The 140,139-nt window shown below is 36.8% G+C and overlaps 1 protein-coding gene and 1 long non-coding RNA gene across 8 annotated transcripts; one reads left to right on the forward strand and one right to left on the reverse strand.

The window, feature by feature from the left end:
• Positions 1-40,356: 40,356 nt before the first annotated feature.
• Positions 40,357-76,739, forward strand: LOC141561688 (ceramide synthase 4-like). Of its 5 annotated transcripts, none has more exons than XM_074301623.1 (12): positions 40,357-40,549; positions 41,705-41,869; positions 53,494-53,667; positions 57,076-57,193; positions 58,607-58,725; positions 58,916-58,973; positions 60,984-61,034; positions 65,072-65,164; positions 65,707-65,835; positions 71,597-71,703; positions 72,014-72,170; positions 74,831-76,739. In XM_074301623.1, the coding sequence occupies exons 3-12, from the start codon at positions 53,495-53,497 to the stop codon at positions 74,999-75,001; spliced, it is 1,176 nt and encodes a 391-aa protein (XP_074157724.1). In that variant the 5' UTR covers positions 40,357-40,549; positions 41,705-41,869; position 53,494; the 3' UTR covers positions 75,002-76,739. The 5 variants fall into 5 exon arrangements, with proteins under 5 accessions (XP_074157724.1, XP_074157705.1, XP_074157732.1 ...); XM_074301604.1 differs by having other exon boundaries at positions 40,418-40,611; XM_074301631.1 differs by lacking the exon at positions 40,357-40,549 and adding an exon at positions 40,813-40,982.
• Positions 70,319-89,190, reverse strand: LOC141561707 (uncharacterized). Of its 3 annotated transcripts, XR_012488130.1 has the most exons (4): positions 89,001-89,190; positions 88,268-88,343; positions 80,808-80,910; positions 71,646-71,730 (listed from the first exon to the last, which is right to left on the reverse strand). It is a non-coding gene; the product is annotated as an uncharacterized LOC141561707 (long non-coding RNA). The 3 variants fall into 3 exon arrangements; XR_012488126.1 differs by lacking the exon at positions 80,808-80,910 and having other exon boundaries at positions 70,319-71,730; positions 88,984-89,190; XR_012488127.1 differs by lacking the exon at positions 80,808-80,910 and having other exon boundaries at positions 71,597-71,730.
• Between the last annotated feature and the right edge of the window lie 50,949 nt (positions 89,191-140,139).

The raw sequence follows: 140,139 nt of genomic DNA on the forward strand, positions 1-140,139 counted from the left end.
TTATTTTCCAATTACTTTTTGGTCTATTTTCCCCTGGCTTTTTATTGAATGTAGTTTTTATTGCATCATGATTTGAAAAGAATGCATTTACTATTTCTGTCTTTCTTCAATTGATTTTGAGGTCTTTATGTCCTAATATATGATCAATTTTTGAATATATGTTTCCTTGAACTGGCGAGAAGAAAGTGTACTCCTTTCTGTCTCCATTTAGTTTTATCCAAAGATTTGTCATACCTAACTTTTCTAGTATTCTAGTTACCTTTTTTGTAAAGGTCTGAAACTATGAAAAAGGTGTACTTGAATCAGACAACCAATAGCTTAAGACTAATTACCTATTTGATAAGAGACAATGATTATTAGCATTTGTTTGGAAAAATGGCTCTTCTCACTGTTTGGTGCTTACTCAATGTTTGGTCTTAAGATAATTGTAGGCAAGGATTAGAGGGTGGGGTGAGATAAGCCAGAGTAGCAGGACAAGGAGGAGAAAGGTGGACAATCTGGACTCTAAAATCTAGAAGAGATCTTTGGCTAAACTCCTGGCAGTTTGCCTGCTTCTCCCCCTTAAGACCAAGGACTTTTACTTCTCCTGACTCTGGCTGATCCTGAGGCCTCCAGAAAGCTAGCTCAAACTTAATACTTTTTAACTTTTTATTTATTTTGTGGTTTGATTTTTCTAGTTCTGAGAATGCAAGGTTAAGATCTCCCACTATTATAGTTTTGCTGTCTATTTCTTCTTGCAGCTCACATAACTTCTCCTTTAGGAAGTTAGATGCTATACCACTTGGTGCATATATATTTAGTATTGAATTGCTTTATTATCTATGGTACCATTTAGCAAGATATAATTTCCTTCCTTATCTCTTTTAATTAGATTAATTTTTGCTTTTGCTTAATCTGAAATCAGGATGGGTATCTCTGTTGTTTTTTTTTTTTTTGTTGTTGTTGTTGTTGTTTGTTTGTTTGTTTGTTTTTACTTCACCTGAGGCATAATAGATTCTGTTCCAGTCTTTTACCTTTATTCTGCATGTATCACCCTGCTTTAAATGTGTTTCCTGTAAACAACATATTATAAGATTCTGGCTTTTAATCCATTCTGCTATCTACCTCCACTTTATGGGAGAGTTCACCCCATTCACATTTATGATTAAAAACTACTAATTCTGTATGTCCTGCCATCTTATTATCCCCAGATTATACTTTTCTCTTTCCTTTCCCCCATGCAGCATCCCCAGTGTTTAACTTGTGGGCATCATTTGCCTCAAGCAGCCCTCCCCTTTTAGAATCCTTCCTCCTCAGAGTCCCTCCCCTTTTCTTATCCTTTTCCCTACTATTTCTGTATTACCTTTTATTTAGCCTACTTCCTTTCCCTTTTCACTTTTCCCCTCCCACTTTTCAATAAGATGAGAGAAATTTCTCTGTAAACTAAATATGTCTAATATTTTCTCTTTGAGCCAAATCTGATGAGAGTAAGATCCACACAATGTTCAATCCCCTCTCTTCTTTCCTTCAGATACACTAGGTTTCTGTTAGGTTCTTACTAAGTGCTAATGAAATAATGAGATATTAGGTTTTTACTAAGTGCTAAGTCGGTACTTAACAATTTTCTAGTTCCGGCCTTTCCTGGGAGTTTGACTTGTGAATTCCTGGAGAAGAGCTTGCATGCTTAGGAGGAGCAAGTTCATTGGTTGAAGTACTTCTTCCCAGAAGCCCTTGCATTATCCCACGCCCATTCTCTTGGAGGATAAAGAGGGCAGCTCTGGAGGAAAAAGTCAGTCTCTGCTCTAGACCAGACTTGAGGCAGCTCTCTGCAGGAAGGGAAATCACTTCTCTGGACGAGAGTTAATGGCAACTGTCTGGAGACAAAAGTTCTCTACAGGAAGAAGAATCTGTCCGAGAGATTTGAGTTGACACAGCAGATCTCCTCCCAGAAAGTGATCAGCAGCTTCTAGAAACAACAGCACGTTACAGGTTTCCTTTGCCTCTTTGTGAGATGTGATTTCCTTCTTTTTACCTCCAGTTATCCCTTTTTCTGGTACAATTCCCTTTCCACCTCTAGTTTCTTTTTTCTATTATAACAATAAAATCAAATTATACATGCTCTCTATGTATACACATAACAGAAATACAGTTCTCAAGATTTCTTTTTACCTTTTTATGCTTCTCTTGAGTCCTATATTTGGAGGTCAATTTTTTTTTTTTGTTTGTTTAGTTTTGTTTTTTTCATCAGAAATAAATGGAATTCACCTGTTTCATTGAATGCCTATCTTCTTCCCTGAAAGAAAATGCTCAGTTTAGTGGGTAGTTTATTATTGACTGCATTTGCCTTCCTGGCCCTTTGATCATTTAATGTGGAAGCTGCTAGATCCTGAGTAAAACTTATTGTGGTTCCTCAGTATTTGAATTGTTTTTTTTTTTTTTTCTGGCTGCTTGTAATATTTTTTCCTTAGTCAACTAGTTCTGAAATTTAGCCACAATATTCCTTGGAGTTTTAATTTGGGGGTCTCTTTTAGGAGGTGTTTGATGAATTTTTTCTGTGGCTATTTTATCTTATGATTCTATGACATCTGGGCAGTTCTCTTTGATGATTTCCTGAAAAAATAGTGTCTAGACTCTTTTTTTCACCATGATTTTCAGAGAGTCCAATAATCCTTAGATTATCTCTCCTAGATTTGTTTTCCAGATCTGTTGTTTTCCCAAGTAGGTATTTAACATTTTTTCCTATGTTTTCATTTTATTTTGGTTTTGCTTGACTGATTCTTAATGTCTCATCAAGTCATTCATTTCCATTTCTTCAGTCATGATTTTTAAATAATTATTTTCTTCATTTACTTTTTTTTTTTTAAACTTCTTTTTGTATTTGTCCAATCGAGTTTTTAAATGAATTGTTTTGTTCTATGGAGTTTTTTCTATTTCACAAATTTTTTTAAGTAGTTATTTTATTTTTTCAATTCATAAATTCTGTTTTCCTGGGATTTCTTTACCTTTTCCAGTTCACAAATTCTATTTTTCAGGGAGTTGTTTTCTTTTTCCATTCTCTCTTTTAATGAATTATATGCCTTCTCCAAACCTTCTTTCAAAGTTTTTCTTTCCTTTCCCCATTCTTCTTCTAGCTCCCTAGATCCTTTTTGACCAGGATATATCACACTTTGGGGCTTTATCTGGAGACAATCTGCTTTTAGTCTCTTCAGGGTTTGAAATCTGCTCTTCTCTTTCACTATAGAAGCTGTCTATGTGATAAACACTTAACAAGTGTTTCTTTCCTTCTCCTCTATATGAGAAAAAAATGACATCTGAAAGAATAATGCAAGCTAGATTCAAGTCAAAGAGAAGACTTCACCATGGGAGGTTCCCTTCCTTTTCAGGAGAGTTGTGATATCCAGATGTTAGGGACTGAACTTGTCCCAGAGATAATAAAGCTGTGGCAATTTCCAGAAGGGAAGAAAAACATACTACCATGTTTTGTTTTTGTTTTTGTTTTTTTATGATAAGCCTGAAACTTGAACAGCCTCATGTTATCTTTACAATACTTGCAATATTGCTTAAGAAACAATTTGGCATTTTAGAGAACCTGTAACAGGAGTCTTGGACTAATTATACAGTACATTCCAGCTTCATTGTCTCAAGCCTTAAGCTTGCTCCATCTCCCACTCAATGTAATCATTATTAGGCAGCCAAGTGGATAGATCCATCAGGAAGCCTTGACAATAGTCAATATGTGAAGTGACAAGGGGTGGTGATAGGGTCAGAGCAGAGAAGGAAACATGGATAGATAAATGAATGAATGAAGAATAAAAGGGATGTTAGGAGAGGAAGAAGGATAGGTGGAATGATGAGTGAAGTTTTAAATGTTTGAACTTGCTGGACATCCATTTTGCATTATTTCAAAGGTAATCAGAGATGTAAGACTGGAGATCAATAAAGAGGGTAAGGCAAAATAGATTTGAGAATCAACAATGATCTTGGGAGCTGAGGAGATTACCAAGGAAAGTAGGCAGAGGGAGAAGTGAAGAGGGCCCAGGACACAGCCATGTGGGATAGTGATGGTTAAAGAGGATGATCTAAATGAGGATCCAGTGAAGAAGACTAAGAAGGAGCAGTCAAATGGGTAGGATGAGAATTAAGAGAGAGTGGTATCCCAAAATCCTAGAGAGAAGAGCGTATTGAGTAGAAAAGAGCGATCAACAAAGTCCTAGGCTGAAGAAAGATCAGGAAGAAAAAGAATTGAGAAAAAGTAATTGGATTTTGCCAAGTAGAAGGTTACTGATAACTTTGGAATGGGAAGTTTCTGTTTAATGATGAGATGGGAAGCTAGTTTGAAGGATTGTTAAAAAAAAAACATGAGAGGAGAAGATATAGTGGTATCTATTGAAATTAACTTTCTCAAAGAGTTTAGCCACAAATGGCAGGACAGATATGGATGATAGTTATTGGAGATAGAAGGATCAAGTGAGGACATTTTTGGAGGGGGAGACATGAGTATGTGTAAAGACAGTAGAGAAGGAACCAATAGACAAGAATAAATTGAAGATATATGAAAATGTAAGGATGATAGAGGGATATCTGCTTGAGATAACAAGATAGAATGGGCTTGCTTTTTGCAAGGTACTTTATAGTTAAAACAACTGACCTAAATATAAGTCTGTAAGGTGAAAGTTTTTAAAATTTAAAATTTTATTTTAAAATTAAAAAGTTTAAACATTAAAATAATTTGGGAAATTGGTAAAATTAGAAAAACTAAATCCATGGCCAAAAGTATGAACTTAAGTTTCATATTTCAGGATATCTTTTAAAATTATTATTATAGCTTTTTATTTACAAGATATATGCATGGGCAATTTTCCAGCATTGACCCTTGCAAAACCTTTTGGTCCAATTTTTCCCCTCCTTCTCCTCCCCTCCCCCCTAGATGGCAGATAGCTCAATACATGTTAAATATGTTGTTAAAGTATATGTGAAATACAATATATGTATACATATCCATAGTTATTTTGCTGCACAAAAATATTTCAGGGTATCTTAAAGGAAAATGACTTTGATTTCTTAGATCAGAAGGCAGAGGAAGTAAACATTGAAATAATTCTGCCCTTATTCCTGGAAAAAAAAGAAGAAAACCACCAAGAGTATTATAGGGAAAATTTAGAGCTTCTAGATCAATTAAAAGATACTTCAAACTTTCAGAAAGAAAGAATTTGAGTACCAAAGAGGAATAACCAGGCTCAGACATGATTTAGCAGCTACTACTATTCAGGAGCAGAGAGCTTGGACGAAGATATTAGAAAAAGCAAAAGACACAAACTTACAGCCAAGAATAACTTATCCAAAGAAGTAAATAATCATATAGCAGAAAGTGGACTTTAATTGAAATAGAAGCTGTCCAATTATTCCTGATGAAAAGACCAGAACTGCATATAAACTTTCAACTATAAATATGAATTAAGAGAAACATAAAAAGGTAAACACATATGAAAAATGACAAATAATTAAACAAGGACAAACTGCATACATTCTAATTTGATTGGCTGGTACATGTGTTCTCTATAAATCTTATCATGATCATCATGAAGGATCATAGACCATACTTGGACAGAAGATCTGAGAGCAGTTTTGTCATGTTTTAAAGATATTAAAAGGAGAGTGGAAAGGGAAGGGAAGACTTCAGTAGAAAGAGAAAAAAAGAAAGGCAATCTAGAGAAAACTATTTGACAAAAGTCTGTTTAAAGAAGGGGAAAGGTTTGGGGATACTAGGTGACACTTGATTCTTAATTTCACTTGAAATTATCAGAGGAAGGGAGAAAGGATATGCACACATAGAGTTGTGTATAAACATATATTTCACTTAACAGGGAAATAGGAAGAAAGGGAAGAAACATGAGGGAGAAAGTTAGAGTATACATTAATGGAAGAATCAATTCTAAGTGAAACAAACTCTAGCTAAGGATGGACAAAAAGATCTTTTTGAGGTGACAAAGAATTTGAATATGAGAAGGTGCACATCAATTTGGGAATGGCTAAATCAACTGAGTTTGTGCTATTGATATGTACTGTAGTGTTGTGTTGTAAGAAACTATGGAGGAGTTGGTTTTAGAAAATCCAGAGAAGAATTATATGAAGTGATGCAGAGCGAAATGAATAGAACCAGGACAACAATTTGTATAATGACAATAGCATTGTAGAAACAAACAACTTACAAAGACTTAAGAACCCAAATGGTTAGTAATGACAATCCAATGACAAATGATGAAATATGCTATCTACCTCTTGATAGAGAGGTGAGAGAATACAAATGAAACATACACATATGTATGTATTTTTATTTTAAATATAGTGTTTTGACTACACATTTGTAAGAAATTTTGTTTTTCTTTCATTTTCAATGTTGGGGGTAATGTAGATGAAAGGAAGACAAGGTGGAATAATTATAAAAACCTGTGAAGGGTGATTAAAATAAAATGTTAGAAATGGAAGGGTCCTTAGAAGTTGCACTCATGCTTGGGGTGGAGGGAAGAGGCATTTATCTCAGATAATGTAAATCAGGGTATCTCTTTGAAAGTTAAATGACCTAGCCCCCAGGGAAAGATCCAAATGGATCTCTTTCCTGTCTGCATCACTCCCTTCTATTTGGCAAAAGTTGTCATTCAGGAGAAGAAGGCATCTATTGGACACTGTGGTCCCAAGAAGATGATGACACAAAGCCCATCTCCCAGCCATTCTTTAGGAGTAGGTTCTTAGAAGAATAAAGAGGGATCACCGGGCAAATATTGGGAGATATTGTGAATTCCCTAAGAGGAAGCCTAGAGGGACAAAGCTGAAAGGGCTTTCAGTGTCTGGTCCAACCCTCATATAAAGCAAGAAATTCCTTCTACATCATCATGAAGTGGTTCATGCCTCAGTCTAGACACTTTATGGATGGGAATTTCATATCTATTGGAGATATTTGATTCTTCTGATTAATTGGCATTTTAATTAGAATGCAGTATCAGCCTGAGAAAAGGGATTGAAGACACAGTTCAAGTGCAAAACCCAGAAGCATTTATTGGATGGTTCTTCTTGGCCTCCTCAGATCACTCTTTCTCCAATCCAACACCATCCTTCCCAATACCATCCTTCCCCCATTAAGTTATTCCTTGTTAACCAGAGGGTAAGTTCTAATTGTACTTCCACTCCTTCTTTCTTAGTTGATATCCCATCTAAAATGAATCTGTCCTCAAGGTTAGTCAATGATGTATGTCAGCTTCTCTACTTTGAGGAGAAAGATAGTCCCTATAGATTATCAGTGAAGTAATCTCAGTGAGGAAGGCATCTTCCAGATATATTAATTGGTACAATATAAGTTGTTTGGGGCTTGGACAAAAGGCAGAAGAGATGCCCAAAAAAGATCTTCCTTTCCCTTAGTGTAGCCAGTGAGAAACTAAAGAGGGAAGAGGCTAGCATTGATGGGGTGAATAGGCGCCAACGAAATATTATGTTCCTAGTAGCAACCCAGTCTCTGAGTGGATCCCACTGAATACCTAGCTGACCCTGCGAAGCTATCTTGTACAGACAGAGCTATCCTATACTGATGCCCACTGTTATCTTATACAGTCTTGAAATTAAGCTGTAGGTATCAAAACCTGAGATAATTTGAATAAATAAGATGACTCAAAAACCAGTTGATTTACTGGTACACACAATTAGCAAAGTTAGCACACTTTACTCTGGATCCTTTCCCATAAAAGATGCCACTTTTCCCCTTGTTAATTGCACATTCATTAAGAACTTTGTCTATTTGCTTAGTGTCACAATAAAGCTTTGCCCCTTAACCTGGAGACCTGAACCTATGAATTCCAGTTGACTCCCTACCTCCACTTCTTGTAGAACTTCATCAGCATAACAATGGAAACTTAGAACACATTAGTCATTCTAGAGAGTCCCATATCCCACTCCAGAGAGTCATCCTGCCTCTAATAATTCTATGACTTGAGGGTTTCCTGCCTTTCCAGGTTGCCCCACCAAGCTCCTCTTCCCCATCTGGAAAATTGTTTTCTGGTCTCCTTTCTTCTCAGTAAGGGGAAGAAGAGAGGGAGAGAGACAAGAGATTTGAAGAGACTTGTCCCTCCTGGACTCCTATCCAAAATTAGCCACTGCTTACACTTTTATTAGCTTAAAATTTCAATACTAATTCAATTATTTGATTTAAAAAAGTTAAATGATAGCTTCACAACTGACTGGTATAGTTTAATGATCATGGACTTGGGTGAATGGGTGGAATTTGGCAGGAGGTTTATTCTTATAATGACAAGGGACATTCTTACACTCAGAGTGGGGATGAGGAGAAGAGAGATTTCACCCATCCTTTTTCAAAAGAAAGTATATAAAATTATGCCTTAAACTACTGAGAGGGACCAATGAGACCATATTCCACAAATCCTCCCTTATGGACTCTCATAATTATGAAATGATATAGATAAGCCTCAGAAAAAGGATGTGACTTCCCTGACATCACTTAGCTGGGGAATTCTCTGTCAATAATTAGTCCCAGGCCTTCAGGTTCCAAATAGAGACTCCTTCCTACCACTCTAATTCTGCTTCTCATGCTCATTGGAAGACCACCCTCTCCCTACCCTTAAGAATGCCCCAGTGGCTCCAATCCAAACTTTCCTGGCATAAAAAAAAAAAAAACCCAGTCCTACACCCCCCACGCCTCCCTATAGTCATTCTTGCCAGAGTAGAAAGAAAACCTAATTTGAAGCAAGGGAGCTGGGTTTAATACCAGGCTGTGCTAATTTTTAGCTTAGGAAAAGTCATTGAATTTCAGTTTCCTCCTTTGTAAAAGAAAAACATTGAATATATCCTATGACATGCTATCTTCCACCCTTCTTCCATGCAATCTACCTTCCTTTCTTTCCACCAATCTACATCCCTTCCTCTCTACCAAGAAATCCTCCATGATTATCAGTACCCTGTTTGTCTCTTTTGAGGCAGCCTAGCATAGTAGACAAAGTGCTGAGCTTGGAATCAAGAAGATCTGGATTCAGATTCTACCCAAGATACATTCTCACTGTGCCACCCTGGATGTTTCATTAGCTGTAAAACAGTGAATAATAACTGTGACCCTTACTGCCTAGGGTAGATAGTTGTGACTTAAGGACTTTGCACACCTTAAAAAAGCCAGATAATAATTCCTGTTATCTATAACATCAGTTTATAGAAGGCTGCTTTATGGTGGTTCTTAAGACATTTTCTATCTGGACAGCCTGGGGGCACAAATGCTACCCAGGAAGGGTAGGGCTCATAGATAGGCAAATTCCTTTGATATTGAGCCCCAACAGCTTAACTAGGACCATGATATTAGCAATATTTCACAATCATCATCACAATCAACATTTACTAAGGTCCTATCATAAGAAATTTCTTCTGGATACTTTCCAGAAAACTTGATAATTCTCTCGGTCTCTCTGCCTCTGCCTCTGTCTCTGTCTGTCTCTGTCTCCCCTTCCCCTCCAACCCTCTCCTCTTTCCCCCTTCTCTTCTCCGCCCCCCCCACCCCCCGCACCAGCCGCTGTCTCTGTCTTGTCTCTGTGTTTCTGTCTCTGTGTCTTTTTCTCTTTCTGTTTCTCTCTTCTCTGTTTCTGTTTTTCTCTTTGTTTCTTTTTTTTGTCTCTCTCTATCACTCTGTCTCTGTTTTTTCTTTGTCTCTCATATACACACATTCTTTCTAGCATTAACTGTAGGAATTGGGGAATAGGAAAAAGGAAGAGGAGAATGGAGAGATACATGCACATACTTTCCTCAGCTGCAGAGGTAGAAAAGGGGAAGGTAAGAGGGACATAATTGTTATCTGGGGGGATGGGGCTAGAAACGTCTATTTGCACCTAACAATGGGAAATCTCACCAGCTTAGAAAGTACTACTTCTCCAAGAGGGCAGTTGATGTTCAAACCCTGTTTCTTGACTTGCTACCTAACTAATCATGAACAAGTCACTTCCTTCTCGGGATGTCACACAACAGTGACAAAGTATATTTGTGATATTGGAGATGTGACACTCATTTTGTACTGTTGTATTATGTGGGTATTTATGTGTGATTTAGAAATTTAAGAATAAGACAGAGGAAGAATAAATAACTTGGGAGGTTAGTGAGAGGGGCAGTGTGTGTGTATATTATGTGGTTGGGAGAACCACAGACTTTTACCCCCAACATAAACAGAATATGACCAAGCTAAATACCCTTGTAGTATCAGAACAGAATATGACCAAGCTAAATACCCTTGTAGTATCAGAACTGGCTTGCTTTGGGGCAGCCTCGTAAGGAGAGATCTTGGAGTAATAAAACCAGAGGGCCAGATATGGGGGTGAAGCTCAGACCTTTCCTGTGGTCACCCTGTTCACGTTGGGTAAATTTGGTACCCTTTGCAGACTAGGCAGAAAGATGCTTCCTCCTAAAAAAAAATGTAGGCTAGATTATATGAAACCTTCCTTTCTTTCTCACTCAGGAGCAGTGCCTAGTCAGGAAGGGAGGAGACAAATAGGCTCTAGCAGAGAGTCAGTGTCTAGGGTAGCAGAGTGTAAAGGGTCAGAGAGAAGAGGAAAGAAGACTTTAGATGAGATTCTGGAAGGGGTGAGAGGAAGAAGTTGGGCTAGTGAAAGGAATACAAAAGAAAGATTGTTAGGACCCTGGTCAGAGGACAGTCAGCAATGTTAGAGAGGGAGACCACTTAGACAAGTGAGATACTCTAAAAAGGGGGTGGAGTTGATAGGTAGAGGCAAGGGAACAATCTAGGTAGGATTCTAAGTCAGAATCTAGAATTGAAGGGGTTAGAGTGAACCCTTAGAGGGAGGACCCAGGGTAAGTTACAAGGGGCCAAGATTGGAGAAGGGAGGTGAAAGATAGGACTTAGGGGTTGTTTTTAGCTCAAGGTCTATTCCTTCTATCTTTTCCTCTTTCTCTTTTCATTTTTGATCAAATGATGAAGTGTCTGAAGTACTACCTGCCTTTTTGGTGACAGATCAAGAACAGAAAGAATACCTCTACCTTTCTAATCATCTCTTTTATTTTATTCATGGGGGCCCCTTTTCTTCCCTCTTTCAATCTCCCGAATTTCTGCAGAATTCAATTTTCCCACCTTCTCCTCAACTTCCCTCTTTTTCACCTCTTGTATACAATCAACTGCCAAATAACAGTTTTTATCTTTTTACCTCTTCTGTTTAGTCCTTCTGTCCACTCATAGGTACCCAATCTAGTTGAGGTCCTCATTACCTTTTACCTGCCTCAAGTCTTTCCTCATTCAAACCATCCTACACATTATTGCCTACAAAATTTTCTATAAACATACATTTGATCATGTAAATCTATCACTTAGTCATTGTTGTCATTCAGTGTTTTACATCATGTCCAACACTTTGTGACCTCATTTGAAATTTTCTTGGCAAAGATACTGGACTAATTTTCTATCCTTCTTCAGTTTATTTCTTCAGTTTATTTTATAGTTGAGGAAATAAACAAGGTTAAATGACAGGGACACAAAGTTGATAAGTGCCTGAGACCAGATTTGAACTCGGGAAGATAAGTATTCCAGATTCTAGGCCTAGTACACTCCATCCATTGTGTCACCTAGCTTCCCTACCTAATCAATCTAGTGTTTGGCTATTGTCTCCAGTATAAAACTGAAATTACTCTATTTAGCATTTAAAGTTCCACCCAACCAAGCCCTAGCCAACATTTGAAGAGAACTGGATATTGCCCTAGATGGGCCATCAGTAGCCAACACTTATGGAATCCTCCTATGTGTTACATTGTCGTTGGTGGTTGAAAGGTTAAGGGAGAGAGGAAGATGACTTCTTCCTGTCTGCTATGAGCCAGCCCTCCAATGAGGCAGGAGGAGAGCAAGCAGGTGGAGATAAAAGTATCTCTGTAAGATTCATTTCTTCCTTACTATAATGAGGGCTTGGACTCTGAGCTCTTTTTTCTTGGGCCATCAGATTGAGTGAGTCTAAGTTTGTCAGGGTCCAAAGGCATGTGCTTACAGACTGCCTCATAAGGAATCTTGAAGAAGACAATTATAGAAAAGCATCAGATGGCCAATAGAAACTGATACAGTATGAAGTGAACAACAACAGGAAAATAATATATAGCATGACCACAACAATGGAAATGGAAAGAACAGAAACTAAATTGATGACTTTGTGATTAATGATCAAGCCAGGTCACAGAAAAGAGGGAGTACTTTTCTCCTTTCTTTGCAGTGAGATAGGGATCTACAGTTGTGGAATGCTGCACGCACTGTGGAAACTGTGGCTATGCTGATTAATTTTGCTGAACTACCTTTCCCTTTTTCACTTTCTTTTGATTGTTAAAAGGATTAATTCTCTGGACCACATTATAATGGATAGGATGGAAGAAAGGAAAGAGCAAGTATTTTTAAACACCTAGGAAGTGCCAGGCATTTACAAATATTATCTGCTTTGATGATGGAGGAAGACAGCTACTGGAAAGGGGCTGAAAATAGAGGTGGAGTGGAAAAATCTCAGTTTCAAGGAGAAAGGAATAAATGTTGAAACAGGTGTAAAAATTAAATGTGTGATTACATTTTTGTTTTAAAAATTCTAAAGATCTTGTGTTGAAAGAAGAACAATGACTAAGAATCAATGATAGGAAAAGGCCTGTATGGGGATTTTTTTTCTTTTTTTTATGGTTGGCAGAAATAGTTCTTTCTCTACCTTTTCAACCTCTGTCCCCTCTTTTCTTTGATGCCTCCCTGATAGTCCCATGTAGACACTGGGTGTTGGCAAGGCAGAGATAACAGTATCTGACACTTTAGACTGGCTCTCTGTGTATGAAGGTCAGAGATTAGAGTTCTGTTGTGACTAAAGTAGTTCAAAGATCCAGAACCAAGAGGAACGTGAGAGACAGATCATTTATTCCAGTCTTCCTCCTTTTACAATTGTGCAAATCAAAACTAATCAGTTTGCTGAAGGTCACACAGATTGTGTCAGAGGTTGTATTTGAACTCCTCTGACTAGCAAATCGGGATTCTTTGTACTGTATCAAGTTGTGGGATCCTCATACACCAAAGAAAACACTCACTGACTTTTTCTGTTCCTGACCTGAAAGATTTTTTTTTTTTTAGATTTTTTAAAAAAACCCAATTTAGCAAAGCTACTGGCTTGCCTTAAAGTGGAATAGTCCCTAAGCCAAAAATCAGGAGGGTCTAACCTGGAACCATGAGGCTAGTTTGTGACCTGAAGCTTTTTCTTCTCCTTTCTCAGAGGTTCAGTTCCCCTGTATGACTGGCAAAGGGTAGAAGAAATAAATCTGTACAGGATATTAGCGAAAGGGAGAAGAGGAAAGGAAGTAAGCATTTATTAAGCATCCACTATATACCAGGCATTGTGGTAAACATTTTTTTTTAATAGTTTTTATTTACCAGTTATATGCATGGGTAATTTTACAACATTGACGATTGCCAAACCTTTTGTTCTAATTTTTTCCCTCCTTCCCCCACCTCTCCCCAAGATGGCAGGTTGACCAATACATGTTCAATATGTTAAATTATAAATTAAGTACAATATATGTATACATGACCAAACAGTTGTTTTGCTGTTGTGGTAAACATTTAACAAATATTACCTCACTTTATCTTCACAATTGTAGGAGGTATTATGGTTCCTATTTTATTGTTGAGGAAACAATGTTGAATGATTTGCCCAAAGTACACAACTAGTAAGCATCTGAGGTTGGATTTGAAGTCATTTCTTCCTAACTCTGGGCCCAGACCTCTATCAACTCTGCCACATTGATCGACTGTATTGATACATTCAAATGGCATTTGTAGTACAAGCTCTTGACATATCAAATCCAAAAAGGACTATAGCAACTAGAATGTCATAACTAGAAAGGACTTTTGAGATCATGAGGTGATAGATTTAAAAGCAGAAGAAACCACCGAAATCATCTAGTCCAACTCTGATCACTTCACAGTTGAGGAAATTGAGGCAAAAAGTTGTTAAGTGTCATAACATCATGCAGATTATAAATAATAGAGATGAAATTTGAATGCAAGCCCTTTGACTCTAATTCAGTCATCTTTCTTTCTTTCTTTTTTTTTTTTTTTTTTTTTTTGAGGTTGGGGTTAAGTGACTTGCCCAGGGTCACAGAGCTAGGAGAAGTTAAGTGTCTGAGACCAGATTTGAACTCCAGTCCTCCTGAATTCAAGGCTGGTGCTCTATACAATGGGCCACCTAGCTGCCCCCAGTCATCTTTCTAATGAGCCAAATGATCATGTATGTACTCAATACTGCCCTAGGTATTAAAGGAGAATTGATAATATTATCTCACCATTCATTTACTTAATAAAGAAGGAGACTAACTTCCAAGGAACAAAAGGGAATTGCCTCAAGTCAAATGTCAGGTGAATGGTTATTTGAACCCAGGGCTCCTAACTTCTGGCCGAGAGTCTTTTCTTTAGCATTGTTCTTAAGAAATGATATTTTAGGGTTTTTTTTTTGTTTGTTTGTTTTGTTTTGTTTTTTCTGGTTTCCAAGGCTAATGCTGTTTTTGGTGATTGATTTAAAGGAATGAACAAAGAAATTTTTTAAAAGAAAGTGCATTGAAAGTGTTTTCTTTCCTTAGATTTCCTAGAGCACTTTGGCTAACCTATCTCCATCATTTTCTTTTTTTAATTATAGGTAGTCATGGTGTGTGGCTCAGAATGGTAAAGGATCACCATTTAATAAAAAGCTAGAGAGATCTCTAGGAGCAAAGCAAACGTTTATTGTACTTTCTCTGGAGAATCAGAGTCCCCTGTGCAGAGCAAGCAATTAAAGGGAGGAGGCATCTTTTGGGACAGGTTTGACACTTTAAATAGTCCCTAATGCAACCACCCCTCCCACCACTGACCCTCATCCTCGTTGGCTGAGGGTCTTACATTCTAAACTGGGGAACTACCCAAGAAATTGAACTTGGCCAATTAGCACATAGTTGCCCATATTTGATTGAAGTAGAGAAAAAATGATGTCATGGAATGACAGCAGGAAGGGGACTTAGGTATGCCCTTGAGTCAATGCTCAAAGACCTTCAGGCCTACTCCAACTCTGAAGTAGATCAAGCCTTACATGATTTTCACAACTGTCTTGAGAGATCTCATCTCGTTCAATGGACATCTTACATCTCTTACCCTATAGAATGGAAGCTTCTCGAGGGCAGATATCCCATTTTTATGTTGTGTATCAGTTCTCTATGAGATGTTGTTGGGTTTTTGGAAGTTCATTGCTATCTCAGGTTTCTTGGAGAATAGCCCGTCTGTACTTAACACTATGATTCATGACTCCCTATGGTATTTGGTTTATTAAACCTCAGACAATAGATACAATTAACTTAGTAAAACAACATTTCTCATCATAAACTGAGACACTTCTCTGTCTCAGTTACAGATAACATTCATGAGAAAGCGAGCACAAAATTACAATATGATAGAAATTAAGTGAATACATGTGGCTAATGCAATTCATAATTCTTTTTGTAGAGCCCTCAATCTAGGGATAGTGCTGCTTTTGAGAAAAGAACTGGAGCTATAGCTGTAAATATCATCCCTAGCAAAGTTAAACATAATTCTGACCAAAAAAAATATGGATATTCAATGAATTGCTAGACTTTCAGGCTTTTGTTGCAAAAAGACCTGAATTTAATAGAAATTTGATATATGGGATACAAAATAAATATAAGTAAACACCAAAGACTAATTACAAGGGATTCAATCAGCTAAACTGCTTACTTTTTATACATGGAAATAAAAACAGTATGTATAAGATTGTCAGTAGTAATTGAGTAGTTTGAAAGAAAGAATGGGGTAGAACTGAATGTGATGTAATTCCAAAAGAGTAAAACTGTGTAGGAAACATAAAAAGAACAATTATCTTATACAAATGAGGTGCAAGAGAAAGAACTGACACAGAAGGGGAGAAAGGCTAATAGTTCTGGATTCTTACTCACATGTATAGACCTAGTAATAATATTTCTGGGTCAAAAGATATGAAATTTTTCAGATAGTTTTTTCATGGGTTCTTTAGTATTCTCTATTGCTATTAGTATGCTATTGTATCATCTACAAAATATCATAATTTTATTTGCTCATTGTTAATTCTAATTCCTTCAATTTATTTTTTTCTTTTATTACTATAACTGGAATATCTAATATAATATTGAATTAATAGTAGTGATAATAGGCCTCTTTGCTTCTCCCCTTATCTTATTGGGAAAGTTTCTAGATTATCTTCATTAGAAATCATGTTTGCTAATGAGTTTAGATAGATACTAGTTGTCATTTTAAGGAAAGGTCCATTATGCTTTCTAGTGATTTAAAAATAGAAATGAGAAATAGGAATGAATATTATATTTTGGCAAAATACTTTTCTGCATCTATTGAGAAAATCACAATTTTTATTAATTTGTTATTGATATGATCAAATATACTGAGTTTTGCTAAAACCAAACCAAGCTTTCATTCCTGATATAAATCCCACCTGGTCATAGTGAATGATATTTGTGATATATTTGTGTAATCTCACTGACAATATTTTTTTTCAAACTTTTGCATCAATATTCAATAAGGAAATTGGTCTATAATTTTCTTTCTCTGTTTTGGTTCTGCTTGGTTTAGGTATTAGCACCATATTTGTGTTGTAAAAAGAATTTGTTAAGACTTCTTTGTTTATTTTTCCAAATAGTTTATATAGTATTGGAATTAATAGTTCTTTAAATGTTTTATAGAATTTATTCATAGATCCACCTGGTGGATTTTTTTCTTAGAGAATTGTTGGTGAACTTTTCAATTTCTTTTTTTCTTTTCTTTCTTTTTATGTGAGGTAATTGGGGTTAAGTGACTTGCCCAGGGTTACATACCTAGGAAGAGTTAAATATCTGAGATTACTTTTGAATTTAGGTCTTTTTGTCTTCAGGGCCAGTACTGAATCTGCTGCTCCATCTAGCTGCCCCCAATCTATTTTTTGAGAATAGTTATTTACATACTCATCTTCTATTAATCTGGGCAATTTATATATTTGTAAATATTCATTCATTTCATTTAGATTGTTAGAATTATTTGGCATATGATTAAGCAAATTTACTCCTAATAATTGATTTAATATCCTCTTTTTTGGTGGTGAATTGATCCTTTTCATTTTTGATACTAATAATTTGGTTTTCTTCTTTTAAAAAATCATATAGACCAATGCTTTTCCTCTTACTCCAATTCTCTTAATCTCTCCTTTGAGTTTCAGGATTTTCAATTTGATATTTAAGTGAGGATTTTAAATTTATTATTTTCCTAGTTTTTTTTTAGTTGCATGCTCATTTCATTGATCTTCATTTCCTCTATTTTATTAATGTAAATGTTTAGAAATAATATAAAATTTCCCCTAAATACTGCCTTGCTTTTATCCAATAAATTTTGATATATTGTCTTATTGTAGTCATTGTCTTCAATGAAATTTTTATTATTTCTATGATTTATTCTTTTACCTTTTAATTCTTTAGGATTAGATTATTCAGTTTCCAATTAATTTTTATCATCCCACAGTCCTTTATTACATATAATTTTTATTGCAGTATGATCTGAAAAGGGTGCATTTACCATTTCTGCTTTTTTCTATATTGTTGTAAAAGTTGTATGCCCTAATAAATGGTCAGTTTTTGTGTGAATGCCATGTACCACTGAGAAAAATATATATTTCTTTCTATTATCTTTCATTTTTCCAGAGGTCTATTATATCTAACTTTTCTAAAATTCTATAATTTTTCCATACTTTCTTTCTTGTTTTTTGTTGTTGTTAGATTTATCTATTATTGAAATGGGAAAGTTGAAATTCCCATCAAGTATATTTTTACGTCTATTTCCTCCTGCAACTTATTTAACTATTCCTTTAAGAATTTGGAGGCTACAATGTTTAGTATTGATATTACTTCATTGTCTATTGTTATTGTTGTCATTTTAAAGTTTTCTCTCTCTCATTTTGGCATTTTCTTGCCAGAGATAATAAAGCAGTTTGCCATTTTGTTGATTCTGATATCCCAAAATTCATTTTGAGGTATTATTTTAAAATTGTTTCATTGTCAGAGGGGAATTTGGGAGAGCTCAGGCAAGTGTTTGTCTTTAGTTCATCTTGGCCCCACCTTCTTACAAAATTATAAAAAGAAAATTAATAGCTTTGTAAAAGAGGCACAAAAAAGCACTGAAGAAAAGAACTTAGAAAGCAGAATTGGATACATGGAAAGATACAAAAGTTCACTGAAGAAAATAATTATTCAAAAAATTAGAACTGAGCAAGTGGAAGCAATGATTCCACTAGACACCAAGCAACAATCAACCAAAGTCAAAGAATTTTTTAAAAATAGCAGAAAATGAGAATTATTTCATTAGAAAACAATAGATCTGAAAACTAGAATTTTTACATTAATTTTACATTAAAACTTTGAGTTACAAATTATGTCCTTCCTCCCTTTCCAAATCTCTCTCCTCCACTGAAAAATCAAGAAATTTTATATAGGTTATATGTGTAATTATGCAAAACATTTCTAGAATAGTCATGTTGTTAAAGAAAACAGACAAAAACAACTCAAGAAAAATAAAGTTTAAAAGGTATGCTTTGATTTCTATTCAGATACATTCGATTCTTTCTCTAGTGAAGAATAGAATTTTTCATCATAAATTCTTCACAGTGGAGTTGGATCAATGTATTGCTGAGAATAGCTAAGTAATTCATGTTGAAATTCTTAAAATATTGTTGCTTATTTTGTACATGGTTAATTTCACTTTGCATCAGCTCATGTAAATCTTTCCTGGTTTTTCTGAGGTCATCCTGCTCATTATTTTCCTGGCACAATAGTATTCCATCATAGTGACATACTACAATTATTCAGCCATTATCCAATTGATGGCTCTCCCCTCAATTTCTAATTTTTTACCCTGAGAAAAGAGCTACTATAAATATTTTTGTATATATAGATTCTTTTAATTTTTGTTTTTTCTCTCTTTTGGGATGCAGACTTAGTATTTATATTGCTATGTCAAAAGGTATACATGGTTTTATGGTCTTTAAACATAGTTCAAAACTGCTGTACAGAAGTGTTGAATCAGTCTACAACTCTACAAACAATGTATTGATTTCTTATTTCCCCTACATCCTCTCCAACATTCGTCATTTTCCTTTTCAGTTCTATTAGCCAATCTAATAGGTATGAGGTAGTATAATAAAACTGTCTTAATTTGGATTTCCTCAATCATTATTAACTTAGAGCATTTTTTCTTCTGGCTTTGCTTAGTAGATTTTCTTAACTCCATATGAAACCTGTTCATATCTTTTAATAATTTATCAATTGGGGAATACCTCTTATTTTTATAAATTTAACCGTTATCTTTTTGAGAGTCTTTATTAGAAAGACTTGCTTCAAATTTTTTTCAGACTTATTATTGCAAAGTGTAGTTCCCTCCATTCCTTCCCTTGAATAATTCTAATCTCTCTCCTTTCATGCCACACTTCCTCAAAAGTTTTTTCTCTGTGACTACCCCATTCCCCAATCTGTCCTCTATCACACCACCTTCTATTATCCCCTTTCTCTGTTACTTTTCTGAAAGGTAAGACAGATTTCTATACCCAAGTGAATGTGTGTTAGTTCCTCTTTGAACCAATTGAACCTCACTGTCCATCTCTTTTTCTTGCCACTCATCTTTTTATTATGAGTGTTTGAAAATCCTCTATTTCATTGAATGTTCATTTCCCCCTGAAGGATTATATTTGGTTTTACTGGTTAGGTAATTCTTTGTTGTAATCCTAGCTCCTTTGGAGAGAGCTCAGGTGAGTTTTTACTTTGCCATTTTAGTTCTCTTCTCTTTCCTCTCAACAACCCCCCTCCCATGGACAGTATTATTTCAAAAAATTATAAATGAAAATTGTTCTAATTTCTTAGATCAAGAGAGTAAAGTGGAAATTGAAAGAATCCACCAATCACCTCCTAAAAGAGATTCCAAAATGAAAACTCCTAGGAATGTTATATCCAAATTCCAGAGCTCCCAGGTGAAGGACAAAATGTTGAAAGTAGCCAAAAAGAAACAATTCAAATATTATAAAGTCAGGATAATACAAAATTTAGCAGCTTCCACATCAAAGAAATAAGGACTTGGAATATATTCCAGAAGAAAAGAGTCAGAAATACAACCAAAAATGAACTATCCAGTAAAATTGAGTATGAGTTGAATAAAAAATTTGATATTTGACCACAAGATTCAAAAGAAGCATGGAAACATAAACATGAAAAAGTAACCATAAGGAATTCAATAGAATTTAAATGTCTACATTACCATATGGGAAGCTGATATATGCAACTTAAAATTTTAAAAGGTAAAAGGAGTTTGTGAGTCAATTATGTTGGAATTATTTCCCAAAAAATTAAGGTGAAGAAAAAAAAAAGATTCATTGGGAGAAATAGGAAGAGTAAGGTAGAATGGGGAAAATTATGTGTGCAAGGAAGAGCTTTTACAGTGGAAGGAAAAATGGGGGTGGGATGGGAAACGTTTGAATCTTATCTTCATTGTAATTGGTTCAAATAAGGGAGAAAACATACACACATATATGATTGTTTATAGAAATCTACCTTGCCTAATAAGAAAATAGAAGGGGAAGGGGATAAGAAAGTGAAAATGACAAAAAGGATAGATTGAGGGAGACAGTATTTAAAAGTAAAATAGAGTTTTTAGGAGGGATAGTATTAAAAAAAAAAGAAAGAAAAGAAGAAACAGAAAAAATTGGGATGGAGGGAGATACACAGTTCTCATAGCAGTCAATGTGAATAGAATTAGATCACTCATAAAATGAAGTAGATAGCAGACTGGATTAGAAATAAGAATCCAATAATATATTGCTTACAAGAGATGCTTGAAGAAGAAAAACAGAAAGTAAAGGGCTTTAGGAAAACTTAATAGGCTTCAGCTGAATTTAAAAAGGCATGGTTAACAATCATGATCTCAGAAAAATATTTTAAAAATAGATTGATTTAAAAAGAAATAATCAGGGAATGTCCATTTTGCTAAAGGGTACCATAGACAATGAATAGCAAAAAAAAAAAAAAAAAAAAAAAAAAAAAAAAAAAAAAAATAGAACAAGACTGATAAAAGTCTCATTTCTCACATATATAGAGAACTGAAATTATTGATTGTCTCTATAGTTTATTCTATAAGCCACTTATTGTAGGCAAGGATTGGAGGATGGAGGAAGAGAAGTGAGAGGCACTTGGTGGCAGGATGAGGAGGAGAGAGACTGGAACTCCGGACTCCAAAATCCAGGATACATCTTTGACAAGACGCATGACAGCTTGCCTGCCTCCTTCACTTTTCCCCCTAAACACCAAGGACTTTGATTTATCTTGACTCCAGCTGACCCTGAGACCCTCCAGAGAACTAGCCCATACTCTACAGTAATCAAGTCAAAATAGTTGATCTTATTCTTTGAGTAAACTTTCCAGATGAGCTCTTTCCCTCCAGAGATGACTGAATGGGAAGCTGCAGAATTTCCTCAGGGGACAAATAATATCCAGAAAATTGTCCCAAGAAGATTAAGCCTAAGAAAGGGAGACATAAGGATGCAGGCTTAGAAATAGAGGATGTAATGTCAGTTTATTGACTACATATAATCCTATATTCTTATTAAAGGCTGCGGAACATGATTCATTCTAATAGAAAGTGAACTGGATACTGGTTCAGAGGATCTATGCTCAATTAATCCACTGCTACCATTGCTACAATCTTATGCAAGTCACTTTTCACTGGTGTTGTCTCAAGTTTTTCATTTATAGGATGAAAGGATTAGATAAAATGATCTATAAATTCCTTCTAGTTCTTATGTTGGGTCTGAGATTTTTTTTAAAAGGAGTGCTATCTCTGTCCTTGAGGAGTGGATGAAGTTGGAATGAATACACCAAGAAGTATTGAAATAGGAGGGAGACTGTTCCCTTTACTCAAGCTGTGTTCCCTTTAAGATTCCCTTTTCTTATCTCAGAGATCAGGAATCTCCCAGGCTCCAAGGAGTCTAGAGACAGGGCCCATCCTCCCCAGATGAGAGGAACAATACTATTGAAGGGCAAATCAACTCCCATAGAAATTCTAAATTCTCATTCAATTGAGAAATCCTGGTCTGATCAGCTCAGGCTGTCCCAGACCCCCACCAAGATGCTCATATAACAGTGTCCTTCAGCTAAGCTTCTTCATAGATGGCCTAAGCAATTTGCTAGGAACTTGTCTGCTGAGCATTCTCAGTGCCAAGTTCCATTTCCCAATAGGGCTCTGCCACTATAGAAGTCAGTCTCTTAGCAAACTGATTTCTATCCAACAATAAACTTTCATTTCATTTTGATGAGAGTTATGGAAGGGGAATCCCCTTTTGGGTCAGTGCAAAGATGTCACTTGACGGTGCAGAGTCCCCTGTAAAAGGAATTTACAGGCCCGAAAACCTAGATTGATAAAAAGGGTTTATTGTAGGGATTTGGAAGTAAGGTTTAGTTAGTAAAGTTGAGGGTACAGATAAAAGGGCACCAGATTAGGTCCAGTGAGCAGAAACCCTTGGCATGACCGACGTAAGGATGCCATGCTTAGGACTTCTGCAAATGTGGACTCCAAAGTAGCCCCTTTTATAATGATCTTGAAGGTGGGTAGAGCCTCAGGCCCCTGTCGGGCTTTCAGCCAGGGTCAGCATTGAATAGAATTCAATGGGTTTAAACTATGGGGGTTGGGAAAACCCAAGTTAGCTCAGATCCTGTGGGGGTTGGGGGACCAGGATTTGTAAATCAAAGGTCAGCCATGGGGGGGTTCTTAAAGAGACCTCAACCCCCATCAATTTCATTTCATAATATTCACTCATTCGGAAATAAGTGAATTCTTTCACTTTTAAACCTGCCGTGATTAAAGGGGATTTTAACAACTCTCTTATTGCCACTAACCTCATCACTACCAGGAATTGAGGGGATTCAAATTGAAGGAATTTCATCAGTATAACACAAGGTAAAGTATGATGGATGTTCTTATGGTCTGGCCTGACTTGATTAATACCCTATTAGTTTAGGTTTCATGTTGCAATGAAATGAGGCACTAATAGGCCTTTCTACAATTAACTAAGGGAAGTTCACTTAGACATATCATATAAAAGATATTTACTAATCACCCTCCAGCAACTGTCTTGGGAGAACATGGCATGCCCTTACTTCTATATGGAAATGGAAATACTTAGCAGAGCAAGTTTTGATGACTGGCACAGCCTTGAGATATTTCCACTTGGATGGGTCTTTTTATGGTTTTGTATTGTTATGCCACAGTTCTCTTTTATTGTTCTGTGTTAGGATTACTAAGTGAGAACTGAGGTTTTCTGGACAATTACAAGGTGAGAACTCAGGTTGACTTGATAGAGGGGGCAAGCTCATTGGCTGGGGTGGTTCTTCCCAGAAGCCCTTGCATTATCCCACGCCCATTCTCTGGGAGAATAAAAGAGAGGACTCCCAGAGACAAGAAGAAGACTCTGAATTGCATCAGGCTTGACGGGGCTCTCTGCAGGAAGGGAAGTCACTTCTTTGGACAAGAGTTAACAGCAACTGCCTGGAGACAACGGTTCGTTACAGGAAGAAGAATCTGTCTGAGAGATTTGAGTAGACACAGCAGATCTCTTCCCAGAGAGCGATCCAGCAGCTTCTGGAGACGACAGCGTGCTATAATTGGCGCCCAACGTGAGGCAAGGACTTTTGCTTATCCTGACAAGAGGAGCTAGACCAGACCTTCGCAATTTGGCGCCCGAACAGGGACAGACACGGTCCTGATTCCAGTGGAAAAGCTTCCGATCTAGATCTCAGTCTCTCTGACCCAGAACCGTGAGTAACGAGGAAACTTTGTTAAAGATTAAGTGAGCATGCTAATAGATAAATAAGGAACTTAACTTGTTAAGGGCTAAACCAGGAATCTCTTATAGCTGAAATGGGGCAGATGTTAGCTATATTCAATCCCTGGACCTCAGCCGACTCAACTCCAGCCCCAGAAGCAACCTCAGCTCCACCCCCATTCAGGAGTGGTACTATAGAGAGTATAATCAAGATAATTGAGGAGCAGAGTTTACTTGTAACCTGGGTACAGATTGCTAAACTCTTGGCTGCATTAAGATGCACATCCCCTTGGTTCTTAGAGGAAGAAAAGATAGATGTAGATAAATGGAACCTAGTGGGATATGAAATGAAAGAATTTCAAGCAAAAAATGGGCCTCGTTCAATTTCTGCAGAAGTATTTTATATCTACAACATAGTTCAATTAGCCTTAAACTATCAAGCAAGTTGTAGGAGAAGGAAAAGTTCTAAAAATGAACAGAGGAGGAAGTGTGAGGAAAAAAGGAAAGATCAAGATCTTTCCCTAGAGCAAGAGGATTTAAATGAGGAATTATGGTATGATTCTCTTGAAGAAACTTCAACCCTGCCTAGAGAACAGATTATTGACAGGCCCACATCAACCCCACCTTCAGAGATGGAGGAAGAAAGAGGGGAAGAGGCAGAAACACAAACAGAATTGCCTGTGAAGAAGCCTAAGCCTATGACAAGATTAGAAAAAGCATTGGTTAAAGCTAAGAGAGAAGGACAGGATATAAGTGATTTTATACATGCATATCCTGTGATTGAAGAGATTGATTCTGTAGGTAAAAAAAGGAGAAGATATGCACCTTTAGATTTGAATAAAATTAAGGATTTGAAAAAAGGTTGTACCCTTTATGGGGCTACATCAGCTTATGTCAAAATGTTACTAGATGGTTTGTCTTATGAAGTCCTAACCCCAAATGATTGGAAATCCATAGCAAGGACATGTCTGGAACCTGGAGAAAATTTATTATGGCTTGCGGAATTTCATGAATTATGTAAAATTCAAGTCAGATGCAATTTGGAAATAGGAGTTAACACACAATTCACTTTTGAGCACTTAGCTGGTGAAGGTCAGTATGGAGAGAATTCGGAACAGATTAATTATACCATGACAATATATGAGCAAATTGCTAAGGCTGCAATAAAAGCTTGGGGTGTCCTTCCTGGACAGAAAGATCGTGGAGAGGCTTTCACTAAAATACAGCAAGGTCCCAATGAACCTTTTGCAGATTTTGTGGGACGTTTGCAAACTGCTGTCAAAAGAACTATTGGAGAAAATGCAGCTACAGAAATAATGACCAGACATCTGGCTAAGGAAAATGCCAATGAGATTTGCAAAATAATTATATGGGGATTAGACAAAGATGCTCCTTTAGAGGAGATCATAAGACGCTGTGCTACAGTGGAAACAAATGCTTTTAACACCCGGACAATGATGAATGTGGAAAGGCAGGGTCCCTCCTGGCAAGGGACTTCTAGAGAAACTCGGCGATGTTTTCAATGTGGAAAAATTGGGCATCTAAGAGCTCAGTGTAGATATGGAGATACAGTGAGAAGACAGGGTGAGAGAAGACCTAAAACCCCATGTCCAAAATGCAACAGAGGACTCCATTGGGCATCAGAGTGTAGAATAATTCAGGGAAATGGGATGAGGAGCCCAGGTCCAGGGCCCCAGGCAAAAAAGACTTGGGGCATGATGGCAGCTGATGTTACACTCAAAGAGCCTTTAGAAGGTCAGGACTCTGATTTGATCAACCAGCAGAAAAGCAATCACATGGCAGAAAGGGATTACCTAATAAGTGAGCCAAAAGGCAATCAGATTGCAAAAATGGATTACACTTGGGGAGAATACAGGCCTTTTAAACCAACAGGGCTGTGTCCAGTGCAAACAATTCCAATGTAATTGCCAGATGATGAGAAGAGATTTAGAAAGTGGTAAATAGAAGGTAATTAGATAGGTTAACTGCCTGGGAGAGAGGGTTTGCTTGTATTTCTTCAGCAGGAGAAGGAATCAGATGGGTGCCAACAAGTCATATTCGCCTTGTCCATCAGAGAAAGACAGAAAAAGAGAAAGGCCTCAAAATAAAGGAGAAGATCTAAGAAACATCTGACACTGAAAGAGCATGGATAATAAGAAGACTGTTAAAGAACTTTAAAAACCAGCAGGAATCATTGGACTTCCTCACACAAGATGAGACTAATGGACAATGGACTTATGGACATTTATAAATTTTCAATTTATGATTATGTTATATACTTCTAGCATGTGTTACGTTACTATGTTACTATGTGCTTATGTAATTTATGTAATTATCTGTAATACTTCCCATATTGATGGATTTATGTTTCAAGGTCATTTATGTAATTATCTGTAATACTTCCCATATTGATGGATTTATGTTTCAAGGTCATGACTGTCCTATGTTCTAAATCAAAAGAAAGGGGGAGATGTTAGGATTACTAAGTGAGAACTGAGGTTTTCTGGACAATTACAAGGTGAGAACTTGATAGAGGGGGCAAGCTCATTGGCTGGGGTGGTTCTTCCCAGAAGCCCTTGCATTATCCCACGCCCATTCTCTGGGAGAATAAAAGAGAGGACTCCCAGAGACAAGAAGAAGACTCTGAATTGCATCAGGCTTGACGGGGCTCTCTGCAGGAAGGGAAGTCACTTCTTTGGACAAGAGTTAACAGCAACTGCCTGGAGACAACGGTTCGTTACAGGAAGAAGAATCTGTCTGAGAGATTTGAGTAGACACAGCAGATCTCTTCCCAGAGAGCGATCCAGCAGCTTCTGGAGACGACAGCTCGCTACAGTTCTGACTCAGTTTCCCTAACTATCCTGATCCAGTCCGGCCTTGGTTTCCCTGCTTTTCAGTTCTGCAAATTCTCCCTTCCCTCTTTATCAGAATACTTGATAGAACATCAGAAAGCCTCTCCCCATCCCAAGCTATTAGATTATCAGATATTATCTTATCAAGATGCCTCTCTCTATGTCCGTGGTGCCTCCTCCTGATTATGTCATCCCCTTTCCAGAGCCTCACACCACTTAGTCAGAGTCCCTCAGTACCCTGACTCCACCCCTGCCTCAGTTTATCCTCTGCCTCTGAACCACATCTATATATGTCATTGAGAACTCTGATTGTTTGCTGGATTCTTGGAGAGGATAGTCTCATTCAGCCCTGGGACCAAACCATGGATCCAATTTGATCCCAGTATGTCTCTCTATTTAATAAATTATTAAATACTTTCTAATTTCTATCTTGCTTAGTTTCTCCAGCATTACAGTATGATGAAGCTGTATAAGTAGGGCCAAGAGGCAAGGAAGTTATATTAATTGAGGGACAACTTGATCCTTTTCTCTGTGGGTCAATCAAGTCCCATGGACAGCCTTACAACTTCTCAGGAAAAAAAGTAGCCTAACTTTCATGGGGATGGGGAAGAGTTAGAATGTTACTTTCATCAAAGGGACAAAGGGAAAAAATCTATCAACATTTGTTAAGCTTCTACTATCAAGGACTGTGGCTGGTTTTGGGGAAAAGTGATACAGCCTGTTAGGGTTTTATTTTACTCTCCCTAACTAATGCTAATCTGTCCTTATTCCTAGGCCTATCAGAGAAAATCTGGTAAATATAATATCATCAATCTCACCTCTATTTTGAGGTCTTCAGAATCCTCTGGCTACTATCTCATAGAAAGTAGTTGAAGCATAACAGAGCACCCGAGAGCAGCAATCTTTTTTTTTTTTTTTTTTCCCTCTGAGGCTTGGGTTAAGTGACTTGCCCAGGGTCACACAGATAGGAAGTGTTAAGTGTCTGAGACCAAATTTGAACTCGGGTCCTCCTGAATTCAGGGCTGGTGCTCTATCCACTGTGCCACCTAGCTGCCCCATGAGCAGCAATCTTAAACTTTATTCCCGTAAATCACATCTACCCTATGACCCCCTGCACATACTTTAGTATCGACCTCCCAGTCCAGGCTCCAGGTGGTGGTAAGAGGGAAAAGGGAGAGGAAAAAAGGGAAAGAGAGAAAGAAGGGAAAGAGGAAGGAAAAAAGGGAAGGATGCTTCTTGTCTAAAGCTTATATAGGGTCAATGAGGTCATAGACACAAGCCAATCAATGATGAAGTCTACATCCAGAACTTGACTGAGACTTCAGAGCGAGATCTAGGTTCCCGCCATGGTGGAGGTCCCACCCATGAAGGAAGTCCCTAAGTACTCAACTCTTAAGTACATCTGGGGATAAAGAACATTGGTCCACTTACATCTCAATTGAGCTTGCCTGATCTTTCTTTGGACCCTTACAACTGTCCTAGTCCCCAAGGGTCTTACGTTCTATCAGGTGTAGAAAGTATACAACTTATTCATTAATAGATAGGGAGAATGGAAACTTGGTGGGAGTGGGGAGTGAAAAGGACTCCAGGGAAATATGAGGAGGGAGTATTCAAAGTATTCTTACTTTGTGTAAATTAAATGGCAACTTCTTTACCGAATTATATGTTATTTTAAAATCTCACACCCAACTATTAACCTGTCAAATCAGAGAGGAAACTTATGCATTGTTTTTCTATTTCTTTTTTAATTATAGCTTTTCATTTACAAGATATATGCATGAGTATTTTTTCAGCACTGACAATTGCAAAACCTTTTATTCCAATTTTTCTCCTCCTTCCCCCCACCCTTCCCCCAGATGGCAGGTAGACCAATACGTTAAATATGTTAAAGTATATGTTAAATACAATATATGTATACATATTAACATACAGTTACTTTGCTGTTATGCACTGTTTTTCAATGTATCATCACTGAGAAGAGCCATGGGATAGAAGTTTAAAAAAATGTGTTGGGAAGAAGATTCTGGGAAGATAGAAGAGTAGATTAGAAAACTTTTGGCTCTCCAAATTTCCTCCAGAAAAAGACAGAACATTGCCTCAAAAGAAATGTAGAGTAGTAGAAATACAGAAAAATCAGAATAAAGCAATTGTTCAGACAACCTAAGAAGAGCCCAGAAAAGACCTGACCTCCTAGGACAAAGGTTAGGCCAGAGTATAGTGCAAATACCTTCAGGGCAACTCTTTAGCATCAACAAAAAACAAGACCTAGGGGCAGTTGGGATGGGGAGGTAGCCTCAGTCTGGGAAACTTATCTCAAGGATAATGTAGGCTTCTGGAGCCTCTTGATGTCTCTGTTTCTCCTTTCTACTATTGCCTATCCTTGAGGATTAAAAGGTATGCCAGTGGTATGTAGAATCTGATACTGTGCACAAAAGTGTGCAAAATGTTTGGAAGTATTTGCAAGTCCATTATCTGCTTTTATTGCTTTTGGCACACCCATAATTGCAAAAGTTTGTATAATAAATTCAGTGACTACTCTGGCTGTCTCTTTTGCTGCTGGTATTGCAAAAGTAAATCCTGAAAAGGCATCTACTACAACATGGATAAAAGACAGATGACCAAAAGATTTATAATAGGTCACTTCCATTTGCCAAATTTCATTGGGGCTCAAACCACAAGGGTTTTACCCTGACGGGACCATAGGAGTGTGGAAAGGAAGACAAGCTATACAGGCTTTTACTATGCTCCTAGCTTCCTCTTTTTTATCCCAAATTGCAAATGTAAAGCTTGAGCAGCTTGATGATATTTAGAATGAGATTCTTGTGCTTTCTGAAATAAAGGAGTACTGGCTAACATAGTTAAAAGGCTATCTGCTTTTGAATTTCCATCAAAAATAGGACCTGGAAGTCCACTATGTGAGTGGACATGCAAGATATAAATCTTGCCTGGATGCTTTCTCACTTGCTCTTGAAGTTCCTTAAAGAGCTGATAAATATTAGAGGCTGCAAATTTTATTTGGGCTGTGGCAATTCTTTGTACTACACCTACTGAATAGGCTGAATCAGTAATTATATTTACGTCTCTTGGGTAATAAGTAAGAGCTAATATGATAGCAAATAATTCATTCTGCTGAGGGGACTGAAAAGGAGTCCTGACTACTCTCTTTATGGTTAAATCATGAGAGTATACAGCACAAATATTTTCTTTGGAGGCATCTGTAATGATTGTTGGTCCTTTAAGAGGAACCTTAGAAACCTTTTCTTTAAAAATCCATTGCCAATTATGTAGTAGCTGGGTTATCTTTAATGGAGACCCATGTGCGAAATTTGGAGCTATGGCCAATAAAATTTGCCATTCTGGGATGGTCTCACAGCATACATTAATTTGTGTGTTAATATAGAATGTGTATATTTTTTCAGGACTTATCCCAGATAATTGTACTTCTCTCTTAATGGCCTTTAATAAAATTCTACCCACAAGCACTGGGTAAGGAGTAAGGCTTTGTTCTGGTTGTGCTAGGAGGTTCACCCATTCAATCACACTGTCTCCTTGATGAAGGACTGCTGTGGGTGCCTCTTTTGTAGCAAAAACTGATATTTCCAAGAGTTTTTGAGTGACTCTTTCAACCACATTGGATAAAGCCAGTTCAACTTCTCTCAAAGCCTCTTGTGCTTCTTTTGTAAGATGGAATGGTGAATTTAAAGCACTGTCTCTCCTTAAAATGCCATATAGAAGTTGCAGTTGATTTGTGGTTAAGCCTAACACTAGAAGCAGCCATTGGATATCTCCTATTAATTTTTGGAAATCATTTAAGGTGTCCAACTTCTCTGTTCTTAAAGAAAGCTTTTGTACTGTAAGTGTCTTAGGATATGCTTCATATCCTAAATATTGAAAAGGAGCATGCCTTTGAATTTTTTCTGTAGCTATATGCAGTTTGTAGTATTTTAGTGTCTACTTTTATAGACATGCTTCTAACATTTGTTCCTCAGGTGCACATCCCAAAATATTATCCATATAATGTAACAATATTATTTTTGGAAATGCTTTTCTTACTGGAACAAGAGCAGCAACAACATACATTTGGCACATAGTAGGGCTGTTTTTCATTCCCTGTGGCAAAACTGTCCATTCATATCTTTTATAAGGCTCAGCCAAATTAACACTAGGCACTGAAAAAGCAAATCTTTTCATATCCTCCTTATCTAGAGGGATAGAATAGAAACAATCCTTAATGTCTATAACCCAAAGAGGCCATTCTCTTGGCAGCTAAGTAGGAGATGGAAGTCCAGGCTGAAGAGTTCCCATAGTTTCCATCTGTTCATTTACTCTTCTTAGATCAGTTAACATCCTCCATTTTCCAGATTTCTTTTTCACCACAAATACTGAGGAATTCCAAGGACTCAGAGAAGGCCACAAGTGTCCTTGGTCAAGTTCTTGTACTATGTCTAATAAGGCCTGAATTTTATCACTTCTTAAGGGCCACTGTTCTACCCCTGGTGAATCAGTCTTCCACTGAATAGGAACTGGTGAAAGTGCAGGTAGACCTTCAACAGCAGCCCTGCCTAAAAAGCTGAAGTGCTTATTTGTAATCCTATCTGCTGTAAAATGTCTCTGCCCCACAGATTGATGGGGATTTTTTTCAACCACAAAAGGAGTAAAAACTCCTGTTTCACCTTCAAATATCCTTCTTAAAGGGGTAGCACTAACTTCAGCTGCTATAGATCCTCCTACCCCAGACATGTAGGTGTCTGCCTTAATCTTTGGCCAGTGACTGGGCCAATTGGCACCTCTAATAATGGTATGGTCTGCACCCATTTCTACCAATTTTCTAATGGTATTACATTTATATAAATAGTAAGCATAGGTCAGTCAGCTGTCACAGCTGCTGTCCAATATATTCCTGGCTTTTGTTCATTGGAGTCAGAATCTGGGTGACAATCACCAGGTTGCTTATTAGGGGTATGTAACAATAAGCCTGATACTACTACTTCTCCTGGTTGATAAATCACACGTTGTCTACCTGTGTTAGTGACTAGGATATTAGCTATACGTTCTCCAGTTTCCCACATCAGTGTATAGATGAACACTATTTTATAAGCACTCTCAGAAGGTGAAATGGTCAAGCCTACTGTGCCTGGAGGCAAAGGATCCATAGGCTGAACAGGAATAGATTTCTCTTCTCCAGGGAATATCTCAGTAGTCTCTACTGCATAAAACTCTATTTTTCCTAATTTCAATCCCTTTCTTCCATCTGATTGCCTTTTGGCTGATTGATCATGTCTTAAATTTCTCTGGATGTAATCTCAGATGCCATCATGCCCCACTTGGGGGGCTGAAGCTGGGCCCCGCCTCTCGTTTCCTTGGGTCAATCTACATTCGGAGGCCCAGTGGAGACCCTTGTGGCATTTTGGACATTTTATGTCTTCTCTCATCCTGTCTTCTCACTCTATCTCCATATCTACACTGAACTCTTAGATGTCCAATTTTTCCACATTGCTCTTGTACTACATTTAATAAGGTCTGAATTTTTTCACTTCATAAAGACCACTGTTTTACTCACAATGGTGTATCAGTTTTCCATTGAATGGAAACAGGTGAGAGTGCAGGCAGGCCTTCAACAGCAGCCCTGCCTAAAAAGCTGAAGTACTTATTTGCAGTCCTAACTGTTGTAAGATGTCTCTTCCCCATAGATTGATGGGGATTTTTCAACTACAAAAGGAGTAAAAAGTTTTGTTTCACCTTCAAATATCCATCTCAAAGAGGTTGTACTAATTTCATGTGCCATTAATCCTCCTATGACAGACATAGAGGTGTCTGCCTTAATCTTTGGCCAGTGACTGGGCCAGCTGGCATTTCTAATGACTGTACAATCTGCACCTATGTCTACCAGCCCTTCTAATGGTATGCCTTTTATATAGTTACCGAGCATAAGTTGGTTAGCAGTAACAGCTACAGTCCAGAATATTCCTAGATTCTGTTGTTGGGAGTCAAAATCTGAGCAAATATCACCATATTGCCTATTAGGAGTCTGTATCAGTAAACTTGCTGCTATTACTTCTCCTGGGTGATAAGTCACACATTGTCTACATGTATTAGTGACTGGGATATTAGCTATATATTCCCCAGTTTTCCAAGTCAGTATATGGATAAACACTGTTTTGTAAGCATTCTCAGGAGGAGAAATGGTCAAGCCTACTATGCCTGGAGGCAAAGGATTCATAGGCTGGATAAGGACAGATTTCACCTTTCCAAGGGATATTTCAGTAATCCCAGCTGCATACAACTCTATTCTCTTCAATTGTAATCCCTTTCTCCCATCTGGTTGCTTCTTGACTGATTGCTCATATTGGAATACTGAACTTCTAAAGACTCTCTGAGTAACATTGGCTGCCATCATGCCCCAAGTGTTTTTTGCCTGGGGCCCTGAAGCTGGGCTCTCTTCCCATCATTCAACATTCTGATGCCTAATGGAAGCTTCTGTTGCATTTTGGACATGAGGTTTTGGGTCTTGTTCTTTCACTCTGTCTTCTCTGCCAACATTGAGCTTTCAGATGCCCTACTTTACCACATTGAAAGCATTGATGAGTCTTTCCGGAAGTCCCTTTCCATGAGAGACCCTGTCTTCCCATGTTCAGATCTTGAGAAGTCTGCATCATAGCCTGGATATAAAAGGTATTTGTGCCCACTGTGGCATAGGATGTTATGGTCTTCTCTAAAGAGCATACTTGTGCAGCCCTAGTATAATTCTTCTATTAGGATTCTTACAAGGTGCTAAGCCAGTTATCTAATTTAGCATGGTACTTAACAGTTCTCTAGTTCACTAATGTACTTAGTACTTATTAGAGTTCCACAAGATTCACACCTTTAAGAGAGCATATATAAGCTAGGAGCCTCAACCAGGATACACTTCAGGAGATTCACAAGCCAGGATTCAGTTGAAGAGATTCACAAGCCAGAGAATGCAGTCGGGCAGAGCTGAGGAAGACAGAGAAGTGATGGCAGGCTGTCCTGGGGAGAACATTGAAAGCAAGATCCAGAAGGCCTTCAGAAAAGCTAGCTGAGCCCCAAGTGAAGGAAAGAGATTTCATTTCATTTTTTTTTTTTTTTTTTTTTTTGTTCCAATAAGAGAGCTACTGTATTTTTGGACATGTAGATTCTTTTCCTTTTTAAAAAATCTCTGTTGGGATTCATGCCTAGTATTGTTAGGTCAAAGTTTAAGCATGAATTTAAAGCCCTTATATGTAAAAAATATTATCAGTTCTTTCATGGCTATCATTTTTTCTGGGTAGTTTAAAATAAAAACTTGGGATGAAATGAATATGAGAGGGTTTATTCTAAAAAAATAAAATTTTGTAGGGTAACATCTCATCAATCTAAACTTTTAGCACTTGATCCATGAGATGACAGAGTGTTATGCCCAAGGAGGTACAAAGCAGCAGATCAGTAAACAGAAGTATGACAATGAGAACTAGGCTCAACAGTGGCCCAAGTGTTCAACCCATTCATTAAAGTCATACTCAAGGAGATAATAAGCCAAAGAGTTTGGATGCCAATGAGGTAGGATGTCAACACTGAGGTGGGAAGTCAACAAGGTAAAACATCACGATTCTAGTTAACAATTAAATATCAGTGAGGTAGGTTGTCATGATTCGAGTTACATTTATCACAATTCTAGAGCAATTCTAGTTTCTCACAATTCTCTATTGCACTTTTCACAATCCTAGAGCAATTATAGCTTATCACAATTCTCTATTGCACTTTTCACAATCCTAGAGCAATTCTAGTTTCACAGGTACACATAAGCAAAGTCATGTCCAGTAACATTGTCTCAATAACAATGGCAGGTGGGTGTGTTGGTTTTTCACCCACTAATTTAAAAGCATAGTCCTTCAATAGAAAGCATAGGGCAAAGCCTCTCCCCAGGCCACCATATGGCAAGTAGCCATGGGAGGATCAAGCAGGCCCACTGTCCATTTACAGTCTTTATATTGCATATCACCCAAAACAGTCCATTTCAGCTTCAACACTGGAATGTCACAGTCAGGAGGGACATTGCTGCCATCAGCGTCTGGAGGGCTGCTGACATCTGGCTGGTTCCTCTGGGCTGTTGTCTGGTCCTTCTCTTGGATCTCTAGGTCACAAATGTCTCTAGTGGGCATGAACTCTGCTGCTGGATCTGCACCTAGGAAAGAATGTGCCCGGGGCCCAGCTTGGGCCTTTCCAAATGCCATCTAGGCCTTTCCACATCACAGTGGAAACAAAGTTGTTGTCAAAAAGATTAACAAAAGTCAGACAAAAGTTAGTCAGTCTGTCACTTAGCTGAACTTTCTGTGTATGCCCGAAGTGCATTGCTAAGGTAAAATGCAAAATAATTTAAAAGTGTAAAACTGAAATAGATTAAAAATGTAAAACCAAAATAATTTAAAAATATAAAATCAAAATAGTAATGTAAAATAAAAATACTTTAAAGATGTAAAATCAAAATAACTTAAAAATGCAAATCAAAAGAATTTAAAAATGTAAAATCAAAATTTAAAAATTGCAAGTAATCACATATATGTATTGCCACATCTTGTGCATATCCCAAAATTCCCTTCTCTTGTTTAGAAGAGAAGATCTTGGGGATATAGTCTGTTCAGTAATGACTTTACTAGTAGGATTATAAGAAATGCCAATGGAATGGGCAAAGTCAAATTCAATGCAAAAACACCTAAAGGCAAAATATTTGTAAGCCAATCCATAAACTGTCTTAAATGCATGTGAAATTTCTACAATGGAAAAATGGTTGATCACATGTCTAGCTGCTTCTCCAGATTGGAATGAAGCCATAATGTCCATTGGTCTTAAAACATTAAATTTCAAACCATAAGGGTTTTGTCCTATAGGGAGCATAGGAGAGTAAAAAGAAAGATAAGCTAAGCTATGTAGCTTTTTGCCATGCTCCTAGCTTCTTTAGTTATCACAATTTGCAAATATAAGATTCTAGCAGCCTGATTATAAAAGATATGATTTGAAGGTCCACTCTGAAAATGGACATGTAGGGTATATTTATCTGAGCGCTTTCTCACTCGCTCTCAAAGTTCTTAAAAGAGCTGACACCTTTTCAGTGGCCTGCCACTCATACAGTTAATGAAAAAAGAACACTTGGCTATATCCCTGAATTCTTTTGCCTAAAAATCAAAGTTTGAGTTTCTGATACCGAATTGTACTTCAGGAGTGTGAATCAATAAATCTGATATTACTTTTCCTCCTGAGTCAAAGATCACACACTGTCTACTTATTCTAGTGATTAAAACAGCAATTTTCCAAACATAAACACTGTTTTATAAGTACTTGTAGGGGGTTGGGAAAACAAGCCCACCTGTGGAAGTAGAAAATCCACGAGGTAAGAAAAGAGGAGTTTCAACTCTCCAAAGACAATCCTAGCAGTTTTACAAGTATAAAACTCCACTCTCTCTAACTGCAAGATCTTATGCTTGTAAAGTTTCTTAGAAATTAACTGAACTGTATTTTTAAAAATTTTTCTGAATATTATAGTCAATACCCCACAATTCCTTTTTGCCTTGGGCCATAAAGCCTACTCCTGTCTTTTGAAATGAAGACATAGGAGTTTTGAATGGATTAATGGGCAGTGCTGATGATATTATAGCCCTTCCTTTTCCTCCTCCTCCTTCTCCCTTGGCCCACTAAAGTGGGGCTGAGGGAAGAGGGTCAGGAATTGGAAAATTCCCCAAAGGCTGATTTAGAATCCAACCCCAGCTTTGCACATAAGAACTAAAGAGTAATCAATAAATTCCTTAAAACAATAATGCACGAGGTAAACCAACAAAATGCTAAGAAAGATTTCTCCAACTGAAGTCCATGTGGTTCGTTTATTTCCCTCCTTAGCTTCAGCCACTGGATTGAACTTTTCCTGTTTTAACTGTAGTAACCTAGCCTTTTCTTCCTTCTCTATCTCAATCTGTAGTTTAACCTGCAATTCTAGCAACTCTTTTTTAATTGTTTGTCATTCTATTTTCAACTCAACTTCAAGCTGTCGCATTTTATACTCTATACTGTCATACAAACACTTTAGCTCTAGGTTGCTCCCTCTCCGAGCTATAATTAATGGGTGTGGGGATAGCTTTCTTGGAGCTTGATTATAAGCTTCCTGCTGTTTTTCAGTGGTGATCTTTGTTAAAAGATCTTCTGGCTCTTTAACCTATTTATATAAGCATTATATTCAGTTGTATCCTTGAGCCTGATCCCAGAGTTACCTGGGTCCATATTGCCTGCCTTCCCTCCTAAGTGGTGTTTCTTTCAGAATCTTAATTCTGAATATTAAATATTTTCAAAACCTGATAATTCCTGATGCCCCACGTTCAGGCGCCATTTGTAACGCTCAAGAACAGCCACATGTAATCTTAAAAGCCTTTATTATACATACTCACATAATGCCCTGACTTGTCAGCTCCCTAGGGAACACCTGGTCTGAAGACCTATGTGTTCTCTACCAAATTCCTTACCTCTCTGCTATACATCAGCTTGGCTTGGCTACCCCAGGTTAGGGAGCCAGGTTAAAGAGAGTGACTGCTGTCTACAGTGGGCTTGTAAAGGGCCTGTGAGGTCACACACACAGCCAACACCGTCACCCATTACGAAGCTATCTCAATATGGCCAAGATCCCACCCACAGGGCAGTCCTATATCCACAGAAATTGCTTCTGGGCCACTCAAATCTCCTGTTGCACTGTGCCCACCCATTTAAAGGGCCCTTACATCATACAAATGAGGTAAAAAAGGAAAAAATCGATAAAAAGGAATCTAATGTAACTGAAACTGTATTCTCATTAGGAATTGGTTAGAGGGAATAACATGTACATATACATACATATATATGTTTTCATATATATATATTTTTTTCATATATATATATATATATATAAATGTCTAGAAGTCTTCTAAATTCAAAAAAAATAAGAGTGCAAGGGAAATAGTAGGAAGTTAGCTGACAAAGAAAGGTAAAGCAGAGGAGTGAAGAGGAACGGGAATAAAATGAGAAGGATAGTGAGGAAAATAGGAAGAAGTTAAATAAATAAGTTATTATAAGTTAGAATGTGAATTGGATGGATTTACCCACAAAGTGGAAACAGATAATAGATTTAAAATTTGAACTAAAAATATGTTGCTTTTAGAAAATGTTATAAAAATGAGATATATACTACAAATATCAGGAATAGAATTTATATATGTTTAAAAAAAACAGGGGCAGTGATCATGATCTCAAAGTTAAAGCTAAAATAGATTTAATCAAAAGAGAAAAATAGCCAAATTATGCTTTATGTCAGCCATATTAATCAATATTGTTTTAGACTTTTTAAAATAGCCAACAGTATAAGGTTGGATTATTGCTATGGCATAGGAAATGGCCTAGTCACAGTGGTCCTCAAACTTTTTAAATAGGGGCCAGTTCACTGTCCCTCAGACTGTGGGAGGGCCAGACTATAGTAAAAACAAAAGCTCACACTCTGTCTCCGCCCCTCAGCCCATTTGTCATAACCCAGCGGGCTGCATAAACGTCTCAGTGGACCACATTTGGCCCGAGGGCCATAATTTGAGAACCCCTATGTTTAGAAAAATATGGAAAGATTTGGACATATGAAGGAAGATGATATCTACCTTCAGAGAAACAGAAGGCAAATGGAAATAAGAACAATACATGTTTGCACATGAATAAATGTGCATGATTATATATATCTATGTATGTATATGTGTATACGTGTGTGTGTGTGTATGGAGTTGTTTGTATCTCTCTCCCTGTATATATATGTATGTAAATGTATATACCCAAACTTAATTTCAGCTTTCTAGGGAGTGGGGTGGAAGAAGGGGGAAATAAATTTTTAAAAATACCCAGCAGTGAACAAAAGAAGATCTATAAGGAAGCAAAGATGGACAGTTCTGTATACAAAGTGTAGTATTTATAATATAGACTTATGTTCTGAATATTTTGACTCTTATGTTCTCCTGTGTACATGATGATTTTTCCCCCTTTCTTACTTTGTATTTAAGTTTAAAAAAATTAAGTGCCTGATGTGCAGGAATTTGTTGTGTGACCTTGAGGTTAGGTTCTATCCTTCCCAGGAACTTGATTTTCTTCTCTGTTGTATATGAAATAGCATGGGATAGATGAGATCAAGTGCATTCTTAGTAACTATGGTGTCTCTGCCTTGGCATTGTGTCCTAAGGCTTTTCCCAGCTCTGACATTCTGTATCTTCAGGATGTTCCATGTTCTAATTTTCTGTGTTCTAAGAGCTACCCCAGCTCTCACAATATATGTCCTAAAGGCTCCTTTGGCTCTGACATTTGTGTTCTAATTCCTTTCTTAGTTCTAACTTTCTGTCTTCTAAGAAGCCTCCTAGCTGTGAATTTCTGTGTTCTTAGAGTACTTTCAGCTCTAACATCCCCAACTCCACAAAGATGATTTTATATGTGTAACAGAGACTACCTGGCCCCTACCATTTGAAAGCTAGGTAAGTTAATTTTTTTCACTCCTCCCCCAGTATCCTTAAAGGATACTTAAAGGATCCTTGCAGGGTGTCTAGGCTTTCTGCAAACACTTCCAGCTCTTATCAATGATGGTTTTCCCCCACAATTATAGTGATCCTAAGTTCCATTAACTACTGATGGTCAGGTTAACTTTTTTTTTTTTTTTTTTTTTTTTTTTTTTGAGGCTGGGGTTAAGTGACTTGCCCAGGGTCATACAGCTGGGAAGTGTTAAGTGTCTGAGATCACATTTGAACTCAGGTCCTCCTGAATTCAAGGCTGGTGCTCTATCACTGCGCCACCTAGCTGCCCGAAGGTTAACTTTTATACAGAAATATTCCTTCAAGATATAAACCCAAATATACAAATTATTGAGAAGCATAATCCTTTTCTCTTCCCCACCTCCTGAGCCACATCGTCTCTGGTAGGAAGCAGGGATCAGACTCACAGATTGGCTCAGTTCCCATAGGGCAGAGTCTTAGTTCCAAGTCCAACCTCACCCCTTCTGGGGCTTGAGCTGGTTTCACAGAGCCTCCATTCCATGTTGGTTTGATTTACCACCCTGACTCCAATCCTGGAGGTAATAGTTTGATATCCTTGCCCCATGAGGATCACCTCCTGTACCTAAAACTGAAGACAAACAAGATAAAACAGAACCAAATACCCCCACTAGGCCTAAGTCTGAGGTAAAAGAAAGAGAGAAAGGGAAGGAAAATCTTTCTCCTCTCATGAGTTGAGTTCATGGAGTCCACACTGGATAGAGCTGATAAGTTACCAGATACATTACAGGTGAACAACTGATCATTCTTACAGAAAGGAAAAGCTAAGAGAGACTGAGTTGGAGCCAGGAAAGCTCTTGTCCCAAACTTTGTGCCTGAGAATGACCTGTGTACACACTCACTCAATCCTCCTGCTTTGGAAAACAGGGGAAACTCAGTCAACACACCTTTATTAAGTACACTACTACATGCCAGGCACTGTGCTAATCACTGGGGATAACAATGAAAGAAAAAAAAGTTATTTTTCTAAGGAGCTCACAATTTCATAGGGACAAATGCAAACAATTATGTTCAAATAAGTTATATATGGGATATATTGGAGGAACAGACAACAGAGGAAAGACAGCATTAGGGGGAGTGGAAAAACCTCAGAGAAGATGGGATTTTATCTAGGACTTGAAGGGGAGAAAATTGAGGAAGGGAACCTGTGTTTGAACACTGTAAGGATGACTCTTGGTGCTGGGCAGCTGAGTCTGAGAGGACACGCTAAATCTGTAGGAAGCTATTAGTAAGTGGGAGTGTTCACTGCAAGCTATGAACCTGTCTGTGCCATTAGGAAACTATGGACCAGTGAGTGTGATTCAACATTTATTAAGTACTTACTAATATACCAGACCAGAGTTCTAAGTTTAGGGTATATAAAGATTAAAAAAAAAAAAAAAAAAAAAACCAGGAGCTTTGAGCTCAAGGAACTCCCATTATAAGAATAGATAAACAAAATAGTATGGGAGGTAACTCAGAGGGAAGGGGTGGAGGTAAGGAGGAAGAGAAAAAGAGGGAGGATAGGGAAAGGCCTCCTGCAGGTGGGAAATTTGAGCTGAGTTTTGAAGGAAGTTAAGACGTGGAAGTAAGAGACGAAAAGTACTCCGGCGATAATAGAGAGCAGCCGAAAAGGCATGGAGTCGAAAGAGGGAATGCCTTGCGCTGAGAGCAATAAGGAGGCCAGTATATCTGGATCGCTGAGAATAGGGGGAGGGAAAGTGTCCCGGGTGTATGAAGTGTAAAGTGCTCGATTACTGGCAAGGTAGGAAGAGGCCGTATGTCCTTGTGTTCATTGTGGGAAGGGGGTGGGTGCCATGAGCCTGGGAGCACCAGAGGTGTCTGAAGGGAGAAGGTACCCCTATTTTGGGGGTGGGGCTGAGTGTGGGGCAGAACGGTGGTTCTTTGTGGGGGGGGGTGAATGAAGCTGAGTTTGGAGGGTACGGACCTGAAGGGTAGCTGAGTTCTGGAAGCCCAAAGGAGGTGGTCGAAAAGGTCACTCACCTTTCCAGTATTGGGTTGGGGGAGTGCCGTGACTTAGGCTGGAAAGGGAGAAGGTTCCGGAATTTGGGGTGCCTCTTTGAAACTCGCCGGGGACCACTAATTCCTTTTCCCGCAACTTTCACCCTTCTCCCTACTTTCCTTCTTCCGCTACCCCCACTTTGCCTCCCCACCCGGATATAACCCTGCTTACACCTCTTTCTTTCCCAAGCCCTGGCTTCTGGCCAGAGAGCCAGCCGCCTCCCTCCAACCGCCCTGCTTTTTCCCTCCCCCCCACCCCAACCCGAGCCCGCCCCCCGTCTTTCTGTGTTTTCATCAGCAAGCTCCCTTTGTCCCGCCCGCTCCGCTCCCTAGGCTTGGGCTCCACCTTACTCAGAGCCCTTTTTTACCTTCCACCCTGCAGGGCCCCTGCAGTTCCCAAGAGACCCTTCTCTAAGGGTACCCTCTCACCCCCTTGCCTTCTACCTGAGAGGGAGCACAGAACCAAAGAACCACTTGAGCCAAGACTGCTCCAAAGGAGGGAGAGTGGATCCCACCTGCTTTCCATCTTTCTGCCCTGCAGCAGCAGGTAAGCCCTTTCTTTCCATCCTTTTATCTGCTATTCTTCCAGATAACCGGTCCCTATCCTTAAGGGTTGGACCAACTCACATCCATACAGCTGGTGCCCAAGTCTGGACCACCAACCAGGGGCCTCTGGGCCTCCTCCAGATCTGTCCTGGTGGTGGCACTCATGGGTGGTTTCCCATGCCTGAAGCACAGCTCCTCCTCAGTTGCTCTTCAATAAGCATATAGCTTTGGTTTCTTTAAGGATCTTGTCAAATAGCAATTCTTGCCTGAGAGAATTTCCCCTTCTCTGGCATCCCCCACAATGCCACAGCTTCTACTTTCCCCATTACCTTGTATCTTTCAGGTATATGGTATGTATATGTCTCCATTAGTACATTGAAAACTCTAGGGGGCAGGGAGTGTTTCACTTTTGCCTTTGCATCCTGAGTACTTTGCACAGTGACTGACACGTAGTTGAGCTTTAAAAAAAAAATGCTTGCTGATTAATTTATATACCACATGTTTCTTTCAAACCTCAAGGAAGCTTTCCTCATTCTCTGTCTCTGTCTCTCTCTGTCTCTGTCTCTCTGTCTCTCTGTCTCTCTCTCTCTGTCTCTGTCTCTGTCTCTGTCTCTCTCTCTGTCCCTCTGTCTCTGTCTCTCTCTCTGTCTCTCTCTCTCTCTCTGTCTCTCTGTCTCTGTCTCTCTCTGTCTCTCTGTCTCTGTCTCTCTCTCTTTTTCTGTCTATGTCTATCTCTTTTTCTGTCTATGTCTATCTCTGTCTCTGTCTCTCTCTCTCTCTCTGTCCTTCTCCCCCCCCTTTTTTTTCCTCCTCTTGTAGTTCCTAAAAGATCTCACCTCCCCATGATAAGGCATCCCCTTCTGTATCACTCACAGTCCTATGATACCCCCATTTTACACATACACACACATATCCCAAATGCTATGCACCCATATCACCAATACATACTATGTCAAACATACACATGTACAGGAAAGCATCTCTGTCTGTCTTGAGTCATACCTCAGTTCCTCAGAAATTCTGTTACACTCAGGTTACATATGTCATTCTTGTTTCATTCCCTTTTCTGTGTCTTTCATAATCTGCTTCTAGGAACAGTAGCTGGATCAGGTTTGCTTCCAGGTAAATAGTCTTAAACCCAGAAGAAATCTGGTCATAGTCTCCAGAGCATTTTCTAGTTCTTGAGGGTAGAGGGTTTAGGAGCAAGGTGGGCCCCAGCCTGGATTCAACTTCACATCTTGCTTGGCTGAGAGGCAGGAGAATGTCCTATTGGTAGAGAAATTGGACAGACTGGTACTCATTGATGGGTACCACTCAGGGCCTGAAAATCTGGTGGATTGGACCTTTTTAGTTCTGCAATGAAGGTGCCTCAATCTGTACTTCTGAGTTTCAATGGATAGACTGGAAGCAAAAAGAATGCTAGTGAAACCAAATTCCAACAATATGTTGTTTATAAGAAAGAGACACCCACAGAATAAAAAGAAGGGACTGGAGCATGATTTATAAAGCATCAGCTGAGATAAAAAAGTCTAGGGTGGCAATCATGACCTCAAAGAAAGCAAAACCAAAAACAGACCTAATTAAAAGAGATAAAGCAGGGAAACTACATTTTTCTAAATAAAGTATTATGACAGATAATGAAGTTATATCAATACTAGACACATGCACACTAAATAACAGAATAAAGATTCTTAAAATAAATGTTAAATGAGTAACAGGAGGGAAATAGACAATAAAACTATACTAGTGGATACCTCAACATTCTTCTCTCAGAAATAGATAAATCTAACTATGAATTAAATAAAGAGAAGGTAAGGAGATGAATTGAATTGTAGAAAAATTAAATATGATACTCCTCTAAAGAAAATTAAATGAAACTAGAAAGTGACACAATTTTTTATTGGTATCTATATATGGTATCTTCAGAAAAATTAACCAAGTTTTAGGGTCTAAAAGCTCCACAACCAAATACAGAAAAGCCGAAATATCAAATGCATCCTTTTAATAACATAATACAATAAAACTACATTCAATAAAGGATAATGGAAAGATAGATTAAAATTAATTTGAAGCTAAGTAACCTAATCTTAAAGAATGAAAAGGTCAAAGAAGAAATTATAGAAATAATAATTTCCTTAAAGTTGTGGAATACAGCCAAAACAATACTCAAAAGTAGATTTTATATCTAAATACTTCAGTATTATAAAAAAGGAGCAGATCAATGTATTGAGCATGCAATTTAAAAGAACCAGAAAAAGAACAAATGAAAAAAAAAAAAACACCCTCCAATTAAACACCAAATTGAAAATCCTGAAAATTGGAGAGATTAATAAAATTGAAAATAAGAAAACCAATGAATTAATAAATACTGGATGAATATCTGAAAGCATAAATAAAATTGATAAACCATTGGTTAATTTGATTTAAAAAGAAAGAAGAAAACAAAATTACAAGTATCAAAAAATGAAAAAAGTAAATTTATCACCAAAGAAGATGAAATTAAAGCAACATTAAGATTTATTTTGCCCACATATACATTGATAAGTCTGACAATCTAAGTGAAATAGATTAACAGAAAATGTAATAGGATAATTATAATTTAGGAAATCCCTAATCCCTATCCTAGAAAAGAAAATTGAACCAGTCATCAGTGAGCTCCCTAAGAAAAAATCTCCCAGACTAAATGGATTCACAAGTGAATCCTGCCAAACTTAAAAAACAATTCTAGTACTATATAAATTGTTTGGGGAAATAGGCAAAGAAGTTCTACCAATTACTTTTATGATACAAATATTGTAGTGATACCTAAACCAGGAAGAGCAAAGAACAGAGGAAAAAAAAAACTGTAAACCAATTTCCCTAACGAATATTGATGCAAAAATGTTAAATAAAATATTAGCAAGGAGATTACAGCAATATGTCATAGAGATCATACATTATTAACAGGTAGGATTTATGCCAGGAATGCAAAATAGGTTCAATATTCGGAAAACTGTAGCATAATTGACCATATTGATATTAAAATCAACAAAAATCATGTAATCATTTCAATAGATGTGGAAAAAACTTTTGAAAAAATACAACACTCATTTCTAAAAAAAAAACACTGGGAAGCAGAGCTTCTCTTAAAATTCTAAGTAATAATTTCTCAAAATTCCTAGTGACTAGAGAAATTCACATTAAATTAACTTTGAGCTATCACCTCATATCTCTCAGATGAGCTAATAAGACAGAAAAGGAAAATGATATATGTTGGAGGGGATATGGAAAAATTGGGATACCAATGCATTATTGGTGGAGTTGTAAACTGCCCCAACCATTCTGGAGAACTATTTAAAAATTATGCCCAAAGGACTTTAAAACTGCATATGCTTTTTTGATTCAACAACACCTCATACTATATCTGTATTTCAAAGAGAAAAGAAAAAGAAAAAGAAAAGAACCTACAGGTACAAAATATTTCCAGCAGTTTTTTTTTGTTTTTTTGTTGGCAGTTTTTTTAATTGGCAAAGAATTGGAGATTGAGGGGATATCCATCAATTGGGGAATGCCTGAAAGAACCGTGTTAATGATTGTGATGGAATACTATTGTGCTATAATAAATTATGTGCTATAATAAATAAAATATAACAAATAGAAAAACCTGTGAAAACATATAAACTCATAGAAAGTGAAGTGAGAACCAGGAGTGCATTGTACATGGTAACAATCATATCATATGATGATCAATTGTGAATGACCTAGCTATTCTGATTAATACAGTGATCAAGACAATTCTGAAGGATGATAAAAAATTCTATTCACTTCTCGAGAAAGAACTGAAAAAATCTGAATGAAAATTTTTGGTGTTTTTTTTTAAACATGACTAACATGGCAAATATTTTGCAAGATTTCATATGTATAAGTGATACCATATTTTTTCCCTTCAGAATGAATGGGGGAAGGGTAGGATGGAGAGAGTTCAAAACTCATTCTTTAAAATAAATGTTTAAAAAGATAATAGATTTTTAAAAAAAGATATATGAATTCTATTTAATAAATTTGCAAGATCTAAAGGGAAAATCCCAGAATTTCACAGTTGGGATCCTTTATTTTCTCACATGAATTTTCTTTTTTATTGGACTAACTAATGCCAATAAGTCAATATAAATCACAGACATTTTATTGCAATTTGTTCAATTTCTTTACTGCACCAGCTGTTGATGAAAATGTGTTTCATTCACAGTTTGGCTAATTTATATCACATAAATATTTATATATTTATTTATATATTTCATGAAATAAAGAAAAAATTGGGTTCTCATAGTGCAGCTATGTATTTGTATGTATGCAGAAAATGTATTTGTTAAGAAGAATGTCTATCATCAGCTACAAGAGATTGAGAATTGATGTGTGCTTGTTAGAATGGCAAATGGCACTTAAAAAAACTATTCTTCAGGTTAGATAATGATGGAGAATATTTCTTATACTGTTGAAGTTCTTTTTAATAGCTATTAAATCTTTTTGTATCAATTGAGGGAACAAAGAGGACAATGAAATGAACCAACTGTGGCAGCTGTCCCCACACCTGCAGGAATCATACACCATAAAATGAGTATTATAAAAGTAAATCGAATTAGTCACACTCTTCCAAAAATTCACTTTCAAGAGGTTCTAGCTGGTCTCTGCACAAAAGTCCTTTTTACAATAACTAACATCTGACAAGAGGTATCATCCACTGTTGGCTCAAAGATCCCAGGGAAAGAACCCACTATCTATTGAGGCAGCTCATTCTATTTTGGCTTACCTCTAATTTTACAAAGGTGTGCTTGATAATTATGCCCAAGTTTGCTTGTAACTTCTACTACCGGGACTGAGCAGAACAAGACTAATCTTTTCCCACATGATAGCCTTTTAAATACTTTCCCAAATTAAATATCCCTGGTTCTTTTAAACAGTCTACATTTGATGTGAACTCATGGCTTTGAGTATTCTAATGGATATACTTTAGCACCTTTTTAGTTTCTCAGTGCCCAACTAGAAATGGAATGCTTAGAAGTTAACCCTGTCTAGATCTGACTAGGTTAGTCTAGAGATCATCCTAGTTCAAAGACAATGGGATTATTTTCTCCTGAATCCTTGAATAAAATCAAGGAATTGAGAATCAGAAAGTTTGAAAGCTTTGTCCAAGATCACACAGTTGGTATGTGACCAAGTCAGAATTTTTGAACTATATAGCTGCTAGAGTAACTATGTCATCTCCCCTTTTATAGTTCAGTGACTATATTACCTCTAAAATCAAATACAAAGGTCTCTGTTTTTTAGAATTCTTCTCACTCTGTCCATTTTCCTGAGAGGTGCTAGTAAATATTTAACAACAACCTCCCCAGAAAAAAAGTTCCCCCAACACACTCTAAATTTTAATCTGCTTCATTAATGTTACTTTCTTAAGCCCAGAAATCAATAAAACAATAAATCAAATCCATATTTGTAGCATTGAGAATTTTCAAGGTATTAATAATGTATTCTGTAATTGCTTTCTTTTTCAGTACTTCCATGTACTCACTAATTTACCTATTTGCTGTACTTCACACACAGGACATTCCTCATTTCTGTGTCTTTGGAGTAGCTATTTCCTATGTCTGGAATGCTCTTCCTCATCACTTTTGCCACTTAAAATTCTGGTTTTCCTCCAAAACAGCTCAGCTCTGACTGCTGTAAGAAGCCTTTCCTCGTTTCTTTCCCTTCCTGTCTTTAGGACTATCTTCTTTTTTACTGTACATGTGTCCTTATTTATATGTTGTCTTCTCTAGTAAAATGTAAGCTCTTGAAGGCAGTGTTCATCTTTTTTTAAATTGTTATAGCTCAGAACCTGTCACATAATAAGCATTTGTTGATATATTGATTTTGTTTCTTTTTTTCTGCCAATGAAAAGAATCTTTCCTAGAAAGCTTTTTGTAGAACCAAGGTCACTGATAGGGACTTGTTTGATAAGCATGATATCTGGACTGAGATACCAAGAAAGCACTTGCCCGCTCTGGAAGATTGATCACCCAACCTAAGAGTTCCTCACCTAGGATTCTGAGAGAACTGGGGGATGGGATGCTGAACCATTATAAATTATCTTTGTAAAGTCAGCATAAGGAAGGAGGTGGAGCAGAATTGGAGAAGGGCAAATATCCTGCCATTTCAGGGTAATGGAAACAGCTTGTCACAAACCAAAGAGCTTGACTTGGGTTTCTGACCAAATCTGGAGTGTGTCATTAAACAAATGGTGAATGGCTAGAAAAAGATACTACCCATCACAAAGGTGGTGCAGTGGAAAGAGTGCCAAATCTAGTATCAAGAAGACTGGAGTTCAATCTGACTTCAGATACTTTCTGGTTGTGTCACCTTGGATAAGTCACTTGTGTCTGCCTTGATTTCCTCAGCTTCAAAATGGGGATAACATAAGTTGTTGTGAGAAGCAAATGAGATAATGTTTGTGAAGCATTTTACACAGTGCTTGGTATATGGTAGATACTTAATGTTTCTTTCCTTCCATTTTTAACAACATACCTTAACATAATCATGAGATTATGATAGAGATATTTTACTTAAATTTAAAAAAAAATTTCTTTGCTATAGCAAATTTCATGGTAAAGTCTTTCAAGCCAAGTCTACAAGAATCTAATAAGAGCTTACTATGTGTCAGAAACTGCGGTAATCCTAAGAATAGAGAGTTTAAAAAACCCCACATCACCACCAAAGTTCCTTCTCTCAAAGACTTAATCATCTAACTGAGAAGACAATATACAAACAACTATTTATAAGTGATGTTGACAGGATAAATTTAAGGTAATTGTAGTGGGAAGGCTTTTAATATGAATGGGTATTCTGACAGATTTCTTATGAGAGGTTTGATTCTAATTGAAACCTGAAGGAAGCCTGAAAATCTAGGAGGTAGAGGAGAGAAAGCATTCCAGAAATGGGGAATAAGCAGTCCATTTGTCCACAGATGAGAGATGGAGAATTTGTTCAAGGATGCCAATGGAAAAGATGGAGAAGTGGACGAGAAGAGTAAAATTAATTGAATTTAGAATGGGTGGTATTGCTAAATTAAAAGAATAATCATTAATAGTTTGTGACAGCTCGATATAGTACAGTGGATAGGCTTAGACTCAGAAAGCTCTGAATTCAGTTCCTGCCTCAGTCATTTACTAATTGTGACTCTGGGCAAGTCACTCTCAGCTTCAGTTTCTTCATTTTCTATAATGAGAATAATAGTACCTACCTTTTAGGATTCTTGTAAACATAAAATGAGTTAATATTTATAAAATGTTTTATAAATCTTAAGTGCCATATAAATATTAGTTATAAAGATAATGATAACAAATTAGGCTAAATCTCTGAGGGAGCTCCCAAAGTACCTTTCTTACTTTGGGTTAAAAAACAAAACAAAACTGATTTACCAAATAGAAGATGATGGAGTTATGGCTAGATATGTATTCTTTTATTGATGAACTTGTCTAAGCTAAACTCAACACTGTTTTCTGGATCTGGGAAAATTTCTTCCATCTTTATCACCTCTCTTAAAAGAAGCAATACATTGAGAAGATCTCTACTTTGGGAGCCCAGTATATCTGATTTCTAATCTTAGATAGGCCAATAACTTTATTGAGTGACCTCAAGCAAGCCTCTCTGTTCTCAGTTTATGTTGGGTAATTCCAAAGGAAGGAGAGAGGCTCAAGTTCTCTTGACTATCCCCCAACATTTAATAGGCAATGCTCTCTAAATAACTAGTTTAGAGAGAATTGGCCCTGTGCCGCTAAACAGTAAAAACAAAACCCAATATATGTCCTTTACATAGCAGTACATATAGCTTACACAATGTATTAGTAAGATTTCTTGAAGTATCTGAATCTTTGCAGAGATGAGTTATAGCCACCCAGATCTTAGACAGGAATTGAGAGCAGAGAAGCAAATGTTTTTTTGGGCTGTGTTCCTCAAATAACGTAGATGAAAAGAGAAGAAAAATGTGTTATCCCTTTGATTTGTGAATTTTGGAGATGGTTTTTCTGTTATACATTTTAATTTTTCTTTTATTTGTGAAATAAAACAAGAATTTCTATAACAAAGTAGAATAAAATGATGATTGTACACGAAACTGCAAGTCTACTATGTACAATTTGCTATATTCAAATACACAACAAAGTTATTCTGTAAATTTCTTTTTTTCCCCTTTCCTCCCTGCCCAGGATGGCTACTATTAGACACATATCTATATCTATATATGTGTAAAATTATCCTATTAGTTCTTTCTCTGGATGCAAATAGTTTCTGTAAAGAGTTAAGATTTTAGGAAAAGAACTCATTATTTGATAAAAATTGCTGGAAAAACTAGAAAGCCCTATGCAAAAACTAGACAGAGACTAATGTCTAACACCATTTACTAAGATAAGATCAAATTGGATACCTGACCTAGATACAAAGAGAGATTTTATAAGAAAATTAGAACACAAAATATATTACTTATCAGACTTAAGGATGAGTGAACAATTCATGAATAAATAATTGATAGAAAGTAAAGAGTTGTAAAATGAATAATTTTAATAACATTAAATTAAAGAGATTTTGTAGAAATAAAACAGATATGGCATGTGAATTTATGAAGTTTTAAGTCCCATGATTTAAAGAAAACAATTAGCTTTTAACCTGAAAGCAAAAGGAATTATAAGAAATTATACTTCATAGAATTAATATAATACAACAACATATTATATATTATAATATATTGTATGTATTATTGTATTATTATATTATTATGTATAATATAATAATAATAGATTATTCTGCCTAGTGATATCTCATAATAGGAGCTGCATGTGCAGTTTGACTAGATTTTATAGTGGTAATTTCTTATTGAATAAGAATAAGGAATAACAACAATAAGCTTCATCCACAGAAAGTAATCGATAGTTTACTTTCACTTCTTGATGTAGAAAATTCATATATCATTAGGGGTGACAGTAGTTAGAATAAGGCACTGAAAATGAAAATTAATGAAAAAAAAAGGTCCTTCTCCAGGACTCCTTTTTCCCATTTGTAAAACAAAAGATCTGGGCTAATTAAAGGTCCTCTTTCAGTTCTTACATTCTGTGTTCTAAGGGTCCTTCCAACTCTGACCTATTAGTCTACATATGGTTAGTAGCTGGTTGGTAGTGGATTCCAATATGGACCTCATTAGACTTCTTTCTCTTACATTTTCCTGCTTCTTTACCCAACACTTCCTTTCCCAGATTCTAAGGAGTAGTTTCATCTTCAAGTCCATGAGAGATGTAAAGGTAAATGTAAAGATGGACATTTTTTGGCAAATGTGTTAGATTTTCCTTGAGTGAACAAGTATCTATTTTGTACTGGTCCTTCCTAAGTTCTAGGGAAACAAAGAAAGACCAAAAGGCATGATATGGAGGGAATGGGGGATATGAGGAGAGTGGATTTCAGAATTCACCAAAGAGATCAGAGTTTCAGTATAACTCTGCTTCTGTAGAAGGCACAGACATCCTTTCAATTGATAAACTAAGTGAACAGGCATTTATTAAAAATTTAATTATGGGTTGTCACTAAACACCTGGGATACCAAGACAGGCAAAAACAATCCCCTTGCCCTCTAGTCATTCAGGTCTGAAACCTTAGTATTATCCTCAATTGCTCATTTTTCTTCACCTCTCATATTCAGTCCCTAGTCAGATCTTATTGAATCTGTCTTTCTCTCATTATTCACAAAGCTCTCAATCAGACCAAGCAAAGATCCCATGTCTCCTAGAGTTCTTTTTTTCCCTCCTCAATATTATTTAAGTAATAATGTCCATATCATATTTACCTTAGCTTTCTTCCTTATCCTGTGTTATTTGAACTTAATTACACAATATGCAATTTATACAGGATGCTCTCATATTCATCCAAGGAATTGTTTTCTTGAAGAAAATGCTCTTAAAAATAAGAAGTATGACATGGAATTCCCAGTCCCTCTGTTTTTGTCCGCCTGCATTTTTTATTTCCTTCACAGGCTAATTGTTCACTATTTCAAAGTCCTATTCTTTTTGTATAGCAAAACAACTGTTTGGACATATATACATATATTGTATTTAATTTATACTTTAACATATTTAACATGTATTGGTTAACCTGCCATAGGAGTGGGGAAAGAGGGAAAAAATTAGAACAAAAGGTTTGGCAATTGCCAATGTTGTAAAATTACCCATGCATATATCTGGTAAATAAAAACTATTAAATAAAAAAAATAAGAAGTATGGAAAAGTATAATGAGCTCCCAGAGGAAGTAGCATATTCCCTTTCTTTGAAGGTCTTCAAAAGGAAACTGGCTTGGGTCCTTTGTTGGGTCAACTGGAGGGAATTTCTTAATTGATTAATTGCTCATGCATGGTTGGATTAGATGGTCTTTGGACCTCTTTCAAGTCTGAAGTTTTCAGTCAGTAAGATTGAGATGTCAGGTACTGTGCAAGGAATTGGGAGCAAGGAATTTAAGGAAAAAACAAAATGAAAAAACACCTCTTCCCCACAAAGAATTTCTTATTTTATTTTGGGCAATGCTTCTGGCCCAGGATAGATGATGATTTCAATTTATAGGAAGGGACTCCCAAAGTCAAGGTATTTCTCTGGAAATGTGATAATGGCCTGACCATTAAGTGAATAGCTCCAAAAGCCTTCCTTGATCAGTCATTGTCATTTGGGATAGAAGGACATTCAGGAAAGGGAGCACTTTGAGGTCTTCCTGAGCTCAGGGTCATGAGGCCACAGAGCCTTATCTCATAAGCACTCTTCCCCAGAAGCCTGTAGAGGAATCACTGGCAAAGATGACTCATGGGGGAAGGAGTCTAAGGAAACTCTAGAGGAAACTTAAGAGTAACAGAGCTGGATGGTCCCCACATGAAGCAAGAATCCTCTGTTATACTGTCACTACTAGAGGTCATCATCTAGCCTCTCTCCTTGAATACTTTTAGTGATGGGGAGATCACTATTCTTGCTAGAAATGAATGGTTGCTAGAGCACTGTCATTCTTTTTTCTTCTAAGAATCTGCTCAGCTCTCACACCCCCCTCTGGCATTTTGGGTTCTAAGGATCCTTCAGTTCTTTGGCTCTAGGATCTGTTTCCCTCCTTGGCAAATTGCCTTCCTTAACCTCTGCCACTTTTTCAATCCATGGTCACAGAAACAGCACTGGACTGAGCTAATGTGTTTAAGGCAGGTATTGGTTGATACTTTTGTCTTGTGTCAAGGAAGATTTAGGCAGATAAGATGAGAATCTCCTGGCCTTTGTGTTCTCACCCATTCCCTATCACCCAACTTCCAGGATGTCTGGGTGACAAATGTAATGGAAATAATCCCAGACAGGGACTCTGGAAATCTGAGTTTTAGAAAGCTCAGTTCTGTCATTTACTTACCATGTGACTTTTGGGAAATCTCCTATTTTGAGGGTCTCAATTTCTCTATTTGTAAGATGAAGTATATAGACTTGAAGTCTCTAATAGTTATTATTCTCTCAGTTTCTAAAATTGATGATTTGTTAACTTGTTTTTGAATACTCAAATCCACAAATGTTTTTGCATGCTTTTCCCTTTTGATATGTTTAATGTCTAACCCCCAGGATGCTGGGTACCCTGTATGAATCATTTTGGAGAACTGAATACTGGATCCCCCCTGGGTACACATGGGCTGATTTGGAAGATTCAGATGGCATCACATACCCTCATCCCAAAGACCTACTGGCAGTCATTCCTCTGACATTTATCTTAATAATCATTAGATGTGGCACTGAGAGGTGAGTCAATTGTTTTGCTTTTTATGGTTCTTTCAGAATATGCCCTCCCTCTTCCTAATCCACCCAATATAAACTTCCCTTGCAACAAAGAAAAAAAGTTAATCAAGACCAGTTAATGCAGCAATCATATCTGATAATGTATGCAGCATTCTGCATCCATAAGACCCCACATCTATAAGAATGGCAGGGACCAGTTAATTTCTTCATTTTTTCAAGAGAGAAGGAAGGCAAGACTTCTCATAAAATTAATTAATATCCAATTCCATTTACATTATTGTAGTCACTGTGTATATTGTACTTAAGCATTTAATTTCACTCTGCTTTAGTTCAGTGAAGTTTTTGTTTTCAAGTTTTTTATTTTCCTCACATCCATCATTTTGTTTAGTCAGCAATATTCCATTAAATTCATGTGCCACAATTTATTTTGCTATTTCCTAATCAATTGGAACTTATTATGTTCCCAGGTTTGTTTTGTTCTGTTTTTTTTGTTTGCTCCCACAAAATGTGGGAGCAAATATTAAAATTTTATTTTAATTATTTTAATAAAATTTTGTTACCTGTGAGACCTTTCCTTATCTTACTGACACTATTGGGACACTACATATACCTAGTATTAAATTGTTCCTATTAAATAGTATTAAATTACTATTAAATAGTCAAGTGGTATCAACAGTTTAGTGATTTTTGTAGTATTAATCCAAATTTCTTCTTAGAATGATTGGACAACCTAAACTCTATCAATCTTGTAATATTGTGCTTGTCTTTCCACACTCTCTCTGGCATTAATTTCTATTTTTAGTCATTTTGCTATTTTGATGGGTATGAGTGAGATATCTGGGCTTTTTTTTTTTTGCTTTGTATTTCTCTTATTATTAGTGACATGGAACAATATTCTATTTGGTTATTGACAATTTGTACTTCTTGTTTGTTTGTTGTGTTTTGTTTTGTTTTTGCAAGGCAATTGGGGTTGAGTATTTTGTCCAGGGTCACACAGCTAGTAAGTATTAAGTGTCTAAGGCCAGAGTTCCTCCTGACTTCTCTGATGCTCTATCAACCGGTCCATCTAGCTGCCCCTGGAATTATTATTATTATTATTATTATTATTATTAGAACACTTTGTTATATCCTTTGATAAATTATCTGTTAACAAACTGTTTTGGCTTTCTACATCATATTAGTTCTTGATATATCTTGCACAGAAAATTTATCAAAGATATATTTAATGGAAAGATTTTTTTCATAATTAAAGTTATAATTGTTAGGTTCTCATTTTCATCCATTTATTTCTTTGCTATCAATTATCATGCCCTTCTTTTGAGTCTGTGGTATGTCCTTGAGCTTAGTTTTGCTTATACCAGTTTCATCCTGTTGTGCTTCAACAAGCTATCTCTTGGATTTATTAATATGCGTTCCTTTTAGTCCAGTCAACTTATTTTTCAGAAGAGAAAGCTGAGGCCTCAAAAGGTAAGCTGTCTTGAGTAGGATCGGGTAACCAAGTCTAACATGGATTCTCTAATTCCAGATCCAACATTTTTTTCTACCATATCACACCATTCAAAATCACTTTATAAAGTATTTTCTTCTCAAATATTGTGAGATTGTAATAGTTCAATATTTAATTCCTTTAAATTTAAATTTAATTCCTTTGGGGGGCAGCTAGGTGGCGCAGTGGATAGAGCACCAGTCCTGAATTCAGGAGGACCTGAGTTCAAATATGATCTCAGCCACTTAACACTTCCTAGCTGCGTGACCCTGAGCAAGTCACTTAACCCCAGCCTCAAAAAAAAAAAAAAAAAAAAAAAAAAAAAAAAATTCCTTTGGGCAATCCCTTAATTCCGAAGGGAATAGATGGATATCTCAGGTTCAAGGAACTCTATTCATCCATTCTCCTAACACATTTAGTTCACTTTTAATAATCAGCCAGAAGATATAATTAGTTCAAACTAAAACATTTAAGAAGATGTTAGGTTGAGAAAAATAGCCCATCTATCTAGGGCCTAGTCTTCCCAAAAGTACAACCTATCAGTGGAAAGAATGGATACATGTGGAAAATATATGGAGGATTATACATGTAGGTTATTTGTGTGGAAAGACAACTCTTATGTTTGTTATTACTGGGTTGCAGATGTTATCTTCTCCTGACATTGGTCTCATAGACTACTGAATAGGCCTGTTACATGCTAGGTTTACAGTCCCTATCACATACTTATCTTTTGGTCCTCTGATTCCCTGGTCTCCATGGGACTGTAGTAGGCTAGCTTGGCTGTAGTCTCTCTCTAACACTTCCAGCTTCTGCCTAGCTTTCTCAGGTACTATTTTGCCAAGATATATTTTTAATCTAGCACTTTTAGAGAAAGCAGAAAGATCCTAATCTTAGGACCAGAAAAAACCTCCTGTTTTATTCTCAACAGAAGCTTTTCATCTCCCCCAAGAACATTTTCTTTCTTTTTTATTTTATTTTATTTTTTTGTTTTTGAAATTTTCAATCCTAGAGGCTAGATTCTTTAGAAAACAAACAAACAAGCAAACTATAGTGTTCTTTCTGTCACTAAATACCCAGACCATGTCTTCTTATTAAACAACTTATGGTACCTGACTTTGTCCCTTATGTCAGAAACTTCATGTTTGCTTAGAGTGAATATTGGTAACAATTTTCATCTATTTAAAGATTTGAGCATAAAATATACAAATATGATCAGATTTAATTGATACGAAATTAGCATTTTTCTGCTTTATGTATTTAGTTCCAGCTACATTGTAGAACATTGCTTGCCTGAAAACCTTTGTATAGTCCTTGCACGTGTGTTTGATTTCTTCTCTCACCAATCTTTGGAGTCTATAACTAATACCATCTTCACCAGAAAGACTTCCTTGATTTTTTTCTTCCCTTGTTCCTAATTAGTAATGGCCTTCACTCTTTCCTTTCATTATTTTGATGCACTTACTGTATAATATTATTGATGTGTGGTGTGTGCCTTTCCCCCCTACCAGACCATAAGCTTCTTAAGGGCAAAGATAGCCCTGGATACTTAGCTTGGAATACAAAAGATGCTTACCAAATTCTTAGTGAATTTCAAGGGAAAACAATATTTGCTCTTTGGCTATGGCTCACAATCTTGGCTAAATCATCTGATCCATTGAAAGGGATATTTCTACCCCCTTTCTTGACAACTCAGAAGTTCCTTCCATAAGGAAAATATGTGATGTCTTTTCCCCCAAGCTAAGCAATTAATAGTTCCAAGACACCCCTTGCCCTTCATAATCCTCTTCTCAAGTTCCATCTCCCCCAAGTTGTGCCAACTTAGTGGTGATAGGTCATCTGGGGGGGCAAGATTTGGCAGAGAGCTCCCTAAAAGGCCCTAATGGGAAGATTTATGCCTACTCAGCTCCTCCTGTCTCCTTTCACAGGTTCATAGGGCTGCCCTTGTGTAGAGCCCTGGGTGTGCGTGACCCCATCAGAATGAAGGTTACTCCCAATCCCATACTGGAGTCATTTTTCCAGAACCAGAGTAAGAATCCCCAAAAGGTGAGTAGCCCTAAGTTTGGGTTTCATTAAGGATCTTGTGAGGTTTAAATCTCTTTAACAGAGCAGTATCTGACATTCAGTGGTTCTCACATAAGAAGTGGGGAAGGTGAGAGGTGCTGTGTGCTCACCTCAACACCTACTTTCTGTATTCCTGTTTCTTCTAAAGAGGGTGATACTCTGAGCATCATGTTCTACTGATCAGAAAGGGTTAGGAATTCACAAGAACTGGGTTCTAATCTCACCTCTGCCATGACTTGGTTTGTAAACTTAGTGAAGTCGCTTTACCTTTTTCTGGAACCTTAGTTTTCTCATCTGGAAAATGAGGGGATGATCTCTAAAGTCATTTCTAGCTCTCCCATTCTATGTTCTATTGACACAGTTTTCTCCCTGAGTCATTCTCAATACCTCATCTCCACATTAAATTGATTGACAAAGCTTATTGATTCTACTTCTGTTCCATGTTTTGAAACCATCCCCTTTTCTCTACTCCTCCCACAGACACTTTAGTTCAGGTTCTCATCACCTCTGGGCACCATTCCCACTATTACAATGGTCTCCTAATTTGTCCATTGTCCCACTGTCTTCCAGTTTACAATCCATGCTCCTCACAACTACCAATCAGCCATTTCTAAGGCTCCTGTCTGATCGTGTTACCTTTCATCTCCCCTGACTAATTCTCTATTGATTCCAAGTTAAATACAAACAGTTCTTTTTGACCTGAAAAGCCCTTTCCAACTGGGCTCCAAACTACCTTTCCAGATTTATTTCACAACCTTATTTCTGCTCTCTCTGTTCTAGCCATTCACTTACATGCTAATATTTGTATTTAACAGTCCATTTTCCACCCCCATGTCATTAGATAATCTAGCTCTGTATCTGGCATGCTTTTGTCTAGCAATGCTTTTGTTTCTTCATTGTGGAAATCACTTCAAGGAAATTACTTCTCCTTCAAAAAACTTTTCCCAATTATTAATATTCTTCTGAAATTACTTTGTATTTGTTTATATCTATTTTGTATTTAGTCACATGTGTACATGTGTCGCCCTCTAATAGAACATGAAGGCAGACAATGTTTAGTTTTCATCTTTTCATTGTGTTTAGCACATTGGTTTCAGAGACTCTCCCCTAGTGGACTTCCTTTATCCCAGAAGGCTATGGCAGAGGCCAGGATGTGGCTTGGGAAATGTTACTGGGTGATTCACACTGTAACTCAAGGGGAGCACCTTGGGGGAGGAAGAAGCTCCTTCCCCTATCCCTGAAGACTAGATGCAAGCTCTTTGGACTGAAACATGCTTTTGCTGTGTTTTTTGTCACTCTCCTATTAGGGAGACTATATGACATTAGAGGAATGGACAATCACCTGGAGCTAAGGTTATCCCTTTGTCTTCCCTAATCTTTTCCTATTGTCTTCAGAATGAGCTGAGTAACCTGGCCAGTCAGGCTAGCCTCTCTGTGAGGCAAGTTGAGTGCTGGTTTCGACGTCGCAGAAATCAAGAACGACCATTAATGAGCAGGAAATTCTCTGAAGCCTGGTGAGCTGGTGGGATCTGGTGGAAGACTGATTCCAAGGTACCCGGACTTGGGTCAGTGGGTCATGGGAACAAGCCTGACTTGAAAAGCCCCATTTGTTCATCTTTTCACCCGCTCCTTTGACCCTCTCCCCTCCCTCCCCCAGCCATATGACTTTATCCATTCACCTCTGCCCCTATTCTGTATTTTCAGTTGGAAATTTTTATTTTACTCCATTTCTTTCTCCGACGGCTTCTTCATCTTCTACAATGTGAGTATGTCCTGTTCCATCTCTGCCACATAACCACCCCTCCTCATTTGATTCCTCATCCTTTCTATTTCCATTGTTTTTGTCCTGTGTTTTTCTTCCCATTCATTGCCTTCCATTTCCCTAAATTCCTTCTATCCCCTTACCTTTGCTCTCCCTATCTTTGTTTTCTGTTCCCCCATGGTTCACCTTCTCTCTTCTTGTTTTCACCCTCCTTTCTGTCCCCTATTGCCATGTTCCCACACACATCAACACTCTCTTTTAACCCTTTGTGACTTTTTGCCCTCTCCATGATAAATTCTCTTCATCTTTCTTCCTCCTCCATCTCATGTCATTTCTGTTGTTTCTCTATCCCCTAATCCTTACCCACTCCCATTCCTTTGATTCTTCACTTCTTGATTCTGTTCCCTAGTTTTAAACTTTCCAGGTACACATTATCCCTGCTGATTTCGCTCTCACCCTGTTCCCTTGTCTTCTTCTCTATTTCATTGTTACCCTACCCCTATTTTGCTCCCCCCATCAACCCTGAATTGTTCTATATTCTCTTATACTACCCTACTTTACAGTTCCTGTGATGTTAGGAATGGGGAAAACAAGGTCACAGAATTGTTAAGAGTGATGTAATCAGATTGGCCAGTCTGACCTATAGACAGGGTGAGTCATATAGGTACTGAAACAGAATTTGTGCCCTCCAATCATAGTAATGATGATTTCAGAAGGAACAAGGGAAAGGGAGGAGGCAGAACTAGATTACAAAACCTCAGAAATTGAGAATTAAAAGGGACATCAGCAGCCATCTTGTCCAATCCATGTGGGAGAGGAATCCTCACTATAACATACCTGACAAATGTCATCCTCCCAGAGTAGCCCATTCCATTTTGGGATAGATCTTATTATTAAGAAGTTTTCCTGAGATCAAGACAATATTGGCCTCTTTGTAGCTTCCACCTATTACTCTTGGTTTTGCTTTCTGGGACCAAGCAGTACAAGATGAATTCCTCCTCCTTATGACAACTAATTTGGGAGAATCATTTCATTTCTTTTGAGTTTTCTCTGGGCTTAACTTGCTCAATTTCTCTAATATATCCACGCAGGACATAAATTCAAACCCAAATCAATTGCCAAGTCCACTGATATTATTTCTATAACATCTTTTGAAGTCATCTCCTCTCTACTCCCACCACAGACCCCCTAAATTCAGGCCCTCACCATCTCTGCTCCCCACTATTGCAATAGCCTCCTCATTGGTTATGTGGCCCCTTTTGACTCCTTTTAAACAGTTCATCCTCCTCATAGATATTCCTAAATCTTCTTTATGACTGTATCACTTGCTTCCCTAAGAAACTTAAATGATTCTCTATTGCCTCTAAGATAAAATACAAACTGTTCTCTTTGACCTGTAAAACACTTCACAGTTTGGCTTTAATCTTTTGAGGCCTACCACATACAAACCATAAACACCATATTCTAGACAAATACATCTTGTTACTGGTTGACCTTCTCTGGACACTCCCAAGATTATCCATTCTTTCTTAAACCATGGTATATAGAGATGTACTCCAAAATCCAGATGAAGTCTGAAGAGGACAGAATACAGTAGAACTTAAGATTCCTTTTTCTGGAAGCTCTACTCTTCTTAAGGTAGCCCAATGTCCAATTAATTCATTTTGCTGCCAAATTATAATGAAAGAGGGAGAGAAAGAGAAAGAGAATAAGGAGGGGGAGAGAGAAATCAGATGTTAATGACCCAGGAGGATGTAGAAAAGAACAAAGGGTCAACCAGGGGCTATACCTCATAGACTTGATTCTGTCTCATCCTGAACCTGGAAAAAAGGAAGAAAGGGGAGGTCTGGAGAAGGAGAGGAGATGATGTAAGGTGGTAATGCAATCATTCCTGTTGATTACTTGGAATTCTCTGGAAGAAGGCTTGAAGCTGTGGGGAGGAGCCATTACTTGTGGGAACTAGTGATTCTGAGAGCAATATCCCTAAAACGTATCCCTTGTTTCTTTCAGAAAACCTGGTTTGGCCAGCCAGAGACAGTCTGGAATGGATACCCTAAGCAGGTGAGCAGTCCCTGGACAAGGGCAGGTACTATATTTGTCCACTCAAACAAGCCCTAGCAATGATGATGGAGGTGGTGATGAAAACTAGCATTTATTCAGTATTTTTAGGTTTGCAAAATATTTTACAAATATTATCTCATTTGGCTCTAGCAATAACTCTGAGGAAAGTGCTATGATTATACTCATTTTATAGATCAGGAACCTGAGACTGGCCTAAGATCACACAGCTAGCTAGTAAGTGTCTGAAACTGGGGTTGAACTAAGGTCTTCTTGATTCCAGATCCAGTACACTATCCATTATGCCCCACCTAGTGGCCAATAATGAATGTGACCTCTTCTGTGACCTCTTCTTATCCTTCCAAATTTTCAGAATCACAAAACCTCAACCATGGAAAGAACCAGAGAGGCTGACTGGTGTAGTTCTTAACTGAACAAAATTCTCCTCATAATTACTTGAAAATGGTTGCATTGCCCCTACTTGAAGTTTTCCAGGGAGGGCAAACTTCTCACTTTCCAAGACAGACCAGTCTACTTTGGGAAAACTTTCTTATATTAAACCTAAATCTGGCCCTCAGTAGCTTTCTTTCATTGAGCCTAGTTCTTCCCTCTGGGGTTATTTTCCATATGATGGTCCTTCAAATGTCTGAAGATACTAAGCATGTCTTTGTTGTGTTTCCTCCAAGATAACCATACTCAATTTAAAAAATCCTGATTGTGATGTGATCTCAAGACCCATAATCATCCTGATTATTCATCTTTGAAACCTCCTTCAGTTTTTCAATGTCTTCCAAAATATGCACTCAGAACATAAACACAGTGGCTAACTGACTATAATTCCTTCCCATCTGACAATTAGTTGTCTTGGGCATTCCCTATAAAAGTTTTCTCAATTCTTTTTTTCCTTTCTTCATCAGAGATTTATAAAAGGGATGAGGTCAAGGGATTTTGAGATTTGAATAAAGGGAAAAGAGGCAAAATCACCTCTTTTCTCGGGTAAATATGAGACAAAGTCTTCAATTGAGTTAGGTTATGTGAAGGGGTTGGTGTGAATAAAGAGAAAAGAAAATTTGTAGAGGGGTTGGCCATTTGCCATAACATTCCTCTTTTTCCTTCGTCCATATCTCAAAATCTCTAGACAATATCCCCCTTTTCCTTCTCTGTATGCCTCTGATAAATAAGTGTCTCTTTTCACCAAGACCAACCCTCCTTCAGATTCTTTTGATTTCATAACCTCCTATCTACTTCAACAAAATGTTTTATAATTATGTACAAAAGGACTTGCTTAGTGCTAAATATTATTCCTGTCATAATTTAGACTGATAATGAGTTAATTCTTTTGGTTGCCTCCTTACATTGCTAACTTGAGCTTTCAGTCCACTAAAATCTTCAGATATTTTTTTCAGATTGATACCTATCGATAGTTAACCATTTCTTATATTGTTCTAGTGAAACTGATTTTTTAAACTTTCATGTTTTAGCTTTTAAAACTTTGTGTTTATTTTTCATAAATGTCATCTCATTAATTTTATTTAGACATCCTAGACCATCAAGATTTTTTGGGACCCTGTCATACAGTTGACCAGCTATCCCTCTGGTTTTATGTCATCTGAAATTTTTTCAGCCTGTTATCTGTGCCTTTATTCAAGTCATTGATTAAAAATGTTATGTTAAACAGCACAGAGCCAAGCATTGATCCTGAATATCTCACTGGAGATCTCCTTCCAAATAACTGGCAAACTGGACTGTGAATGACCATTTTTAGAGTATGGCCATTCAACCATCTCAGAATCTACCCAATGGTACCATTTAGTAATTAACATCTCATCTTTTCTACAAGAATATTTTGAAAGACTTTGACCTTTAGGTCAACTCTGCCACATTTCCCTAGCTTTCCATGTTGTTAATTTCTTCAGGGGAAAAATATAGTTGCTATGATCTGTAACTTCAGGTTTTTCTTCACTGCAATCTCCTTGTAATTGATTGTTTTGGACATTCTCCACAACAGCTGTCCAAATTCTTTTCTTCTCTCTTTGAGCTGCCCATAACACTCCAGCTATGTATCCTGACTCAGAGGAAGACTTTTCACATATTTTACTGATTTTATCCTAATGATTCCTCTCTCTCTCTCTCTCTCTCTCTCTCTCTCTCTCTCTCTCTCTCTCTCTCTCTCTCTCTCTCTCTCTCTCTCTCTCTCTCTCTCTCTCCCCTGGTCTCTCTTTCCTGAGCTTTAATCACATCTCTCCAACTGCACTTTAGATCTTTTATGTTGGATCACATCTCAGACTCAATATGTCTACAACATAATTCCTTATCTTTCCCTTGCAACTAGTCTGTCTTCCAAACTTTTTTGCTCTGTTGATAATAACCTTATCTTTCCAACTGAGGTTTCCAATTTCACACAGTAATCATTTTCAACACTTCCTTTTCCTTCTCTCATATACAATCAGTTCCCAAATCTTGTTTCTATCTCCTCAATTTTAAAAACTTTGTCTCCACTCCATAGCCACAGGACCTCATCACCTGTCACCTAGATTATTACATTAGCCTCCTCATTGAGCTTCTTGCTCATCCCTACATGCAGCTGCCAGAGTGATTTGTTTGACTACATCACTTCCAATTAAATAAACTGAATGGGTTCCCTTATACTTTAAAGGTCAAAAATGAATTACTGTGCTTACTATTGAAGGCCAATAACCTCATCCCAACCTACCTTTCCAGTCTTATTACATACTCCTCATAATGTGTGCTATTTCTTTTTCTTTCTTTCTTTTTTCCTGAGGCAATGGGGTTAAGGACTTGCCTAGGGTCACACAGCTAGGAAGTGTTAAGTGTCTGAGGCCAGAATTTGAACCCAGGTCTTCCTAACTGCAGGGCTGGTGATCTTTCCACTGCACCATTTAGCTGCCCCCAAACTTATTCTTTTTATACATGATTCTTCCTTTTCCATTTCAATGTCTGCCTCTGCCCCCCCCATAGACATGTACTCCTTCACCTTCACATTGGGAAATCACTGTAATTCAAGATTATAATCCAAATGTCACTTTCTTTGTGAAGTTTTCCTTGATTACCCAGTTGCTAATATCTTCCCCCCACATTAATTTTTATTCATTTTGATTGTATGTACATACATATGTATACATGGGTGTTATAAGTGTTCATGTACATCTAATTTCCCCAACAGAATATATGCTTTTGGGGGGCAAAAACTTTTTCATTTTTGCCTTTGTATTTTCTTTGTCTAGCCCAGGGCCTAATATATGATGGAAAATTTAAAAGCTGCTTTTCAATTGCTTGATTAGTATAATCAGTGGGTGTAATGTTCTTCTCTAAAGTGTAATGTTCTCTGGGAGCAAGTTTCTTGGGGAGCTTCTGGAAGCAGGTTTAGTTTCAGTTCAGTTTAATAATCACCTCAAATTCAGCCAGGAGTTAAAATCCAAATCCTTTATTGTTTCTTTTAATTCTTGTCTCTTTTCCCGGGTCCCGGTTAGCTTTAATAGAGGCCTATCTCTCTCCTTCGTTCCAAGAGCTCCCTCCAAATGTCTCAGAATCCAAAGGTTTTTCCTTCAGCCTCCAGCCAGCACAAAGGTGGAAAATGGAATGAATCTGACTCCGCCTCTGAGAGCCACAAGAGAGGCTTGTGGGCTAGTGGGCTTGTCTCTGGCCCTGAGAGCTTTTCGCTTATATGCTGTACACTGAGTATACTCCAATCATTATATCACCAGGAAACCATTATTTGTTGAAGGATTAAATCAATGCTAAATTAGATTTAACTATTCTCTACTCAATTCCACTTAGTACCTTGTTTCAAGTTCTGGCCCATAACATCTCCTTGTAGGATTAAATCAATCATACTGAACCATGCTAAATTAGATAATTATTGTCTCCATCAATTCCACTGTCTTAGGACCTTGTAAGAATCATAACAAGTGGGGTAAAGCAAGGTGCTTGGTCCCATGGTATTGGAGCTAAGTTTCCCTATTGAGCTATTTGTCTTTCTTGGGCAATATCAATGACCAAGTATCTGCTTCTACACTCAGCCTCTGCAACCTGCCATATACTGGTGGTACCTCTTGGAACTCAGCTTCTATGTCTCCTTGCTACTCACTTTGGCCAATGATGTGAAGAGGAAGGTGAGTCTGGAGGGAATCTGGGTTTTGAGGAAAGCTCTTATCTTCCCAGTCAAGAGGAAAGAGTAGAAGGAAGAAGACCCTGGCTTGTTTGTGTCTTGTTTAGTCCTGATCCTAAAGGCCACTTCCTGTTATAACCACAGGGTCTTGTCCCATAGAAACAGTAAGGGCAGATCTAGGCCACTTGAGTTGGTGGATTCAGTGGAAGACTTCTAGAAACTAAGGGACTAATTCCATTCTTTTTAATTCAACACTCTCTCTGGGACTCCTACTATATTCAATCCAATCACTAGCTCTTTTTTTACCATACTGTCAGCTTCTTGACCTTCCTTCATCTCTTCTTTGTACCTCACCTCAATTTCTGCCTTCCTTTGAAACATTTGAGGCCTCCCTAAGTGGATTGCCATGTATCAGAAAAGAAATGGTGGGAGGAAAGCTGTACCTAGATAGTAGATCAGAGTTTAACCCTGAGCATGGTCAAAACCAGCTACACCCTCTGGGAAGAAAGCAACATCCTAGCCTCATGGCTGTCCTCTTCTTTCTAGGACTTCAAGGAACAAGTTATCCACCATGTTGTTACTATCACATTACTCTTCTTCTCCTATTCTGCTAACTTTATGCACATTGGTGCCTTGGTGTTGCTGCTACATGATGTTTCAGATATCTTCATGGAGGTAAGTGAACCCAGACTGTAGGAGTAAAACTGGGATCCACCCAAGTGCCTGAAAGTCTCATGTGCACAGGGTCCACTGTCCCAGCGAAGGGAATAAAACTGTCTAAATTCCCTCACCATTTCTGTAGTCCATTGTGGCTGGTCAACCAGGACTCCCTAACACAAATAGAAATTCAGGGCTTATATGACCTGACTCTCTTCCTGGGGAGAATGGGAATAACCCCACAGATAGATGTGATTTTATCTCTCCCTGGTTATGCTCCTACCAGAGAGTAAAAGTTAGGGGAAATCTGAGCAGCTAGGTGGCGAAGTGATAGAGCACCAACCTGAAGTCAGGAGGACCTGAGTTCAAATCAGGTCTCAAACACTTAACACTTCTTAGTTGTGTGACCCTGGGCAAGTCACTTAACCCCATTTGCCTCAGGGAAAAAAAGTTAAGAGAACTCTCTAAAACAAAACTTGGCTATGGTTCTTATCTAAGATCTTCCACAAAATAAAAGAGGAGGGACTATAATCATTTCCCTTATTTTAAAAAAAGTTCTCATTATTTAATATGGATATTAGGTGTAGGACAGCTTTTTATTTCCCCTATTATAGGGGATATCTGATGCAAAAGCCTCCCAATTTTGCAATAGCAAATACAGTTAGTTCTGGTATAATATGTCATAAGCACTCCCAAGAAATACCATGCCATCAAAATCACCCAGTAAAAAACATAGAGCTTTTGAGGAGGATGAAGTTAAAGGTACAACATTCAAAAACTTCATCAGTGACACATAAAAAGATAGGAAACTAATAAAAAAGCTTTAATCCATATTAAATGGTTAATAAGTACATAAATACTATAAAAATAGTGCCTATACCCTTGATCTTGGGCTGCTGTTCCATTTACACCCTTACTGGCCATGTATTAAGAAACAAAAACCTCACATTCAAATGCAGAAAGACAAAAATATTAAATGTATCCTTCCAGGTCATAATGTAATAAAAATTATATTCAATAAAAGACAATGGAAACATAGTTTAAAAATAAATTAGAAACTAAGTAATCTACTTCTAAAGGATGAGTGGATCAAAACCCAAATCATACAAACAATAATTTTATCAAAGAAAATGACAACAATGAAACAATATATCAAAATTCACGGGATGTAGCCAAAGCAGAAATTAGGGGAAATTTTGTATCTTTGAATAGTTACACCAATAAAATAGAGAAAGATCAGATCAATAAATTAAGCATACAATTTTAAAAAACCTAGGAAAAGATAAAATTAAAAATCTCCAATTAAACAACAAATTGGAAATCCTAAGGCTCTCTTGTAAGATTAAGAAAATTTTAAGTAATTGAACTAATAAATAAAACTAAAAGCTGGTTTTAGGTGGGGGAAGAATCCACAATAAAATAGATAAACCATTGGTTAATTTGATTTTTAAAAAAGAAAACTAATATTGAAAATGAAAAAGGTGAATGTATGACCAATGAAAATGAAATTAAAGCAATTTCTAGGAACTATTTTGCCAAACTGTCAATAAATCTGACAACCTAAATTAAATGGATGAATATTTACAAAATTTTAAATAACTCAATAACTAAATAACTCATAACTAAATAGAATATTTAAATAAATAACCCTGTATTAGAAAAAGAAATTGAACAGGTCATCAACGAGCTTCCTAAGAAAAAATTCCCAGGCCTCAGTGAATTCACCAATGAATTCTACCAAAGATTTAAAAAAATGAATGCAATCACAATGTAAATTACTTGGGAAAATAGGCAGAGAATGAGTCTTTTCCAGTTTCTTTTATGGCACAATTATGATTAAATCAGAAAGAGCAAAAATAGAGAAAGAAAACTAATTGCCAATTTCCTTAATTTAAGTAAATTTAAATAAAATACTAAGGAGGATATCACAGTAAAATGTCACAAAAATCACTTATTATGACCGTGTGAGATTTATATCAGGATTGTAGTGCTGATTCAGTATTTTGAAAACTAATGCTATAATTGACCCTATAAGTAATAAACCCAAGAAAAATCACATGATTATCTCACAGCATGCAGGAAAAAAAAACAAAAAACAAAAATCTTGATAAGCTACAACATTCGTTACTATTACAAAGGCTGGGAAGCATATGAATAAATAGAAAATGATATCTAAAACCATCATCAGCAAGCATTATTTGTCATGGTAATAAGCTAAAAATTCTTCCAAATAAGATGAGGGGTGAATTAAGGATATCCATTATCACTACTAATATTCACTGATCTACTAGAAATGTTAGCCATAACAATAAGAGAAGAAAAAGAAACTGAAGGAATTAGAATAAGTAATGAGAAAAAAAATTATCACTTTGCAGAGGATATGATGATATATCTGGAGAATTCTAGAGAATGAGTGAAAAGATTAGTTAAATAATTGGCAACTTTAGCAAAGTAGCAAGATATAAGATAATCATCAGCATTTCTATATCTTACCAACAAAATCCAGCAGGAAGAGATAAAAAGAGAAAATCCATCTAAAATAACCATAGGCAATATAAAATACTTTGAAGACTATCTACTAAGACAAGCCCAAGGAACTAACATTCCTTGAACACAATTACAGAACACTTTTCACACAAATAAAGATAGGTCTAAACAACTGGAGAAATATTAATTGATAAGCTGAATCAATATGATAAAAATGGCAATTTTATTTAAATTAATTTATTTATAGTGTCATAACAATGAAATAACTAAAAATTATTTTATATCCAGAAAAAAATTAACAAAATTAATCTGAAAGAGCAAAAGATCAAGAATATCAAAGGAAACAGTGGGGAAAATGTAAAGAAAGATGATCCAATACTAGCAAATCTCAAACTTTGCTAAAAAGGAGTAATAAAAACCTTTTTTTTTGTGGCAAACAGAGTGGTATAGCAGTCAAATAAAGTAGGCACACAATACAAAATACTAAATCATCATAATCTAATAGTTGATAAACACAAAGATTAAAGTCTTTTGGGACAGGAACTTAACGTTATTTCACAAGAATTGGCTACATGATTTTAGGCAGAAAGACTGATCTCATAAGAACATTAGAAGAGCATAGAAATTTTGCTTATCAGATCTAAGGACAAGGAAAGAATTTATGACTAAAACAGAGGATCCTGGAATGTAAAATAGAAAAATTTCAATACAATAAATTTTAAAAGAGTTGCACAAATAAAATAAATGCAGCCAAGATTAGAAAGAAAACAGAAAATGTGGGAAGGGAGAATTTACAGCAAGTTTCTCTAAAGCCTCATTTCTCAAATATGTACAGAATAGAGTCAAATTTGTAAGAATTCAAGTCATTTCTCTATTGATAAATGATCAAAGGCTATGAAGGGGCAGTTTTTTAGAAGAGAAACTTAAAAACATGTTACACAGAAGTCATTAAGTTCTTAAGAGCCTCTCAGTAAAGTACTTTTTGAGTTTGCATCTCTTCCAATTATGTGGTTATTTATAAATTATTTGCATGTTCCTTTGTACTCATGAACACATTGCATAACACATAAATAGAAATTTTGAAAGGAAGAGAAAAATAAAAATTTTAAAACTATTTTTCAATGTACAAAAATCACTCTTGAGAGCAATGTGATTGAATATGCTTCATTTGTACAGAAAATCCTGTATATGCCTTGTTTATGAGTAACAAAGAACTGAACTAAAATCCAGGCTGGACTCTCAATATTTCAGTACTTTACACCAGAGGTGCAGTGAGCAACACAGTGCAATGGAAACCAGATTAAATGTAACTCAGAAATATTTAACAAAATAAATAAAAACACTATGTTGAGATGCATGCAATTAAATAATCCTGATGTCAGATTTAGTGACTATTAGCACTTGGATTTGTGTAAAGGGCTGAAACTATGAAAAAGTGTACTTGAATCAGACAACCGAGCACTTGAGGCTAATTATCTGTTCCATATGAGACAATGACTCTATCAACATATGTTTGGAAAAATGGCTCTTCTCACCATTGGTGCTGGCTCAATGTTTGATGTTAAGATAATCATAGGCAAGGATTAGAGAGTGGGGTGAGAGAGGTGAAAATGCACTTGGTGGCAGGACAGGAGGAGAAAGGTGGAAATTCTGGACTCCAGAATGGAGAAGAGATCTTTGGCAAAACTACTGGCAGTTTGCCTGCTTCCTTCTCTCTTCCCCCTAAAGACCAAGGACTTTTATTTCTCCTGATTCTGGCTGATCCTAAGGCCTCCAGGGAGCTAGCATGGACTTAACAGATTTATGTACCTACTTTATTCCTCTCTACTTCTTTGCCAATACCAAACTCTTGAGTTTGGCACTAGCATGCTAGACAAATATGCCAAGCAGAATTAATAGGGGCAATTTTTTTATCTCAGAGTTGTCCAGACCAGTGAACTCACACCTAAGCCCTATCCCTGTGCCTGTCTAACATTTAATTGCTTAACTAGATGACTACAGTTAGTCAAAGAAGTTTTGTTGTTTTTTTTTTTAATTAAATATAATTCTTTATTAAGGAATCCAAAGTATAACAATAAGACATAAATATCAGTGAACAAAGCAGTGTCAATGCAAAAATGAGCAAAAGTGAATTTCCTGTGATATCAGTACTGCAGAGTACTTGATTTATGATATCTTCATATCTTAAGTTAACTAGTCCAGTGGCTAACATATCCTGACTCAGACACAAATTATGTGTCATAGGACAAGTCATTAACTTCTATTTGCCTCAATTTCTTCATCTGTAAAATGGGAATAACAAAAGCACTTATTTCCCAGGGGGATTATGAAGATTAAATTAAATTTTATTTGCAAAGTGCTATATGTCCACATATACTAGCTATTATTATTTTTTGTACATTTTAATATATTTTTGTATGCATTTGAGGAACAGAAAATAGGCTGACGTGGCTAGAGAGTAAAATGCAGGAAGGTGAGTAATTAGGTTGGAAAAGTAAGTTGGGGGAAGTCATGAAGGGCTTTGAAGGCTTAACATAGAATTTATATTTATAGGGAACCATTGGGGTTTTCTGAGTAAGGAAATGAATTGGTCAAATCTATGCATTAGTAATATTATTTTGTCAGGTGAGTGGAGAATGGCCTAGACTGGGGAGAGATTTGATACAGGGGATTTAATTAGGAGACTGTTTACAGTAATCTGGGCAAAAGAAGCTAATCCTAATTCTCTTTGCTATGTATCTGGAGATGTAGATAAGAAATGTGACAACTGCTTGGAGGGGGTGGACAAAAAGTTAGGAGTCCAGGAAAAATGGTGAAGTTTTCAAATTTGATTGACAAGGAATGTGATATCTTTGAGAAAAATGGAAACTGTGGAGAGGGATGGATTTGAGAGTGATAGTTTTCTATAATGAAACATGCATGAGTGTTTTTATCCTGTGGACTATCTCTGACTTACCCAAAATAAAAAAGAAATGGGGGTAGTGCTCTTTTCTCACTGGTCAATGCCTTGAAACTCAGTCTACTTTCCAAGGAACATCTTTAGGCTGCATATAAGGAAAACCTGCCTAAAGATCAGAACACTCTGAAAGCAGAATGCTTTCTGCGAGATGTAGTGAGTAGCACTTCACCATTATAATACTTCAAGTGAAACGATTATCTAGATTATAGCACTTCAAGTGAAACAATTATCTAGGCGCACTTTTCAAGTGTAGGTTGTACTAGATACTGTCTGAGGTTACTCCCACTTCTGGACTTATGTATTACCAAAATTCCCTCTGTCATTTCCTTCCAGGCTTGTAAGATGTTAATTTATGCAAACTGGAGTCAAGCTCGGGATATAATGTTCATCCTCTTTGCTGTGGTGTTCTTCATTAGCAGACTCATTTTCTTCCCAATCAAGTGAGTCTGGTCCTAAGAGGTGGGTCCCTGAGGGCAGGGAGGAGGAAAACAATCTAAGTCCTGGGGACCTTGGGCTGCCTTCTAGAATGAGAAGTGAGCCCCCTACCTGACAAGTCTTCTGAGAAAAGTGACATGAGATCAGACCAGGGGATTTTAGGGGCCCTTTTAGATCTTTTCTCATCATAAGGGCTTTTCACCCTGCCCTGCCCTTCCATTATGTTGGGATAAAGGGGTTTGTTCTGGTGACCAATATGTCTGAGCCCGGGTAGCCTACCTACTGTGACTCTCAGTTCCCCATTCTCTTTTGCAGAGTCCTCTACACTACTTATTATACTTTCCTGACCAACTACAAGGCCTTCTTGGGATTCTATTTTGCCAATACTCTCCTGACAGTCCTGCAGATTCTCAACATATTCTGGTTTTTCCTTATCCTACGAATGTTCTACAAGCTTTTATCAATGGGCCAGGTAGGTACAAATCTTTCCCTGGCCCACCCATCCTTCCCCAAATCCATAATCATCAGCAGTAGAGAAGGAGGAGAAAGTAGACGGGTATTGAAGATGAAAGGGGAGCATGTAAGTTTAGGCTGGAATCCTAGTGCCAATAGCACCCAAGATACTAATTTACAGATACTAATCTGTAAAGAATACTATTAGTATTCTTGTTTTTCTTAGTTGCTCTTCTCAATTCTCTCCTTCTCTCCCTGTATTCTCAGTCTCTGTCTCTCTGTCTCTCTGTCTCTCTCTCTCTCTCTCTCTCTCTCTCTCTCTCTCTCTCTCTCTCTCTCTCTCTGTCTCTCTCTCTCTCTCTCTTTCTCCCCTTCCCTTAATTCACTTTTTCCTCCCTTCACTCTGTTCCCCTTCTTTCCCTTCCCTTCCCTTCCCTTTCCTTTTCTCTTTTCTTCCCATCCCTTCTCTTTCTTTCCCATCCCTTCTCTTCTGTCTTTCCCTTCATTTCTCTTCCCTTTCCTTCTCCTTTCTTTCCTTCTATTCTCTTCTTCATCTCTGTCTCTGTCTTTATCTCTCAGTCACTGTCTCTATCTCTTTCTCTGTCTGTCTCTTTTCTTTCACTCAATTTCTGTCCATCCTTTTTCACTCTGTCTCACCTTGCATATTTAATCAAGTGCCAAATATTGTCACTTCTACCTCTATTTTTAACCCCTTCTGCTCTATCCATGCACCTATCATCCTAGGCTAGAACTTCACTATCTTTCAGTTTACTACCAAATTCATCCTTCATGCAGCTGAAAAGTGGTTTTTCCAAAAAAGGGATTAGCCAGAAAGAAAGATGATAAAGAGGACAATATATGGAGAAGATGAGAAAGAATGGAATAAAGGGTGTATATTAAGGAATTTACCTTTACAAGGATAAAGGCTAATTATTTTTACGTGAGAGAATGATGATGAAAGAGATAGTAGGAAAAAATGCCTCATTCATGCTTCTCATCATATGAGAAGAGGAGGAAGGCAGATGAGAGGACTCTAATTGAATGAACTTAGTTATTTCAATGAAGTAGGAGTTCTTAGATAAGAGAATAGAGTGAGGAGTACTATGGGAATATAGAGAATGGATTAAAAAGCTTAGAGTTTCTATTGGTGAGTAGTCTAGCAAATCTATTAGCAAAGTACAAAAGGATTCCCTTGCTTCAGTGAGAGCTCAGTTGAGGATATATAATGTAAATTTATGAGGGAATATAATTTATTATGGTCTTATGGTTTTTAATCTCCATTCAGTAGCATGTAATAAGAACAAAGGAGATAGTTGGTAGGAATAATCTTAAGATTAGGGTTTGGCAAAATATGTCTAATAGGAAGAGGAGGTAAGAGATTCAGGATGTTGTCCAGTTGGCCTTATTGAATCAAGAGGACAAGATAGGAAAGGGAGGAGTGAGCCAGTGATGACTTGATAAGTAACTAGGAGATGAGGGCAATTGGAGGTCACAGTGAAGTAGAACAAGGTTGGGGAGTTGTAAAGCAGAGAAAAAGATGGGATAAATGATCATGAGAAACTTAGGGTTTATATACCTTGAAGTAGAATATTTGTGGGTGATGGCAAAAACAAGGGTATGATTATTTTTGTGTGCATTTGGGGTGAAGAGGAGTAGATCATGAGAATGGAATAGTTGATTTGGGGGAGAGAAACACTATGAGTTCAACACTGAACTCAGGGTAGAAGGAAGGAGAATGCTCTGACTGGTTATTGACAACAGTCACTAAGACCTAGATTTGGTGATAAGTCATTGATTAAAGAATAAACTCAATAAATGAATGAATAAAAAATAGTTATCAATATAGTTACTGCTATGCTAAGTTCCTTAGATACTGATACAAATTTGAGTGTTCCTATTCCTAAGGAAAGGGAGATAAGACATAGAAGGATGTTTTGGTTTGATAATGGTAGCTTTATAAACATTATCTCATTTGGGAAGTCATTGAGATTGTATATGGAGTCATGATGGACATGGTCTTTGCTGGAGCAATGGAATGTTACTGCATGTTCCAACGGTAGAAATCAGAAAAGGCAAGTTTTAGGGTTTACACAGTGTTAGATCAAATGCGAAATTCAGTGGTTTAGAGGGTAAAATAGCAAGCAAAATCAATGACAAGGTAACCATAACTATGCCAATAGCTTCCTATTACTAGCTGTACTAGTCATTTGGCCCTAGTGTACTTTTCCAGTGTCATTATACATTGCTCCCATTGCTCCATTCACAATTCTATCTGGCCAAACTAGTCTTCTTGCTGTTCCTAATTCTATCTTAATCTTTTTTTGTCTTTTCACATGTTGTCCCCTCATGCCTAATATGTAATTTCCCTTCATGCCCACTTTTTAGAATTTCTTATTTCTTCTAAGATTCAGCTCACAAGAATCACTTAAATTAAGCATTTCCTAATTTTCTCCCACCCCAACTTCTATTGCCACCTATCCCAAAATTTCCCTATTTACCTTATATATATTCTGCATATGATTTTTTGAGTGCAGGCTAATTCTCCTTATAGAATGTAAATTCCTTGAAGGAAGGAATTGTTATATTTCTCTCTTGATTTCTCCTTTGTTTTGTATAGTGATAGGTGCACAGTAGTGACTTACTGGATGCATATTGATTAATTGTTCCTCTGGTTTTCAGGTGAAGAATGATGTGAGGAGTGACATAGAGGAGGATGACATGAGTGATGAAGAGTTAACAATGAGACAGCAAAGCAATGGGAGACGACAGTCCGATGATGTCACAGATCTTCGGGCCCGAGGGGTTCGAGGGTCTGCTCAATTTGCTACTGAGTCTGTACCAGTGGCATAATATAGTCCAGCCCAGTAAAGATCCTTGGATGATTAGGCTCCTAAATGCCTGAAAAATGAGCCACCCTGGGAAATGTCTCAGATTCTGATTGAAAATGGATTCCATAGAACTGTCTCCCTGTGTCTGTCCCAGTCCCCCCACCTTTACTGGGTCTCACGGTGGAGGAGGAAGAATGGAATATCTCTGCTAAATATTTTATGGTAAATTTATTGATCTTTCTTTTGATCGGCCTTTTCCCCTGAACCATTGTCCTTGGTCTTGGCTACTGAGGCCTGTTACTTAGAGGCACAGAGTGAAGGGGAGAGGTATGAAGAAGATCAGCAAGCCCCCTGGGGGCTGCCCAACATTCTTAAGGAGATCTGGAAGAAGATGGCTGCTCCCTGAGCCAATGAGAGACTTGTAGGCCTGGGACTGGAGTGTGCTAACTAGCCTTAGACTTGTCTTTCTAGCCCAGCAGGGAGTTGTCCCTGACAAATCCTAAGGAAAAGAGAAGTCCATTCAAGGTAGGGATGAATGTGTGGAACCTGGGTTCAACAGACCCAGAAAGTAAGCAATAAAATTTGAATGGTACAGGTCTTACTGTCTGAATCCCTGAACCCCATCTTTTCTAGCTCATTTCCTATTTAATTTTTATCTCTGACATTCTTCCTATTTCCTCTATGATTGTCCTAGAATCTCAGAACTGAGAGGGAACTTGTTGGGGTTTCAATTGAAGCACTATTTGAGTGGTTGAGAATCCTTAGCTACCCCAATAAGTAGCCTTTCAATTTTTTCTTGAACACCAAAGATAACTTCTACATTAATAGCCCATTCTGAAGTGAGCAAATCCATTCCTATATTGAGGCCAAATGTGCCTTTCTGAGCTTCTCTTATCACTGCTTTTCACCTTTATGGATAGTAATGGGGAAGGATAAAGAGCTAAAGTTAGGAATAAGAAAGATGATTTTAGTCAGATCAACCTTAAGATGAATAAAAAACTGATGCCCCCAAGGATCTGAATGAGGTCATACCAATGTGTCTGAAACAGAATCTCCATAAATTCTCACTTCTTAATCCATCCATCCCTTACACGCAAATAAATTGATGTACTCCATGATATGGATATTCCCTCCAGTGTAACAGATTGCCTTCCATCTAATCAGCTCATTTGGCATAACTTTTGTCAAAATGAGGAAAAAAAATTTTCCAGGGAAATCCTGTTGGAAACAACATTCTGAACTCCCAAATGGGCACAATGAATGAATTCAGGATAAGTGAAGCAATTTTAAATATTTAATATATTCCTTCAGGAAGTGGGTATGGAAACCCTATATGACTTTATACTCACAATTCACAGATACCAGAGCCAATAGTTATACCTCATAATCCTGCCCTCCTCCTCCTCCTCCTCTTCCTCTGAGTTCCCATTGGAGGAAACCCTTCAGAAGTCTAACATATCATTCCCATCCCACTACATACACTCCTTAATATGTTTCCCTTTTTCTGATCAGATGTAATATGTTATGTTAATGAAGCTTAAACTCCTCCTTGGGAAGGTTTGTTAATAATGGTAAAATTAATTAAGTATGCACAGTAGCAAGGGCACTGTGACCAAAGTTTAATCCTGAGGGAAGTAGGGTTTGAATGTCATATATCCTGGAATCTTTGAATTATTGACAAATGACAGTTTAGGGTACACTATAAACTGCATGTCCAGTTGATGAATGTGGAGCAATAAAAACTCATCTGTTACTCCTTATCTGCCCCCTGCAAAATCTTTATCCTGACTTTGTGTCTGAATAAATTATTTTGTAACCATAAAATATAGTATAGCCAAGATAGTATAGATCACTGGTTTGACAACTACTCTTCCTCCTCCCCTTTCCCCCTCCCCTCCTCCAATTCCTTAACTTTTTAGCCAAATTACAACTGTAGAAACAGAACAAACACAACTCTATCCAGCATTCTCTAGGCATTCAGTTACTAACTTGGTTGGATAATCTGAGGGCAGGAAACTACTGGGGAGGGGTTGAGTCTCTAAAATGGCAGTGAAAGAAGAGACTCCCAAGGTGGAAATGAGAAGCTGGATTTATCTTCTCTTTCTTCAAAAACCTCCAGGGACACTTCATAGAACTATTCAAATTCAAAACTACAAAGGATCCTAGAAGTCATTTAAGTCAGCCTCTTCATTTTCCAGATGGAGAAATAGGCTCAGAGAGGAGACATTAGTAAATAGTCTTTGGGGGTAAGAAGATAGTTCTATCAGCTGCCAGGTCTCTTGATGGTTCTCTTTTCTTGAGGAGAAGCAGAGAAACACTATTTCTTCAGCTCCTTAAATTGACCCCTTCACCTAATCTGCCCAAGGTCTTGAGAGGATTCCACCTTGAGGATAAATTCCCAGAGAAGTTGACAATCTCTCAATTAACTAGCTCCTTCTTGTCATACCTTCCCTATTCCAGTAATTCTAAATCCCCAGCTTTCAGCATTCAAACTATATTCTCTTTCCCAATGCCTAAGGATTTCTTTCATTTCTCTCATCCAAACCCCCAACCCCTATCTCTTATTTTAGGGTTGGTTATCTCTTCCTCTGTGCTCCCTGAAATGACTGTTCCCTAGGCAACAAACTTGCCTTAAATTTTTTTGCTTTCCTAGTGTTTTCATTATTTTATTCTTGATGAAATCTTGTTATCTTCTAATAATACAGCCTCCTTGGCCAACCTTTCCATCACTAGTTGAATTTTCACCCATTTCTCCTCTTTCCATGACTCAATGGTCAAGATGGAAGAATTTGTATACTCTTTTATCTCCACGGATAATTCTAGACTCTCCCTCTCCCTCCATCATTCAATCAAAATTCTGCTAATTATTGTCTACTACTCGAACGTACTGCCTTTCTTTCCTCAGTTAGTTCATGCCTAGCACACAGTTTTTTCTCTCCAAATCCTGCCCTTATATTAAGGGACTTCAAAATAGATAGATATTGATACTCCTTCAAATATCCTTATCTTTCAATAAATTTAATTTGCTTATTTCATACTACCATCTCCTCTACCCCATCTCAGCTACACAGAGATGGTCATATTCTTGATGATGTCATTACCCATAAATATACACCTCCATGTTCTTTGAGTCTGAAATCTCATTATCTGATCACAATCTGTTTTTATTCTATTTTTTTACATTCTAGTCTCAAACCTTGTTTTTAATTCTCATGGTGACCTCCAATCCTTTTGAATGGGATTGATTGGATGAAGTTTTCTCAATTTATGAGACTAAGCCTAAGATCCCTATTCCTAGAGCTTGAAGATGAGGTCTTGAACTCTGGAACCAAGAAGGACCCTAGGAAGTCATATGATCTCTAAAAGGTCAGACCCTAACTTATTGGAAGTGACAGGAAGTGATGGGATTTGTGGGAAACAGACAACATTGGTGACCATTGGTCAAGGATGGTTACATCCTTTTAGTCTATCCAGTGAAAAGGCTTGGATATTTTGTTTTTTAAATCTCGACAAGCTGGAAGCTGGTCAGGTTCCACAAGCACATGATGGGAGTTGGAATGGCTCCCCATTTGTGACTGGGCCTCTCCCTGTAGGGACTAAATAATTGCTTTCTCTTTGTATCTGAAGGTGTCTCTGAATAGTTAATTTGGGAAAGAGGATCTAGCACCTTTCCATATACTTAACCTCTTGGTAAACAAATTCAACTTTATATCTGTCCTCTTCAGTCCCTTTTTCAATATCCTATCTTTCTTCTGATCTGGCAATCCTCTTTCTTGAACTATTACAACCATACACCATGTCACACTTATTCACATGTGGAACAAGGCTGGAGGAAAAAATTTGCAAACCATGATGATCAGGGCCTTTACAAATTTGTTATATAATCTCAATTGGGCCTTCATGGTGTACATTTTAAACTTCCCTAAGTACTTTGCTATATCACTCACTACAGGATTTTCTAAATGTTTTTATCCCTTCTTAAACCACCTATGACTCTCATGGTGATCATTTCACTAAAAAAGACAATCTAAATTCAGGCCCAAGCTATACCTAACATTGCTGCCTTGGTGTACAAGAAACTCCTTTTATCTTATTGCCCAAGTTTGCCTTATTAATCAGACTTGAATGGAGATTTCTTTTCACCAATTTGGTGAGTAAGCCAGGATGGGCCATTCACTAGTGTGACTATCACTGAATAAGTCTATTTTGATTGCACAAATGGCATTTGGACCTTTGATCAATCATAAGCCAAAGTGGACTCTCCTGAAGATTACTCTTAATTAAGATTTTCAAAAGTGATTTAAAACATAATTTTGATTTCTCAATTCTTATTTGAATTTCTTAAGATTATCAGCATTGCAAATTGCTAACTTACATCATGGAACAGTTACAGTCAGTGTCAACTTAGAAAAGCACTCTCAGCTTGAGGTCTCCCAGTTTCTTTCAAAAACCACATGAAACCAAGTCTCTGAACAGAATCTTACAGGGTAAAACCACTCTCTAGCTCAAGATAGATTGAAAGGATTTCAAAAAAGGTCAGTTTCACTGGGATGAAAGGGGTGTTCAATCCAACTCAGGCAGAGTCTGGGAAAACCAGTGAAAGGATCTTAAGCAGATTAGCAACTGAGACCCTCATTCCTGGCTCAGTAGCAAAGCAGACCAATGAGCAGCCTCCAGTTCAACCTTAGAAAGCAAATTGTCAGTCCAGGAACTCAGGTTGTTTCCTGGAAAGAGCAAGTGGGACTATCCCCAATGTGAGTAAGACACGCAACACAAAGGGCCCCTGTGCTCAAAGTCAAGGTTCAGAGCTGCACAGGAAGCTTGGGACACTGCCTCTTTTATCCCAGGAGCAGAGCTCAACCATAAAAGCCACAAAAGAGGAAATACAAAAAGAAAAGGAAAGAAAATGAGCAAGAAACAAAAAAGAACTTTAGCCATTGAAAGCTACTATGGTGATAGGGAATATAAAAACTCCAACTCAAAAAAGAACAAAATGTCCACAGAGGAAATCTCAAAGAGTGATATTAATTGGTCTGAAGCCCAAAGAGCCTTCTTGGAAGTGCTCATAAAAGATTTTAAAAAGCAAATAAGAGAGATAAAAGAAAAACTGAGAAAAAAATGAGAGGTATTCAGGAGAGTCAATAGCTTGGAACAGGAAGGCAAAAAATTGACTGAAGAAGACAATTCCTTAAAAAATACAATTAGCTAAATGCAAAAAAAAGTCCGTTGAAGAAATCAATTTCTTAAAAACCCAATAAGCCAATGCAAAAAAACAAAAAACAAACCAAAAAAATTTGAAAAGTAGAATTATTCAAGTGGAAAAAAGAGATACAAAAGGTAACTGGGGAAAATTACACATTAAAAACTCATACAGGGCAAATGGAAGCTAATGATTCTATGAATATAAAGAATCAGTCAAACTAAAAAGAATGAAAAAAAAAGGAAATGTAAAATACTTCATTGGAAAAAAGAAAAGCTAACATCGAAAATAGATTCAGGAGAAACAATTTAAAAATTATTGGTCTGCCTGAAAGCCATGACCAAAAAAGAGTCTGGATATCATTCTTCAAGAGATCATTAAGGAAAACTGCCTTGATATACCAGGACCATAGGAGGAAATAGTCATTAAAAGAATCCATCAGTTACCTTCAGAAAGAGGATCCCATAAGGAAAATCCCAAGGAACAATGTTGCAAAACTCCAGAACTATAGTCTCAAGGAAAAAATATTGCAAACTGCTAGACAAAACAATGACTATCAAGAAGCAACAGCCTGGATTACTCAGATTCTTCCAGCTTCTACAATAAAAGATTGGAGCGTCTGGATTACCATATTTTGGAAAGCAAAGGAACTGGAATTACAGCCAAGCATTAACTTTCCCAAGAGACTGAGAAAATGGATCTTCAATGAATTAAGAGACTTTCAATAATTTCTGTTGAAAAAAACAAAAAAACAAAAAACCCAACTAAACAGAAAATCTGATTTTCAAACACAGGACTCAATAAAAGCATAAAAAAGTGAACAGGTGAAAAATATATATATATTATTTAAAGTTTAAACTTTTTATATTCCCAGATAGGGAAATTATATCTATAATTCTTGGGAACTGTATCTGTTATTGGAACAGTTAGAGGAGGGCATCATATGGATGGAAGGTGTGGGTGTGAATGGACTCTGATGTGATATGAAAGATAAAGACATTAAGAGGGTAAAAAAAAGAATTGTACTGAAGAAAAGGAAAGGGGAGGCAAAATGGGACAAATTAGGTCACATGAAGAAGTACAAATGATCTATTACACTAGAGGAAAAGAAGGGAGGGAGATGAGCATTGTCTGAAGATTAATCCCAAAGAGGGAATAACTTATTCATATAGTTGGGTATAGAAATTTATCTTATCTTATAAAGAGGTAGGAGGAGTAAGGGGCAAGAAGAGAGAGGGGCTGGATAAAGAGAGGGCAGAAACACTTGGAGAAAAGGGAAAGAAAAGAGAGGAGGGGTGGTAAAAGGTAGGGCAGGTAAAGAGCACGGTGAGTTAGGGGAAAAAAAAACTACATTAAAAAGGAACAAGGTGGAAAGAGAGAACAAAAGTATATATGGGGAGAAAATAAGATGAAGAGAAATATAATAATAGTCATAACTATGAATGTGAATGGGATGAACTCTTCCATAAAACAGAATCAAATATCAGAATGGATTAAAAAACAGAATCCTACAATATGTTGTTTAGAAGAAACATATTTGAAACAGAGTGATACATACAGAGAAAGGATAAAAGGCTGGAACAAAAATTATTATGCTTCAGTAAAAGCAAGAAAATAACGCAAGGATAGCAATTCTGATCTCAGATAAAAAGATAAAGGTAAAAATAGACCAAATTAAAAGTAAGAAAGGAAACTACATCTTCTTAAAGGGTACTATAGACAATGAAGTAGTAATTGATACTAAATGTATATGCACTAAGTGGTAGAGCATCCAAATTCTTAAAAGTTATGTCACTTACAGGAAGAAATAGATAGCAAAATTATATTAGTGGGGGACCTCAATCTTCCACTTTCAGAATTAAACAAATCTAATCACAAAATAAATAAGAAAGAAACTAAGGAATTTAATAGAATCCTAGAAAACTTGGGTATGATAAATCTCTGGAGAAAATCTGATAAGGACTGAAAGGTCACACCTTTTTCTCAGCAGTACATGGCACCTCTGCAAAAACTGCCTATGTATTAAGGTATAAAGACCTCTCAATAAAATGCATAAAGGCAGAAATAGTGAATGCTTCCTTTTCAGATCACAATGTAATAAAAATTATATTTAATAAATGGCCAGGGAAAGATAAACTAAAAACCAATTCAAAATTAAATAATTCAAAAAATGATTGGGTCAAATAGCAAATTACAGAAACAAATCAATAACTTCAACCAAGAAAATGATGTAATGAGACTATATCTAAACTTATGGAATGCAGCTAAGGTAGTTCTTAGGAGAAATTTTATATCTCTAAATAGTCACATGAATAAAATAAAAAGATCAATGAATTGGACATGCAATTAAAAAAGCTTAAAAAAGAATAAATTTAAACTCTCAATTAAATACTAAATTAGAAATTCAGAAACTCAAAGGAGAGATGAATAAAACTGAAACTAAGAAAACCATAGAATTAATTAATAAAACTAAGAGTTAAATTACAAATATCAAAAATGAAAAGAGTGAATTTACCACCATTGTAAAAGAAAGTAAAGTAATAATTAGGAGCTATTTTGCAAGTGAATTTTTCCAAAAATTTAAAAACAATTAATTCCAATATGATGTAGACTACTTGGAAAAATAGGTAAAGAAGGAATCCTGCCAAATTTCTTCTATGACACAAATATGGTACTAACTAAATCAGGAAGAGCCAAAACAGAGAAAGAAAATTACAGATGAATCTTTCTAATAAATATTTATGAAATTTTAAAAAATAGTCTTTTATTTTCAAAATACATACAGAGATAGTTTTCAACATTCACCCTTGCAAGACTTTGTGTTTCAAATTTTTCTCCCTCCCTTAGTCCCACTTCCCTCTAGACAGCAAGTAAGGTTAAACATGTGTAATTCTGTTATGGAATATTATTGTTCTGTATGAAATGATCAGCAGAATGAATAGAGAGAGGCTTGGAGAGACTTACATGAACTGATGCTAAATGAAATGAGCAGAACCAAGAGATCATTATACACTTCAACAACAATACTGTATGAGGATCAATTCTGATGGAAGTGGCTATCTTCAACAATGAGAGGATCCAAATCAGTTCCAATTGATCAGTAATGAACAGAACCAGCTACACCCAGTGAAAGAACACTGGGAAATGAGTGTGGACCACAACATGACATTTACACTATTTCTGTTATTGTTTGCTTACATTTTTGTTTTTCTTCCCAGGTTATTTTTACCTTCTTTCTAAATCTGATTTTTCTTGTTCAGCAAGATAACTGCATAAATATGTATACATATATTGTATTTAACAAATACTTAAATATTTAACATGTATGGGGCTACCTTCCATCTAGGAAAAGAGGGGAAAAGTTGGAACAGAAGTTTTTGCAAGGGTCAATGTTGAAAAATTACCCATGCATATGTTTTTTCAATTAAAAAACTATTTTAAAAAAAGCAAAAAAAAGTGTAATTCTTCTAAATATATTTCCATATCTATCATGCTACAGAAGATAAATCAGATCAAAAAGAAAAAAATGAGAAAGAAAAAAAAAGGCAAACACCACCAAAAAGATAAAAAAATTATGTTAATGATCCACATTCAGTTCCCATAGTCCTCTTTCTGGAGGTAGATGACTCTCTCTATCACAAGTTTATTGAAACTACCTGAATCACCTCCTTGCCAAGTTCATCACAGCTGATCATTACATAATCTTGTTGTTGCTGTGTACAATGTTCTTGTGGTTCTACTCCCTTTACTTAGTATCCGTTCATGATGTAAACATTTTAAATAAAATATTCACAAACAGATTACAACAATTTATCAGTAGGTTAATACATTATGACCATGTGGGATTTATATCAGGAATGCAGGGCTGGTTCATTATCAGCCATAATTGACTATATCAGTAACAAAACCAACAGAAATTATATGATAGTCTCAATAAATGAAGAAAAAACTTTTGACAAAATACAGTACATATTCCTATTAAAAACACTGGAGAGCATAGGATTAAAGGGAATTTTCCTTAAAATAATAAGCAGCATTTATCTAAAATCATCAGCAAGCATTATTTGTATGGAGAGAAGCTGTATGCATTCCTACCCGTGTTTCCCCGATAATAAGACACTGTCTTATTATTTTTTTGGGACTAAAAAACACCAGAGGGCTTATTTTCAGGGGAGGGCTTATTTTATCCTCCATCATGCCCCTTTTATCCTCCATCATGCCCATTTTAGCCTCCATCATGCCCCTTTTATCCTCCATCATGCCCATTTTAGCCTCCATCATGCCCCTTTTAGCCTCCATCATGCCCCCTGAGTGCTTATTTTATTCTCCATCGTTTACTGAACTTACCGAGTTTTTAGATGGTCCTGTCTCAGCTCTACTCCGCGGCGCTGCTCTCAGTAGCGCCAGCAAGCAAATCACCAGGGAAGAAGAGGATGACGCGCTCACTGCTGCAGCTCTGATTGGATGCAGCTCGGAGCGCGACGTGCGTTTCACCCGGGAGGGGAGGGCGGCGCTGCTTACTGAAGGTACCGCTACGCAGCATATAGCGCAGGGGATCACCATGATGACCGTTTTCATAGTAAGTTCGATAGGGCTTATTTTCGGGGGAGGGCTTATTTTAGCGGAATATTAAAGAGTATGTGGGTGTCTTATTTTCAGGATAGGTCTTATTATCGGGGAAACACGGTAATAAGATCAACGGTGAAACAAGAGTGCCCATTATCACCACTATTCAATATTGTACTAGAAATGTTGGTTTTAGCAATAAGAAAAAAAAAAAAAAACTAAGGGAATTAGAATAAGGCGATGAGGGGATAAAACTATCACTCTTTGCAGATATGATGATAAAACCTAGAGGATCCTAGAAAATCTGAAACAACTAACAGCTTTAGAACAGTTGCAGGATAATAAAATAAACTCAGATAAATCATTAACATTTCTATATGTTACTAATAAAGCCCAGAAGCAAGAAATAGAGAAGTTCCATTTAATATAACTATAGATAAAATAAGATATTTGGGTGTCTACCTGCCAAGACAAATCCAGGAACTATATGAACACAATTACAAAAACACTTCTTAGAAAAATTAAATCATATCTAAACAATTGCAAAAATATCAGTTGCTCATGGATAGGCTGAGATAATATAACAAGGACAATTCTACCTAAATTGGTATACTTGTTCAGTGCCATACCAATCAAACTGCCAAAAATTTATTTTATAAAGCTAGGGAAAAAAATTCATCTGGAAGAATAAAAGGTCAAGAACATCAAGGGAATTGATGAAAAAATAAATATAAAGGATAATGGCCTACCAGTACCAAATCTAAAACTCTATTATAAAGCATCAATCATCAAAATCATTTGGAACTGGCTAAGATATAGAGTGGTGGATCAGTGGAATAGATTAGATACTCATAGTAATCTAGTATTTGATAAACCCTCAAACTCCAGCTTCTGGGGATTCTTATCAATGAAAACTGGAAAATAATGAGTTGGAAACTTGGCAGAGACCTACACCTCACATCCCATACCAAAATAAGGTAAAAATGGGTACGTAATTTGTGCAAAAAGGGTGATCGCATAAGCAAATTAGGAGAGCAAAGGATAGTTTACCTATCAGATCATTGGAGAAGGGAGGAATTTATGACCAAAGAAGAACTAGAAAACATTATGAAATGCAAAATGGACAACCTTGATTATATAAGATTAAACTTTTGCAGAAAAAAACAACAAAAGAAACAAGATTAAAAGGGAACTATAAAGCTGGGAAAATTTTTCACAGTCAGTGTTTCTGATAAAGGTCTCATTTCTAAAATTTATAAAGAACTGTGTCAAATTTATAAGACTACAAGTCATTCTCCAATTGATAAATGGTCAAAGGATGTAAATAGATAATTTTCAGATAAAAAAATTAAAGCCATTACTAATCATATGAAAAAATGCTCTAAATCACTATTGATTAGAGAAATACAAATTAAAACAACTTTGAGGTACCACCTCACATCTTTCAGATTGGCTAAGATTACAGGAATAGATAATGATAAATGTTAAAGGGATTGTGAGAAAACTGGGACACTGATTTTGGTGGAGTTGTGAACTGATTCAATTATTCTGAAGAACAATTTGGAAGTATGCACAAAGGGCTATAAAACTGTACATGTCTTTTGAACCAGCAATGCCACTACTAGGTCTCTACCCAAAAGAGATCTTAAAGGAGGGAAAGGGACCTACATGTGCAAAAAGGTTTGTGGCAGGCTTTTTTATAGTGGCAAAAAACTGGAAACTGAGTGGATGCCCATCAGTTGGAGAATAGCTGAATAAATTATGGCATATGAATGTTATTGAATATTATTGTTCTATAAGAAATGATCAGCAGGATGATTTTAGGGAGGTCTGGAGAGACTTACCCGATATGAAGCTAAGTGAAGTGAGTAGAATCAAGAAATCATTGGATATGGGAAGAGCAAGATTATATGATGATCAATTCTGATGGACGTGGCTCTTTTTTTTTTTATTGAAGTTTTTTATTTTCAAAACATATTCGAGGATAATTTTTCAACATTGATCTTTGCAAACCTTGTGTTCCAATTTCCACCCCTCTTCATTCCACCCCCTCTCCTAGCTAGCAACAAATTCAACATATGTTAAACATGGTAACAATATATGTAAATCAAATATAGGCATACATATTTATACAATTATCTTGCTGCACAAGAAAAATCAGATGAAAAAAAAAAAGAAAAATGAAATTCAAGCAAAAACAAAAAAAAGAGTGAAAATAGTATTGAATGAGATGAGGTAAGATCTTTCAAGGCAGTTGTGAAAATCGAATAAGGCTTCATATACTTCAGAGTTTCAGTAGGCCTGAAGGACTTTGAAGATTGAGTCAAGGGCATACTTAAGTCCCCTTCCTGTTATCCTCCCATGACATAATTTTCTCCCTATTTCAGTCAAATATGGGCAACTATATACTTATAGGTCAACTTCAACTTCTCGGGTAGAGTTTAGAATGTAAGACCCTCAGCCAATGGGGATGAGGGTCAGTGGTGGGAGGGGGTAGTTGCATTAGGGATTAAAAGGTGTTAATCTTGCCCAGAAGGCTTCTTCCTTCCTTCAATTTGTCTGCTGGAAGAGTGGGATACCGGATTCTTGGGAGAATTTACAATAAACTTTGCTTTACTTCTACAGATCTCTCCAACTTTTTTTTATTAAAAGGTGATCCCTCACCATTTCCATACCACACAGTATGTTGTGATTGACACTCAGTTCTCACAGTCCTCTATCTGGATACAGATGACTCTTTTATCACAAAGACCATTGGAACTGGTCTAGGGAGAGGGTGGTAGGAATGGAGGGAGAAAAAATTTGAAACACAAAGTTTTTCAAGGGTGAATGTTGAAAATTATCTATGCATAAGTTTTGAAAATAAAAAGCTTTGGGGCAACTAGGTGGTGCAGTGAATAGAGCATCAGCCCTGAAGTGAGGAAGACCTGAGTTCAAATTTGACCTCAGACACTTAACTCTTCCTAGCTATGTCACTTAATCCCAATTGCCTCAGCAATAAATAAACAAACAAATAAACAAATAAATAAAACTAAAAAGCTTTGGTAATAATAACAAGAGTTCTCTTTTGGTAAATTTTCTTACTTCAATGGGATCAAAACCCTTCAAATTTTTTTCAAAATTTCAAAATCTTTTATATTCAAATCTTCTATTCATAATCAGCACAGAATACAACTTTCTTAATTTCCCCAATATTGTTTCTTTCATGTTCTGATCTGATATTTGTCTTATTTTCCTCTATTTGCTTAATTTCTCTAATCTTTATTTCCAAAACATATTCCTTATTATCTATAGAATTAATCTTCAATGATTCTTTTCCTTTACAAATTAGCACAAATTTTTATTACACAACACCAGTACAGTTGTCTTTAGGGTTCTTAAACCTTACAAATTCATGATCTATTCAACTATCTTATGATACCTTTATTTCTAATTTGTTCCAAACAGCCAAGCAAAAGTTATTCACAACACCTAATTGCTTAGGCAATGACAAATATTATTCCAGATAAAAATCATACTTACATTTTAAGTTGCTCCTTAATTTAAATAACTTTTTCTCTCTTCATTTTGGAAATTCAGTTCTTCTTTTTAATTTCTTCTAAAATAAAACCACAAACTTATTAAATTGGGAATTTAATTTCTTTATTAATGAAATTGCCTTGCTGCCTTGCACTAAAACTTTTATAGAGTTTTAAGAATATATTCAATAAAATATTGCATTATTTTAAAATTGGAAATTTATAATAGAGAATTTAGATTTCTGTCATAAATTTAATTTCTATTTCTCAATGCCATAAATTTCTACAAACTGAGAAGAAAGATTGTCTTTTTTCTTGACTGAATCTCTTGCCTATTTTTCCAATTTGGCCAGAATTAAGAATAAACAAAAGGGAGAGAGAGAGAGAGAGAGAGAGAGAGAGAGAGAGAGAGAGAGAGAGAGAGAGAGAGAGAAAGAGACAGAGACAGAGACAGAGAGACAGAGAGGAGAGAGAGAGAGGAGAGAGACAGACAGAAACAGAAAGGCAGACAGACTTTCTTAGCACAAATCACAGACAATATAAGAGACAGTGATATATGTCAGCAAAATCTTTTTCTTCTAAGTTTAATTTAAAAAGACAAATATACAATTTTGAACTGTAAATTTTCCTTGGGCCCTTTCTATTTATTCCACACATTTTACACCTTTTCTTAAAACATTTCCTGGTTAGATTACTCATTCTGTTCAAATAAAGACTTACTTGTAATTCTTGATTACCTGGTGCTCAAAAGGAAGTAAAAGCCAAAAGTGTTTGGAGGTTTGCCTTAAGTTTTATTTTCTCCTTCCTCCTTTCTTCAAAACAAATTGAGTGTTCCAATGATCTTGTGATGAAAAGAGGCATCTACACCCAGACTATGGAAACTGAATGTGGATTACAACATAACATTCTCACTCTTTTTGATGTTGTTCGCTTGCATTTTGTTTTCTTACTCATTTTCTTTCCTTTTGATCTGATTTTCTTGTGCAACAAGAGAATTGTATAAATATGTTTACCCATATTGGAATTAATATATATAACATATAGTGGGTTGCTTTCCATCCAGGGGAGGGGATGAGAAGAAGGAGGGGAAAATCTGAAACACAAGACTATGCAAGGGACAATGTTGAAAAATTATCCGTGCATATGTTTTGAAAATAAAAAGTTTAAAAAACATATTGAGCAATATTCAAGCTTAATAGTGTTCTTTTCATGCCATTTGGGACAATTTGTATTGAAATAATTATGTATTTCTGATATTGGACAATAAAGGCAGAATTAATGTTTCTAGCAACTTTCTGATTAGTTAGATCTAACCCTGTACTTTAAATGATGGGCTCTGATGTAGTTTACCAAAAGAAATACCCCAAGAAATTTGTCATATATTGGCACCAGGGAAAATTCCCAATTTAACCAGGAGTAAAAAGAAAACATACTATCAAATTATGTGAAATTTAGGCTAAAATGGAATAGATTCATCTGAGTTTGATACTTTTACACAACCTGTTCTTAAAACAATAAGGAGTTTCATTTTCTTCCTGAATAATTTTTTGAAATTAATCTAATTTTCAGGGTGAATGGCACATGCTTTCATTCATCTGATTAAGAATCCCTTCACTTGTAATAAAGGCAATTAAATGCCTCAGTGGATAGAGCACTGGCCTTGAAGTTATAAAGTTCTGAATTCAAATTTAGTCTCGTATTGGACTAGCTATGTTACCCTAAGTAATTCACTTAATCTCTACTTGCCTTAATCCACTGGAGAAGAAATACCAAATCACTCTGGTATGCTTGTCAAGAACACATGGATGGTATGGTCCATGGTGTCATGAAGATTCAGGCATGATTGAAAGCTTAATGACAATAAAACAACAACTGGAAGAAGCTTGTGAAAGACTAGTATAATAAGTTATAAGACTCTGGTTCTTATAAAAGCCACTTAGAAAGTTCCTTTGGGTCAGCAGGTGGGCCTGAGTAATCTCTATTAGTTGCCTCTATGATGGCAGTTTTCTCAGAGAGAGCAAGGTCAATTAATTACTTACATTTCCCCAAGTTATAATGCTCCTAAATATGACCTGAAATTGGATCTTCATCAAATTTACGAGTGTCTCCCTTTGATATAGAGAGGGACTAAAATGTTGATAGAGCCTTAAAAGTACCAAATTCTCTTGCTAGGTAACATCATGTATAAATCTTTTATGAAAGGAAAGGAAATATATTAGTATTCAGTCATTCTTTTTCTTCTTTTTTTTTTTACTGAGGGAATTGAGATTAAGTGACTTGCCTAGGGTTACATGGTTAGGAAATGTTAAGTATCTGAGGGCAGATTTGAAGTCAGGTTCTCCTAATTTCAGGGCTAGTGCGGTATCCACTACACTACCTAGTTGTCCCTAATCATTCATCTTAAAAGAAACCATATCACCTACCATAGTAGAAAGAGAATAAGTTGGAGGAACAGAAGAATGAGACAGAACAGGATAAAAAGAGGAGGGTCCATTAAGAGGCTCCAGGCATGAAATCAGACAGGACTGCTCAGCAAAACCAATAGTTAGTTAATTGGTTGTTCAATAGCCAATCTTAACTTTTTTTATTAAAAAAAATTAAAAGTGCCAACTTTAGACCAGAATTTAGAGATGAATCTATTGTATTTTAGGTCAATTTTGCATAATTTGATAGCATGCTTTATTGTCACTCCTGATTAAACTAGGAATTTCCCCTGGTCCCAACATATGAGAAATTTCTTGGGAGGTAGTATATATTTCTTTTCTTAAGTGACATCAGAGCCCATCATTTAAAAGTAGATTCCATTATAGATAGGACAGATTCCCAATAAACAAGACATATTCCTTTGCAAAAGGCTTGAATGTCCTATTTGGGCTTGATTCTCCCTCAGAAAAGATACCAGGGTTTACCTTGACTCAGAAGAATTGAGATTGAGGCCAAGGGGAACTCTGATTCCTGAGGCAGTCCTCCATGGAGAAATCGCTTGGTGAAAACTTGAGTAGGGTAAATGTTAAGGAGTTACTCAAAAAGGACTGTCTCAGGGATTCTGAAACTTCCTGGATGGCTTGCCAGTCATTATAATATAAACTTAGAAATAAAGGGTAGCATTTCAGAGAAAATCAATTTCTTAATAAGGCTACAATGACATAGCAAATAACATCTAAGATCTCCTTGGTAGGTACAAGGATACCATTCAATGCCTAACAGGATTGTTTATTTTTTATAATCAATACTATAGAATCAATAATTTGTATAATATTGAATAACACGGGCTTTTTCTTTTCTGATTGTGCAGAGTTTTACATAATTTGTTATTATTTCCAGTAGATACTGGAACATTTTACAAATATCCTGGAATGTTCCATAGTTATTAAAAGAAATATTGCAAGATGTACAAAACATTTTGTGGATCAATGTCGGATCAATGCCTATTCTCTCAGTTTCTGAGAATTGTCTCAACAACTTAATTCCCTATAATCATGTGATTTTATATTTTTTTATTTTATTAAACTTTTTATTTTTCAAAACATACACATGGATAATTCTTCAACATTAATCCCTGCAAAACCTTGTGTTCTAATTCCCCCCCCCTTTCCCCACCTCCTCCCCTAGATGGCAAGTAGTTCAATATATGTTAAACATGAAATATGTTAAATCCAATATGCATGCATATTTATACAATTATCTTGCTGCATAAGAAAAATCAAATCAAAACAGAAAAAAATATAAGAAAATGAAATGCAAGCAAACAACAACAAAAAGAGTGGAAATGCTATGTTGTAAACCACATTCAATTTCCACAGTCCTCTCTCTGGGTGTAGATGGCTCTCTTCATCACAAAATCATTGGAACTGGCCTGAATCATATGATTTTATTTTAAAGCAAGACGTAACTCACAAAATGAAGGACAATTGATATTTGAAAGAACCAAACAAGATGGAGTTAATTTTGAATTTCAAAGTACTCAGCCTGACATTGTGCAGGATATAGAAGGCAAGGGACTTGGTTTTAGGGCACGTGACTCACTGATCAGATTCAATTTCCCCACAACTGTGTTTTTCTTTAATCACATCAGATCAAGGAGTTATCTTGACTTTCAGCTTTTGTAGCTAGCTGTGTGCTGGTGGTGCCTCCTGGTGCTTGACTTTTACCTCTTCTTGTGGTTTACTCTGCTTTCTGATGTGAAGAGAAAAGTGTGTATGGTAAGAACTCAGAAGAATAATTGCATATCTTCCCAATGAAAGATATGAGGAGGAGAAGGAAGACCCTGTTTTCAACTCCTGATCTCTAGAGAGAAAAGTACTAATTTGGCCCTCTCTCATGTCCAGTTAGTTGCCAGGGCCATGTAAAAAATCCAGTCCCATGTAAATAGCAAAGGTGTTTTAGGATCAGCATGCTCTACTGAACATTGAACAAGGGATCCAAATCACTTCAGTCTAATTCAACAAACAGTACAAACTTTTAGAGCTAATCTGAATAGGTCCATATTTGACCTGGTATCTAGTTCTACCATTTGTTTTCTCCTCTTCCCAACATACTCCATCCCACCTATCCCCATCCTCCATATTCTTTTCTTCCTTCTGCTCATGTCCCATCTCAAGAGTTTCTTCTTTCCCTTGCAGAGCCAGACCTCTCTTCAGACTATCCTCACAGGGTGATGGGCAGGGTTATGTAGCTAAACTATAGTTCACAATCTAACTCTTAACATAGATTAGATCAGCTTCAAATCCAAGAAAGTCCTATAGGTATTGATCTGATGCTGTCCTCCTCTTCCTAGAACTTCAAGGAACAGGTTTCGTTGCTATTACCTTAATCTATTTCCCTTATTGTGACAATTTCCTTCATGTCAGTACTCTGGGGTTGTTGCTATCTGACATGACAGATTTGCTTATGGAGCTAAGTAAACCAACCTTCATATCCAGAGGAAGTCACAGAGCTATCCCAAACTTATTTAAGGATCCTAATTATTCCTCTTTCTCAAGATGGCATGCATTTGTATTTTAAATTCTCTTCCAACTCTGAGATTCTGTTATTCTTCCATATGTGGTCAAGCCTTTTTATGTGGCAAGAGTACAGAAAGTTCTAAATCTAAACAAGGAAGCTGAAATGCTGGGAGTTGGGCAAGATGCATATAACTCTGGGAATCTTCACAGAGCCTCAGGGTACAGAAGCCCCAGATAATTTTTAAAAAGAATTAGATGACATCTTAGCTTGGGGTTGACTAAGCTACATCTATACTACATGGAATAATCGTTCTGATTTGGATTCCAATCAATGGGTATGTTTTGACATTTCCATATTAATTGCTAACATTTTGCTGTTATCAGTCAGTTATCTGGGATAAATGATAGCAAAATAAATATTATTTATTTAAAATCTGAGAAAAAATTTCCCCATAAACTTTTGTGTATCTCACTCTCTATATTAACCCCTGAAATTAATAATCTTAAATAAATATCAAGATTGCAGGATATCAAACTGATATTAAAGTAACAAAATGAAAACAATAGTATAAATACTTTTTACAATGTATCAGCTATCTGAAAGATCATTTCCAAAGTCACTTCTAACTCTTATTGCCGTACTGCTCAATTCTGGAAATACAAGTCTACCATTGAACACCTCAAAATCAATCAATCAATTGATATTTCAATTAAAATCTCTTCTAGAATTTCTTTCATGTTTCTCTACAAGTTAAAACAGTTTTCCTAGGGAAAATATTACCTTAGTCCTTTTTTCTGTCATATCATAATTTTTTTCAAGTCAATAGTTAACAGACTCTCCTGAATGACAATTTAACTCTCAGTCTCTTATAGAATGACAGTTAAACTGTAACCACAAGTAAGATTTATTATCCCCATTTGACACTTGAGGAGACTGAGACAATTTATTCAGTGCCCAGGGCCATTCATCTAGTAAGTGTCTGAGATCATTTTTGGACTCACCTGACTTTAAACCCAGCACTCTACTTACTGTGCCATCTAACTGCCTCAGGACATTGACGAGATTGCAGCCCTTGCTTAGCATGAATCAACTGAAGGAATGAAACCTGTTTGTCTTGAAAAGGGAATGACTTGGATTTGGGAAGCAGGACTTAGTTAATTCCAAGTATTTGTAGTCCAGCACATGGAGCATGCTTCAAATTTATTCTTCTTGGTCCAAGAGGGCAGAACCAGGAAAGGGGTGAGTGGGGGAGGTACAGGAAAGAAAATATAAGTCATATCTTAAGAAAAACTTCCCAAGGAACATAGCCTATTTGAAAGTAAAAAAGGTAGTGAGTTGCCCATTACTGATGATCTTTAAGGTGAATCTGGATGGCCCCTGGCTGAGGAGTTATAGAGGAGATTTCTGGTCAAGTACAGTTTGGACTAGATGTACTTGGAGATTATGTGATTTCCTTCTTGCCCAGACCTGTAAAATATTCAATTACACACAGTGAAGGTTTATGTGTGACATGTTCTTCATCTTTTTTTTTCCCCTCTGGGGTTCTTCCTTAAGTGACTTCTTCTTTTCCCAAGGAAGTGAGCCTGTGAGACGGGGTACACTTGGGAGGGGGAGTGGCCCTTCCAGACTTGAGAAGAATCTGTGGATCCTTTCAGAATGCTGTTCATCTACTCTGGGCACTTCACACTGAGCTCTCTCCCCTTTGTTATATAAATTTTTCTTTTTTTTTTGCTCCAGTGTTCTCTTCACTAACTATAATGTTTCCATGATAGACTACAAGCCGTTTTTCTGTGCTATTTGTACAATACCCTCCTGATGACCCTGCAGGTCTTCAATGTCCTCCAGTTCTATCTTATCCTTGGTATAGTCTACCAACTTGTGATAGATGGCAAGATATATACAAAGACTAGTACCATGGCCCCCTCAATCTGTAGATTCCTGGGGAGCCTTTTGGTTTCTCTCAAGGTAGTCTCTGGTAATTGAACTGAAGGCTTAGACTCATGGGCCTCTGTGTTTATCTCTGGAGAGGGGACTCAGAGATTGGTACCAGAAAGCCATCATAAAGTGTTCTCACTCCTCTGAGTGAGTCTTGCTTGTCTCCTCTCTTCCTCTCTTTCCTTGTCTCTTCTCTCTCTCAATTGACTTTTCTTCTCTTTTCCTTCTTATTTCCTTCACCTTTCTATTTCTTCTCTCTCTCTCTTGATTCTTCCCTGCCTCTTCAATATTCATTTCTATTTCTACTTCTCTATTTCTTTTCTATCTCTCTTTTGTTTCCCCTTATCTCTTTGTATAGTATTTCTCCAGCTTTTTCTCTTTTTTCCTCTTATATCTTCTCCTCTCTATATTGCTTGTTGATTTCTGTCTGTCCTTCCTCCTTTCTTAGACTTTGCTTCTCAGGTGCAGGATGATGTGAGGGGTAACTTGGAGGAAAGGACATGAGTAATGCACAGTCTGAGATGAGGGCAGAAGAATGGGAGACCCTATATCAGTGATATTACAGACACTTGTCTCCTTCCTCAGATCCAGCAACGGTAGATGGGCTGGCACTAACCAACTGGCCAAAGTGTCTGTCTTAGCAGCATACTCTGGTCCAGTTTGGAATCATCAAATAGCCTGGCTGAAGGATAACCGAGGACTCAGACACCATGGAAAATTTCTTAGATTTAGATGTAATGTGTATCACATGTAATAAGACCAGAGGACATATCTTTATTTCTTTCTCTTCCTGTCTGAATATTCTGTCAATCTTTCTACTGTACTTTGGAGTATAAGAGGCAGGATTTTAGACTGAGTTTAGTGACCTTTTTTTGAGCAGCTTTCCCCCTGAATTTGTGCCCCTGACCTCATTGTTGAGGACTGTCCCTATTTCTTAGAAGTCCTAAATGAAGGGATTACTGGGGACAGGCTAGAGATTCTTCAGGCCACCCAAAGGATATTCTATTCTTGTTACATAGGTACCCCTCAGGAGGGACATTGGGAAATTTTTCAGAGAAGACTTCAAGGATTGTTGGCCCATGGAGGCCAACTAATTACCAAAACAATGAGAAGGATCAGGGTTTTCAATTCTAGGACTGGCATGGGATGACCTGTTTCAGGTTCATCTCTTTATCCTATTGTTCAGTAAGCCTTTTACAATCCCACACTGGTTGCTTCACCTGTTTGAGAAAGCGATGAGAGATCCTTGTCTGGGCCACTCATTCCATTTTACATTCAGAACCCACTCCAAACTCCTAGAGTTGTTTTATTCTTAGGGATACCTCTCTGATATTTCCAGATATACCATACTGCCTGATGTCCTTAGATGGCTCCTCATTGAGAGAAAACTTCCAAATTGTGACAAAGCCTAATGCTGTTGTTGACTCTTTACTACCACCCTGTCCACTAGGGATGATGGTGACTTTTCTAAACTCATTTTCATATGATCAACATATTCCTACCTGTCATATTCTTCCCATTCCAGCAATTTTTAACCCATAGTTATTATTATACAAATCTCACTTTAGTCCTCCCACTTCTCACTCCCTTACTCCTCCTTCACCCAATCCTCTCACCACCCCACTCTGCAGCTACTACAGCTGACTCCTTCAATTTTGCTTTTTGGAATACCTGCTCCACAAGTAAAAAAAACTTGGCTTTATCTTGAATTTCTTCCTTTCCTACTCCTTCCATGTTCAGGCAATCACTAAACCCTGGCTTCTCTCTGAAGACTCTTGTTATCAAGTGTCCCCTTTCTAGCTCATTCTTAGTCCTCCAACTGACTCCCTAATGTTGAGGAATTGGGATACTTCTTGTTCTCCATAGCCACTTCCAGTCTTTACTTAAAATAGAATTAGTAACCATACTCCTTCTTTGATATTCATTTGTTTCCAAGTCAAGATTTTGGTAGCAATTCTTTAAAGTCATTCAGAACATACTCCTTCTTTCCTTAGTGAGTTTTGTTTTGGTAGCAATTCTTTAAAGTCATTCAGAACATACTCCTTCTTTCCTTAGTGAGTTTTGTGCCCGATTCATAGTCTTTCTCTCATACAACTATTTTTCCATATCTCTTTTTCCTTTCTTGGAGAAGAAGACTCTACTTTTCTTTTCACTCTCTTATCGCCTCTCTACAATCTGGCTTCTAACTTCATGCAATCAAATTTACTCTCTCCAAAGTTGCCATTGTTATCCTAATTACCAAATCTAATGATTTTTTCTTTGTCCTCATCTTTCTGACTCTCTTGAAGTCTTTGACATGGTTGGTCACTCTCTTCTTTTTTTTTTTTTTTTTTTTTTTTTTTTTTTGAGGCTGGGGTTAAGTGACTTGCCCAGGGTCACACAGCTAGGAAATGTTAAGTGTCTGAGACCAGATTTGAACTTGGGTCTTCCTGAATTCAGGGCTGGTGCTCTATCCACTGCGCCACCTAGCTGCCCCCGGTCACTCTCTTCTTTATGCTATTTTTCTCCTTATTCTCTTCTTACTTGTCTGGTCAGTCCTTCTTAGTTTCCTTTGCTGGATATTCATCAGCTTTGGCCTAGGCCCTCTTTTTTCCTCTATTTATATACTATTTTCACCTGGTAATCCCATCAGTTTTCATGGATTTAATTGAATAATTGTCAAATCTATTTATCCATCTCTAACCTCTTCCCTCTCCTCCAGTTTTATCTCTCACTTCCTTATAAACATTTCAAACTAAATATCACATAGACATTTTAACCTCAAATGTCCCAATCTGAGCTCATTATCTTTCCCCCCAAATTTACCCTTTTCCCTTCACTTTTCTATTTCTGTCAAGGGCACCATCTTCCTCTTAATTCACCTAAGCTTAAAACCTAAATCATTCTTGACTACCAATTGTTCTACACAATGTTCTAGTGATTGCATACTGTTTTTCTGGTTTATTTCATTCTGGGTCAACTCATAAATAGGTATTCTTATGCTTTTTTTATATTTTTCATATTTTCATATTCATATGTAATGGAGGCCTGACTAATGAAGTCTCATCCTCAGTCTGCTGACAACACACCTGAAGGAGGGTGGGAGCTCTACTTCTGGAATAGTATGAGGATGTGTAATACAAAAGAGTCTTGCTTCCTGATTCAGAGGATATTTAGATATTCTGACTGTTTTTGGTTCTCTTAGCATGTAAACAAAAAGGAACTTTTCACCTGCTTTGCTACTGAGGATGTATTCAAAAAGTATTAATTGGCCAAGCCTCTTCTCTTCCCTCCTGGAAGTGTTTGAATGAGGAGGTAAAGAGTACTGTAAACTTTTGGTGAAAAAAGAAACCCTAGGCTTATCTTTCCATTGGAGTTGTGATATGGTCAAAGAGTGAATAACCCTACTGTTGCTATTTTTGTGTATGTGAGTATTCTTCCTGATTTTAGGTGAAAAGTGTATTGAACTTGCCTATGAACTCATGAGTTTCAAAAAGTTAGATTAGGGTGTGCCAGAAGTTCAGGAGCTAGAAGATGGTGGGGAGAATCTAGGAATGCCCTGAAGAAGTATACATAGACAAAAATATAAGATAACTTTGATTTGATGCTATAAAAATTAAGGGTTTAAAAAAAAGGGTTGTACTGGGAGAAGAGGATCTAATCACAAAATAAATAAGAAGTTAAGGAAGTAAATAGAATTTTTGAAAAGTTATATATAAGAGAATTCTGAAGAAATGTGAATGGGAAGAGGAAGGAATATATCTTTTTTCTCAACATTACATAACAACTACATGAAAACTGATCACATAGCAGGTCATAAAAACCCCACAATCAAATGCAGATGGGCAGAACTATTAAATGCAAACTTTTCATATACTGATGCAATAAAATTTATGTGTAATAAAGGCCATGTACTAAAAACTAACTAGAAACTAAATAATCTAATCCTAAAAAATGAGTGGCTCAAACATCAAATCATCAAAATAATCAATAATTTCACTCACAAGAATGACAATTATGAGACAACATACCAAAATTTGTGTGATGCAGCCACAGATCTTATGAGAAATTTTATTTTTCAAAATGCATGTGTGAATAAAATGCAAAAGAAAAGATTAGTGAATTGAAAATGCAACTAAAAAAGCTTAAAAAGTACAAATAAAGACCCCCGATTAAAATACCAAGTTGGAAATTATGAAAATCAAAAGAAAGAAAGAACTATTGAACTAATAAATAAAACTTGGTTTAATATAAAAAACTAATAATATAGATAAGCCTTTGGTTAATTTGATTATTAAAAAGTAAAGAAGAAAATCAAATTACTCATATTAAAAATGAAAAAAGTGAATTCACTACCAGTGAAGGAGAAATCAAAGCAATAATTAGGAGCTATTTTCTCCAATAAATCTGACAATCTCAACAAAATGGGTGAATTTTTACAAAAATATAAATTGCCCAGAATAACAGAAGAAATAAAATACTTAAATAACCCCATTTTAGAAAAATAAATTGAAAAAATCATCAGTGAACTCCCTAAGAAAAAATTTCCAGGGCCTGATGGATTTATAAGTGTGACCTACCAAACATTTAAAGAACAACTAATCCCAATACTACATAAACTATTTGGCAAAATAGGTAAAGAAGAAGTCCTACCAAATTCTTTTTATGACACCTAAACCAGGAAGAGTCAAAATAGAGAAAGAAAATCATAGACCAGTCTCCCTTATGAATATTGATGCAAATGTTTTAAATATAACATTAATCAAGCAATTTATCACTAGCATAAAATTTGACAAAGTGGGATGTACCAGGAATGCAGGGCTGGTTCAATATCAGGAAAACTATCGGCATAACTGACCATATAACAGAATTATCAGAAATTATGATCATCTCAATAGATGTAGAAATTTTTTTTTTACAAATGAAGCACCCATTCCTGTGAAAAACACCAGAGAGCATAAAAGCAAATAGTTTTCTTTAAAATGATAAGCAGTATGAATCTAAAACTATTAGCAAATGTTATATATGACAGGGATAAGCTAGAAGCATTCTCAGTAAGATTAAGGATGAAAGAAGGTTGCTCATTATCATCACTAAGTTAAGAGAAGAAAAAGAAATTAAAGGAATTATAATAGGTAATAAGGAAACAAAATTATCACTTTTTGCAGATGATATGATGGTGTACTTAGAGAATCTTCGTCAATCAACTAAAAAACTATTAGAAACAATGAACAACTTTAGCCAGATTTCAGTATATGAAATAAACCCATATAAATCATCAGCATTTCTATACATTGCCAACAAAGCCCAGAAGCAAGAGAGAGAAAGATAAATTCCATTTAAAATAACTGTAGACAATATAAGATACTTGGGAGTCCACCTGCCAAAACAAACCCAAGAACTTGTGAATATAATCACAAAAATTTTGTAGCGAAGTCAGATCTAAACAATTAGAAAATATTAATTGCTCATGGGTAGGCTGTGCCAATATAACAAAAATAACATATCAGATTTAAAGCCATGTTATAAATGGTAATTAACAAAACCATCTAGTTAATAAATCGAGTCTTAGATCAGTGGAATAGATTAGACACACAATAGTAAGTGATTATATCAATCTACTGTTTGATAAACCCCAAAACTCCCTGTTTGACAAAAGCTTCTGGGAAAGCTGGAAAATAGAATGTCAGGAACTAGGTATGGACCAATATCTCACACCCTATACCAAGATAAGGTTGAAAGAGGGACATAATTGAGACATAAAAGGTGAAACTATAAGCTAATTAGAAGAGCAAGAAATAGTTTACCTGTCATATCTATGAAGGACAGAATTTATGACTAAACAAGAAATAGCATTGTGAAATGCAAAACAGATAATTTTGATTATGTTGAATTAAAAAGGTTTTCTACATTGTGTCCAAAGGAGAACTAGAGACCATTATTGATCACAAAATAGAAAATTTTGATTACACCAAATTAAAAAATTTCTGCACAAACAAAACTAATGCAAACAAGATTAGAAGGGAAGTAACAAATTGGGAAAACATTTTTACAGTTAAAGGTTCTGATAAAGGCCTCATCTCCAAAATATACAGAGAATTGACTTTAATTTAAAAGAAATCAAGCCATTCTCCAGTTGATAAATGGTCAAAGGATATGAACAGACAATTTTTAGATGATGAAATTAAAACTATTTCCACTCATATGAAAGAGTGTTCCAAATCACTATTGACCAGAGAAATGCAAATTAAGACAACTCTGAGATATCATTACACACCTGTCAGATTGGCTAAGATGACAGGAACAAATAACGATGAATGTTGGAAGGACTGTGGGAAAACTGGGACACTGATGCATTGTTGGTGGAGTTGTGAAAGAATCCGGCCATTCTGGAGAGCAATCTGGAATTATGCCCAAAAAGTTATCAAAATGTGCATACCCTTTGACCCAGCAGTGCTATTACTAGGCTTATATCCCAAGGAAATACTAAAGAAGGGAAAGGGACCTGTATGTGCCAAAATGTTTGTGGCAGCCCTTTTTGTAGTGGCTAGAAGCTGGAAGATGAATGGATGTCCATCAATTGGAGAATGGTTGGGTAAACTATGGTATATGAATGTTATGGAATATTATTGTTCTATAAGAAATGACCAACAGGAGAAATACAGAGAGGCTTGGAGAGACTTACATCAACTGATGCTGAGTGAAACGAGCAGAACCAGAAGATCATTATACACTTCAACAATGATACTGTGTGAGGATGTATTCTGATGGAAGTGGATATCTTCAACATAGAGAAGAGCTAATCCAATTCCAATTGATCAATGATGGACAGAATCAGCTACACTCAGAAAAGGAACACTGGGAAATGAGTGTAAATTGTGAGCATTTTTTTTGTTTTTGTTTTTCTTCCCAGATTATTTTTACCTTTCAAATACAATTCTTCCTTTGCAACAACAACAATAACAAAATTCGGTTCTGTACATATATGTTGTACCTAGTATATACTATAAGATATTTAATATGTATGTGAATGCCTGCCATCTAGGGGAGGGGGTGGAGGGAAGGAGGGGAAAAATTCAAAACAGAAGAGAGTACAAGGGATAATGTTGTAAAAAAAAAAAAAATTACCTATGCACATGTACTGTTAAAAATGTTATAATTATAAAATTAATTTTAAAAAATTAAAAAAAAAAACAGTTGAGACTTAAATTCATTTAAGAAAAAAAAGAAAATATGGGACAGTGTCCTTCATTTAAGGAAAGGTTGAAGATTTTCTCCAAAGATCTTCAGAGTAGCAGGGTCCCATCATCTTGTTCCCCCGTCAAACCATCACCTCCAGATGCATGTGGGAAAAGGGACATCAATCTCCTCTTTAACTGCTTCGAGCTGACAAGGGTTATAGAGATTTGGGGTTTCATGCCAGGAGGTGAGGTGTGAGTTGTGGAGGATGGCAGCAGGGCATTGAGGGTGTGTCCCAGTCAGTTGTCCCCAGTCAATGTTCTCCAGGCTGAAAGGCCAGCTGAGAATCCAAAACTTGAAACCTAGAAAAAACAGATCTTGGGAACAGATTTAAAGTGGGGTGTCATCCAGGGTGGACATGGTGACATTCAGGAGAATGGGGCCTTTAGCAAGAAATGCCTCAGGTCCCTTCTGTGGGCTGCTTGTCTGATAGTCCATCTAATTATCAAAGAGAAACAGGAGAAAATGCTGAGAAAAGATTATTTGTAGCCTAGCTCTTTTAACAGGAAAGCTAATTTCTCCTGGGTTTGGGATTAACGGGTGTGGACCAGAAGCCAGGAGAGGCAAGAGGCCTCTAGTAGATTTAATGAACTACTGCTCTTCTGTAAGGCAGGGTCTAGGGATGGGTATGTATCTCCAGTTGTCAGAGCTGCAGATAAGATAAGAATGTGGTTTAAGCTCTTGGAAATGTTGGAAAAACTGCTTTTTTCTTGAAGAGAGTTAGTTATTCAATAAGCAAAGATCCTGAATCTTTTCCTTCCTAGTTTCCCCACTCTTTATGGAGGAGGGGTGTAAAGTATTAGCATAGCCTACCCAGCTTACCGGCCCCTGAGGTATTTGGGCTGTCCTGAGATAAAAGGGAAACAGGGCCAGACCTCAAATTCCTACCAGGGAGCACAGACACTGGGGGCCAGGTCAACCCTTGTGGTGTTCTGTGGTGGTGAGAAGGCAGTTCCTCCTGCTCAAATTTAGGGCAGAGACTGGGGTCTTCTCAGGCTTAAGTCTAGAAGAGATTTGCATTAAAAGAGCATCTCTGCTTCATTCTGAGTGTCTGGAGGCAGGAGATGCTCTGAGGAGAGAACTGAGAATCTCAGGTTAACCAGATAAAGGAAACCAACAGGTGTTAGAAATCAGTTTTGGTCTTACAGAGCTCTATTAGTTGTCCGTGGTCCAGTAGCAGACCGATGACCAGGCTAAATGCTTATTTGCCCAAGCATTTAGGATACAATGATTATATATAAATCAGGCTAGAAACAGCAAGGTATGACATAATTGACTCACATTAACAGTTTCTATTGACTATTGTTCTGATCTTAAAATCAGTTACATGAGGAAAAAAATGCAAGAACATATTTGTCCCCATAGGTTCATTCCAAGTAGTTGTAATCAGTTTGTTTTTAAAATACCCAATGCAAATACAATCACATACTGAATGTCTAATTCCATAAGAGAATTCAAGAAGTTAGCAGTTAAACTTTTAGAAATAAATCCTACTGAAGTATGGATGGCATTCACAGAAACCCAGGCTAAGTTTGGTTATTGCTCTTTTCCCAACCTTTTCGATTCAAAGGGGCTAACTGTGGGGAAGCCCTGTTAAGGTGGGCGGAGAGAGATTAGTTAATCTGTTCAGTGGAATTTATTGAGAGGCAGTAACCGGACCCTAAATCTATAGCTTTCATTCCCTTTAGGCATCCCTAAGGGAGAGAGAGATATTATTTTGCCAGAGCTGTGCCATGACGTCTCAATGACCAGTGCTTGGCTTGAGCATAGAGCTCCAGACAGCGTCAATCAAGTCCTGGGAAATTGAGCTGTCCCACCTCGCTGATAGAGTTTTTTTGGGGGGTGTCATCTCATGAACAGTAAATCAGGAAGACTGAAATAGAGGCAAGAGCAATATTGGAAGACATTCCCATAGCTTGAGATGGGAGAGGCATTCTGCTATTCTGAAATATAAGATCTTGCCAAGTATTCTGATAAAGAAATTGGGGGAGGTTTTGCAAGGACTAAGAGGCAGGAAAACTGAGGCAGGACTGAGTCAGGATAATTAGGGAAACTGAGTTAGGACAATAATAAGCAAACCAGACTAAAACTAGAAAATGCAAGGACTTGTGGCAAGGACCAGTTTCTCCCCAATAACTCCATAATTATTAGCATAGAACAGCACTCCTTATTCAGAGAGACACAGGCCTCCCTGTTTTAATCTCCGCAGTTGGGGGGCATCTCAGCCAGAGATGGACAGTCTTTAGGTCTGTGGTCATTTGTCCATTTAACTTAGCCTCTGCTGTGTAGCAGTGCTCAAGGCAGTCCTGCTGCCCTGAGAAGGCACCCCAAGTCTGTCAGGGGCTCCAAGAAAGAGACAAAAAATGGAGTTTGAGAGCTTCATTCTCTCTCTCTCTCTAGGGAGGAGAGAATTCTGAGTAAATTATACAATTAGACCAAGACAGGCAACCCCAACCATAGAGTTCTGATCTCGAAATGCTGAAATAATAATTAAGGAACTGGGGTAACAGGAGTGGAGAAACAGATCAAAGAGACTGCCAGTCCTAGGACAGGTGAGTGATTTCTGATCGTTTCTAAAGAATAATCCCAAAGACTGAATAAGGTATTTCAAAGTTAAAACATAAGCCAGCCAATCATAGTCTAGCAAATTTAAGCAAAGAGTTTCCAATTTGGCCTGAACTGAAATAAGACATCAGGTTTTCCCAGTTTCCTGACCAGCTGAAATCTCAGTTTCCTTCTCCCCCTGTTTACAGAAATTATCAGATTATATATAACAGGCTACTAGATTTCCTGAAACAGCAGTAGTAAAACAGTTTTATGCAGCAATAGTTAAACAGGTTTATATAGAGCAATAGTTAAAAGTTTCTTATACAGAACAATAATCAAACAGTTTTATGCAAATCCCCCAGTTTTAACAAGTCTTAAAAAAAAAAAAAAAAACAGATCAATTAATTTGAAAGCCGGCCTATCTCAAAACATTCTCTGCAGAAGAGAAATCCCACGTGACCACTCCCTACTCTGTTAGAAGAGGCAGAGGGAGTGGAAGGCAGCTAGCCACAAGGTACTTAATGCAAAGAATAGTGGCTGAGTTGAGGACAAAAATCCTACCCCCACCCATCTTCTAGTGATTAGAATGTGGGTATTTAGGGGCATTTAGAAAGGTCAGACTCTAATTGGAGATAAGCCACTCCTGAAGCAAGTTGGGGGTTGGGCAATTAGAGAGAGATTGGAACTCTACATATAGAATTCAGGTGTTAATGTAGCCATTCTCTAAAAGGCAGCTTGAGGGAGAATCTATTCTTCAGTCAAGAAAGAGACAGTTTAAGGAAACTGAGGCAGTAAAAAAGAACTTTTGCACACCAGAACAGAGAAAGATTCTAGCCAGGCACCAAATAAAGTAGTTAAGGAGTGTCTTTTAGTTTCAATCACTTTAATTCACCCCTGCCTGCCTGCAGTCAGGATGGGGGGCGGGGGAAGAGAAATCAAAAGAAACTATTTTCACTCTCTTAACAATTAATTTGCCTGGATTCAGAATTTTGTTCCCCAGCCCAAATTACAAAGATGTCCTTTCTGAAGCTCTAGCCTGGCCAGGACCAGAACTTGGAAGGGGCATTTTTTAACTATTGGAAGGGGCATCCAATCAAGAGAAAGAGTGCCCTAGGAGCTAAAATCCTGGACCCAGAGAAAAGTCAGGAGCTCCCACCTGCAAGGTTACTGAGGCAGAGAAAGGCTTGAACAGCTAGTTTAAATTCTGTCTAGGCTTTAGAAAGCAAGTTAGTATGCCCTGAGACTTAGAAAGAAAATGGGCAGTTTTAAAATCCAGCCAAGAGAGCATGTAAACTGAGTCCCATTTTAAAAGGTATGGGACAAGCTAGTTCTCTAAGAGCACTGAAAGTCTGGGCTCTTTTAAGAGTCAGGTAGAAGCTATGGGAGGGGTGTTCAGAGTTGAGGCAGAGCACCTTTTAAAAGTGAATAGGAGACTTTTTTAGAGATCTTGAAGAGTCCCCAAATCTCCCCACTGTACCCCAAGAAGGGGACAGGATGGGAGCATTTAAATGGCAGGTTAAGCCACATGGGAGAGGTTGGAAAAGAGAGAGGATGGGGGAAGGGAGAGATGGTATCTTACCCAGTGCTTCTCAGGTGGCGAAAGTGAAGACTTATGCAGTTGGGTAGAGACACATCTCCAAGTTCGTCCCGATCCATTGACTGTCTCCTCATGGCTACAGCCTGGCCACTATGGTGGAGTGCGAGAGGGGCTCAAACACAGATTTCTCCCCCAGAAGAGATCAAGGAGACTGCCAGCCTGGGATCCGAGAGTGTTGGCCATGGTGGAGGGAGCGTTGAAGAAATGACACTCTCCCCAGTGTCTCCGCAGGCTTTTCTGGCTAGATAAAGGGATTAAGTGCTTTGGAAAAGCAGCCTGTAGTGACAGAGTGAGACAAAATTTTTTCTTTTTCTTTTTTTTTTTTTTTTTTTTTTTTGTCTGAAATGCTAGTACTCTCCATGGGAGACTTTGCTCACACCCCAAACCTGGTCTGGGTGCCCTATGTTTTAGAGATACAGTGAGACAAGGGTAGGAATACAGATATTCTTCCTGGAAGCTGCTTGAAACTGCTAAGGACGAAAATTGGTTCTGAGAGACCTGAAAAGGTTAAGGTTAGTTTTCGGGGTAACAATTTTCGGGGTCCCTGTGAAGGCCACCAACTAATGAGGGAAAGGAAAGGGTGAATCCCATTTCTCAGCACATAGATAATCCCATGAGGCACAGTGTCCCCTGTAAAATGAATTTACAGTCCTCACACCTAGATTGATAAATAAAAGGTTTATTGTAGAAATTTGGAACGAGGATACCACGTGTTGGTGGGAGGGCTCCTGCAATGAGGGCGTTCCGGCTCACCTCTTTTATACCCAAAAGATGATGTGCAGTACCCCTAAGTTCTCGATGGACTTTTCAGTTAGCTCAGATCAGGTGAGGGCTAGGGGAAGCTGAGCTGAGGGTGGGGGTTGGGCCTGGATATTCAAAGAATGCCTTTGACCAGGATTTGTGAATCAAGGTCAGCTATGGGCAATTAGAAAGGAATCTTAAAGGGACTTCAACCCCCATCATTATGTAACTGATTTTATGAACAGAGCAATGGTCAATAGAATTGTTAATGCAATTCAATTATGTCATACCTTGCTATTTTCAGTTTTATTATATGTAATCATTATATCCTAAATGCTTGGACAAATAAGCATTTAGCCTGGTTATCTGTCTGCTATTGTTAGAAAACACAAATGTTTTGTTTTTAGGTTTTTTAAATCATTTTTCACATAGGAAGCTGCTGGCCAATCTGTTTTGGCCTCTTCACATTTTTGAAGCACTCCTGTATACCAAGTTTTTCTATCATAGACTGTTCTAACCTTTATTTGTTAGATTTATGTTTTTTGTTCTAGATTTTGGGTCAAATTACAGATATTGACTTGCTTCTAGGACCTAGATCAGCTTTGATCAGCTTTGATTGTCAGCACAGCAGACCCATCCCATGGAATGAGAGTCTCCAACCATTTCTCATCCTGCAGCAGTTTTAGAAGAGACCATGGAATATACCCTGCTTCTAGTGAACTTTGGACTGCTATGGAGGACTTTAGGAATGGTTGATGAATAACTTTTAAACCTTGTCTGGGTTATTTATTACTGTGTGTTTAAAATTTGGGTTCGGAGTGGTTAAAACTGTAATTATTGCTGTTATCCTAAGAGAGTGTGGGAGATTAGCTTTGACTTTCCTCAGCATTTTCTCCTTCTTCTCTTTAATAGATGGGCCATTAGCATTTTACCAACAGCCCACAGAGGGGATCTGATATATTTCCCCATTTCCAGGTGTTGCCATCTCCACCCTGGATGACACCCCACTTTTAATTTGTTCCCGAGATCTGTTTTCTCGAGGCTTCAAGTTTTGGATTCTCAGCTGGTCTTCAGCCTGGAGAAAATTGATGGGACAACTGATTGGTACACCCCCTAGATGCCCTGTTGCCATCCCCCACACCTCATGCCTCATCTCCTGTCATGAGCCCCAAATCTCTACGACCCTTGTCAGCTTGAAGCAGTTAAAGAGGAGTTCATCGTCCCTATTCCCACATGCATCTGGAGGTGACTGCTTGAGAGGGGAACAAGACGAGGGGACCCTGCTACTCTGAAGATCCTTGGAGAAAATCTTCCTCAAATAAGAGACCCTGCCCCAAATTTTTTTTCTTAAAATAATTTAAGAGTTAACTGCTTGAGAGGGGTATGTAGTGTGCATAGCCCCTTTAAGAATCCTTGTCTGATCTACCTTTGAGACAAGATATTCCTAGGGGAAAAGATCCATATCTGAGCCAGTTTGGTTGTACCCAGCCCCCAGCTGGCCTAGGTTTTCAGCCCCCTTTCATTCAAGATCTTGTCAAACTAGTTTGGCCTTGCACCCAGCCCCCCCCACTGGATCTGAGCTGGCTTGGATAACCCAACCCCCAGCTATCTGAAAAGCCCTCCAAAAATCAGGAATCCACCCCTTACTTCTTCAAGCAGATAAAAAGAGCAGAGCTAGAATCATCTTTGATCAGAGATTTGAAAGATGCCAGCCAAGATGTTTGCATAAGAGACTCTCGGTCCCCGCCGCTTTTGGTGTATATCTTCCTCTATCTAATGCCTTTTACTAACCAGACATTAACCTTGCTTCCAAACCTGGCAATAAACATCTTTTTACCCATCTAGGTTTTTGGCCTGTAAATTCATTTACAGGGGACTGTTGCCACCACTAGACCTGATTTAACTTTGTATCCTTGCACCAAATCCTAAGGGGATTGCAGGGGAGCTCCATGTGACTCCCTGTACCCTGAATCCTGCCACTAGACCTTAATTAATGCTATTGAGACATATACCTCATTATTAGGTATTTACCTCATCATTTGGGTTCATGCTACCTCATCATTTTGAAGTTCTCCACAACTCATGATTGAAAATGCTAACCACTTGTAGAGAAAGAACTACAGAATCTGAATACAGATCAAAGCATACTATTTTCATTTTATTTTACTTTTTGTTATTTTTTTCTTTTTCTTGGTTTGTCCTTTTCTGAGTATTCTTTTATAACATGGCTAATATGGACATATGTTTAGCATGATTATATATGTATGACCTATATCAGCTTGATATAGGTTTTGAGGAGAAAAAAAATTTGGAGCTCAGAATGTTAAATATATGAATGTAGAAAACTATATTGACATGTAACTGTAAAAAAAAATACAGCAACTGGAATTCATGCCAGGATTTGTGGGAGGCTTAGCATAGACAAGCTCAACAATGAATCCCTGGGCTAAAGAAGACTTACTTGATCTTACTCAGGCTCAGCAATTCAAATAGCTTCTGATGCTGTCTCTAAACTACATTTTGAAAGTACATATGGTTTGATAAATACCTTGTAGCAATTGTTTTAAGTGTGATTCTGCTCTTTCCATGGACTGATGTAAGAGATCAGAGGGGTGACACTCTTCTGTCCCCAATTTTGGGAGAAATATTGTGCAAGTTCTGCTCTTGTGATATCATTATTGTAAATAGCCATTTGCAAAAATTAACTTTTGTTAACACTAATTACTAGTAGATAATGCTGGAAAGAATACACTGGGATATGTACTGAAGATCCATTAGATTGGATAAAGGCATCCCATACTATTAAGGGATATCTGTAGAATCCTGAGAGAGTTGTAGCCTTGTTCAGACTTAGTTCCTCTGTGAGTGGAGAAGTTGGAAAAAGAAGCTTAAAAAGACTACAATTATTTATTATAGTATAGTAATAATTCTTTGCCTTCTCATACCACAATTAGCTATTCCTTAATCCATGGGAAAATTATTTGATTCTAATTCTTTGCTATTACAAAAAAAAAAGTACCACAAGTACTTTTGCATATGTGGGGCCTTCCATTTTATTTTATTTTTCCTCTTGGATCTAGGTCCCAGTGGGAGAATCACTAGGACTAAAAACTATAGTTAGATCCTCAGGATCATTCTGTCAAACCCACTCATTTAATAATGAGTGGGTTTTAATCTACATTGACACTGAAATATAATATCGACTGCTTTTCTGTATTGCCCTTATTCCAATTCTCCACTCTCATAGGAATCAATGGAAGAAATATGAGTGTGTTAGGTTCTTACTAAGTGCTAAGTCGGTACTTAACAATTCTCTAGTTCACATCTTTAGTTCACACCTTTAAAAGGAGTTCTGAAAAGGAGTTTACACAACCTTTAAAAGGAGCAAGTTCATTGGTTGAAGAAGTTCCCACAAGCCCATTCTCTGGGAGGATAAAAGAGGAGGGCAGTCGAGCAAGGAGACAGTCTGGACTGAGTCAAAGAGAAGACATCCTGTGGATTCGCAAGTCCAGCAATCCCATACTTTTGGAGGGGAAGGCTCCAGAAACCTCTCAAGAAACCTGCTCACAGAGGAAAAGATTATACAGAAAAAAAACCTCTTCCCAGAGAAGGATTACAGTGGAGAGATGACAGAACTTTACAATTTGGTGCCCATAAAGTGGGGCAAAGACTTTTGCTTATCCTGACTAGGACTTTTTCTGAGCCCTTTAGAGGAGCTAGCCCAGACCTTCACACTCTGGCTCCTGAACAGGGACAGACAAGATCCTGATTCCAGTGGAAAAGCACCTGATCCAGATTTCAGTGGAAAAGTCTCTCTGACCCAGAAATAAGTGTGAGTAACAAGGAAACTTTGTTAAAGAGCTAAAGTAGAATTTCAGTGAAATGGGGCAAATGTTTAGAAAACAGCTTTCTGTTTCTGTTCAAGGAAAATGTTTAGAGAACATTATCAAGGTTATGAAAAGCCAAGGATTGATTATAATTTTGGAGGAGATTACTAAACTTTTAAAAACTGTGCATGTCATATGTCCTTGTTTTTCTCTGGAAAAAGAATTGGATCTAAATGAATGGAAATTAGTAGGAGAGGAATTTTGTCAATACTATAACAAAAATGGACCTAACTCAATTTCCAAAGACACACTTCAAACTTACAATATAAATCAACTGGCTTTAGGAAATTATATAAGTTATAGAATAAGGAAAAAGAAGGAGCAAAATGGGGAGGATCCAACTAAACTAGGTGAAGAGGATGAATCAGATAACACTGGAGTTAAGTACAATTCTGAACACAGGAGCATTTCCTGTCTCCTCCCTCAATTAACCCTTCAGGGGTGGAGCAAGAAGGACAAGGGAAGAGGCAGTGACACAAACAGAATCACCTGTGAAGCAGCCTATGACATGATTAGAAAAAGCATTGGTTAAAGCTAAGAAATAAGGACAGGATATAAGTGATTTTACACATGCATATCCTGTGATTGAAGAGATTGACTCTGTAGGTCAAAAAAGGAGACGATATACACCTTTAGATTTGAATAAAATTAAAGATTTGAAAAAAGGCTGTACCCTTTATGGGGCTACATCAGCGCGAATTTACAGCAGAACTTTAAAATTAAATGTGAAGGGCCTGGCTAGCTCCTCTAAAGGGCTCAGAATAAGTCCTAGTCAGAATAAGCAAAAGTCTTTGCCCCACTTTATGGGCACCAAATTGTAAAGTTCTGTCATCTCTCCACTGTAATCCTTCTCTGGGAGGAGGTTTTTTTCTGTATAATTTTTTCTTCTGTGAGCAGGTTTCTTGAGAGGCTTCTGGAGCCTTCCCCTCCAAAAGTATGGGATTGCTGGACTTGCAAATCCACAGGATGTCTTCTCCTTGACTCAATCCAGACTGTCTCCTTTCCTAACTGCTCTCCTCTTTTATCCTCCCAGAGAATGGGCTTGTGGGAACTCCTTCAACCAATGAACTTGCTCCTTTTAAAGGTTGTGTAAACTCCTTTTCAGAACTCCTTTTAAAGGTGTGAACTAAAGATGTGAACTAGCGAATTGTTAAGTACTGACTTAGCACTTAGTAAGAATCTAACATGAGGGGAAGCTGTTTTGAAGAGATCAGTTTTAGACCAGTTGTCTCTGAGGATTTAGAAGAGGTAATGTCCACCATGTCTTAAGCAGAGTCTCTCTCTATATATATATATTCCTGGAAGAATTCAGCCATTTCCTTAATGGGTCTATGCTTAGATCTGAGATTCAGGTATAGGACTGGGAAGGGCAATGCAGGTTGGTGATAAGTAGCTAGAATGCTGCCTTCTTCTGGTATAAACTCCATAAGGACAGCAAAATTCTGGGACTATAAAGATAAATCTTGTTGAATACCCTTGTTTTATAGATGAGGAAACTGTGACCAGTATTCAAGAAAGAAAAGGCAAGAAGGAACTAGTCCAGCCAGATCCAACTTCATCCTAAACAAGGGTCCAGGAGGCCTGATTTACCTGTATTTTCAGGGCTTAAAATACTCACAAGCAAATGTGGACCCAATTTCATTCCCTATTTGGGACTGGTGAGACCCAAGAGAAATGTTGGTCAGTTTCCCTTATATCTTTAATAGACACTCAGAGGTATAAAGATTCCTTTCACCAAATATAAGGGCAGGTGAAAGTAATAACAAGAAAGTTTAATCTCTCTGTGGAGATTTAAGACATTCCTATTCTCCATACTTTTCCAGAGGTAATTTAAAATTGATCTGAAAACCCCACCTAACTTCATTATTTTTGCTTCTATCATTTTTAAAAACCTGCTTTCTGGTGTTATGGGGATAGGTAAATGTGGGTTTTAGAGGGAAGGGGAAACACATTATGATAGCAATAATAATCCTGTGTGTTTTCCACAAAGGATCTCATTAAGGTGGTTATTTGTGGATTTTTCTACTACTTTCCCTCATGTTCTATCTCAAGGACAATTTTCTTGGATTATTTCCTGCATTATTGTGTCAAAATTCTCTTTTTGGTCACAACTTTCAGGCAGCCCAATTATTTTTATATTTTCTCTTCTTGATCTGTTCTCCAGAGCTGCCATTTTTCTTGTTTCACAATCTGTTCTATTTTCTTATTCTTTATAATCTCTTTTGTTATTTCTTGGTCTCTGAGCTTCACTGGTTTCCCCTTGCCCGATTCTAATTTTCAAAGAATTATTTTCATTTTTGACACTCTATGCCTCCTTTTTCTAGTTGGTTAACTTTTTTTTTTCCATAATGTTCTTTTTTTTTTTTCTTGGATGACTTTTTTTTTTTTTTTTTTTTTTTTTTTTTTTCAGTTTTTCCTCAATGCCTCTCATTTAATTTTTAGATTCTTTCTTGAATTCTTCTATAAATTCTCTCTGGGCAAGGAACTATTTCATGAAGCTCTTTTTATTTAAATGCCCTCCTTTGAAGATGAACCTTGGTCTTCCCTGTTTCCATAGTATGTTTCAATGGTGGGGTTCTTTCTTCTTTGCGAGTTCATTTTTTAAAATAAAATGTGTTAGTATAAGTACCTCTAATCATAGGGTGGGAGATGGTGCTTCAAGTCTTTCTAACTCTCCCCTCTGACCAGGAACCACAAACCAAGAGCTCCACCCTCCTGCAAATGCCTATAGTCAACAATGCCCCAGCCCCACTGATTCTGCACTCACTGGGTGCTGGTTCATTTTCATCCAGGGCAGCATCCCTGCAGCATAGCTGGGCCTGAAGTTCCTAATCAGCTGAAGTTCTTTTTCAGTCTCCCTGGCTCAGACTCCAATTCCACAGTCAAGGGGTGAATGTCACTTGGTTCTTATTGAGACTCCAGCCACAAGGGGTCCCCACTTGGTGTTTCTGTGGGGCTGGACTTTTCACAGGTTAATCCTGGCCTGGGGACTTTCTTCAGATCTTGTTGAATTGTACCAGCAGGACCACTGTTCTGCCGCAAATCTTGATTTTTCACTAGTCTGTGTTCTCCCCAAAGCACAGATTTGTTCTATATGTGGGGGAAATCTGGAGAGCTTGAACTCTACCAACCTACTCCACCATCTTCACAGAATCCTCCTCTAAGATAGCATTTTTTAAGCTAACAACTTTGAAAAACTTGAAAATCCTGATTAATGTAATGACCAAGACTGATTCCAGAGGATTAATGGTAAAGCACATTATCCACTTCTTGCCATAGAAGTGATGGACTCCAATTTTAGAATAAGACATACATACATATATATATATACATATATATATGTATGTATGTATATATATATGTGTGTATATATATATATATATATATCCAATTTGTTTTAATTGACTGCATATTTCTTTTAAGAAACTTGTCCTTTCAGTCTTATTTCCAAAATATATTGAGAATTGACTCAAATTCATAAGAATTCAAGCCATTCCCCAGTTGATAAGTGGTCAAAGGATATGAACAGTTAGTTTTCGGATAAAGAAAATGAAACTATTTCTAGTCATATGAAAAGTTGCTCTAAATCACTATTGATCAGAGAAATGCAAATTAAGACAACTTTGAGATACCACTACACACCTCTCAGATTGGCTAAGATGACTGGAAAAGATAATGATGAATGTTGGAGGGGATGTGAGAAAAGTGGGACACTAATACATGGTTGGTGGAATTGTGAATGGATTCAACCATTCTGGAGAGTAATTTGGAACTATGCTCAAAAAGCTATCAAACTGTGCATACTCTTTGATCCAGCAGTATCTCTTCTAGGCCAGCATCCTAAAGACATCATAAAAAAGGGAAAAGATACATGCATGTACAAAAATGTTTGTAAAATCTCTTTTTGTAGTGGCAAGGAACTGGAAACTGAGTGGATGCCTCTCAGTTGGGGAATGGCTGAATAAGTTATAGTATATGAAGGTTATGGAATACTATTGTTGTATCAGAAACAATCAGTAAGATGATCTCAGAAAGGTCCAAAGAGACTTAGATGAACTGATGCTAAGTGAAGTGAACAGAACCAAGAGAATATTATACACAACAACAAGATTATGTGATGATCAAATGTGATAGACTTGGGTCTTTTCAACACTGAAGTGATTCAGGCCAATACCAATAGACTTGTGATGGAGAAAGTCATCTGTATCCAGAAAGTGGACTGTGAGTACTAAATGTGGATCATGACATAATATTTTCATTTTTTTGTGGTTGTTTGCTTAATTTTTGTTTTCTTTCTCATTTTCCCCTTTTGTTCTGATTTTTCTTATGCAACATGGTAAATATTGAAATAGGTATAGAAGAATTGTACATGTTTAACATATATTGGATTGCTTGCTGTTTAGAGGAGGAAACGGAGGAAGGAAGAAAAATTTGGAACATAAGGTTTTGCAAGGGTGAATGTTGAAAACTAGCTTTGCATATATATATATATATTTTAATTTTTTATTTTATTTTATAATTATAACATTTTTTGACAGTACATATGCATGGGTAATTTTTTACAACATTATCCCTTGCACTTACTTCTATTCAGATTTTTTCCCTTCCTCCCCCAACCCCCTCCCCCAGATGGCAAGCAGTCTTATATATGTTAAATATATTACAGTATAATTTAGATACAATATATGTGTGTAGAACCGAATTTTTTGTTGCACAGGAAGAATTGGATTCAGAAGGTAAAAATAACAGTTTACATTCATTTCCCAGTGTTCCTTTTCTGGATGTAGCTGGTTCTGTCCATCATTAATCAATTGGAATTGGATTAGTTCTTCTCTATGTTGAAGAAATCCACTTCCATCAGCATACATCCTCACACAGTATCATTGTTGAAGTGTATAATGATCTTCTGGTTCTGCTCGTTTCACTCAGCATCAGTTGATGTAAGTCTCTCCAAGCCTCTCTGTATTTCTCCTGTTGGTCATTTCTTATAGAACAATAATATTCCATAACATTCATATACCATAGTTTACCCAACCATTCTCCAATTGATGGACATCCATTCATCTTCCAGCTTCTAGCCACTACAAAAAGGGCTGCCACAAACATTTTGGCACATACAGGACCCTTTCCCTTCTCTAGTAGTTCCTTGGGGTATAAGCCCAGTAGTAGTATGGCTAGGTCAAAGGGTATGCACATTTTGATAACTTTTTGGGCATAATTCCAGATTGCTCTCCAGAATGGTTGGATTCTTTCACAACTCCACCAACAATGCATCAGTGTCCCAGTTTTCCCACAGCCCCTCCAACATTCATCCTTATTTGTTCCTGTCATCTTAGCCAATCTGACAGGTGTGTAATGATACCTCAGAGTTGTCTTAATTTGCATTTCTCTGATCAATAGTGATTTGGAACACTTTCATATGAGTGGAAATAGTTTTAATTTCATCATCTGAAAATTGTCTGTTCATATCCTTTGACCATTTATCAATTGGAGAATGGCTTGATTTCTTATAAATTAAAGTCAATTCTCTGTATATTTTGGAGATGAGGCCTTTATCAGAACCTTTAACTGTAAAAATTTTTTCCCAATTTGTTACTTCCCTTCTAATCTTGTTTGCATTAGTTTTGTTTGTGCAGAAACTTTTTAATTTGGTGTAATCAAAATGTTCTATTTTGTGATCAATAATGGTCTCTAGTTCTCCCTTGGACACAAACTCCTTCCTCCTCCACAAGTCTGAGAGGTAAACCATCCCATGTTCCTCCAATTTATTTATGATTTCGTTCTTTATGCCTAAATCTTGGACCCATTTTGATCTAATCTTAGTATGTGGTGTTAAATGTGGGTCCATGCCTAGTTTCTGCCATACTAATTTCCAGTTTTCCCAGCAGTTTTTGTCAAATAATGAATTCTTATCCCAAAATTTGGGATCTTTGGGTTTGTCAAAGATTAGATTGCTATTTTTATTCACTATCTTGCCCTGTAAACCTAACCTATGCCACTGATCAACTAGTCTATTTCTTAGCCAATACCAAATGGTTTTGGTGATTGTTGCTTTATAATATAGCTTTAAATCAGGTACACTTAGACCACCTTCCTCTGACTTTTTTTTCATTAGTTCCCTTGCAATTCTCGACCTTTTATTCTTCCATATGAATTTTGTTGTTATTTTTTCTAGGTCATTAAAATAGTTTCTTGGGAGTCTGATTGGTATAGCACCAAATAAATAGATCAGTTTGGGGAGTATTGTGATCTTTATTATATTCGCTCGGCCTATCCAAGAACACTGAATGTCTTTCCAATTATTTAAATCTGACTTTATTTTTGTGGCAAGTGTTTTGTAATTTTGCTCATATAATTCCTGACTCTCCTTTGGTAGATATATTCCCAAATATTTGATACTATCGACCGTAATTTTGAATGGAATTTCTCTTTGTATCTCTTGCTGTTGGATTGTGTTGGTAATGTATAAAAATCCTGAGGATTTATGTGGATTTATTTTGTATCCTGCGACTTTGCTAAAATTCTGAATTATTTCTAATAGCTTTTTAGCAGAGTCTTTGGGGTTCTCTAAGTATACCATCATGTCATCTGCAAAAAGTGACAATTTGATTTCTTCATTTCCTACTCTAATTCCTTGGATCTCTTTCTCGGCTCTTATTGCCAAGGCTAGAGTTTCTAGTACTATATTGAATAGTAATGGTGATAGTGGGCAACCTTGTTTCACTCCTGATCTTACAGGGAAAGGTTCTAGTTTATCACCATTACATATGATGTTTACTGAAGGTTTTAAATATATGCTCCTTATTATTTTAAGGAATAGTCCATTTATTCCTATACTCTCAAGCGTTTTTAGTAGGAATGGATGTTGGATTTTATCAAATGCCTTTTCTGCATCTATTGAGATGATCATATGGTTTTTATTAATTTGATTATTAATATGGTCAATTATACTAATAGTTTTCCTAATATTAAACCAGCCCTGCATTCCTGGTATAAATCCCACTTGGTCATAGTGTATTATCCTGGGGATGATTTTCTGAAGTCTATTTGCTAATATCTTATTTAAGATTTTAGCATCAATATTCATTAAGGAAATTAGTCTATAGTTTTCTTTCTCAGTTTTCGATCTACCTGGTTTAGGTATCAGTACCATGTCTGTGTCATAGAAGGAATTTGGTAGGACTCCTTCAATCCCTATTTTTTCAAATAGTTTACATAGCATTGGAGTTAGTTGTTCTTTAAATGTTTGGTAGAATTCACCTGTAAATCCATCTGGTCCTGGGGACTTTTTCTTAGGAAGTTGGTTAATAGCTTGGTCTATTTCTTTTTCTGAGATGGGACTATTTAGACTAGTTACTTCTTCCTCTGTTAATCTGGGCAAGCTATATTTTTGAAGGTATTCTTCCATTTCATTTAAGTTATCGAATTTATCGGCATAAAGTTGAGCAAAGTAGCTCCTAAGTATTGTTCTAATTTCCTCTTCATTAGTGGTGAGTTCACCCTTTTCATTTTCAAGACTATCAATTTGCTTTTTCTCTTTCCTTTTTTTAATCAGGTTTACTAAGGGTTTGTCTATTTTGTTGGTTTTTTCATAAAACCAACTCTTAGTTTTATTAATTAATTCAATAGTTTTTTTACTTTCAATTTTATTAATCTCACCTTTTATTTTTTGAATTTCAAGTTTTGTGTTTGTGTGGGGGTTTTTAATTTGTTCCTTTTCTAGCAATTTTAGTTGTAAACCCAATTCGTTGGCCCTCTCTTTCTCTATTTTATGCAAGTAGGCCTGTAGAGATATAAAACTTCCCCTAATTACTGCTTTGGCTGTATCCCACACATTTTAGTATGATGTCTCATTATTGTCATTTTCTTGGGTGAAGTTATTAATTATGTCTATGATTTGCTGTTTTACCCAATTATTCTTTAGTATAAGATTATTTAGTTTCCAATTATTTTTTGGTCTATTTTCCCCTGTCTTTTTATTAAATGTTATTTTGATTGCATTATGGTCTGAAAAGGATGCATTTACTATTTCTGCCTTATTGCATTTGATTTTGAGGTTTTTATGCCCTAGTATATGATAAATTTTTGTATAGGTTCCATGAACTGCTGAGAAGAAAGTATATTCCTTTCTGTCTCCATTTAGCTTTCGCCAAAGATCTATCATATCAAACTTTTCTAGTATTCTATTTACCTCTTTGACTTCTTTCTTATTTATTTTGTGGTTTGATTTATCTAATTCTGAGAGTGCAAGGTTGAGATCTTCCGCTATTATAGTTTTGGTATCTATTTCCTCTTGCAGCTCTCTTAATTTCTCTTTTAAGAATTTAGATGCTGCACCACTTGGTGCATACATGTTTAATATTGATACTGCTTCACTATTGATGCTTCCCTTTAGCAGGATATAATGCCCTTCCTTATCTCTTTTAATTAGATCAATTTTTGTTTTTGCTTGATCTGAGATGAGGATGGCTACTCCTGCTTTTTTGGTTTTGCCTAAAGCATAATAGATTCTGCTCCACCCTTTCACTTTTAGTTTGAATGTCTCATCCTGTTTCAGGTGTGTTTCCTGTAAACAACATATAGTAGGATTCTGACTTTTAATCCAGTCTGCTAACTGCTTCCTCTTTATGAGGCAGTTTGCCCCATTCATATTTATGGTTAGAAGGACTAATTCTATATTGCTTGCCATCCTATTAACCCCTGCTTATGCTTTTCCCCTTTCCTTCCCTTTTACCCTCCTATCCAGTATTCAACTAGTAAACACCACTTGCTTTTCACAGCCCTCCCTTTTTAGGATCCCTCCCCCACCTTAAAGATCCTCCCCTTATTTTACCCCTTTTCCTCGAAATTACTGTATTCCCTTCCCCTTAGCTTACTCCTTCCCTTTCACTTTTCAATGAAGTGGAAGAAGTTTCACCATAAATCGAATATGTCTATTGATACACGCTATGTTCATCTCCCTCCTTTCTTTCTCTCAGATATAATAGGTTACCTTTGCCTCTTCATGAGATGTAGTACCACCACTTTATATTTTTTTATGATATAATCTCCTTTCCACCTCTAGTTTCTAAGACAAATTGTACATATGTTCTTTACATATTTTTTTGACAGAAGTATAGTTCTCAAGATTTCTTTTTACCTTTTTTAGAAGTCTCTTGAGTTCTGTATTTGAAGATCAAACCTTTTATGTAGGTCTGGTTTTTTCATCAAAAATAGATGGAATTCATTTATTTTGTTAAATGTCCATCTTCTTCCCTGGAAAACGATGCTCATTCTTGCTGGGTAAGTTATTCTTGGCTGCATACCAAGTTCCTTAGCCTTTCGGAATATCATGTTCCAGGCCCTGCGTTCTTTTAATGTGGACGCTGCTAGATCCTGTGTTATCCTTATTGTGGATCCTCTATATCTGAATTGTTTTTTTCTAGCAGCTTCCAATATCTTTTCCTTTGTCTGATGGTTCTTGAACTTGGCCACTATATTTCTTGGCGTTTTGATTTTAGGGTCCCTTTCAGTAGGTGATCGATGAATTTTCTCAATGTCTATTTTACCCTCTTTTTCCAAAACGTCTGGGCAGTTCTCTTTGATAATTTCCTCGAAAATGGTGTCCAAGCTCTTTTTTTCCTCCCATTTTTCAGGGAGTCCGATTATTCTCAAATTGTCTCTCCTGGATCTGTTTTCCAGGTCTGTTGTCTTTCTGGTAAGGTACTTGACAGTCTTTTCAATTGTTTCATTTCTCTGGTTTTGCTTGACTCCCTCTTGGTTTCTCCTTGAGTCATTCATTTCTACTTGTTCCAGTCTAATTTTCAATGATGTATTTTCTTCACTCACTTTTTTTATATCTCTTTGTAATTGTCCAATTGAGTTTTTATCTTCTATGGAATTTTTTTCCATTTTATCCATTTTATTTTTTAGAGAGCTGATTTCTTTTTCCAGCTCTCTAATCCTGTTTTCCTTGGAGTTGTTTACCTTTTCCAGCTCACTAATCCTGTTTTCCTTGGAGTTGTTTACCTTTTCCAGCTCACTAATCTTGTTTCTCAATGATATGATTTCTTTATCCATTCTGTCTTTGAATGCATGGGATGACTTCTCCAGGCTCTCTTGCCAAGCTTCCCTTTCCTTTTCCCATTTCTCTTCCAGCTCTCTTGTGAGAGCCTTTTTGATTTCCTCTATGAGGTTCTTTTGTATTGAGGAGCAGCTTATATCCCTCTCAGGGGATACATCTGGGGACATTCTGTTCCTAGTCTCCTCAGCATTTGAAGTCTGCTCCCTCTCCACACAGAAGCTGTCAATGGTTAGAGCCCTTTTGAATTTTTTGTTCATTTTGTCAGAGTAGGAATCAAAGAAAACAAACTGACAAGAGAAACAATTGGTCTGTTTTGCGGGGGATAGGGCTGGATGGTATTAATGGGCTTCCTCTACAGACTGGGGGTAGGGCAGCAGCGAGCCACTAACAGAACAGCAATGACTGTACTGAGTCTGCGCTCTGAGGCTCTGAGAACACACCGAGTCAGTCCAGGTGGGGGTTGGGGGTGGCCGGGCTCTGAGAGACGCTGGCTTTCTGGGGTTTTAATCTTCACCTCAGGTGTTTACACCCTCTCTGCTGCTCCTGGCTTGCTGCCAAGACGGAGCATCCACACTGGGGCAAAAGCCCTTTTGCAGAAACGGCAGAGATCACACCCCTCCCCCTCCGGTCTGAGCTGTGTGAGCTGCCTGTCTTGCTCTGGCTGTCTGCCCTCAGTCTGCGCCCAGTCTGATTGACCCTCCCCCGAACAAACACAGACCTTTTCTGGCGACTTTCAAGGATGTCTTCTCTTGGTGATAATTTGTGGATTTCTTTCTGGGTCAAGCATTAAGTCAGAGGCTTGTCATGAAGTAAGTTCTGAGAGAAAACGAGGAGCTCAAGCAGCTGTCTGCCTCCACGCCGCCATCTTGGCCGGAAGTCCGCTTTGCATATATTTTGATAATAAAAAGCTATTATTAAAAAAAAAGATTTCACTCAAGGTCTTTGGTCATTAAGCAAGGCCACTGACATAATTTATTGATCATTGCTATCCTAACTAATAAATTAATAATGCTCATATCTTTGTCTCTCAGAATTAATCTTTTAACAAATCGGCTACCATGAAGGGATTGGGCGAGCAACACTAGTCCCTGATGCAATCTTTTAAAGAGAGGAGGTATCCTAGAGCACTCTGGGAAAATCTCTTAGAACTTTAAGCTGCTGATATTCTAAGTTTTGATTTTAGGTGTAAATGTCTGACTTCTCATTAAACCATTAGTTTATTATTCAAGGGAAATGCCATGTGTTCCTGAAGTCTGAGGACTGCTACAGGTGGATGTCTATCTCTGGAAAAGTTAAGGGGAATGACCTCACAAAAGCAAAGGAAGGATCCTCTTGACTTAGTTCCCCATCTTGATAAACAAAATATTTTTCCATCTACGTGTCTGAGCCTGGCTGTGATGCTAAGTCTTTCTGAGCTAATTGGCTATTGACTATGATTAATACCTGATATCAAACAAAACTTAAAGAAAACTATTGATATTGCTATATCCCTCCCTTTTCCCTCTCACAGCCAATTCTATTGATACAGCAAGAGTATATTGCTGCCCCATTCTTTCATTGTATTAAATATGAGAGATGAATTTTTTGATGACTTTTGATTAAATAATATATGATATATATATATACACATATACATATGTATAGTACAACTATAGTTAAATCATTTTAAGTTGTCATTTGAATTACAAATAATAGAGATCATGAGGTCTTACAATTGTGACAGGATATTTAGTTAATAGGAGACTAATACTTCCATTGTGTTAATATGATCATAATAGCTTCCTAAGGGGAAATGAATTGGAATGAGTTTTAGGTAAAGATGAATTTTTTAAAATTAAATAGAACACAAGGAGGAAGAGAAACAAGATGTGTCTATGTATACCATTGGCTCTCAAATGTAATGATTTAACAAATAAAGGGCTCATTTACAATCAGAACCTCATGCATTTCTTTTAGGATTGAAAGCAGTGTTCATATAAGATTCAAGGATGGATGAAAGACAGCCAGAGACATATAGGATTTAAATTCTCTGAAGTTTTAAGCGTGGGTTCCTAATTTGATGTTCTATATCAACTTAACTAGTTTCTAAATTGTATTAAGATATGTTTTGTAAAAGATGATATAGCAGCAACATCTAGGAACTTCTGTAAGTGATCTTGACCTAGACAAGACATAGAAGTTCTTCTATGAAGACCCATCTTCACAGCTGTCATCAATTGAGACCCACTCCAGAATGGAACCATAAAAAATATTTCTAGGGACCACATGAATACCTGAGACATCTGAAATTCAATTAAAGATTAAGTGACTACTGGGAGTGGGCTACTAAGGTACAAAGGTACTTGGTTATTATATTACTTGTAAAACATGTAAGTTTTTCCTTTCCTATGTGCCACTCTCTCTTTAAGTCTTGTTTACCAAAAGGGATACTACCCAATGGAGTTTGTCAATGCACTTGCAATAGGTAGCAAGGATGTGGCACCAAAACATTTCTAAGTCATGGGAGTCTATTAGTAAAGGAGATAAATCATAGTCCCCATTTCTTGGAATTATGGTAAGGATTAGCATGATATAATGATTGTGAAATATTTCATGCATATATTAACTATTGTTATTACTGTTATTATTTCTTTAGTTGAATATAATAACCCACATTAGATAACTATATTGGATTTTAAATGTGATTAGTATAAAACACTAAAGGTGAAAAAAATGAATTATTTTCTATATTATATAATTTGGAAATGAATCTGATTGAATGTAACTAGTAAGAAGTTTTGTTTCATGATATTATTAATGATATTGTATTTCTAAGTTTTATTATATTGCAACTTCTATGAAACCCATTGTGTAAGAAATGCTGTTAAGAAGATAATGCAATTGTATCACTGAAGAATTTAACTCCTTTCGTTTTGGATTACTAAGTTATTAGAGGCTATTGTTATAATGTTAACATTAATATTATAATACCTATCAAGTTATAATTGTTATAATGTTAAAAACTATCAAATATTTATTTGGGAATGCTTTGAAAGGAAAGAATAACAATTAATTAATGTGTGGGGGAATAAAGACAACCTTGTAAAATCTTATTTGTAAACCTGCCAAGTTACTTGGAATTTTCTGCTTAAGCAAGGTCATAAAGTATTACCGGCCTTCTCCCAGAATTTGTTTAATGTTATTAAAATTCTAAGAAGTTCTAAGACTAGGAAACTAGAGTCCCCTTCTCTACTCCATATTAGGAGAGGGGAATTTACAACCTTGTTAACAATATTAATAGTAGAGACAGTAAAGATGGTAAAGGGGTATTTTATTAGAGAAGATAGAAAGGAAAGAAATAAGGCTATGTGTTAAAAGACTTTCCTTGATAAGAAGAGTCAAACTCTTCATGTGGGATAGGGTGAAGGAATAGAAAAAAAATGTCTGAATGATGGAAAAAGAGGCTCAGCTGAGACAGTTGGAGCTTTAAGAAGAAATGACAATGTTATAACAGTTGCTGTGAGGAATAGAAGAACAAAGTGATTAGAAAGATATTAGTGAATTGCTAATTACAATAAGGAGTCATTTGAGATTATGAAACATAAATCTGTATAGGATTCAGTCAGCATAGTTTTGTCATTTCCCCCACTGTCATTCAACAGGATGTGAATAGGAGCCAAGGAGGTGGATAGTCAGAGTAATCCAAGATGCAGTTTGGCAAGTCATAACTGGTGATACAACAAAGGGCAAAGCATTTAATTGTAGAGGAGAAGGAAGAGTTGGACTGATTCACCAAGTAAATAGAACCCAAAGAGGACCAAAATTATATTGCTATATCTAGGTCCAGGTACAGTGTGTTTGATTAAGGTTATCAGACCAATATGAGCTTGGGATTTTTTTCTTTCAGACAAAATCCTAAACAAAATCTTGACCTAAACAAGTCAGGAACAAATAGTCCATATGAACATTTGTAGTAGAAATGTCTCTAAATTTGTTTATCTCATGTTTCTTTAGAAAACAATTTGGCTTTGTTCATGAAGCACAGTACCTTCTTAAATGCAGGTACAACATGTACGGGTGTTCCTGTGGCAATATCTCCCATGGGTTACAATTGATTCCAATGTTCTTCAGAAAGACTTTGAGATTGTATTTTTTTAGAGTGAAAACACTATGTTGTGAACCACATTTAGTTCCCACAGTCCTCTCTTTGGGTTTAGATGGCTCTCTTCATTACTGAACAATTGGAACTGGTTTGAATCATCTCATTGTTGAAGAGAGCCATGTCCATCAGAATTGATCATCATATAACCTTGTTGTTTCCATGACCTAAACAAGTCAGGAACAAATAGTCCATATGAACATTTGTAGTAGAAATGTCTCTAAATTTGTTTATCTCATGTTTCTTTAGAAAACAATTTGGCTTTGTTCATGAAGCACAGTACCTTCTTAAATGCAGGTACAATATGTACGGGTGGTTCCTGTGGCAATATCTCCCATGGGTTACAATTGATTCCAATGTTCTTCAGAAAGACTTTGAGATTGTATTTTTTTAGAGTGAAAACACTATGTTGTGAACCACATTTAGTTCCCACAGTCCTCTCTTTGGGTTTAGATGGCTCTCTTCATTACTGAACAATTGGAACTGGTTTGAATCATCTCATTGTTGAAGAGAGCCATGTCCATCAGAATTGATCATCATATAACCTTGTTGTTTCCATGTATAATGCTCTCCTAGTTCTGCTCATTTCACTTAGCATCAGTTCATGTAAGTGTCTCTGTGCCTCTCTGAAATCATCCTGTTGGTCATTTCTTACAGAACAATAACATTCCATAACATTCATATACCATAACTTATTCAGCCATTCTCCAACTGATGGGCATCCACTCAGTTTCCAGTTTCTTGCTACTGCAAAAAGGGCTGCCACAAACAATTTTGCACATGTGGGTCTCTTTCCCTTCTTTAAGATCTCTTTGGGATATAAGCCCAGTAGAAACACTGTTGAATCAAAGGGTATGCACATATAGTTCCTAATTGCTCTCCAGAATGTATGGATCTGTTCACAGTCTCACCAACAATGTATTAGTGTCCCAGTTTTCCCACCTCCAGCATTCATCATTATCTTTGCCTGTCATCTTAGCCAATCTGAGAGGTGTGTAATGGTGAGACTATTTTTATTGCTTCTTCTGACCTACATGTGAGTGCTTGCCTTCTATGAGTTTTCTATAAAATGATCTTTTAGGCAAATGTATATTTGGCATATGAACAATGTAATCAACTCATGAGAGTTGGTCTCTTGCAATAGAATATAAAAGCTTGGCAATTCGGATCAAGAAAGGACCTCAGAGTCCTGTACCTTAGATTGTCAGGTGATTTTCAAATCTTCCTAAGAAAATTCAAATGGCAGTAATTCAGTTGATTGTCTACCCAGGTTTCGCAGACATACAACAACGAGGTCAGTATAATGATGCTGTAGATATTTAGTTTGGTAGGAAGTCTAATACCACTTCTCTTCTACACTTTCCTTCAGAGACTCCCAAACACTGAGCTCTCCCAATGCATGTATCAGCCTTACCATCTAATGTGCATCCCTGGAAATTATACTGCAAAGGTAAGTAAACTTATTCACAGAATTCAAAATTTCTCATTTTTGCTGGAATCAATGGTTCCATATATGGATAATATGGTGCTAGCTGATGGAGAACCTATGTTTTCTTGTTAATTATTAAGTCAAAATTAGGACATGAGGCATAAAATTGACCTCTGTTGTATCTCAGCCTGAAGAGCAACTCTGAGTGCACAATCATCTGTGACCAAAAAGTTGTGCAACAACTCTCCCTTCACTTTAGACTGTTTCAGCTAAAAAGGTTCAAAAGATTTAATTTCTGGATAATTAAACATTTGTTGATAATGCCAGCATTTTAATAACAGGATAGTCATTTGACCATTTGTCTCTTAATTCAAATCATGGCAGTGGATTCATAGCTTTTATGCCTATTGGAAGAGAATCATTCCTGGAGTTGGCAATCAACTCTGATTGATTAACAATGAGAGGATAAATATTACAATGAGGGCTGGACCTGAACTTTTACTATGTCTACACTTCTAAGTTACCTTTAGTGTTGGGTAATCTATTCAAAGAATTTATCCCCTCATTAAATCTAGTTGGATGGAGTATTGATATCCAAAATGAGGAGAATGTTAAACTATTTTCGATCAGCCTGTCCTCGAGAAATTAGGCAAGAAAATAGGAGAGGGGGAAAAACCTGAAGTAGTCCCCCCAATTTTAATAAATCATGATTATATGAAAGAGAAACAATAATTTTCTCATAGCCTTTTCAATTTTAACAGTTTACCATCAGTGTAGTAGCTGACCTTGATGTTGTCATTGCCCTCTGAAGGTCTCCAACAATATCACTGAAAATATTATATTAAAAATCATGGGAGCAAACACACAGCCCTGTGTCACTTCACTGGTGACTGGGAAACCGTGAAAGCATTGTCTATTATCCAGTATCTGGGCAAATATCATCATGAAACTTATATACAATACTGATGAATTTCACCAGACAACTAGATTTTGCCATGATCTTCTGTAAGCCCTCACAGCTGACAATATCAAAAGCCTTGGTCAGATTGATGAACGCTGTGAACAGACTTATGCATTTCTTCTGGAGTTGTTGGACAGAAAACACCATATACCTTAGTCCTTTCTGAAGCCACACTGGCCCTCAGGTAGATGACTATATTCCAGGTGAAAGATCACTCTATTGAGGAGGATTCTAGCAAGAATCTTGCCAACAATTGCTAAGAAAAAGTCACTCTTTCTCTTCCCTCTCCCTCCTACCCCTATCCATCATTATCATAGAACAACCTGCTTCTTTTTTCTTTATGGAGATGGACAATGGAGGCATCCTTAAATTCCTGGGGGATAACCTTATGCCATAAAGCCTGCTAAGTTGTCTCACAACAAGAACTGTTAGTTTTTCAGGGCTATTGGGATTTTATTATTGTTGTTGTTGTTGTCTATATGCATATGTACATTCCATGTTCAAATAGTGAGTGGAATCAGCTTTACAAAAGTTTGTGTATATATATTTTTTGTGATTTGACTACAGAATAGGATCCCTGTCTGCCACAGTAAACAGGTCAGAGTTAGGTTAAGTGAAGTAAACAATTTTTAGGGCATCTTTTCTAGCCCCTTTCTTATGCCAGGAGGTGAGCAGTGCAGTTTTTTAAAAAGTCTGCTCAGAAACCCAAGGAGCTGTTGAATCCTACTGCTTCTTCACTTTAGTAAAAAAATAACCCTATAACCTAGGCCTCCTGCTGTAGGATTGTGATTACAGATCCAATTTTATTCACACCTACTATTTTATCACTTGCCCATCACTACAAAACTTTGAGATGGCTAAAAATTGTAAAATGACGAGAAAATAGTGATATCTTTTGACTCAAGCACAAATTGAATTTGTGATCAGAAATAACTTAAAATCAAGCTTCTAAATGAATTCTAGACAGAATCTACAAAAAGACAGAATAAAACAGTTTTCCAGTCTAATGTAACTTGCCTCTCTCAAAGGGGGAGTACAGCCCAATGCAAGCAGTATCCAGGAAAAGTAGTGGTAGATTCTCAACCACAGCACATATCAGAAACCAAGCTCCCAAGGTTCTGGCTTAGCAGGCCAATGCCATAGCAGGATGGCTATGAGGTCTCTAGCTCCAACACAGTAGGCAAACTGCCAGCCCCAGAACCCAGAATACAACTGGCATGACAGGGCACATCTACACAGTGGGCAAGTCACCAGAATCTATGGACCTTGAACAGAAAGCTTATAACCAGCCCCTGGAATCCAATGCAAAAAACTTGGGAAAGTGTTCCTGTTTACCCAGAGTACAGATCAACTTTTAAAAATGAGCAAAAAATCAAAAAAATTCCAGAAAACCTGCTAAGTTTTCTCACAAAAACTGTTAATCTTTCAGGGCTACTGAGATTTTGTTATTGTTGTTAACCCTAAGCTACACACTATCTACTAATAGTTAATAGAAGCAGTTTCACAAAAAGGTTTTGTACATTTTTTGGTACTATGGGGACAGGGAAGATCCAAACATAAATGCAAAAGAGGACAATAATGTTAAAATGTCTACATGCAATGCCTCAAATTGGAATATAAATTGGTCTCAAAACCAAAAAATCCTCTTGGAAGAACTCAAAAAGGATTTAGAAAATCAAGTAAGAGAGGTAGAAGAAAAGTTAGTGAAAAAAAAGAGTCATGCAAAAGGATTATTAAAAAAAAAGTCAAAAGGAAACACAAAAATTGTTCAAAGAAAACAACTCCTTTAAAAGTAAAATTGGCCAAATGGAAAAGGAGGTACAAAAATTTACAGCAGAAAATAATTATTTTAAAATTAGAACTATCAAGCAAAAGCTAATGATTCCATGAGACATCAGAAATCAGTCAAACGGGGGGGCGGAGCCAAGATGGCGGAGAAGATACACACGAATTTATAAGCTCCCTTCTTCCCTCATTACCAATTAGTTAAATCAGCCTCAAAAATAATGCTGGACTGATAGAAACCACAAGGATTAAAAGCACGACTTACCAGCTGAAGAGAATCTGGAGTCTCTACAGAAAAGGTCAGTTCCAAGGGGAGGAAGAAAAAAGGCCAGTACAGACGGTTGGGTGCTAGCACACTGTGCTGGAAGTGACCTAACAGATCTTGGCACGGTTGTGAAGCTGCCTTCTGCTGTCCAGAGCTTCACCTTGGGGTAGTTAAGAGCCTGAACAGCGGGGACACAGCCTGAGGCAACATCTAATCCACATAGGGCCAGGCTTAGCCTCAGGCTGTGGAACTCTAGCAGCCAAGGAATTCCCAGAGAAGTGGAACCTTTGAAGTAGGGACTGCGGTTTCCAGGCAGACACTTCAAGTTTGAGCACAGGGGCTTTTTACATCAGCTGCTGATATCCAAGCCCCACGGGATGCATTGGCTAGGCTTTGTGTCACTTTTACTGTTCAGTCTTAAACCTCAGAGCAGTCGCTAGGCCACACAGTGGGATCCTCATAGTGCAGCCATATCACCTCTGATGCATTTCCAGGGAGGGGGAGGGGAACTCTCTCCCAGAGCTCTCTCTTAGCTCAGGCACAGGTGCCGCTGCATCCATCCAGTCTGGGAGGAAACTGGTAAATAAATAAATAAATAAACTTCTTACCCCAAGGGCAGACCCCAAAAGATTTTTAACAATGAGTAAAAAGCTGAAGAGAACTATTGATAGCTTCTACACAGAGAAAGAGCGGGTATCCAAACTCGAGGAAGTTAATAGCAGAGAGTCAGCAGATAATACTCTAAAGGCGAATGATACCTGCCTCCCATCACATAACTCTCTCCTAGAAGAGACTATTAAAAAGTTAAGAGAGTATGAAGAAAAATGGGAAAAGGAAAGAGAAGCTATGATAGAGAATAACAATGTCCTGAAATTTGAGTTGGAAAAAATAAAGAATTCACAGGAGGTGCAGGGAAACAAAATTTGTGAATTAGAAAAGGTTAAAAAATCACAGGAAAGTAGGATTTCTGAATTGCAAAAGATAAAAAAGTCTCAAGAAAGTAGGATTTCTGAATTGGAAAAAGAAAACTCTCTAAAAAATTAGGGAAATGAAAAAAATTCAATAGAGCAAAATTATTCATTTAAAAACTCAATTGGGCATATACAAAAAGAACTAAAAAATGTGAATGAAGAAATAACTCATTAAAAATCCAGACGGAACAAATAGACATGAATGATTCATTGAGAACCCAAGAATCAGTCAAACAAAACAAAAAAAATGAAAAGCTGGAGAATAATGTCAAATACTTACTGGGAAAATATATAGACCTGGAAAATAGATCTAGGAGAGATAATCTGAGGATCATTGGACTTCCCGAAAACTATGATCAAAAAAAGAGCCTAGATTCTATTTTATAGGAAATCATCAAAGAGAACTGTCCAGAAATAAGAGAAACAGAAGGGAAAATAGGTGTTGAAAGAATTCATCGAACACCTTCTGAAAAAGACCCTAAAAAAGAACTCCATGGAGCATTGTGGCTAAGCTGCAGAACTATCAAACAAAGGAAAAAATATTGCAAGCAGCTAGAAAAAAACAATTTAAATACCAAGATGCCACAATAAGGGTCACTCAAGATCTGGTTGCCTCCACATTAAAAGATCGAAGGGCCTGGAACCTGATATTCCAAAAGGCAAAAGATCAAGGATTGCAACCAAGAATAAACTACCCAGCTAAGTTTAGCATTTCTTCCATGGAAGAAGATGGTCATTTAATGAAACAGAGGAATTCCATTTGTTTCTAAGAAAAAAACCAGACTTAAACAAAAATTTTGATCTACATCCACAAGGCTAAAGAGAAATAGAAAAAGGTAAAAAGAACTCTTGAGAACTGTATCTCTGTTGTGGATATACAGAAAGTCTGCATGGATAATTTGATTTTACTGATATAAAAAAAGGGGGGAGTAGCAAAGGGAAGGGGGTAGTATCAGAAAAAGGGGAAGGAGTGATAAAAAGAGGGAAACTACATCCCAGGAAGAGGCATAGAAAATATACCACATCTGAGGGAATTTGGAGAGGGGGAAAAACATTGTGTGAATCTTACTCTCATCAGAGTAGGCTCAAAGATTAAATAATTGACATATTTGTTTTTCAGAGAATTCTCTCTCACCTCATCAAAAGGGTGGAGAGGAAAAGGGAAAAAGAAAAAGGGAATAAGGGAAGGGCACAAGAAAAAGGAAGGGACTTGGAAGGAGGGCGTGGGATACTAAAAAGGGAGGGCTGCGCATCACAAGTGGGACCTATAAATTAAATATTGGGGAAGGAGTTGAGGGGGGTCAAGGGAAAAAAGCATAATCTGGGTATAATATGATGGCAGGAAATACAGAATTAGTAATTTTAACTGTAAATGGGAATGGGATGAACTCTCCCATCAAATGGAGACGGATAGCAGACTGGATCAAAAGTCAAAACCCTGCAATATGTTGTTTACAGGAAACACACTTAAAGCAGGGAGATACATACAGAGTAAAGGTAAAAGGTTGGAGCGGAATCTATTATGCTTCAGTTAAAGCCAAAAAAGCAGGGGTAGCCATCCTTCTCTCAGATCAAGCAAAAGCAGAAATTGATCTAATTAAAAGAGATAAGGAAGGAAACTATATCCTGCTAAAAGGTAGCATAAACAATGAAGCCATATCAATACTAAACATATATGCACCAAGTGGTATAGCATCTAGCTTTCTAAAGGAAAAGTTAAGAGAGTTGCAAGAAGAAATAGACAGTAAAACTATAATAGTGGGAGATCTCAACCTTGCACTCTCAGATTTAGACAAATCAAACCACAAAACACATAAGAAAGAAATTTAAAAAGTAAATGGAACATTAGAAAAATTAGGTATGACAGAGCTTTGGAGAAAACTTAATGGTGATAGAAAGGAATATACTTTCTTCTCAGCAGTTCATGGAACCTATACAAAAATAGACCATATATTAGGACATAAAGATCTCAAAATTAAATGCAGGAATGCAGAAATAATAAATGCCTTCTTCTCAGATCACAATGCAATAAAAACTACATTCAATAAGAAGTTAGGGGTAAATAGACCAAAAAGTAATTGGAAAATGAATAATATCATCTTAAAGAATGACTGGGTAAAACAGCAAATTATAGAAACAATTAATAATTTCACCCAAGATAATGACAATGATGAGACATCATACCAAAATTTGTGGGATGCAGCTAAAGCAGTAATAAGGGGAAATTTTATATCTTTAGAGGCTTATTTGAACAAAATAGAGAAAGACAAGATTAATGAATTGGGCCTGCAACTTAAAAAGCTAGAAAAAGACCAAATTAAGAACCCCCAACCAAAAATTAAACTTGAAATACAAAAATTAAAAGGAGAAATCAATAATATTGAAAGCCAAAAAAACTATTGAATTAATAAATAAAACCAAGAGCCAATAAAATAGATAAACCTTTGGTAAATCTGATCAGAAAAAAGAAAGAGGAAAATCAAATTGTTAGTCTTACAAATGAAAAGGGGGATCTTTCCACCAATGAAGAGGAAATTAGAGAAATAATAAGGAGTTACTTTGCCCAACTTTATGCCAATAAATTTGATAACTTAAGTGAAATGGATGACTTTCTCCAAAAATATAGGCTTCCTAGATTAACAGAGGAGGAAATAAATTGCTTAAATAGTCCCATTTCAGAAAAAGAAATAGAACAAGCTATTAATCAACTCCCCAGGAAAAAAATCCCCAGGACCAGATGGATTTACATGTGAATTCTACCAAACATTTAAAGAACAATTAGCCCCAATGCTATATAAACTATTTGAAAAAATAGGGGATGAAGGAGTTCTACCAAACTCCTTTTATGACACAGACATGGTACTGATACCTAAACCAGGTCGATCGAAAACTGAGAAAGAAAATTATAGACCAATTTCCTTAATGAATATTAATGCTAAAATCTTAAATAAGATATTAGCAAAAAGACTTCAGAAAATCATCCCCAGGATAATACACTATGATCAAGTAGGATTCATACCAGGAATGCAGGGCTGGTTTAATATTAGGAAAATTATTAGTATAATTATCCATATTAATAATCAAATTAATAAAAACCATATGGTCATCTCAATAGATGCAGAAAAAGCATTTGACAAAATCCAACATCCATTCCTACTAAAAACTCTTGAGAGTATAGGAATAAATGGATTATTCCTTAGAATAATCAGGAGCATATATTTAAGACCTACAGTAAGCATAATATGCAATAGAAATAAACTGCAACTTTTCCCAGTAAGATCAGGAGTGAAACAAGGTTGCCCACTATCACCATTACTATTCAATATAGTACTAGACACGCTAGCCTCGGCAATAAGAGCCGAGAAAGATATTCAAGGAATTAGAGTAGGAAATGAGGAAACCAAACTGTCATGCTCTGCAGATGATATGATGGTATACTTAGAGAACCCCAAAGACTCTGCTAAAAAGCTATTAGAAATAATTCAGAATTTTAGCAAAGTTGCAGGATACAAAATAAATCCACATAAATCCTCAGCATTCTTATATATCACCAACAAAATGCAACAGCAAGAGATACAAAGAGAAATTCCATTCCAAACAAGTGTTGAGAGTATAAAGTATTTGGGAATCCATCTACCAAAGAATAGTCAGGAATTATATGAGAAAAATTACGAAACACTTGCCACAAAAATAAAGTCAGATTTAAATAATTGGAAAGACATTCAGTGCTCTTGGATAGGCCGAACGAATATAATAAAGATGACAATACTCCCCAAACTAATCTATTTATTTAGTGCTATACCAATCAGACTCCCAAGAAACTATTTTAATGACCTAGAAAAAATAACAACAAAATTCATATGGAAGAATAAAAGGTCGAGAATTGCAAGGGAACTAATGAAAAAAAAAGGCAGAGGAAGGTGGTCTAAGTGTATCTGATCTAAAGTTATATTATGTAGCAGCAGTCACCAAAACCATTTGGTACTGGCTAAGAAATAGACTGGTTGATCAGGGGAACAGATTAGATACAAAGGACAAAAAAGGGTACATCTATAGCAATCTAGTCTTTGACAAACCCAAAGATACCAACATTAGGGACAAAAATTCATTATTTGGAAAAAACTGTTGGGAAAACTGGAAATTAGTATGGCAGAAATTAGATATGGATCCACACTTAACACCATATACCAAGATAAGATCAAAATGGGTCCATGATTTAGGCATAAAGAATGAGATCATAAATAGATTAGAGGAACAGAGAATAGTCTACCTCTCAGACCTGTGAAGGAGGAGGGAATTTATGACCAGAGGAGAACTAGAGATCATTATCGATCAGAAAATAGAAGTTTGATTACATCAAACTAAAAAGTTTCTGTACAAACAATACTAATGCAAACAAGATTAGAAGGAAAGTAACAAATTGGGAAAATATTTTTAAAAGTAAAGGTTCTGACAAAGGTCTCATTTCCAAAATATATAGAAAACTGACCCTGATTTATAGGAAACCAAACCATTCTCCAATTGATAAATGGTCAAGGGATATGAACAGACAATTCTCAGATGATGAAATTGAAACTATTTCCACTCATATGAAAGAGTGTTCCAAATCACTACTGATCAGAGAAATGCAAATTAAGACAACTCTGAGATACCACTACACACCTGTCAGATTGGCTAAGATGAAGGAACAAATAATGATGAATGTTGGAGGGGATGTGGGAAAACTGGGACACTAATACATTGCTGGTGGAGTTGTGAAAGAATCCAGCCATTCTGGAGAGCAATTTGGAACTATGCCCAAAAAGTTATCAAACTGTGCATACCCTTTGACCCAGCATTGCTGTTATTGGGATTATATCCCAAAGAAACACTAAAGAGCGGAAAGGGACCTGTATGTGCCAAAATGTTTGTAGCAGCTCTTTTCATTGTAGCTAGAAACTGGAAGTTGAATGGATGTCCATCAAATGGAGAATGGTTGGGTAAATTGTGGTATATGAATGTTATGGAATATTATTGCTCTGTAAGAAATGACCAGCAGGAGGAATACAGAGAGGCTTGGAGAGACTTACATCAACTGTTGCTGAGTGAAATGAGCAGAACCAGAAGATCACTATACACTTCAACAACAATACTGTATGAGGATGTATTCTGATGGAAGTGGAAATCTTCAACATAAAGAAGATCCAACTCACTTCCAGTTGATCAATGATGGACAGAAATAACTACACCCAGAGAAGGAACACTGGGAAGCGAATGTAAATTGTTAGTCCTACTGTCTATCTACCCAGGTTACTTATACCTTCAGAAGCTAATAATTAATGTACAACAAGAAAATGGTATTTACACACATATATTGTATCTAGGTTATATTGTAACACATGTAAAATGTATGGGATTACCTGTCATTGGGGGGAGAGAGTGGAGGGAGGGAGGGGATAATTTGGAAAAATGAATTAAAAAAATGAATATTGAAAATAATCTTTACATGTGATTGGAAAAATAAAATAGTATTCACCAAAATAAAATTCAATAGACTATAATCTGCCCTTAGGAGGAAACCTAAATTTGGAGTGCTAGCATGACAAATACTTGACATTCTGGTGAGTATTTTCACTTAAGATCCTCCACAATCACTGTTAAACCAGATTCATAGTGCCACTTTGGAAAAGTTATTGGATAGGCAATAACTTTTCTATTGCACCATTACCCCATTGCAATAAGAGATCTCCATCTCTTTTCCTTCAAAATGGGACTTTAATTTTAAAGCTTCTCTATCCACAAAGTCAAATAGGAAGTTCTTTTACTTTCTCAAGACACAGAGAAAAGTAAGAAAAGTGATATAAGATAAGAAGAATTGAACACTAACCAGCCATGATTCCAGAAGATTGATTGTGAACTACACTAGCCACCTCCTGATAGAAAGATATTAAATTTGAGATATAGAATAAAACATTTTTTGACATGGGTAATGTGGAAATGTGTTCTGCATAACTACATGTTTGTTTTTGTTTTAGATTATGAGACTGGGAGGGACAATAAATCTTTTTTATTGAAAATAAAATGGAAAAATTTTCAAGAGTAAGCAAGGCATGGAATTTAAATGGAAACTGTGGCTCTCTAGAGCCATGGTCATGTGGGAAAATTTGGTAGCTCATTGTGTCTTTTAGTTCCTAGTGACTTAACCTTTAGATGCTAATTATATTCATTGGGTTGGGGAGACAATTCTCTTCTCAGTTGAGTCAAGATTTTATCTGATTCCCTTCCTGCAGAACCTCCATAGTCTTGTATATTCTATTGCCTAAACTAATTGTTTTGGCTTTATGGAGTACTATATCGTTTATTTTTAGAAATATATTCTGTATCTATGATTGCCTTTTCTATATATTTAATATAGAGGGAAAGATAAATAAGCCTTGATTAAGATGTTACCTTCCAGGTCTTAATCTTTAGTACTTTCCCTCAGAACTATCAGAGAAAATCACTTTTATCCAGAACCTCCCAAAAGAATAGCACCCCCAAAATTCATGTTTCTAATATGTAATAGAATTCCAAGCCTAATATCCCTCTTGATTATAGGTGAATGAGGAAGAGATTGCCCAGCCCTACCCATCCTCTAGAAACACACAAAGTTGGGACTCCAATTTCCCTGGGATGTAAGATGTGACATTCCAGATACTTGTAAAGCACTAAGCACAGTGCTTGGCATATAGTAGGCACTTAATCAATATTTGTTCTCTTTCCTTTCCCTTATCTATAAATACTTATCACTTGTAGGCCACCATTTTCTATATACACCAATACCTCTGTTTGGGGGCTTTTATTCCCTACAAAATATGGCATAGTAGCAGAAACACTGGATTTATAGCCAGTCAGGGAAGGCCTGAGTTTTAATTTCATTTCACAATTTATTAATCCTATGATATTAAATCATTTAATTTTTTTCAAGCCTGCCATTTCTTATGTGTAAAATGATCAAAAGAGAATCTATCTAACCCGGTGGGGTTACTGTAAAGACCAAATAAGATATTATATAGAGAGCGGTTTGCATGCCTTAAAGCTCCATTTATAAACCTCAGTTCTTATTATAATACCCTGGGTGTGGTGCTGACTCCCACCTCTCCCAGGGCCACGACTGGCTTGTTCACTTCACCTGTATTTATTTTTCTTACCTAGCTTTCATCACTGAATGGCTGTACCTCAGTCAAACTAAGACCTGCTAGATACCTTTAAAAAGGCCAAGGTTTCCCACTACACCCAGGTCTATCTCCAGTTGTTCTGATTTATATCTGGCCACTGGACCCAGATGACTTTAGAGGGGAAAGTGAGGCAGGTTATATTGCACAGTCCTCCCTCACTCAAATCCAGTTTATTTGCACGTCATGGTATAACCTCCCTGGGATCATGATCCTTTTTGAGAATGAAGGATAAACAACAACAATATACCACAATATAATATTTTCATAGAAAAGCTTGTTTAATAAAATAATTTTTAATTCATTCCTAGATTTTCCTTGCAAGAATTATATAAACATGCAGAAGGTTATGTTGTAGTAAACAATAGGCAATAGAAACTACCCCAAAATTCTCTGCAGTCTCTCTATTACTTTTTCTCACTTAGTTGCATTCCACAGGTTTAATATGGAGTTTTAATTGAAACATTAGTGATAATTCTGAAATTGGACTATAATTTCTGCCTCTGGCTTTCCCAGTCTTTTCCTGAAAGCCAACGCTTCCATGATGATTTTATTTTGAATAGCCCTGATCTACAGGTTTCAACATTAAATATTCTATATTGCTTTGGTAGCTTCACGTTTTAAATTTAAATATTCTTTACTTTTGACTCTCATTCTTGAATGCCAAGAGTTTTTAAATGATGACTCTTGAGGGACTGACTGGTTCTTCCTTTCCAAACAAGAAAAATTTTCATAGTAATTTTTTTAAGGATAACAACTTTTTTGTTAGGTGCTTGACTAAAGCAAGGTTTGTTGGTGTTGGTTATTGGTGGTGGTGGTGGTGATAGTGGTTCTGTTTATTAATATACTTCTCTGTTTCCTTTTTATTTTTTTCTAATTTTGATTAGCTTTTTGGCACATGTAATTTGATACACATGACAGGCAATATTTCAGGGAAGTCTTATTTATTTTCAGTATTATTCTTTTTATATTTCTTGTATTTTCTGGAAGTGTGAGGAGTTTATACAGACAAACTTGACTTCATACCTTGATTGATGATATGATAATATCATGTGACATAACTGTTGTTTATTTGTGTTGATATGGATGCCAATTAAGTGATGGGGGTTGAGGTCCCTTTAAGATTCCTTTCTAATTGCTCAACCCATGGCTGACCTTGATTCACAAATCCTGGTCAAAAGAATTCTTTTGAATATCCTGGCCCAGCCCCACTATCAGCTCAGCTTCCCCCAGCCCTCACCTGATCTGAGCTAACTGAAAAGCCCACTAAGAACTTAGGGCTACCGCCCATCATCTTCTAGGTATAAAAGAACCGAGCTGGAGTGCTCTCTTGGCAGGAGCCCTCCCCCCAACACATGGTATCATTCCGACCATGTAGGGGTTCCTGCCCTCCCAGCGGCCACCTCTGGCCCTGGCCGTCTTTCTAACTGAGCTTTACTTCCAAATTTCTACAATAAATCTTTTATTTATCCATCTAGGTTTTTGGGCCTGTAAATTCATTTACAAGGGACACTGCGCCTCATGGGATTATCTATGCGCCGAGAAATGGGGCCCCCTTTTCCTTTCCTTCATTATAAGTCCATGTGCATATTTTAAATGTCTGCTATATACATCATTGTGTAATATATGTTGATATGTGAAGGAGTTATTGATATGGTTTCCATGATTTTGACTTTATACATTTTGCTTTGAAAGTTTTTTATGCATAGCATATTTATTGCCTGGTGCATTGGTTTCTGTACAAGTAAAAATTGTTGCTTGCATTAAAATTTGAGCAATGGTTCAACCTTAAAAAAAAAAAAAAAAAGATAAGGGGGAAGCTAGGTGGCACAGTGGATAGAGCACCAGTCATGAAGTCAGGAGGACCTGACTTCAAATCTGGTCTCAGATACTTAACACTTCCTAACTGTGTGACCCTTGACAAGTCATTAACCCTAATTGCCTCAGAAAAAAAAAAGAAAGAAAGAAAAAAGAAAAGGACTGTAGAACTGAGTTCTGTTGTGCATTTACAATGAAGAAGAACAGAAGTCTCCTAATATTAGTAACATATTAAGAAATTATTATTAAGAAAGAAGACATTTTAAGGTTATTGTGTAGAATGTGAAAGGCTTAGAAGAGAGTACAATTAATCATCAACATTCATTAATAAAAATCAAAAAAGTGATCATTAGTCAAAATCATTAATTTTAAGGCAAATGAGGT

This window comes from Sminthopsis crassicaudata, chromosome 1 (genome assembly GCF_048593235.1).
Source record: "Sminthopsis crassicaudata isolate SCR6 chromosome 1, ASM4859323v1, whole genome shotgun sequence".
Lineage (NCBI taxonomy): Eukaryota > Metazoa > Chordata > Mammalia > Dasyuromorphia > Dasyuridae > Sminthopsis > Sminthopsis crassicaudata.

Bases quoted from the DNA above. Each gene is read 5' to 3' on its own strand.
- LOC141561688 (XM_074301597.1), top strand. From the start codon at position 41,118: ATGAGCCTGGGAGCACCAGAGGTGTCTGAAGGGAGAAG. The intron at 53,668-57,075 runs GTGAGTCAATTG...CTCCTTTCACAG, and splicing joins ATTAGATGTGGCACTGAGAG to GTTCATAGGGCTGCCCTTGT. The intron at 65,165-65,706 runs GTGAGTCTGGAG...TCTTCTTTCTAG, and splicing joins CCAATGATGTGAAGAGGAAG to GACTTCAAGGAACAAGTTAT.